The 144,179-nt window shown below is 37.7% G+C and overlaps 1 protein-coding gene, 1 long non-coding RNA gene and 2 pseudogenes across 15 annotated transcripts in view; 1 reads left to right on the top strand and 3 right to left on the bottom strand.

Moving 5' to 3' along the window:
* Positions 1-12,701, top strand: part of LOC132658833 (uncharacterized) — a 16,073-nt gene extending 3,372 nt beyond the window's left edge. The window contains exon 3 of the long non-coding RNA XR_009598904.1: positions 9,502-12,701. This is a non-coding gene — a long non-coding RNA (uncharacterized LOC132658833). The remainder of the gene's footprint in view (positions 1-9,501) is intronic.
* Positions 2,328-3,220, bottom strand: LOC105605438 (small ribosomal subunit protein uS5-like; annotated as a pseudogene).
* Positions 12,702-25,959: 13,258 nt separating the features above from the next.
* On the bottom strand, positions 25,960-141,307 carry USP9X (ubiquitin specific peptidase 9 X-linked). 14 transcript variants are annotated; one of them, XM_060407508.1, is made up of 46 exons: positions 139,159-140,649; positions 138,746-138,958; positions 107,349-107,602; positions 103,193-103,338; positions 101,481-101,560; positions 99,678-99,790; positions 98,282-98,500; positions 95,931-96,046; positions 95,477-95,728; positions 95,264-95,402; positions 93,665-93,817; positions 92,485-92,589; positions 89,875-90,081; positions 88,418-88,554; positions 87,134-87,267; positions 78,070-78,157; positions 75,139-75,481; positions 72,833-72,928; positions 71,849-72,060; positions 69,839-70,079; positions 69,348-69,497; positions 68,425-68,545; positions 62,804-62,934; positions 62,333-62,611; positions 59,047-59,172; positions 57,869-57,994; positions 56,527-56,693; positions 53,256-53,364; positions 52,878-53,024; positions 52,152-52,298; positions 51,022-51,244; positions 48,480-48,700; positions 46,091-46,281; positions 43,093-43,266; positions 40,593-40,734; positions 38,658-39,411; positions 38,161-38,284; positions 37,449-37,674; positions 36,847-36,976; positions 34,684-34,869; positions 34,001-34,221; positions 33,726-33,814; positions 32,210-32,366; positions 31,790-32,002; positions 31,338-31,433; positions 25,960-29,879 (listed from the first exon to the last, which is right to left on the bottom strand). In XM_060407508.1, the coding sequence occupies exons 3-46, from the start codon at positions 107,442-107,444 to the stop codon at positions 29,742-29,744; spliced, it is 7,665 nt and encodes a 2,554-aa protein (XP_060263491.1). In that variant the 5' UTR covers positions 107,445-107,602; positions 138,746-138,958; positions 139,159-140,649; the 3' UTR covers positions 25,960-29,741. The 14 variants fall into 14 exon arrangements, with proteins under 14 accessions (XP_060263491.1, XP_060263483.1, XP_060263488.1 ...); XM_060407500.1 differs by having other exon boundaries at positions 31,742-32,002; positions 87,134-87,282; positions 132,515-138,958; positions 140,014-140,649; XM_060407505.1 differs by having other exon boundaries at positions 87,134-87,282; positions 132,515-138,958; positions 140,014-140,649.
* Positions 80,636-83,076, bottom strand: LOC132658757 (GDP-Man:Man(3)GlcNAc(2)-PP-Dol alpha-1,2-mannosyltransferase-like; annotated as a pseudogene).
* Positions 141,308-144,179: the final 2,872 nt, after the last annotated feature.

Genomic DNA, 144,179 nt, shown 5'->3' with positions numbered 1-144,179 from the left:
GTTGATGGACATTCTGGTTGTTTTCGTGTCTTGGCTTTTGTAAATAGTGCTGTAATGAACATTGGGGTACATGAATCATTTCAAATTAGTTTTCTCCAGATATTTGTGCAGGAGTGGGATTGCTGGATCATATGGTAACTCTATTTCTAGTTTTTTAGGGAACCTCTGTGTTTTCCATAGTGCCTGTACCAATTTATATTCCCACCAACAGTGTAGGAGGGTTCCCCTTTCTTCAAACCCTCTCCAGCATTCATTATTTCTAGACTTTTTAATGATGGCCATTCTGACCAGTGTGAGGTGATACCTCGTAGTTTTGCTTTGCATTTCTCTAATAATTAGAGGTGTTGCTTGGCATCTAATAAAAGATGGTGAACATCTTTTCATATGCTTGTTGGCCATCTGTATGTCTTCTTTGGAGAAAGAACGAGCCTTCTGCCCATTTTTTGTTTGAGATGTTTGTTTTTTTGTTATTAAGTTGTATGAGCTATTTGTATATTTCGAAAATTAAGCCCGTGTTGCTCAAATTGTTTGCAAATGTTTTCTCCTCGTCTGCTGGTTGCCTTTTTGTTTTTCTTATGGTTTCCTTTGCTGTGCAAAAGCTTATAAGTTTAAGTAGGTCCCATTTGTTTATTTTTGCTTTTATTTCTGTTATCTTGGGAGGAGACTGACCTAAGAAAACATCACTACAATTTATGTCAGGGAATGTTTTACCCATGTTCTCTTATATGAGTTTTAGGGTGTCATGTCTTATGTTTAAATCTTTAAGCCGTAAGTTATCTGCATATAATGACAATTTTACTCTTCCCTTTCAATTTAGACAACTTTTATTTCTTTTTCTTATCTGATACTGTGTCTAGGACTTCCGATACTATGTTGAATAGAAGAGGTGAGAGTGGACATCCTTGTCTTGTTCCAGAATTTAGCAGGAAGGCTTTTAGCTTTTTACTGTTGAGTATTATGTTGGCTGTAGGTTCGTCATAAATAGCTTTTATTGTGTTGAAATATATTCCCTCTATTCCCACTTTGATAAGACTTTTTCTCATGAATGGATGTTGAATTTTATCAAATGCTTTTTCTACATCACTGAGATGATCGTGTGGTTTTTGCCTTTCCTTCTGTTGATATGGTGTTTGACAAGATTGGGTTACATATGTTGAAACATCCTTTTGACCCTGGGATGAATCCAACTTGATCATGGTGTATGATCTTTTCTGTATATTGTTGGATTTGATTTGCTAATATTTTGCTGAGAGTTTTTGCATCTATATTTATCAAAGATATTGCCCTGTAGTTTTCTTTTTTGGTAGTGTCTTTGTCTGGTTTTGGTATCAGGATGATGGTGGCGTCATAGAATAACTGGGAGTACTCCCTGCTCTTCAGTCTTTTGGAAGAATTTGAGAAGAATCAGTATAAGTTCCGCCTGTGTTTGGTAGAATTCCCTGATGAAGCCATCTGGTCCTGGACTTTGTTTGCAGGGAGGTTTTTTTAAAGATTATTATTAATACAAATTCTATTTCACTTCTAGGGATCTGTTCAAATTTATCTAATTCTTCTTGATTCATTTTTGGTGGGCTGTCTGTTTCTAGAAACTTGTCCATTTCTCTAGGTTGTTGAATTTGTTGGCGTATAATTGTTCATTGTATTTTATTTAAAAAAAAATCTCTGCAGTATCTGTTATTATTTCTCCTCTTTTATTTCTTATTTTGTTTATTTGGTTCCTCTTTTCTACTTGGTGAGCCTGGCCAGAGATTTGTCAGTTTTGCTTACCCTTTCAAAAAATAGCTGTTAGTTTTATTGATGTTCTTTTTCTATTATTTTTGTAATTTCTATTTTATTTTCTCTCTGCTCTTGATTATTTTCTTCCTTCTGCTGACATTAGGTTTTGTTTGTCCTTTTTTCCCAATTCTTTTAGGTGGTAAGTAGGGAGTTTATCTGAGATTTTTCTTGTTTTTTGAGGAAGGCCTCTACTGCTGGGAACCTCCCTCTTAAGACTGCTTTTGCTGCACCCCGTAGATTTTGGATGATTCTGTTTTCATTGTCATTTGTTTCAGTTTTCTCTATGATTTCATTGTTGACCCGTTGCTTTTTTAGAGCATGTTATGTAGACTCAATGTAATCATTTTTTCCTTCTTTCTGTGGTTGATTTCTACTTTCATACCATTGTGATCAGAAAAGATCCCTGAAATAATTTCTATTCTCTTAAATTTGTTGATGCTTGTTTTGTGTCCTACTATTCTAAAGAATGTTCCATGTGTAATTGTAAAGAATGTGTATTCTGTTGTTTTTTTTTTTCCTGGCTTCATTCACTTTATTTTTCTAATATAAAATTATGTGGTGGCTACAGCTGGAGAAGCCTGGGTCCTCTGCATAGAGACTCTGGTGTGGATCTTTACAAGATGGTCAATGAATTCCTGATACGGAGACTTGGTGAATACCGTTTCTTTCCAGAGATCAGGGGTGAGATAACTGTAGGTCTTGGAAATGGCATCAAAAGTAGCCTTGGCGAAAATGCCAGGGTGGTGGTGCAGCCCCTGGCAGAGGTGTAACAGTCATCAGGAGCTTCTTGGGCACAGGGGCTGAGATGATGCCCGTGCCCCTGGGAGCAGAGATGAGGCACACCAGCACAGAGCCACAGCGGCCAGTCACCTTGCAATGGACTGTGTGGGACTTGCCAATCTTATTTTCCTAGTACCCTCGTCACATGAGGATGATAGAGAGCTTGGCCAGGATGATGGTCCCACGGATGGCAGTGGCTACTGCCTTAGAGCACTTGACATCCAAACCAACATGTCCATTGTAATCCCTGATGGCGACAAATGCCTTGAACCTGGTCTGCTGACCAGCACGGTCTGTTTTTGCATGGGCATAATCTTTATTTAATTTTTATTTTTTGGGCATAATCTTTAAAACCTTTTCCTTGAGGGATGCTCCCAGGAAAAAGTCAATGATGTCATATTCTTTGATGGGCAGAGAGAAGAGATAGAGTTCCTCCAGGGACTTGATCTTCATGTCCTCGACCAGGCAGCCCAGCTTGGTAACCAGAAGCCACACCTTGTCCTTGGCCTTTCTTCAGGGAGCTCTGTGGTCTCTGCCCTATCCCTGATCCCAGCTGTGACCCAAGCCCAGGACTCCCCTGCTGAAGCCACCTTGGAAGCCACCACCCCATCCCCGGGCCCCCAGGGCCTCTAGGCCTTCTCAAAGCACCAGTATCATCCGCCATTTGGTGTTCTTATGAAGAAGCCTATTCTGGTATTTTGAGACTGTAATGTCCTGAAAATATCAATTATGTCTCTCTATTTTATTGTGGAATTTAGGATCTCTGTTGCCTTATTGTTTTGTTTTGTTTTGGTCTGAAAGATCTGTCAGTGATGTCAGTGGGGTATTAATGTTTCCTCGTATTATTGTATTCCTGTCAATTTCTCCCTTTCTGTCTTTTAGTATGTTTTATGTATTTAGGTGTTCCTATATTGAGTTCTGGTAAAGACTGAGGGCACGAAGAGAAAGGGGTGACAGAGGATGAGATGGTTGCATGGCATCACAGACTCAATGGACATGAGTTTGCGCAAACTCTGGGAGATACTGAAGGACAGGGAAGCCTGGCATGCTGCAGTCCATGGGGTCAAAAAGAGTCGGACATGACTGAGCGAGTGAACCACGGCAACAACAAATACTGAGTGCATATATGTTAATGAGTGAAACATTCTCTTCTTGTACTGATCTTTTATCATTGTATAGTGTTCTTCTTTATCTTTATGGCCTTTTTTTAAAAGTCTGTTTTGTCTGATACGAGGATCGCTACCCCTCCTTTCTTGTCATTTCCATTTTCGGGAGACAGCCTTTTTCATCCCCTCCCTTTCAATCTATGTGCCCTTTGCCCTAAAATGGGTCTCTTGTAGGCAACATATTGTAGGCTCTTGTTTTCTTAGCCAGTCTGCCACTCTGTGTCTTTTTTTAAAATTATTTTTGGTTGGAGTACAGTTGTTTTACAGTGTGGTATTAGCTTCTGCTATGCAGCAAAGTGAATCAGTTATATGTACACAGATGAAAGTTTGCTGCTATGAGCCATGAACGACACCGGGATTCATGGCCTCCGGAGGAGAGGAGCTCAACCCAGGGCCCGTGATGAGGCTTGATCGCTCAGAGCTTTTTGTGTAAAGTTTTATTAAAGTATAAAAGAGATAGAGAAAGCTGCTGACATAGACAGCAGAAGGGGACAGAAATAGTGCCTCCTTGCTAGTTTTTAGCAAGGAGTTATATACCTGTAAACAAGCTGCTAATTAGAGAAAGGAAATGCCTCAAAACTGAGAGAGTTGCACCAGGCCCCTCACCCACAACATGCGTTTTGAGATAGCATTGGCACAAGGTGAGTCATCCTGGGCCATAAAACAATTAACAGGAATCTTGGAGAAAGGCAGATTTCCAAGCAAATACATAGTTCATTAACATAGCTTAAGAAAGATATTTCCATAAGAAAAACACAATGGTTAGCTCAAGGTTTGAGATTAATTAACGAGGTATAACCAGGTGTTGCCATGACAACATAGGATTGGAAGAGAAAAGGAAAAAAAAAATCTGCCATTTGCTGCTTGCGGACCTCTGGCCTCCCTACCGAGGCTATTAACACTCTCACATATATCCACTCATTTTTAGATTTCCTTCCCATTTGCACTGTATGTCTTTTGATTGGCGCATTTAGTTCATTGACATTTAAGGTAATTATTGATAGATAATGTATTTATTGCCATTTAAAACCTTTTTTTCCAGTTGACCTTATATTTCTTTTTCCTTTTTGTTTTTCCTTTTGTGGTTTGATGATCTTCTTTCATAGTTCTTTTCTGAGAATCTATTATGCTTGAGTTATCTTCTTTTTTGGTTTTTGTGTATCTATTATGTTTTTGATTTGTTGTTGTTCAGTTGCTCAGTTGTGTCTGACTCTTTGTGACCCCATGGACGCCAGGCTTCCCTGTCCTTCACTATCTGCCGCAGCTTGCTCAAACTTTATGTCCATAGAGTCGGTGATGCCATCCAACCATCTCATCCTCTGTCATCCCCTTCTCCTCCTGCCTTCAATTTTTCCCAGCATCAGGGTCTCTTGTAATGAGTCGGCTCTTCATATCAGGTGGCCAAAGTATTGGAGCTTCACCATCAGTCCTTCCAATGAATATTCAGGACAGATTTCATTTAGGATTGACTGGTTTGATCTCCTTGCAATCCAAGAGACTCTCAAGAGTTTTCCCAATACCACACTTCAAAAGCATCCGTTCTTCAACACTCAGCCTTCTTTATGGTCCAACTCTCACATCGATACATGACTACTAGAAAAACCATAGCTTTGACTATATGGACCTTTGTTGGCAAAGTAATGTCTCTGCTTTTTAATATGCTGTCTAGGTTGGTCATAGCTTTTCTTCCAAGGAGCAAGCATCTTTTAATTTCATGGCTGCAGTCACCATCTGCAGTGATTTTGGAGCCCCTCCCCCCAAAAAAAGTCTGTCACTGTATTGTTTCCCATCTATTTGCAATGAAGTGATGGGACCGGATGCCATGATCTTAGTTTTTTGAATATTGAGTTTTAAGTCAGCTTTTTCACTCTCCTCTTTCACCTTCATCAAGAGGCTCTTTAGTTCCTCTTTGATTTCTGCCATGAAGGTGGTGTCATCTGCATATCTGAGGTTATTGATATTTCTTCTGGCAATCTTGATTCCAGCTTGTGCTTCATCCAGCCCCACATTTCCCATGATGTACTCTGCATATAGGTTAGATAAGCAGGGTGACAATATACAGCCTTTACATACTCCTTTCCCAGTTTGGAACCAGTCTGTTGTTCCATGTCCGGTTCTAACTGTTGCTTCTTGAACAGCATACAGGTTTCTCAGAAGGCTGGTAATGTTAGGGGAAGCACACTGATTGAAACCGCCCACCCTGGCCAGGAACCATAGTAACCATCTGCATGAGTTGTTTTACGACAGGAGGTCCTGGGAACTAATAAGTCTCCACCAACTGGAAGAGTTTGGGAAAGGTCAAAAGGAGACACCACATGTCTGACCACCTCCCAGAATCCTTCTCTCTGGCATCCATCTCGGCTGAACAAGGTGTGCACCACCAGGAAGGACTCTGAGTCAGAATGATTGGCTAAAGACAACCCAGAAACTAATCCATCACCATAAAACCCGAGACTGCGAGCCACGTGGCAGAGCTGTGCTCCTGGGTTCCCTTACCCTACTGCTCTTCACCCGGGTGCCCTTTCCCAATACAATCTCTTGCTTTGTCAGCACATGTGTCTCCTCGGACAATTCACTTCCAAGTGTTATATAAGAGCCCAGTTTCGGGCCCTGGAAGGGGTCCCCCTTCCTGCAATAGTAAGGTGGTCTGGTATTCCTATCTCTTTAAGAATTTTCCATAGTTTGTTGTGATCCACACAGTCATAGGCTTTAGCGTAGTCAGTGAAGCAGGAGTAGATGTTTTTACTGAAATTCTCATGTTTTTTCTATGATTCGATGGATGCTGCCAATTTGATCTCTGGTTCCTCTGGCTTTTCTAAACCCAGCTTGCACATCTGGGAGTTCTTGGTTCACGTACTGTTGAAGCCTGGCCTGGAGAATTTTGAGCCTAGCTTGGAGAATTTTGATTTGTGGTTACCCTGATTTTCAAGTATGTTAACCCAGTACTGTATCTACGTGCTTTAGACTGGTAGTCATATAGGCTCGCGCACATTCTTTAGAAAAAAACTACAGAATTTGCCTGGTTAAGAATCTGTCTACCAATGCAGGGAACATGGATTCGAGCCTGGTCTGGGAAGATCCCACATGCCGAGGGGCAACAAAGCCAATGTACCACAACTATTGGAAGCCTGCGCTCTGCAACAAGAGAAGGCACTGAAACAGGGATCCTGTGCAGCATAGCTAGAGAAAGCCTGCAAACAGCAGCAAAGACCCAGCGCAGCCAAATGAATTAAGTTAAAAAAAAAATCTACAGTTTTTTATTCCCCTTCCCCACATTTTATGATTTTGATGTCCTCTTTTACATCTTCATGTTCATCTTTTTGCTGTTCTTTGGAGTTATAATTGAATTCACAAAAAATGCTTGTATTCTACTAGTTTCCCCCACTACCTGCACCACGTGGCTTTAGGGATCTTAGTTGCCTGTCCAGTGGAAGCACTGAGTCCTAACCACTGGACCACCAGGGAATTCCCTGTGCTCGATTATTTAAGTGATTTACTTTCCAATTGTTATTTTCTCTTTCAGATTCTTGCTGCTTTTCTGTTTCGAGAAGACCTTTCAATATTTCTTTTAGGATTGGTTTAGTGTTGCTGTAGCCTTTTAGTTTTTATTTCTCTGAGAAATTCTTTCTCTCTCCTATTTTAAATGATTATCTTGCTGAGTAGAGTATCCTACTTTGCAGGTTTTTCCCTTTCAGGATTTTGAATATTTCTTGCCACTCTCTTTTGGCTTACCACTTTTCTGTAGAGAAATCAGCTGATAGCCTTATGGGGGTTCCATTGTAACTAACTTTGTTTTTTTCTTACTGACTTTAGAATCCTCTTTTTAACTTTTGCCATTTTAATATGTCTTAGTGTAGGTCTGTTTGGGTTCATCTTGTTTGGGATCCTCTGTACTTCCTATACCTGGATGTCTATTTTCTTCTTTAGGAAGTTTTCCACCATAATTTCTTCATATACATTTTTGATCCCCACTTCTCTTTCTTATCCTTCTGGGAACCCTGTTATGAGTAGGTAGGCTCACTTTATATACACTGATAGGTTTCATATATTGCTTTCATTTTTCTGTCCACTCTTCTGGTTGGGCAGTTTCTATTATTCTATCTTCCAGATCATTTATTATTCTTCTGCATTATTAAAGCTGCTATTTATCGCCTTTAGCTCAGCTTTCATCTTAGCACATGAGTTTTCTAATTTTAATTGGCTCTTCTTTATAGTTTCTAATTCCTTGTTATAGTGATCTGCACTTCTATTGACAGCCTTTTGTAATCCTTCAGTATTTCTGTAACTTCTTTTTTGAACTGAAGATCTAGTAGACTGGAGAGGTTGGTTTCATTGTTTCTTCTTTCAGGGGATTTCTCTTACTCTTTTAATTGGGAGTGCTTCTTCTGCTTCTTGATTTTACTTATATTTGTCTGACTATGAATTTAGGAGAAACAGTTATTTAGTGTCATCTTGGAGGTGTTTGTCAACCTTGGGCTATACCATTTAGAGAATGAAACACACATACACACAAAGCCACCTCATCATATAAGGATGGAGATTTAAATTTCAAAAGATCCATCTATATAAAATAGATAACTGACAAGGACCTACTCTGTAACACAGGGGACTATACTCAATATTTTGTAATAACCTATAATGGAAGAGAATGTAAAATATATCTATATATTGATATATATATATATATAGATATCAATAAAAAATTAAATAATACTAAGAAAAGATCCAAAGATCCTATAATCTTATAGGGCAGTCTTTTATTTTTCATTTATTTATTTTTATAATTTTATTTATTTATTTTTGGCTGTGCTGGGTCTTTGTTGCTACAGAGGCTCTTCTCTGGTTGCGGTGCACAGCTTCTCATTTTGGTGGCTTCTCTTGTTACAGAGCACAGGCCCTAGAATACATGGGCTTCCGTACTTGTGGCACACGGACTTAGCTGCCTCATGGCATGTGGGATCTTCCAGACCAGGGATCGAACCTGAGTCTCCTACATGGACAGGCAGATTCTTTACCACTGAGCTGCCAGGGAAGCTTATAAGACAGTCTTTTAAATGAGACATCCAATTTTATGAAAATCTTACTATGTTGTCCCTATTTCTCTCATTTTTCCTTAATTTGACCAGACAAATGTTCAGAATATGAGATTTGGGGACCAGTCCAGGGTTTAGGGCTTCCCTAGTAGCTCAGATGGTAAAGAATCCACCTGGAGTATAGGAGACCTGGGTTCAGTCCCTGGGTGGGGAAAATCCCCTGGAGAAGGAAATGACAACCCACTCCAGTATTCTTGTCTGGAGAATTTCATGGACAGAGGAGCTTGGCAGGCTATAGTCCATGGAGTTGCAAAGAGTTGGACACAACTGAGCGACTAAACATTTTCACTAGGGTTTAGAAACTTCTTCACTGATCCCCTACCAGGGCCCCTGGAATCTTCTCATCTGGTTATCTTGTTTCCTTCTTCAGTTAGTATTCCCAATTTGGTTTTTAAGCTTATTTATTTATTTATTTTCATTTTATTCGCCTGGAGGAGGGCACGGCAACCCACTCCAATATTCTTGCCTGGGAAATCCCATGGACAGAGGAGCCTGGTGTGTTACAGTCCATGGGCTTGCAAAGAGCTGGACATGACTGAAGTCCATCAGTCCATGGGGTTGCAAAGAGTCAGATAAGACTTAGCGACTGAACAACAACTTCATATGTACTTATATGAAGTTCTTTTATAAACATTTATATGATTAAAAAATCATATATAAACTTCATTTATATGTATGTTTTCCAGGTGGCGCTAGTGGTAAAGAACTTGCCTGCCGATACAGATGAGAGTTTGATTCCTGGGTCAGGAAGATCCCCTGGAAAGAGGGCACGGAAACCCACTCCAGTATTCTTGCTTGGAAAATCTCATGGACAGAGGAGCCTGGTGGGCTACAGTCCATGGGCTTGCAAAGAGCCGGACATGACTGAAGCGACTGAGCACAGCACAGCACATAGCTTTATAATGTTGTGTTAGTTTCAGGTATATAGTGAAATGATTCAGTTGTACATATGTATTATATATATGTATTCTTTTTCAGATTCTTTTCCCATATAGGTTATTACAGAATATTGAGTAGAGTTCCTTGTGCTCTGTAGTAGGTCCTTGTTGGTCATCTGTTTTATATATAGCAGTGTGTATATGTTAATCCCAGTCTCCTAATTGATCCCATGTTTCCCCTTTGGTTAACCATAAACTTATTTTTGAAGTGTGTAAGTCTGTTTCTGTTTTGTAAATAAGTTCATTTGTGTCTTTTTTCTTAGATTCTGTATAAGTGATATTATATTTGTCTTTATCTGACTTAGTATGAGAATCTCTAGGTCCATCCATGTTGCTGCAAATTGGCATTAGTTTATTCATTTTTTTGTAGCTGAATAATATTCTATTGTATATATGTACTATGTCTTTTTTTGTGGGGAGGGCTGCTCCCTCAGCAGTGAGAATGTGTTGTCCTAACCACTTCACTGCCAGGGAATTCCCTGTACCATGTGTTTTTTTTTTTAATCAATTCCTATGTTGATGGATAGTCAAGTTGCTTCCATATCTTGACATTTATTGTAAATAGTGCTGTTATGAACACTGGGGTGCATGTATCTTTTCAGATTTGTTTTCTCTAGATATTTGCCCAGGTGTGTGATTGCTGGATCATATGGTAGTTCTTTTCTTTTTTTTTTTTTTGTGCTGTGCTTGATCCTCATTGCTATGCAGGCTTTTTTCTAGTCATGGTGAGCTGGGGTTACTCTCTAGTTGCAGTGCACAGACTTTTCACTGCCGTGGCTTCTCTTGTTGCTGATCACAGGCACTAGGGTGTGAGGGCTTCAGTAGTTGTGGCACGAGGGTTCAGTAATTGTGGTTCTTGGGCTCTAGAGCACAGGCTCCATAGCTGTGGTGCATGGGCTTAGTTGCTTCTTGGAATGTGGTGTCTTCCCAGATCAGGGATTGAACCTATGTCTCCTGCATTGGCAGGAGGACTCTTTACCACTGAACCACCAGGGATGGTGCTGGTAGTTCTATTTTTAGTTTTTAAAGGAACCTCCATAGCGTTCTCTATAGTAGCTTTGCCAATTTCCATTCCACCAACAGTGTTGGAGAGTTCCCTTTTCTCCACACCCTCTCCAGCATTTATTGTTTGTAGATTTTTAAATGATGGTCATTCTGACTGGTGTGAGGTGATACCCCATTACAGTTTTGATTTGTGTTTCTCTAATAATTAGTGATGTTAAGCATCTTTTCATGTGTTTATTGGCCATCTATATGTCTTCTTTGGAGAAATGTCTATTTAGATTGCCCATTTTTTGATTTTTTTCATATGGAGTGGCATGTTGCTCTTTGTCTATTTTGGAGATTAATCCCTTGTTGGTTGCTTCATTTACAAATATTTTCTCTCATTTTGTGGGTTTTTTTTTAATTTTTTATGATTTTCTTTGTTATACAAAAGCTTTTAAGTTTAATTAGGTCCCATTTGTTTATTTTCATTACTCTTAGAGGTGGATTCAAAAAGATATTCCTATGATTTATGTCACAAAGTGTTCTGCCTATGTTTGCTTCTAAGAGTTTTATAGTATCTGGTCCTACATTTAGGTCTTTAATCCATTTTGACTTTAGTTTTGTATATGGTGTTAACGAATGTTCTGATTTCATTTTTTTTACATGTAACTGTCTAGTTTTTCTAGCACCATTTATTGAAAAAACTGTCTTTCCTCCTTTGTATATTCTTGCCTCCTTTGTCATAGATTGACCATGGGTTCATGAGAGTATTTCTGGGCTTTTTATCCTGTTCTGTTGATCTATATTTCTGCTTTTGTTTCAGTACCATACTCTTTTGATTACTGTAGCTTTGTAATATAGCCTGAGGTCAAGGAGCCTGATTCCTCTGGCTCCATTTTTCTTTCTTAGGATTTCTTCAGCTATTCAAGGTCTTTTGTGTTTCCATACAAATTAAAAAATGTCTTGTTCTCAGTTAAGTTCAGTCACTCAGTCGTGTCCGACTCTTTGCGACCTCAGGAGCCGCAGCACGCCAAGCCTCCCTGTCCATCACCAACTCCTGGAGTCCACCCAAACCCATGTCCATTGAGTCGGTGATGCCATCCTCTGTCGTCCCTTCCTCCTCCTGCCCTCGGTCTTTCCCAGCATCAGTGTCTTTTCAAATGAGTCAGCTTTTTGCATCAGGTGGCCAAAGTATTGGAGTTTCAGCTTCAACATCAGTCCTACCAATGAACACCCAGGACTGATCTCCTTTAGAATGGACTGGTTGGATCTCTTTGCAGTCCAAGGGACTCTCAAGAGTCTTCTTCAATACCACAGTTCAAAAGCATCAATTCTTCGGCTCTCAGCTTTCTTTATAGTTCAACTTTCACATCCATACATGACCACTGGAAAAACCATAGCCTTGACTAGATGGACCTTTGTTGACAAAGTAATGTCTGCTTTTTAATATGCTGTCTAGGTTGGTCATAACTTTCCTTCCAAGGAATAAGCGTCTTTTCATTTCATGGCTGCAGTCACCATCTGCAGTGATTTTGGAGCCCCCCAAAATAAAGTCTGACACTGTTTCCACTGTTTCCCCATCTATTTGCCATGAAGTAATGGGACTGGATGCCATGATCTTTGTTTTGTTCTAGTTCTGTGAAAAATGCCATTGGTAATTTGATAGAGATTGCACTGAATCTGTACATTGCCTTGGTATTTCCAGTTTACTCTTTTTTTCAAATTGAAGTATGGATGATTTCTAGTTTGCTTAACAAAAACTGTATTGAGGAATAATTGCCAAATATAATTGTATGTATTTAAAGTGTATGTATTTAAATTGTATGTATTTAAAGTCCAGTGGTTAGGACTCTGAACTTCCACTGCAGGAGGCATATATTCCATTCCTTGGTCTAGGAACTAAGATCCTGCAAGCCGTGCGATGCAGCCAAAAGTTAAAAATAAAAATAGAATAAAGTGTACAATGTGATTATTGACATGCATACACATAGAATGATTACCAAGATCAAGATAATTAACACACCCATCACCTTACATAGTTAACTCTGTGTGTATGTGTGTGGAGAGAATGCTTACAATCTATTCTTGCCAACTTTCAAGTATCAAATACCTTTTTATTAACTACCATCAGCATGCTATTCATTACAGCCTCAGAACTTCTTGTAGATGCAAATTTGTACCCTTTGACCTACAGCACCCCATGCTAATTAGAAAGCATACTGCTCAAATCAGAACCTCTGATAGCTTTTAGAAGTGTATTAGTGTATTAGTGGTGAGCAACCTTTATCCGCTCCCCCCAACCTCCCGCGGCCTTCCTCAAGAGACAATTTCAGGGAATGAAAATGATGCTTATAGGCTGCCTGTATTTGCATTGCAAATGAAAATAGCTTTGAATCCTGTGGGGGAAATATGTATTTTCTTCCAGGGGAGCTTGCCTGTGCAATCAAGTAGATTTATTCTAATGAGCAACCGATGCCATTTGCCAGTTACTAAAATGTTAATATCGGCAGAATTGAAAACTAGTCACATAGAGGCAGTTTTCTAATTTTTTATCCTAAAATTAGTTGACAGGCTGAAGGTGGAGATAAATAGAAGAGCATAAAACCATTTATTACAAGTAGTAGGCTTCATCTCGCTCTCTTTGATACATCAGTTAGGCTTGTTTTGATGCACTACAGGAAGCTTGTTGGTAATACATTGCAAACTGTACATTTCGGTCAGAACTCAAATGGTTTCCAAGGTGCAGTCATAAAGGCCAGTGCTCAAAATAGCTGCTGCCCCCAGGGAGTGAGGGCTTCCTAAGAGGCCCTTAAGGGAGCCCAGAGCGAATTTCCTGGAATCGCTGGTTTTGGAGGCTTTAAAAAAATATTACAAATATAAGTCCTGCTGTGTTACCAGGCAGATTTTGACACACAGGTCCTAACTCAAAGTATTGTGTGATTGACACTTGTATTTACTAAATCATTCGAGTCCTAGTTGATTAGAACTATGATAACAAATAATTTGATTCCTTTGATGCTGAGGCAGCTGAGTTAACATCTGGAGTCAAAGTGCCCAGATTGGAACCCCTGAGAAAGCACTGTTATCTATTTATCACTCTGTTCTGGCCACTAGTGCAGAGGGACTCACAGAAAGGACCAGGGGAGGGTAAGGTGGTTAGCAAGATGGCACATATGGGAACTTATTAACGATACAGCAGAGGGGGGACAGACATAGGGTGCAAAACTTGGAGAAATCACACGATCTGGGAGACGCTTCAAAATTCACTTCCTTATGTTTGCTGTTTTAGGCGAGAATGTTCCTTACCATAGCAAGACTAAATATATTGTCTGCCAGGCCTTAATTCTCAAATTGGTTTTCATTGTTAAAAAATGATGTAGAAAATGCTGAGTGGCGTCCTCTCCAGTCTGCAGCATTGCAGAGGCCGTTTATGAGAAGCCATGAAAGCTACAGAAGTTCTCGTCTTATTTTCTGCATTTCTAGTTTTATGCAATTTCATTAGATTTTTCTGCTTTGGTAATAAATTTAGAAAGGAGAAGGAAAAGAACACAGTTACAAATACAACACTTATGGACTTTCCTGGTGGTCCGCTGGGTGAGAATCTGCCTGCCAACGCAGCGGACACAGGTTCGGTCATTGGTCTGATCCCACGCGCCACAACTGCTGAAGCTCAGGTGCCCTAGAGTCTGTGTTCCGCAACCAGAGAAGGCCGCACGCTGCAGCTAGAGAGTAGTCCCCACTCGCTGCAACTAGAGAAAGCCCACTCACAGCAACAAAGACCCAGCACAGCCAAAAATAAAAATATTAAAAATAGATATATAACGCTTCTTACCATTTGAAAGTGAAAGTCACTCAGTTGTGTCTGACTGTTTGTGACCCCATGGGCTATACAGTCCATGGAATTCTCCAGGCCAGAATACTGGAGTGGGTAGCTGTTCTCTTCTACAGGGATTTTGCCAACCGAGGGATTGAACCCAGGTCTCCCTCATTGCAGGTGGATTCAATTACAATTTGCTCGCCAATAATTAATGATAACTTTAATTCCTGCAGTACAGTTTTTCTAATTGAAATACATTTGATGTGTACCACTGTGCAAATTTAAAACTCAAATTTTCCTTTGTTTCCTTTGAAGATAGTGTGACTTGTTTCTGGACAAAAACATCTTCAATATTCTCTCCTCTGGGTATGTAACATTAATCATGGGGTGGGGGGTAGAATTGATCAACAAATAATATCAGGCACTGTCAGGAAGAGGGGAAGAGGCGACAGCAGATGAGATGGTTGGATGGCATCACTGACTCAATGGACATGAGTTTGGGCAAACTCAGGGAGAGCGTGAAGGACTGAAGCCTGACGTGATGCAGTCCATGGGGTCACAAAGAGGTGGACACGGCTTGGTGAATGAACAATAACAACAGTCAGGAAATGCTAGCTATCTCTTGAAAGAGATAAAACCATGTATTTTGGTCCCCAGTCCCACAGACGAAACACTTCATTATTAAATGCTGATGGATTCCAGTCAAGTCACGACGCAGGAGCCCCAGCCATCAGCACCATCCATAACTGGGGTAGTTTCACAGAGCTACCTCCTGTTTGCTTTATTCATTTGACAAATAGTTTAATACAAAGAAAACGATTTCTCATTTTTCTCTCTCTGAGCAACCCCAGAAAACGTCATTTAAGCTTTTTGAGCTGAAATTTCTTCCCGTGCGTGATAACTCATATGATGCTGAAGATTAGGGCTGTCCTGCTTTCTGAGAATGAAATAATCCAATCTTTTCATGTTGTCCTATTATGTAGAAAAAAGCAAATAAATATAATGTAATCTTGTGATATCACTTAGCAAATCAATAAGGAAAAATCCCCACTGGGTTTTTCCAAAGCGAACACAGAGGAAAGCTCACTGCCACTGGTCATTTATGAATATCGTTCCCCAAGCATTACCAGGAATCACTTGGTGAACTACATGGGCCAATGTTCCAGAAGATCCTTTGTGCTAATTTCGGCAACAAAGCCAAATTTAAACAGAAAAGTACCCCCTCAACGTTGCCACACCCCCACATTTTCTTGCTTTTCTTTCAAAAGGAGGGGCGCCTGAGCAACACCAGAGCACATTACATTTCTTTCTCTGAAGCAAATCACACGTTTCCAAAACATCTTAGCTAAAAATAAATTAAGTTGTGTTTCTTTCCGAGATGGAAATTGCTTTTGGCTGCTCACCCAGCCATACTTTTCTGCTAAACTCTGGGCTTTGTTTTTGATTTTCATGAAAGCAGGTTTATAAACACCAGAGGCAAAATGCAGCAACTAGAACAGATGGTTAAAGTGCTATCTCGTTTGTCAGTATCGGTTTGGGGAATACTGCAGAGTCGGGCTGCGGGGCTTACAGGCGTTCAGCTAGAGGAATTGTCTTGGGCAGAATCAAAGCTCCTTGTTGCAAAGCTGAGGCTCAGTATTTTCCTTTCCTGAAAGGAACAGGTGACAAAGAAACCATTCTCTTCTTGCCCATGGGGCTCTTCCCCCAGGTGAAGAAAAATCAGGTGGCTAGAAATCTTGTCTTTTCAAAATGGGGGAAGGCAATGTTGATGAAAATAATCAATAAACAGTCTATAATAGGTTTTATTTGAGCCAAACTGAAGATTATAGCCCGAGAGACAGCCTCTCAGATGACTCTGAGAAAGAGCTCTAGAGAAGCTTGGTTTTCAGCGCAGTTTTATTAATATAGCTCATCAGAACGAAGAACATTAAACAAGTCAGGGATACATTCCTGCAAGGTTTGAAAAAACAGATCAGCACATACAGAGTGAGTCAGTATGGCCGTGGCATCTGGGAAGGGAGTCTTATCGTTGAAGGAGCACCACCATTGGTGTCCCAGGAAGGGGAGCATTTAATCTTTATATTATTATTATTATCTTACTTAATTTTTACTTTTTGTCTGCCACACAGCATGTGGGATCTTAATTCCCCTACCAGGGATCGAACCCGGGCCCCCTGCATTGGAAGCATGGAGTCTTAACCACTGGACATCCTGGGATGTCCATAATCTTTATTTTTTAACACGAACTTCCTTACTTCTGGTCAATGCACCCTTTTCTTCAATAATTAAAGCAGATATACAATATATGTTTCATAGGCCACAGACAGACTGTTTAGTTAGCATGAGATTCGAGTTAGATTATGTCTAAGCCAGAATGACTTCTCTATACCTCAATACCTGAAACCTTCTTCCATCAGCAGTCATGTGATATCCCATGGCCTTACAGTTGGTGGGGAAAGCCATTTCTAATCCAGAATCCCTTCACCACTTTTGACTTTTGACACCTTTGCCTACAAGATACTACACTACGGTTGTTTTGTTCACACACTGCATTGTCAATGTTCCTGAATTTACTAAATCCTTTTTTTTTCCCTTGGGGTTCTTTAGGGATGATTCTCCCTGCTCCTTCTCTAGAGAAACCCTGTGAGGTGCCCGGGGGTGAGTTGCTGTGGCTCCTGCACGGCAGCCTGGCACAAACAGTGCCTGAGGGACACTCGCTGAGTCAAGACCATGATGGCTTCTAAATGGAGGAGGGGAATGGGGCTGAGGATGGGGTTGGGGGGACTCAGGGGCTTTATTGTAACACTTGATGTTTTTAATGAAAATAATACTTGAAGCAAATATGCCAGTAATAGGTACCTGGCTGTTTGTCTCCTTATCTGTAGTTTTAAAGTTTGGCAACCCCACTCCTTTTTTTTTTTTTAAAGAACAACAGTGCACTCTGGAAATGGTTTTCAAACCTGACTGCAGTTATATGTGGAACTTTAAAAAATGTTTCAGATTCCTGGGCCCGCTACGCCTATACTCAGTTTTCAGGGGTGGGACCCAGAAATTAGGGTCCTTTAAAAAGCTCCCCAGATGTTTCTCATTCAGCCAGTCCAGCGTTGGCCCTTAGAACAGCTTTGAAGCACCACTACCTTGCAAAGGTCATTCAGTTGATACTTATAAGTATTATAATACTTACGCGTGTGTGTTAGATTGCTTCAGCTGTGTCCGACTCTTTGTGACCCTATGGACTGTAGCCCGCCAGGCCCCTCTGTTCATAGGAATCTCCAGGCAAGAATACTGGAGTGGGTTTGCTTGCCCTCCTCCAGGGGATCTTCCTGACCCGGGGATCAAACGTGCATCTCTTATGTCTCCTGCATTGGCAGGCTGGGAAACCCATAATACTTATAATCCTATGTATATCCAAATTGTGTTAAACTACGCTACGGAGTGGTTGGTTTTTAGTGTGTATCTATCATTGGGTCCTTTTAATCTAACTATAATAACCTAAATTGTTGGTCTTGCTAGAGTAACAAAAGGGTTTCTTTTTAGTGTCTTTGTGAAAACTAGGTCAGAACCCATTTGACGACACATAGATCCTTGTGCAGTTTTAAAGCCAAACTTTTAAACTTTAATAGGTTAGATTTTAGATTACAACACGGTCTATAAATGGCCTTTCAATATACATGAAATTTCCTTTTCAATCTGGAACTTTAATTCTGCCAGGTTTAGGGCAGTTCAGCTTGACAATAGCATCTTTTTCCCAGTATGATTGGATATTATAGAATTGTATACAAAATTGCTTTTGCTGGTCTTCATGTTTAGCTTCAAGTTTCTTTTCCCAGGCTCACTCAGAAATTTTTTAGTTTTATTTAATTAAGTAATTTTTTAAAATTTATTTTTTGGCTGCAGATAGTGAGACCTCAGTTCCCTGACTAGGGATTGAACCCAGGCCTTCAGCCATGGAAGCATGGAATTCTGACCACTGGACCACTAGGGAATTCTGCCGTGTTCACTCAAAATGATTGTTTTAAAGGTAATGAGTTTAAGTCCACATATGTGTACTTACATGTGCACAAGTTCGCTCGCTGACACTTTTGCCCCAGTGGCACACGTGACATCCCTCCCTTTTGCTCAATCTGTGCTCAGCAGCTCAGTCGTGTCTGACTTTTGTGACCCTGTGGACTGTAGCCCGCCAGGCTCCTCTGTCTGTGGGATTCTCCAGGCGAGAATACTAGAGTGGGTTACCATTTCCCCTTCCAGGGGATCTTCCCAACCCAAGGATCGAACCCAAGTCTCTTGCGTCTCCTTCATTGGCAGGCAGATTCTTTACCACTACCCACCTTCACCACTACCCCCATCCTCCATGAGTAACAAAACAAGGAAGTGAAATTAAATAGCTCTCTGTGGTATTTGGCAGCAGCTTGGTCGAGGTAGCTAAACCTAAAAAATCAAAACCAGGACAATTCTCTGACTCTGTATGGCTTGCTGCTGCTGCTGCTGCTGCTGCTGCTAAGTCGCTTCAGTCATGTCCAACTCTGTGCAACCCCATAGACGGCAGCCCACCAGGCTCCCCTGTCCCTGGGATTCTCGAGGGAAGAACACTGGAGTGGGGTGCTATTGCCTTCTCCAGTATGGCTTGCTAGCAAGCATATTTTACAGTTTGTTTTCCTCACAACAGCTAAGACTAGGCTGGGTTTTTCTCTTTTCTTTAAAAAATTTTGAGATCGATCCTCTAACAGGTGAGAAGCACTTCCATGTTGGAAGGGCCCTCCAGCCCTGGCTGTCCAGACTGTGTTTGGGACTGTGAGTGTGAGGCTGGCCCGCTTTGGGCTAGGCGGGTTCTTAGCCCAAGCTTACAGGGATCATCGTGTATTTCTTCAGCACCTGTCATGATCGTGTGCTACATCCATATTCCTGGGATACCGGTCATGTGTCCAACAATGTCTTACATACATTTCAGTAGGTAGCGAAAACTGAGAAGATTCCCTTCTTCTCAGTGTAAAGTTCTCCTATCCTCTGACTTGTTTGCAACTTCACTGATGTGGACAGGCTTATTAAAAGAGCAGAACTGGAGACCTCGTGACCAGCGGTACTCATGTGAGGTGTCCCTGCTCTTTTGTCTGGCTCCAGACCTTTCCCAGGGGCCACTGCAGCCCTTGCTGGTTCCTTGATTTCATAACATTGGAAAAAGGGAAGCAAGTTCAAGTCTATAGGAACATTAGAACAGCAGAGAGTTTTTGTTTGTTCGTTTGACTGTACCATGTGGCATGTGGGTTCCCCTGCAGTAGAAGTGCAGTCTTAACCATTGGACCATCAGGGAAGTCCCTTGATCATTTGCAGTGCAAACTAATTGAAGCAAATACAAAGAAATAAGGGCTTCCCAGGTGGCGCTAGTGGTAAAGAACCTGTCTACCAATGCAGGAGACGTAAGAGATGTGGGTTCGATCCCTGGGTTAGGAAGATCCCCTGGAGGAGGGCATGGCAGCCCACTCCATGCAGGAGACGTAAGAGATGTGGGTTTGATCCCTGGGTTGGGAAGATCCCCTGGAGAAGGGCATGGCAGCCCACTCCAGTTTTCTTGCCTGGAGAATCACCATGGATGGGGAGCCTGGCGGGCTACAGTCCATGGGGTCACAAAAAGTCGAACAGGACTGAAGTGACTTAGCAAGCAGTCACAAAGAAAGTGGCCAGAGTTGGACAAAATAATATTCCTTAAATGTGTATATGTTCAAAATCTGAATGTTAAAGAAAAAGTAAATATGAACAAGCAACTCAAAAGCCAACAATGTAAACAAACCACTTTGGGCTGCATCCACCTATCCAGGTAACCAAGCTCAACATAGGATTTTATTTACAGGAATCCTAAACTTAGTTTTTTGATTTAAATCAAAACTGAAAGGTTTGACCGGTTGCCTTTCTTTAAACTTGAATGTTGCAATGACTATAAAGAAAGCTGGCTTTTCTTATAAAAGGCACAAGCAAGTACATCTGAAAACCCCCAGCAAGGACATGCTGACCCTAGCATTTCTCTGGAGCGAACTGCAAATGACTTTACACTCAGGATTAATGACTGCATTTGATGACCAGAGCTTATGAGGGATGCACTTGGGACCCAATCCCCATATTCAAATCAAGGGAGCAACTGTTGTTATTGTTTAGTTGCTAAGTCATGTCCAACTCTTTGTGACTCCATGGACTGTAGCCTGCTAGACTCCTCTGTACATGGGATTTCCCAGGCAAGCATACTTGAGTGGGTATCCATGCCCTTCTCCAGGGGATCTTCCCGATTCTGGGATCGAACCTGTGTCTATTGTCTCCTTCACTGGCAGGCGGGTTCTTTACCGCTAGCGCCACCTGGGACGCCCAAGAGAGCAATGCAAGACGGTGCAGTTGAACGCATTATCCGAAGAGTTTGCCTTTGAGTGAGAAGTGTGCTTGACATGCAGCACTCGCGCTTCCATCTGCTCTGATAAGCACTCTCATCTCCTTTCTTTACATTCATTTATTTCTTCAGGGCCCATAACCTGTTTACAGTACTAAGTACTTCTTTAGAGTGACCGTTACAGCAAAATTCACTTCTGATGAAAACTCCTTTGAACAAAGACCAGACTGAAATGCACAGGAGGAAAGTCCCTGCCCTGCAGCTACCCAGGTGCACTTTAAATTCAGACCATTTCCAAAAGGGCTATAAGGAGGTGAGTCTTTAAATCCAAATCTCCATGGCTGGGTTTAATATGAATAAACAAGCTTTTTAAAAAAGCGTTCTATTTTTTCACAGAGGAGAATGTTTATAATTGAGATCCAAGTTGAGAACCACACAGAAAGTCAGGCTGCCTTGTTCTAGGCATTGCTATTTGAGTGGGCAAGAACACAGCGCATAGACCACCTCTTCTGTTTGGTGTGGGACTGAAGTCATTACTGGGGTCTGTGGCATCCGTACTTTAGGGCAGAGGAAATGGCTGTGAGTGGTGCTGGGGCAGGGGACATCCAACTGTCCCTTGGAAATATGACGTGTCATTTTCTTTTCCCCAGGGGTCTATGTTCTTGAGGGCATGTTAGCATCTTCTCATCCCAAGAATTGGCTACAAGAAACCCCTCATCTGAGCTACCAGAAATGTGTGAGTATATATAGCTTTTCAGAATGTGTGTGCACGCTTGGTTGTGTCCGACTCTTTGCAATCCCATGGATGGTAACCCGCCAGGCTCCGCTGCCCATAGAATTTCCCAGGCAAGAATACTGGGGTGACTTGCCATTCAAATGTACTTATTTTCAAATCAGAACTAAGAGAAAAAGTAAAAGGCATATTTCAGTTTTCAAAGTTGTAACCTCACATCAAATTAACTAACGCTGTTCTTCAATGAGAGCTCACACTAAACGCATGGAAAAGGACTACTGCAGTTGATGTAAAGCATAATTTAAAATACGGGGTATTATTTTAGGCAGCTGTATTTCCTCTTATAACCTAGGCTCAAAATGTAACACTATGTTTCAGATTTAATACATCCATGAACAAATTCAGAATACACCAAAAACCTTGCTTTTTTTCCCCCTTAGTCATTAGCCAAATTTAGAAAGCCAGATTTTAACACCTGCTTTCAAACCAACCTTGTTTTCCCTTGTGGCTCAGCTGGTAAAGAATCTGGCTGCAATGAGGGCGACCTGGGTTGGGAAGATCCCCTGGAGCAGGGAAAGGCTGCCCACTCCAGTATTCTGGCCTGGAGAACTCCATGGACTGTATAGTCCATGGGGTCGCAGAGTCGGACACGACTGAGTGACTTTCACTTCAATCCAACCTAACACTGAACTTGAGTATTTAGGAGATTCAGGTATGACATGTACGTTTTTGGTTCTAGCATTACATTTTCAGTTCATTCTTGACTTTAAAGAAAGTGTTTAAATGTGTTTAAAGTGTTAAACATTCTAGAGTTAAACCAGCTTCTCTATGATATAAGCTATCAGTCTTTTCAGCTTCAAACTGGTTTTGTAATGACTATTGCCTGTCACACTTTGTCAGAGGAATAGCAATTACAAACTTAATGAATTGCATATTGATAAATTATCACTGCAGAAAAGCGTCTGAAAATGTTAAGTGCTGCTTTTGGTTACTTGGCACCATGCTTTTCTACAGACAAAAACACAATGAGAGGGACATCCTATAGCCATTTCTCGTTTATCAGGTGTATGGTTTATCAAAGTGTAAGGTTTTTTCAACACTTACTACATTCTACTCTGGTCTGCATTCCTTCCAAAACAGTATATTGGAAGCTTTTCCCTGTAAGAATGGAGTGTCTGGTAATCTCAGTGTAAGAAGCCTACTTCAAGTGTCTGCTGCTGAGTGGATAAGTGCTAAACAAAAACCCAACATCCGATTTATCCACCACTTACATTACTAGTTACAGTTAACTAATCCAAGCTTCAGTAAGTTAGAAAGGCAAATCTTTTCATATTTTACTGCAAATCTGAAGTTTTTTTCAATTGCTTCGGCTGTGCTGGGTCTCTGTTGCTCCGCGGGCTTTGTTCTAGTTGCAGCGAGTGGGGGCCACTCTGTAGTTGTGGTGTGTGGATCTCTCATTGTGCTGTCCCCTCTTCTTGTTGAGGAGCACGGGCTCTAGAGCACAGGCTCAGTAGCTGTGCTGCGTGGGCTGTTTTTTGGCGTCCAGGCATGTGGAATCTTCCTGGACCAGGGATCAAACCCATGTCTCCTTCACTGGCAGGCAGGTGAGCCACCAGGGAAGCCCGCAAATCTCAATTTTTGGTTTTCGGCTTTTAATTAAAAATCTCAACCTTGGGGCAATAGAGAAGGCTAACTACAATCCAAGAGCTTGGGATTTAAATCTGACTCAGTAACTTTAGCTTTTAAATCTCTTTAGTGTAATACATGCATGGTCTTAGCCTCTGACCTAGTCAGACTTCCTAAGGAAGATATGGTTAACACAGCCTTGTAGGAATCCACATTAGGCCCATTTTGCTAAGAAAGGATTTATACTAAATGCTTAAGACATTCTGAAAGTAGATGACTGGAAGAACTAACTACTAGTACTACTGATGAATATTTTCAGTAGTAATAACCTTCTAGATTTTTGACTTTAAACACACAGCCTGGAGAAGCTGTTTCCCTATTCACCCAACAGAACACACTAATTTACATCAAGAACCCTTCAGGGGCACATCCTAAACATAGAGACCTTTGGGAAAAGGATTATGAAGGGTTAACCTGTATCTCCTTGGTGCCCCAAGACACTATTCCTTGCTGATAGTCATGGGGCATGCATAGTAAGACACTGCCAGCCTTCACAATGTTAACACTTCCTTCTCAGTCCCACTTAAGAGCACCAGATTATCTATTTCTGGATTCCAAAGATGTACCCAGTGTTTTAATGGCTGGGGAAGAACTAGATGGCAACTCAAAGAATACACGTCGAATCCTCATGTGAGCCCCCCCTGGAGGACTTGGGGAAAAACATTCCAGTGTCCAAAGCATCTGTTTTGAAGTTTTACATCTATACAATTGAAAACAAATAGGAAATGAGTAGACTTCAATTTTGTAGGGTGGTCCCCACTGGGCTCCCTCTGGGGCAGGAGGTGAAGGGAAGGTGAGGCTGGGGCAGCTGGTGTTTGAACTGTCATTTACGTGAAAAAAGCCCACCACAATGAAAAACTTCTATTTTTAGATAAACGCTGATAGAGCAAAATGAGACAACCTTCTGTTTTCACATGACAACTAAAAGCATTCCCATTTTACTCTTGAGCTGTGTACATTTCAGTAGAATGTCTTTAAAAATCAACTGATTTTTATGTGGGTCTGTAATTTGTTTTGTGGAGGAGTTTTTAGTATAGTTTAAGAACATTTCCCTTGAGAATTTAGGTCCTAAAGCAAATGAATTATTAATAAAGCCTTTGCTATCACCCTAGCTTTAAGCTTTGAGGTAGAAATACTATCCATTTTCCACCTACCTGCAAATCATCAGATTACAATGAAGCAGTTCAAAATATTAGTGGCCATATATATTTTCATTGTTAGATGTGTTCATGTGTCTAAAAATACTTAAAAAGTCAAACAGCTTAATCCAACTAGTTTTCCAAACTGCAGAATACCAGATTTATTCATCTTCTGGTTCTCTTTTTTAAAAAACAAAGTTTGATGAAAATTAGGGCTATGTCTCTTTCTTCAGCAGTAATGCTTGCAGTAACTCAAGGGAAGTACCAACAGGTTTCTATGGAAGTTGTATTTCTTTGGAACATGGCAACAAAGAATTGCTTTTCAGATACTAGCAGAGCAGATGGAATTTGTTACACAAGTGAATTTTCACTTTTATTGACACATCATGAGAAACACTGGGCTGGAAGAAGCACAAGCTGGAATCAATAGTGCTGGGAGACATATCAATAACCTCAGATATGCAGATGACACCACCCTTATGGCAGAAAGTGAAGAGGAACTAAAAAGCCTCTTGATGAAAGTGAAAGAGGAGAGTGAAAAAGTTGGCTTAAAGCTCAACATTCAGAAAATGAAGATCATGGCATCTGGTCTCATCACTTCATGGCAAATAGATGGGGAAACAGTGTCAGACTTTACTTTTTGGGGCTCCAAAATCATTGCAGATGGTGACTGCAGCCATGAAATTAAAAGATGCTTACTCCTTGGAAGGAAAGTTATGACCAACCTAGATAGCATAATGAAAAGCAGAGCCATTAATTACTTTGCCAACAAAGGTCCATCTAGTCAAGGCTATGGTTTTTCCAGTGGTCACATATGGATGTGAGTTGGACTGTGAAGAAAGCTGAGCGCCGAAGAATTGATGCTTTTGAACTGTGGTGTTGGAGAAGACTCTTGAGAGTCCCCTGGACTGCAAGGAGATCCTACCAGTTCATCCTAAAGGAGATCAGTCCTGGGTGTTCATTGGAAGGACTGATGCTGAAGCTGAAACTCCCAATACTTTGGCCACCTCATGTGAAGAGATGACTCATTGGAAAAGACCCTGATGCTGTGAGGGATTGGGGGCAGAAGGGGACGACAGAGGATTAGATGGCTGGATGGCATCACCGACTGGATGGACATGAGTTTGGGTAAACTCCAGGAGTTGGTTGACAGGGAGGCCTGGTGTGCTGCGATTCATGGGGTCGCAAAGAGTTGGACACGACTGAACACCCCTCAAATATGTGACCTGCTTTATGGCTGATTTAAGTGAACTTTGAAACCGAACTTTGTTTGACCAATCTTGGTTTTAGAATGAAGGGTTGTCAATAGTTAGACCACAATCTCATTTGAAAGGCTTAGATGTGAAGATGCAAATTAAGGGCTGCATCCCTCTACTTACATTTTCCTTTTAAAGTTCCCTTCAGATCAATTATACCTCTAATTTACCTTCCATTTAGAAAATCTTATTTTAATAAATAAAAGGGGAAACCGAAATTTAATTTATAAAGTTTTATTTTTGTATATGTGCTAAATCTTAGGAACTGTGGACAATCTTCAGTCTGTTGGCTTGTAAAAGGCTGAGAAGTATGTGATCTGGGTGGTGAGATTTCCTTTTAGGAATCTGGATTTCAAAATGCAAAAAAATTTTTCACTCATTTGCAAGTTTAAAACATGGTGCACCTTTCCCCCTTTTTTCTTAGACCTATAAATTCGGAGGAAAAGTGCTACATTTCTGCAGACGTAAAATAATCTAAAATAATTGTAAATACAATCGGCAGCAAGTTGTTAATACATTTAGCACTTCCGTAGTGATTTACCACACCCAAAACCTTATTTTCAAACACTAAACACTCACATAGGCGCAGGCCCTATTTTAGTTGAGCCCCACTAGGAAACCAGTACTGAACGTTTGTTTTAAAATCAGTAACACAAAAACTGGAGGGAGAGGAGCCGTGTTTACTTTCTCGGCAGTATGTAATACCTTCAAACTAGAGACCAAAATTGGGCACTTATGAAAAGGCAATTTTAAAAAAATCCAGTTATAATTCTAAATAAGGCAGGATATATCCACCAAAATTAACCACAAGATTCAGCAAAGTAAGAGTTCCAGCTGGAAAAATAAGAAAAAAATGGAACTATTTTGGAGTAGTCATCTGAGTATTCACAGACTTGCTTTCATTTATAAATGTAATTCAAATAAAAAAGGCTCCTCATCTTTTTAACCCACTACTAGGGTTAAATACTTAAATTGTTATCATTCACTAATAAAAGTTAATCATGAAAAAAATAGAAAACATTTTCATAATTCTAAATTTGTACACATAACAGCTGAAAGACAAGGCTGGGAAATTATCATTGAGAGAAAAATCAATGAAGACAAAAATCCCAAATATGAGGATGTTCTTATTTCTGCCTTGACAATGCTGAACATGAAAATTTGGTTGGTAGAGGGCTTAGAAACAGCAGCAGTATGGTTTTTGCCAAGTTGTGCAATGAAATACTTAGATCCAATAGGGCAAAGCCCTTGTTCACAGAGATTAACAATGCAAGTATCTTCAGTCTTTATGTTAACAGATTCTACTGTCTCCCAAAAAGTAACCATGCCATTTAGAATTTTCAGGGGTACTTCTCTGAAAGGAAGACTAGTGATTCTGCAACAAACATTTAAAGTGGGAAATATATATATGGCTCAAGAAATCAGTTGAGGGAGAATTAAATAATCTGTAGGCACTTTGAAGACTTGAAGTTTAAAATGTGCCATTTGTGTTCAGAAAAAGACCTCAAAATCACTGCTATGTTGCTCTTACAATAACATGCATCTTAAAATTTTCAGTTATACATTAATGCTTGCTTAAGAGTTAAATAGAGAAAATAATTTGCACAAACAAAATTAACTCTTTCCATTCACTTTCCCTAGATCCTGATCACAGCACAGACCACTCTTCCTCAAGTGGAGGGGGAAAGGATTCACAAGCCCTCAAAGCAGCCAAGGTGGGATCTCCCTCCAAGGAGAAAAATTCACAGCCTTTTAAAATGTCAAGTTTTCACATCTAGAAGTCATTCGTTTTTAAATTAAGTATATTACATACTTTTGTTAAGGACCAGAAGACACACAAATCACCTCAGATGGTTAGATGGTGCAATTTATGATAGCAAGTTGTTCAAATAAATTTAACCTATTTTTGCTCATTGTTAAGGAAACTTGGAATTGAGGAACTTCTAAATTCAAGTTACCAATTGGAATTGCAGATAGTGTGTATGACTTTGGCTCACACTTAAACTCATATGTAATATACTTAAGGTAAAAAGAGGCTCTATCTGGTGTCAAATTTTCCTAATGTTACAGAAAACCTAGAAGCACAGACTGACTACAGAGTACTGCAAATAAGATATCCAAAGCTTCATCTTAAATACCTGCCCCCTTTAATCACAAAATAACACATTCTCAATTTTGTTTCTGCTTTGTTCAATTCCAACTATAGCCTTTTTGACAAAACATTTGCCTATTAACTGAATTGTAAAAAATACAACCAAGCTTGTGCTCATTAAATATACATGTATATAAAAAACATACAAAAAGTACAAGATTGATTATGTTAGGAAACTTTTACAGTGTCAACATCCTATTTTTCTCTTAAATCTTTAGTCAAGGGCCAAAGGTCAAATCTTTCTGTGCACAAAAACTCAATGTGACTGAACTCCTGACTTCAGGGTCATGTCTAGGTGTGCTATGCACAGAATTAACCTTAATATCCAGTCCTTAAAAAAAAAATAAAAGTAACAACAACAACAAAAACCCCAAAACACACCACAGGACAAAAAGTTCTTCTTAAATCAAATTCTATTTGTGAATTCAGCAAAATAATTTCTATAAAATAAAACAGCAAAATATTTAAATAGAATAGGGCGGACTGTATCTGTTTGCAGGGGTATTTGGTTTTTAGACAGGTTCCAAAAAATTACACACATTCAAGTTACCAATTCTCTTTTAAATACAGTATTAACTGATGAATTTATCATCTTAAATGTTTATTCTGATATTGATACCTCAATTATATTAACCAGTTTTCTTTTTAATTAGACCCTGCTTCAAACATGAAAATTTTTGGAATAATGGAGGAGCTAGGACAACTCTTGCTTTCAAGTAAAACTGTGACTGAGCGGCAGCTCAGCAAACATCTTGGTGCAATGGTATTCCAAGTACTGTGGGTTTCTGATGACCTCCGCTTCACTGGGATCCAGCAGAAGGCAAGTTTTAGAAGGTTCTCCTAGTAAGCTCTACAAAAGAAACAAAACAAGCACACCAAATACAGTCTTCTATTATGCTCTGAGCATCCTGGCATAGCAAATTTTTGCATATTTGTTTTAAATCTTTTAAAATTCCCATTACTGACACTTAAAGTTTCTTTATCCCACCCAGAGATTGAATTGTCAAACATTAAGATGTAAGCAACATATGTGTAACTGAAATCCACCTGTTTATCACACTTCTCCCCTTGTTTTTCTATTTTATATTCTAGGTGTAAGAAGGAAAAGCTCTGAGCAATACAGCTGTCACACTGGGACAACTGCTGTCATTATGGTAATTTTTTCCTCATTGGCTACACTAACCTGGTGTGAAGCCATGCTAAATGTTACAGCATAACTATAGCTTCAAAGTGATTAACCTAACATCAGAATAAAAAGGCAATGAAAAAGATCTAGAAACAATGTTACATCACCAATTTTCCACATCAACCAAATAATTTAAAGGTTACCAGCCTTACACTGCTCATAATAAAACTGACTCCAGTGGCAAAGAATTAACATGAAACTATTGGTGTGGCTGACATGGATGGGCTCTGGTTTGTTGCTGTTGGTTTATTTTTTGTTTTTGTAAAGGAGTTGATCCAACTGCCATCAGGCAGGCAACACTGGTTGCAGAGTGCGATGGGTATAACAAGAAAATTAACTTTTGTAGGTTTTGTAGATCTGTGAGTCTCATCAAGAAAAAAGTCTTGCTTAAGAATTAACAGTCAGACATTAATATACTATATACACCTTTGCCATTTACACATTAGCATCAGGCCATTTATTACAAAACACTATACACTTTCCACTGCAGGCGAGTTATATATTGACAGCAAATTTCTGCAGATAAGACAGTGAATAAACTTTCCACTCCATATTGATTAGGAATAGTTTTTTCTAGTTTTAAATATTAGCCAGACACAGAAAAAGGTTGGACTGTAAGGCCTGGGTGCACAGTCTTGATGGAGCCAGCTAATCGTGTGCATTCACTGGTCCTTCGTCTGGGGTGGGGGCACGTCTTCACTGCCTTCGTAATTCTCTTGTGCTCGCTGGCCAGTTCTCTGGGGGTTGTTCATGTGATGCGCCGCAGGGCCTGTGTACGGCTGTCCATGCACATGGTTATTCTGGGAGGGGAGACAAGATCTGCATGTTACAACTTAATATAGTGAACTTCAACTTTAAAGACCACAGGCTGAAGTCTGTGGAAATGTAAACATTTCTTTTTATTCCTGGGACTTAACAAGGAAATACGCTTGGGCTAATGATGACAAACACTGGTTTGAAACAAAAAAAGACAGCCTCAAAGCCCCAAGAGCAGCGTAGGTGTAATTCTTTGGCCAAGGTGATTTAAAGTGCCCCAAATTATTCACATTCAAGTCTGACCAATAAGGGATAACAGAGCCCATTACTGCTTGTGGTAAAAGAAAAAAAAAAAAAAAAAAAAAAAATCACAAAAGTGCCAGAACACATCCATTCTCACTCTAAGCACCTTGAAACTTCTATACAAGAAATCTGACTAAATGATCATATGAGATCTGCATAAGCAACAGCCCTCAACACAGAATGATGTTAATGAAAACAAAACAACATTGAAGATAATGGATTAATCACGTATGATTAAGCATGAGCTTTCTCAGGGCTGAGGGAAGTAATTCTTCTCCTGCTGTATTTGGGTCCTTAATGTTTTAAACCCCTGAACTCTCATTTTTCTGTACATTCCTGCCAGCCAAGCCAAGAAGATTTTAGGCTTTCACTTTCTGTAATTTCTATTAGGAAAATAAATATCTTGAATATGCATCTTCTAATTAGCCAGCATGCTTCTATCTCTACTATGAACTGTAAGAATGCTTAAATAATGGTTCTGAAAGCATGGTTCCCAGACCAGCAGCATCACCTGGGAACTCATTAGAAAAGTAGATTTTTCTGCTCCCATCTCCTAGACCTATCGAATCAGAAACTCTGGGGTGCCCCTCCCTTAACACTCCACCAGGGGATTCCAACGCTTGTTCCAGAATCCCTGCCACAAAAGATCGAAATTAGTCACACCTGGGACATAGACACGTTCTCATTTAGAAAGTTTCTTCATCTAAATATAGTTATTGATTTTCTAAAAAAATTCATGGAAATCTGTCAAATCCCTGACTTTTTTCCAATAATTTTTTACTGTCATTGAAGTCTTGGTTATGCTATGTAAGCAAACAGTTCATTTGCTACATCCAGGGTCTTCCTTCACTGCCATATTTCATATCTCTACTCATAGACTTGGCCTACTGGGAAATGTCATCTTAATCCATTATATTAAATATTATCATTTTATATTGATACAAATGATCATAGTTTTTACTAACTTCATCTACCAAGTACAAGAGGGGGGCATATATTTGACCAGGAAACACCACAGGGGAAGCTCAAATGTATCACACTGTGACCCCATGCCAACCATTCCTCTTTTGATCATGCCCCCAAAGCTGGTCTAGATTATCCCCGTTACTTTACAGTGGCAACAAAAAACTTAGCCATCCTATAAATAAATAATGCATAAAAATTCTAGGGGATAAAAACACAAACTAAGCCTGACATACCTGCTGATACTGAGATCCAGGTGAGTGGGGGTATAACGGGGCATCTTCAGGTGGAGGTGACTCATGCTCATCTGGGGCATCTTGGTCATCTGGCTCCTGATTTTAAATATTTAAAAATAAAGAATTATGTAGACAAATTCAGTTTTGTTTTTTTTTTTAATAAAATTTTAAAAAAACCCGACCCACTAACAAATTTTATTACAGATAAAATAACTGAAAGAAACCTGATTTGGCTTCTCTCAAAGCAAAGATTTGGCAATCTCCCCAAAATTTCTTTAAAAGAAGACTCCCTCATTAAGTTAAGACCACATATAGTAGTCATATTAAAGCAAACAAAATTCCACATAATTCTTCCCCCATTATCAGTAATATATAAACACTGGCCCTATAAAGTAAAGAATTACTTTGCTTTCTTCCATTTCTATCTGCTGCACACTGGTGGCTTTTTTTACCTCCTCTGGACAGAGTTCACAAGCTTTTGCAAGTGTCATCCTAGCACTATGTGATCTCTCCAAGAAATAACCATTTGATGTTTCATTGCTTTGCACTGGAGGAGACCAATTGTTGTAAGTGTATTGAGGATTGCCAGTGTATGGTCGTCTTTCAAGTTCATCCCCAAGCCATTCCACTGCCCAGGTCCACTTCCTTTTAAGATCTCCATTGCCCTTCAAAAGAAAATAAAGCCATGTATGTAAAAAGGTTTTGCAGTGTTTTTCAAAGTTAACTCGAAACGACAACTCCAAATTCTCGTAATTCTCGTCTTTTAAAACAGAATCCTTAGATTCAGGTTTCTACACAATTATATACACACACACAGACAGAGGTTTCTACACAATTATACACACACACACACACAGAGAAAAAAACCTCACCTGCAGAATCTGGTAAGCAACAGGACAATTGCTAAAGAGAGCTACCATACATTTTATACACTGGTATGCTCTTTTTTGATAGTGATTCTTAGAGCGCTGGATTGTGTCAAATAGCCCATCGCGGTCATCTGGGATTCCTTTAAGTGCATTGTGAATTCTGAAAGGGAACAACATAAATTAAAACTTCTAAAATCAAATAGCAGCTAACATTTACCAAGTGCTTTCTGCTATTTAATCTGAAACACTGCAGTGTATTTTCTGTTTTTACCTTCAATTTTTTCAAGCGATAATGAATCAACTCCTTTACAAATGCCATTTTTATCAATATTATCTTTGCCTCCCTTGTTCCTCAATGCCTAACAGTGCCAAGCCCATGGGAGATGCTCCTATATAAATACACAGTTTACCGAATGACTAAAAGCCCACTATGAGAAAATTATTTTCAAGCCTGGTGACAGGGAATCATAACAACAATCTTATTACACAAAAAACAAATTCCCATGTTTAAACCAGCACATGTGCCTTTAGTGTTATTACTTATTCTAATGAGGGCTAAGATATGGCTAACTGGTTTAAAGCTATACTGTTTATAACATTTTCAAAAGAAAATAGTGAAAACTTAAGATTCCATTTCAACTGACTCATAAGTTTTAAATCCTCTGATCATATTCAGAAGGGTTCAAAATAAACAGCTACAGTTTTGGAACTATTAAATTTTGTGTTTAATGGAAAACTGATTTCTGGTTTAATTCAATTTTTATATTATTAACTGTTTGACATCTATGATTGTTAATTTTGGTGAATAATTTGAAAATATTATTTCATGATTTCTGGCATTTGCAATCCGCACCAAGACTCAAGACTTTAATTTCTCTTTAAGCATTTTGTTGTTACAGAATGTGTTTTCAGGTTTCTGTTTTAGTTTTAGTGACAGAGAGGAAGCAGTCTACTATACAAATTCTTAATCGTTTACCAACAAATTCTTCAATATATATTAAATAAGATTTCTTTAAACAGAACACATTTTTAAAAAGGTTATGTATTGATCGGTTGAAAAAAAATGTACCCAGAGGCTTGTACGAACCTAACTCTGTATATCCCCCCGGGAGCAATGACCTAGTACTTGCTCAGTGTTCACGCTGACTTTCAGAGATCATTAACTATACTATGAATATTGGGAACCGCCTATACTTATTTACCGAAGGGACTCTCACATAATTCTAAAACTAACGTAATCCAATCCTAAAATAACTCTAGACCATCACTGATGAAATGGAAACATCTACCAAAAAATTCCTCCAAATAAAAAACATAACACCAACTGAAAGAAAAAGGTTAGTATATTAAGTATGCAACTTGGGCAAAAGTTGTGAGGGAAGAGGGAACCGTTTTATTCATCCTTAAGTTCTACAATAAAACATTTATTATTAGACTTCCAAGAGGTTAAAAAAAGTAAATGCGCTGTTAATTTCACTTACTCTAAGAACTCGGCAAGAAACAAAAAAAGGGTAGCTACCTGTGAGTCTGCCAGGAGTCCTCAATCAGCAAGATCTGCAGAAGCAGATCCAAGTAGGGCCGGAGTTCATAAGTGTAGGAATATGCCACCTGAAAACACGTAAAATGTGGTAAAGAACTTATTTAAAGCAGCAACAGTGGTGATCCCTTTGTAATGTGTAAAAACATCAAATCACTATGTTGCACACCTAAAACTAGTGTAATTGTATACTTAAAAATATAATAAAAATAAAACAACAAGTTATAGAGACATATGAATGTATATTTTCCTTTAACCTGCCAGAGAAGTTCACTGAGGACAGTAGATGAGAACTGAGGATTCTCCCAGCAGCAAAAACGAAGCAATTTGACGGTTTCCTCTGAGTTGCTGCAGTCCTCAATGATTTTCTTCACATAACTTGTCCTCACAAATAAAATGTCTGCCACGTTCTGCTGAATTGGCATTATAGGTTGTGATAAATTAGGATCACCAAAAGGATTGGGAAGAGGAGGGTTACCTAGAATACAGATTTGTCATCAATGAAAAACTAATCAGCTTCTCCACAAGAATATCCAGCTTTCACTACAGAAAATAGCTTTATCATTTTTTTTTAAAGAAAAAAAAATAGATCATTTCCCAAGTACAAAGAAAGTAATACGAAGCATTATAATGATCAGATATATCAAGATGATAAAACGTAAAAGTTTAATACCCAAACTGGTGTTTTCTTATTTGAAAGTTAGTTGTTACACTACTACTTCATAAACAAGATACCAACCTCAGTAGCAAGTAGATAGAAAGATTCCCTTTTAAGCATGTGAAAAACATGCAGGACTCAAAACATAAAATATTCCAAAGCATGGACTTTCACAGATTCTTGTTTTATACTGAAACTTCTTCAGAATCACTTTTAATGAGGTACTATTTATGGTCAGCAGTACTTTAAAACCAATGTAAAGAATGGAGTATTTGACTTTACCATTGATTGAAGACTGCATTCTTGACGAGACATTGCAACAGCGGATTAGCTGTGACACTACCGAGTATAATTTGCCTAATTCAGCATACTGATACTTGATTGGAGGACCTGGACCTTCATCTAAAGACACAAGCATAAAGGTAGCAGGTACACTCAATTTCAGAAGCTGTGTCTTCTCTGCCACACCTATAGTACAGAAGGGACAAGCAGGAAGAGAGGGGAAGAATTATATGAAAGAACTGGGACGGAAGGGCTTCATAATAAAGTAGTTATTTTTTTCTACAACCTTTATGAACAGAAGATTACTTTTACCTGGCATTCAGAGTATTATTAAAAAATAATACAAAAAATAATTATTAAAAAAATTAAAAGAACCAAAAACCTAACTGGAGTTAAGTATTAAATGGTTAAACAGTAACTATGACATTGCAATCCTCTGGACACTTTCTATGGCCTGGGGAGTCTCAGGGACCAGCCTAGACGGCAATCCTAAATGAACGCTGAAAATGGAGAAATCAGAATTCTCTTACAAATTGCCTTTCTTCTTTCTTCTAAGCCAAGCTTCTTGAAAGACGACTAACCTCGTTCCCTCTACTTTCTCGTTTGCCTGCTCTTCAACTCATGCTTACCTGGCTTCTGCCCCTCTTTCTGGTTTAAAGTTAAGGAATAGTTCTCAAATTGTAACCATTTCACCCTTTCTTGGGTTCCTCTCTTATTTTCTTTCTACCTCTTCTTGTTCTTATTTGAGTCCTCCTCCTGTCTCTTAAAAAGTTCCTCCAAGTTCCCATGTCAGGCTATATCCTCACACTGTATGCCTTCCCTGGATGATCAAACCCATTCTAATGGCTTCAAGTTCCAGCTGTTTTATTCAGCTGATTCAAAAATATTTCCAAATAGATCCTGTTCTACTGGACACCTCTATCTGGGTGTCACAAAGACTCAAATTCCCTGTCCATGTTCTTCCTGTGTCTCCCCTGCTCCATACATGGCACTACTACCTGGTCAGTTTAGCAAGCTGGAATTCTGGGCATCATTCTTAATGTCTGTTCCATGTTACCCTTCCCTGAATATCCAATCACCAAATCCTACTGGCCTTACATCTAATGAAAAGCACTAGAATTTGTCTACTTGTTTCCCCTTCACTGTCAACTTCTCAGTATGAGCCAGTAGACTGAATAACCTTTCACTTCCTCCAATGAGCCATGCTGAATATACTTCCAAGTCTCTGCACCTGCTGTTCACTCTGGATGGAAAAATTCAACCAATTCCTACAATCAATTTCTGCATTACGTCCCACACACTCCCCAAATCTGGTCAGGTACCCCTACTGATGTACTTCCACAGCACGCTGTATTTTCCCCATTGTCACATATTTTATGGCAAGTACCCTTTAATTTGCTTCTATACCCCATTAGAAAGTAAGAGTCTTATTTACTGCCATGTTCCAAGAAGTATAATAAATACAAGTCCACAATCCCTTATTTGAAATCCCTAGATTCAAACAGCTCTTTTCATCAATATAAACAAGTCTTTAGTATGGGGAGGTAAGGGAAAAGAAGACAAATACAAAGTAGAATGTTGCTGTGTTAGAAGAGTCAGGGATCACTGGTGATTAGTAAGTGACACACACAAAACTTGGAATGACAGTAATGTTTGGGTTTAGAATTTAACATAAATAACAGGCAATTAAGTGAATATTTATGTTATCTCCAACCTTTAATTTCACTTACTTCAACAAAACTTTTTTCATTTACTTCAACAAAAGTATAGACTAAATCCTTCACCCAAACATGGTGAATATTACACAATCATCTGGGACCTTTTGAAAATGTGGATTCCTTGTGTTAGTTCTGAGAATTCTTATTCCATTGGTTTGGGATGGGGCCTAGGAATCAGTATTTTCAAAAAACCAGGTCTAGCACCACTGCTTTAGGAGATAAAAATATGATTAAGATACAGATTCTGACCTGTGTCTGAGCAGAGATAAGACACATGCATAAATAAAGTACAAGGTATAAAGTGTAGCAAAAAGTTTCAGATAAAATTCATAGTAGGTTTTATGAAACACTTTCTATTTTAGACCAGGTTATATTTCATCACTTGACTTAAATGATTTCATTACTTAATACATTAAAGCAGAATTATGAAAACTTAAATTCTTACCTAAATTGGCATACATTACAAACAGGTTGAAATACTGCTGTAAATGACGCCCATGCTCTGAAACTTCTCTTCTCAGCAGATTTAATACTGCTCTTAGTAAGTGATCACTCAGGCTTAAGTTGTCATAAGCCTGCAAAACATGAAAACATTGGTTGTTTTCCAGCAACAAGATGCAGGTACAATATAATTCTCTTTGCATAAAAAAGGAAGATGCACATAGACATGTTAAATATAGGCAGAAATTTCTGGACGGACTGATCACACAAGGAACTATTAAAAAGGGTTGCTTTTTTAGGAAAGGGGATGAATTAAAATTCATGTATAACATATAACAGTAAGTGTATAACTAAGCCACTGAATGTAACCGAATTAACAGAAAATTCCGTTAAGTTTTAGAGAGCCAATAGTCACTAGTCACTGCTGGGAAGTACTTTTTAATGGAACTCATAGACACTGAGGCATCAGATCACATGGTTATTACACGCTCATGCACATCTGTTAGGTAAACATCTCAAACAGATGCACATATGTGTGGCTTCAGCTTCTGGGAAACAGAATTCATGTGTAAGCATTTAATCATTAGAAGTAAACTGGGCAATTACCTGACTAGAAGGTCCTGGAGATGCAAAAGGTGAAGGACATGGCCCATCTTGCAAGGAAAAATGTGCAATAAAAACTATCAGTTTTGCAAATGCACCTCTGACTTCTGCACTAGGGCACTCCAGAAGGTATTCAGAGAAGCGATTTGAAACATTAAAAAGGACATTATGAGCAAACCAAAATCGCACATTCTTGCTGTGACGAAGGAGAATACATAATGCATCATACCTAAGACAAAACAAACAAAATCCTAGGTTCAATGACAAAAACGATAACCTCCATTCCCTTAACATCTTACTATTAGAATAGTTAAGTAAATATTGTTAAATCAAGGTATGATATAAATGGTCTCTAAACTTCCACAATTAGAAACAAATTCATTTTAAGTTTTTACCTTTTTAACCTATGGCTGAATGTAATCTAGGGAAGCTAAAATGTAATAATTTTGTGATTAAATAACCTTTAAGTATCATCCTGTAATGTTTTGTACACAGAAGTCAAAGATATGATACACTATAACAGAAGCCGGCTCCTGAGTAATAAAGGGCCACATTTAAACTCAGGATTTCTTTCACTACTGCTACCAAGATTTTTTAAAATTCTGCATTCCAAATCTGAAACAAGATTATTAGGGCTTGGAAAAAACAAAGCAGTATATTAAAGAACCAAACTAAATGCCAGTAATAATAGGAATGAAAATCCAAAACAATGTACCAATCACTGGCGGAGCCACGGACTATTTTCTTGGTGTGAAATCCTGTGGTAAAGAGGAACCTAGCGGCAAGCTGAATACTAATCATTGTGATTTCTTCGGCTTCAGGCAACAGGTGATCTTGCCCTATAAATAAAGTGCAGATTAAAAAAGTCAAATTTGTATGCCCAAGCCCTGTTTTCATACAAATCTGCATTACCTACAATTTTCCAAGCCCCAACTATGTTAAAACCCCTCTGAGGCTACTTATGAAATAATTCTGTTCATTAAAGCACACTTCAACTAATGCTTGAGTAAATAAAAACAAATTGTTTTAACAAACAAAAGCTCCTCTGTCTCTAAATACCCAGATAATATATAATGCTCAAAGGTAACAGTCATCTGAAACAGGACTTGAAAACAATCAGAAAGAAAGGAAACAAGCATGTTGATGCCTGCTAAGAAATCCTGCAAGAAGAGCTATGCTTTGTTACTAAGAAGCTAAATTCTTGATGCTTACCTGGAGGAGGATTTAAGTAAACACCATTGCATGTAAGCAGTTTTTTCATAAACTGAAAATATTCCATACTGTATTGCATTCGGTTATGCATGAATTGCACGTTCTGTTTCCGTACACTTCTCTCAATGGCTGATGGCATAATAATCTGATGGGGTCTTGCGGTGATAGCAAGCTCTGATATGTATCTTATCAATTCATCGCCCTGGTCGATTGTATCCAATCGTTCATAAAAAAGTATATAAGCATTCCACCACCTTTTCTGGCGCCTGTATGACATGCGCTTCATCATGTGATCGAATACTTCTCCCATGTACTCTCCACCGAAACACTGGTTTTTCATTTCTTCATCGTCATCCATTTTACATTCAGTTACATCTCCATCATCAAATTTATACCAACGGTTTCTCTCACCATCCCCTCCATTCCTTTGAATGATATAAGAATAGTAATGTCCTCCGCTTGCTTGACCGCTGTGTACAAGCACCCCCACAAGCCTGTATTTCGTGCTTCCTGCTGCCTCATTGTCGGACTGCTCATTCTGTTGTATCAGCTGACTCTCTGGGTTTACATTATCTCCTTCCAGCTTTGCAACACCTGCGACTGTGTAAGGTTCCATGTCCAGCTCACGAGGAAATTCAAAATAATCATTAAACTTGATTGCACATTCTCTTTCCCAATCATAGTCGAATCGTTTTAGTTGGATAGCAAGAACAGGAGGCAATTTTTTAATAAGCAAACGCTTTACAGTATCAACCTAAAATGAACAGAACAAATTACTAGATGTTCTCTTATAATCCACTGCAAAAAAAACACACCAAACTTTAAAACTCTATTATTAAATTCTCAACATTAATCTGAAAATTTAAGTGTAAACATAACGTGACAGTAAACATAATCAGAGCAATTCTGTCAGTTTATAGTTTTAATGTTAACTAAAACAAGTAATACAGAAGTACTCTGATGCCACTTTCTACAAACTGCAAAAATTAGTGATTTACTCACTGCCTGATTTCTATGTTGGCAGTATTATCTAACCATTATTACTTGTTTGATATTTATTATTATTTTAATGAAGGTGTAGTTTGCTGTGAGCCAACTACAGAAATATACTAATAGCAGCTAGTATTTATTGGGCAGTTAGGTGCCAAATTATATGCTAAGTGCTACCCCAGTAGTAACATGTATAATCCTCACAACCCTCTCAAGCAGGTACTACTGAACCTGAAGCATGAGAATGAGGAGCAGTTGAAAGATTTAAGTAACCTGCCTCAAGTCTTAGAGCTTGAATGGCAGGGGTATGACTTTACAGGTCATCTCAACCTTTAGATTTTAAAACCTCTCCAAGTGGTATGTAAAGTCAAAATAATACAGGTGACTTAGAGGTAAGAGGACTTGGGAGCCCAGATACTATTAAATGCCCACAGACAAAAACCAATACCAGGTGAGTCAAAAAAAAATTCGATCCAAGTGGTTTAAAAAAAACAGGTGGTAGAAGAAATCTTATGTGGCTAAATAAAGCAATCAATAGTTTGGTTTCAGCGAACTTCTCGGTCCTGGCTAGTAACTCTGCATGTGAGAGGAGCAATGTTTTCCTCTATGAGTTCTGTAGCTTTGCGGAGCTCAAGCAGTCTGGTCAGATATGGATGAAAGGTGCCTGCGTAAGGCAGACAAAAGATTGTGGTATTAAGCTATTGCGACCTCTAAAGTGATTCACTCTTATCTTTACCTGTTTTCCCTAGCCCTTTCTGGCACTAGCTTCTCTTTACCTGACAACCCTTTTAAGTCCGTTATCTTAACTACCTCTCTGCTACCACTGTTAACAACGTAGGGCAGGGAATAAAGAGGGCAAATTCTGAGAACAAATGAAAACAATTATTCTTCCAAACCCATTATATGTAACCATCATTATTTTAAACAAAACTGGGCAATCCATACCTTTTTATTGCATTTTTCACAATGATAAGCATTTGCACCTTCTAATAAATCTCCTTTGACATATTGTTCCAAAGAATCAAGAAGATTTTGGTGATTTCTAATGTCTACATTCAAAGTCGTAAAAGATTCTTCACACTCGTATCTAAAGATATTATTTAAGAAATGATCAAAGAGAATTTATTCCTTAATTTTCTAAACATCTTACTTAGTTATGGGTTCAATGCAAACTACTTTTGCAATATTTATAATAGAACACAAAACCCATTAAGTTAAAAAAATGTACTCATAAATGACAGTTACCATTTACGGGCCATTTATCCTCTGCTAGGCACTACATTAGATTGTTTACACACTATACATAACAGGTTCTTTGTCTTCACAGCAAATATTTTCTATCACCATCTCCACATCAGAGATGAGGGAAGTGGGGTTCAGAATGTGAAGATTACCAGGAGAAATGGTGTTTTGAAGCTAGATCTGTCTGGCTTCACAGTTCCATCTCTATATAGTCTACCATGCTCCTTCTGTCATCATCTGTTTAGATTGTAATGAGCTAAATTTCTAAATGTTTCTCCTCTTCTATAATGGAAACATTACTAAAGCACAAGTTGAACATACAAATGAACATGGGCTAAGCAATCTGAATAGGAGCCAGAATCCCACCTTTGGGCAATATTCTACCAAAGGAATTTTCAGATTTGTGAAGAGACATACTCATAAATTTAGAACATGGGATGTGAGAATTTCACTCAACCATTAAATTAATTCACTGAACAAATATATGCCGTGCCTACCATGTATAAAGCACTGTGGGATAGTTTGAGATGGTCCCTCATATTAAGGGCTTTTCAACTTAGTGAAAAAGGCATTTATAAGTGACATGAATGGAATATGAAGTATTAGGCAAATTGTTATGATAACTAGGGAACAGCCCATAGTTGAGAAAAAAGAAGTCCAATTTTATGATTTCAGGTAAAAAACTGGTCATCTGAAAAATGAGAAGTCAGCAAAGTTTTTCTGTATGTAAAAGGCCAGAGAGTAAGTATTACCAGTTTTTCTGGACCATGAGGTCTCTATAGCAACAACTCTGTTGTTACAGTGAGAGCAGTCAGACAGTTGGTAAAGCAGTGGGTATGTGCCAATAAAACTTAACAAAAACAGATGTAGGGCTGGACTTGACCTATGGTCCATAGTTTGTTAACTGTTATTCTAGATAAATACCCTAAAATAGACTGTCACAGGACTCTCCTTTATGTAACCTTCTAGCATGGAACAGGACTAGTTTAGTTGTGGAGTAGGTATTTGAACTTCAGGAATTTTACTTAAGGTTAAATGTTCTCTGGACATTTTCACTTAGCAAAGAAAACCCGTCATTTCCCAATAATTTTGAAAACTGGCTACAAGAAACCAAGAAAAACTGACCAAAAGAGATAGCCAGAAAAAAATTTTTTAATCAGTATAAAAACAAGAGGTTAAAACGACAATTTTATGGTCCACCTAATAATGCACGAGGTCTTTCAAAAGAAGCAAAAGTTGTCCAGTCTGTGTAAACAATTTTATGGCTTCATTCAGAATGAATAGCCTAACACTTATATATAATATTACCACTTCCTCAATCATTTCCAAAATGAAATGATTCTAAAGTGGTTAAAAAATGAAGCAGCCCCCCACTAACCACACACACACACAACCTATGACTATACATAATGCTCTTTTGTTGCTGCTGTTCACTTGCTAAGTCATGTCCTTGTAGAAAATACTACCTTACTGTGATATTTTGGTGAGAAGGGACTTCAATAACATTAATTAATTGATGACATACAAGAGAAGTTCCAAAGTAAAACTTCCATAAAGTAGTCATAAACGTGTATCTATCAGTAGTAAACTTTAATAGTTATTTTAACTATTTTCAATAAGAGTTCTTAATCAACTTCCCTTTTAAGAAAAAAAAAAAAAAACCCAAACAAATTTGTTTATAGTTATTTTTTTGCTATAAATGCTTTGTGTGGGAAACATACCTTAAAAACAATGACAGTAATCAACGCTATTTTTAAAAAGTCAGCATTTCATTTGTATAGGAAATAGTGCCCCACACTTGTCATCTTCTAAACTTATTTACAATATTATTAACTATTTTAAGATAAAGGAAAAATTCATTAGTAATACTTGTATATGCAAAATGCCATGTATTTTCTTAGGCATGATCATACATAAGGACATATAAGCGTATAAAATAGTAAGAACTTAGGTGGAGTTAAAGGAACCAAGTATTATTTGACAAAAACAAACCAACAGATCCACAAAGGTCATGTAACTTTTCTGTTGTTAAACTTCATTGTAATAAAATGAGAAAACAACCAACCTCCCCCAACAGTAAGGTATGCACAATATGTAATCCATCCCACCTCTGGTATTTAGTAAGTGGTACCATACTTCACTTTTTTACATAATTAATAATAAACACTACAATATACATATTAAGTATGCAATTAGTACTCACCTATGTGGGCAGCCTTGGCAAATCTTCTGATCCGCAAAGGAACCTCCTAAGACTTTACTTAGCATAGCTGGATGTCCTAAGGCTTTCAAAGCTTCATCTAAACTATCCACCAATGAATTAAAAAATTCTAAAGCATCATGTTGTTCACGAAGATTAACAGGCTCACCCCAAAGCCTAAGAAATGAATGGAGTAAAATGTGTAACGTGAGACACTCCCAGAACAATAAATACATTTTTCAGGAAAAAAGCAATACAACCAAAATAACACATATAAACTGAGATTTTATTCCTCAATTACATGAGGAAGTAGGGGAAAAAACGGATGCTCTTTATATATTGATTGTTGTGGAGGAGAAAGTAAGATTCATAGGAAAAGTGGTACTTTACTAGGAAAGAAATACCACAAAACTACAAAGGAAAACTCCATGGTGATGTTACTATATGCTTCTCATTGCACTGCATTCAGAGGTATTTCTTCTTGCCAACAAAGTTTAACATGAATCTAATCATGGGTAAATAATCACATAAATCGATAAAGTACCATAAAAGTCATGACAAATTAGGGAGATTAGAGATGACTGAAGAGCTAATAACCAAATTCTTGTGATTCCTTCTAGGATACCAGTCTGAAACTGGGAAAAAAAAAAATTACAAAGACTATTTTGGGGAAGTTGGAATATATACTGATGACATTACTGAATACTAATTTCATGCATGTGATAATTGTATTAAATATTATGTAGGAAAATGTCCTTAGAGGATACATTTTGAGGCATATGAGGGGGATCAAGAGTAATATCTGCAACTATCCTCTAGTTTAGAAAAAACAAAAGAAAACCAAAACTCAAGTATACCCATAAGCAAATATGGCAAAATGTTAACAAATGGCAAATCTGGCTGAAGAATATGCATCATAAAGGTGATTCCTATACTACTTTACCTTTTCTCCTGGTGTGAAATTTTTCAACATAAAAAATTAAGGGTGTGAAATGTGGTTAATTCACCCACATGTACTTAAGAGTACATCACAGGTCTAAAGTGTAGATAATCCAAAAGTGCTAGTCTGGACAAACTGAGAGCTCCACTAACATAGGAACAATTAACTGAGAAGCCAAAAAAAGCAAATATATTACAAGAAGAGTGATCATTATAACCTAATTACAAATTTTAAGACAAAAGTTCAAGAAGTTTAAGAGTAATAATCTGAAGAGAAAGAACGGAAATACTAAAAGCCTTATGGCAGAGATGGGACAAGCTAGAGAAAGAAAGAGAACTTGAATAGTCAGAGGAAGGTGAGAGTTCTGCCAGGTGATGGGACTGAAAGAGTGAAAGCAGAGCTGGGAAAGAGGGGTGTGTGTGCAAGCAGTAAGTGTGGATTAAATAGGGGGCCTAGTTAGAGTAATCGGTGGAATTTATATGGTAAGTCATATGGAGGTCACTGTATTATAAAGTAGTGGTTTCAGAAGAAATCCCAGTAGTATTCCAGGAGGGAAAAGGGCAGCTGCTACGGCTGAAGCAGAGAAGGTGGACCAGAGGGGCCATGTCAGGTGACCCTTGGCTCCTCTGCTCTCAGCTGTCTGGGAGAGACCTCGAAGGGATTCTAAGGAGTAGTATTTAAGGGAATTCCCTGCTGGTCCAGTGGTTAGGACCCCATGCTTTCACTGTCAAGGGTCTGGGTTCAATACCTGGTTGGGGAACTAAGATCCTACAAGCTGTCTGGTACAGCAAAAAAAAAAAAAAAAAAAAAGAAAAGAAAAGAAAAGAGTACTATTTAAAAACAAAAACACTATTACAAAGGATTATGGTGTTTTCATACATAGTTGTATAATACTATAGTATTTTAGTACAGTGCATGACACAACAGGTAATAAAATTAAAAAAGGTGAAATAAATGAAGCCAGAGAAATAAGATCAAGACATAACTGAACAACAACAATTTCCACCCCCCCACCCTGGTATTTATCACACCTTTCCTATAAAATTGTATACTAGACTAGCCAAAAAGTTGCTATGGGGACGTTTCCTTTACAGATCTACTCTGGCTATTAAATGAAAGAATGATAAAACTAGGATGTGACCATTTTGTAGTACTGATGAAATGTTGCATTTAGGCAATGATAATCAATGGGTGTTATCCTAAGAGGCAGACAGACATTATATACTTCTCCTCACTGAGCTTACTGTTATCACCTATGAGGTAGGCCTTGTCTATCCACTCCAAAACAAGAAAAAAACAACAGCGGAACCTGACCGAGCCTCTAGCTCTCTCTACCTGTTTATATGACATGTAGGGAACTGAGGAAAACAAAGCACCACAGGGATCTCAATAAGATCCAAATGGGACAATGTACGGAGTTAACTACTTGTTTGTTTTTTCATCCCCAACAAATAACTACAAGGGTGAAAAAAGAAGAGACTACAGACACATATCAACACCTGCAGCATCTGGACTTCATTTGGGTCATGATTTCAAAAAAGTTAATAGTAAAAAAACCAATTAGGTCACTGGGTAAAATCAAACATTGACAAGGATATTAAGGAATTTTTAAAGACATGATAATAGTATCATGGTCATGTTAAAAAAGACATTAGAGATACACACTGAAATATTTCTGGGTGAAATTATGCATCTGCTTCTAAGCAGATGGGAATGTAGATTAAACGGCAATGAGTTGACAATTATTGAAGTTGAGTGATGAATACATAAGGGTTCATACTCTTCTCCCTACGTATGTAAATACTATAAGCTCTCAAAACAAAAAATCGTTAACATCTTAAGAGACTAAAGAATGCTGCCTCTTACTAAGACATTTTCTACTTCCTTTGGGGATAATGAGAAAACAAACCTAACTATAAAATAAAGTTAGACTATTACTACTAATTAACTATTAAACATAAAAGTGCTTTCCAGTATAGGTTTTAGAAGTTTAATGTTAGCGTCATGAGACGGTCATAAAGGTTTAAGCAATATCTCAATTACCAGCCATCCATAATTTACCTGAACTGTTTCCAAAATCCTCTGGGCACGTAGTACTGTAGTCGAGAAGCAGCTAAATGACCAAAGATGACCTGAAGGTGTCTCAAAACACCAATATTGTACTCTTTTCTGTCTTCTGTTTTACTTAATGCTGGTTTGTCTTCAAATTGTTGAGGGTATCCAAATACATCATCTCTGGGATCAACATTGCTCTGGAAAGCAAAACATTATCACTAGTGAGCTAACTGAACTTTAAAGTATAGTAAAAATTATGTTGAGACAAATGCTGAATGATTAGTGAACAAATCATTTGTATTTCTATTTATTTCCAAAGCACTTAATGTTCAATTCATATATTTTAATTTACAGTATCAGTGTTTATCCCCACCCATTTCACATAAGAGTTGTCATAGGGAATAACTATGTATTGCAGAGGTAGGTGATAGAGCAAAGGACAGTGAAGTAACTAACTTAGGCTGTACTGGACACAAATGCAGGCTTTGCTACTTATAAGGCTAAGTGACTTTGAGCAGTTAAGTGCCTCATGTGTAAATGGGTGAACATACTCTTCATGCAGCTATTGTGAGGAGGATATGAGATAATGTATGTAAACTACTTAGACTTGTAAACATTCAATACAATGTACATGTTAAGAGAGTAGTACTCTTCAACAAATGGTGCTGGAAAAACTAGATATCCATATGCAAAGGAATGAAGTTGGACTCTGCCCTAATACTATACACAAAGGGTTATTCAATATGGATCACAGATTTGAATGTAAGAGCTAAAACTATGAAACTCTTAAAACATAGAGCAAAAACTTCAAGACATAAGATTTGACAATGATTTACTGGATATACCAAAAGTACATGCCATGAAAGAACAGAGACATATTGGACCTCAGAAAAATCAAAGAGCTCTATGCAAAGAAACTGGAATCCTAGGACACTGTTGGTGGAAAATGTAAAATGGTGTAGCCACTGTAGAAAACAGTTCCTAAAGAAAAATAAAACTATCAAATGATCCAGCAATTCCATGCCTGGGTTCAACAACCAAAGAACTGCAAGAAAGATCTTAAAAGAGGTATCTGTATACCCATGTTAGAGCAGCATTATTTGCCAAAAGGTGGAAGCAGGGACTTCCCTGGTGATCCAGTAGTTAAGATACCAAGCTCCCAATGCAGGGGGCACAGGTTCCATTCCTGGTTGGGGGACTAAGATCCTACAAGCCGAGTGGCAAAAAAAAAGAAAAAAGAAAAAAGTAGAAGCAACACAAGTGCCCATTGATGAATAAATGGATAAACAAAATGTGGTACATACACTCAAAGGAATATTATTCAGCCTTTGAAAGAAAGGAAATTCTGAAACATGCTATGAAATGGGTATTACATTAAGTCAAACAAGCCAGTCACAGAAAAATAAACATGGTACGAATCTACTTTGATGAGGTACCTAGAATGGTCAAATTCATAGAGATGGAAAGACAATGCTGGCTGTGGAACTGGTGTGAGACCTAGATGTAGAAATAGACAATGGCCAGTCCCTGCTCAAGAGAAACTTAAGTTTAGTGAAGGAAAAAAAGCACACAGGTGAAAAAAGCAAACCTGGGGAAGAGTTGAGGCAAGTGTATGTTTCAGAAGCCCTCCCTGTAAATGATTCAGCTACTCAGAGCAAAGAGTTTGGTGACTGAAGAGATGGAATGAGTAAAGAACCATTTAAGATATTTGCTACAAACAGCACGCTCTGGCTTCTCTTCTCGGCTCTCACCAACACCATGAATGGGAAAAGGTCAAATAAAAACAAGGAGATACAGGGTGAACACAAACATGACCACAGTCTCTTCTTTAAAGAACTATGCCATAGTTAGGTCAACTCTGATCCACCACTATCTAATCTATTTACAGCTTTATTTCTGCACTGGATACTTGGCAGGAGCCTAGATTTTGTCATAGGTAGAGAGAAGCTTGTTTCCTAAGTAAAACAAGTAATGATCTGGGAGAAAGGCAAAAGTAATCAAAAAGTAAGCATAGGTAATGAAACTGGTATAGTATATAACAGCATAAGTGGAGATACATAATTAAAATATCAAACAGGAAAGTAAAACTATAATTAAACTATTATTAAAGATGAAGGTTTTTATCATCATACAAACTCTAAATTAAACCAAACCTCCAAAAGTGAGTACATTAACTGTTGCTTTAAAAATATTAACTATCATAAAAATCAGCTGTAGCTGAAAGTCTCATAGGCAGTGAGCACTATGTTGAGGTAGCAGTCTACACTGGGAGGTTCTAGCTTTACTTTCAAATATATGCCAACAGGTCCAACGAAAGTAGCTCTCTAAGAGAGAACAACAGTTATTTGGAATCAGAACTTCGAACACAGAAGACAAAATGCTAAATAAAATTTACCTCATTGTCCTGCTTCTCATCTCCAGATAAATCATCGTCTACATCACTACCTGTGCCTTCAATTGCAAGAATACCATTCCTAATGGACGGAATCATGTAGAGCTGCTGAATCACAGAGTTCATGTAACAAGTAGCACCAGCGTTTTTCAGCCCCACAAATCCTTTTGGTGGGCGGGGTCCAACAGGCGGTAGATATTCCCACTCAGTAAGTGCTTCACAAGCTGAGAGAAGACAAGAGATTCTTGTAGTGTGAATTCAAATATTTTGCCCACTTTACCCTTTATCCAGTTGATAAATTAACATCACCAACAATTCCACCATTGTTACGGTGACCTGAAGCGGTGCGCTAAGCATACATTTCAGTCTCAACAAACCTAAGATGTATGGCCACATGTACCTCTGTATACATTCTTGCCCCAGGGTCTGTGAACCTGAGTTTTATCTGAGGTTGCTTCTATGGCAGTCTCAGTAGTCCCATAAGATGGCACAAGGCTATTTTCTACATTTACTTTTAACTTTAGTATAGTTTAGTCATTATGAACTTTAACTTATTCTACTTTTGTATGTTTTTTTAAAGTGCCTTCAAACTCATTCTGGCATGAAGTGTTATATAAATATATTATAGCTTACTCAGTTTTAAATAATCCTAAGATATTACCTGGGTTGATAGCCAGGTTCTGATACCTACCAACTCTTTTATCTTCAGCTAAGCCTCTGTTTCCTTCCTAAGTAGTGTCGTAATAAGAGTAACATTTGCCTTGCCTATAACTACAATGTTATTTTGAGGAGCAAAGGAGACAGTGGATTTGAGTTCTGTGAGAATTGTAAATCAATGAACATCTCCTTCTACCTAGTATAAACCTGAAAACAATGCAAATATCATCACTGCCTATAAGACCAGTTTAAGAAATTCTAGTACACTGAACTGAAAGATATATAGCTAATAAGTGGATTCAGGTAAATATCTATGTGTTGATAGGAAATAGTCAGATATGTTAAGGGGAGAACAAAGAACACTGTGCACTATATCACAATGTGTGGTTAAAAACTAAACAGAGCAAGATTTTGTGTGTGGATTCTGCACACAGAGACGCTGGGAGGACAGACAGGGGCTGAAGACGATGGTTACAGCTGTTAAAGGGGACTCCGGGCCTGGAATGGGCAGGGAACAGTTTGCAGAATATACCGTTCTTTAGTACTTAAAATTTTTACCATGCAAATGTACTACATAAAAACAAGTGGGCTTTCTGCCATGTTGGAACCTGTGGAGGAGTGCTGTGAACAGGACTTCTAAAACAAATAGGTCTGGAAGGCTATGGTCCAAGGCTCCACTTTTGGTGGCTATAAGCAGGGTCCTGTGAAACCAGAGGGAGCACTTGGTTCCTCTTCTGAAAACTGGAAGTGTTTATGCCCAAGATGAAACCAAAATTTGGGAAAGAGATGTGCTCACGTGTACAAAGCAAAGAACAGTGACTCCTGGCGCTAAACTGTACAAAACTGTAAGAATCTGGGGAAAGGATAACTTGTGTCTATGGAAACAGTGGCTTGGTTCCTGTGGAATTCTGCTGTATCTCTTGAGGGTTTAAACTTAGTGAAAACTAAAGTGTGGAATTGTTAAAAAAAAAAAAATGAAAACAAAAAACCCCCATCCTACTGTATATAGATTTTGATAGGATAACTATCTGATCTTTTAAGCAGTTTAATCAGAATCTCCTAAAATATTATTAAAAACATCCTGATATTCTAAAATACAACATATCACAAAATAACTTGAGATGTTCTTGAAGACTGCCTATAATCAATTATATTCTTAAGCTTTGGTTTTCTTCTAAAACAGAACAGCCTCCATTGTGGTTTGCTTTCTTATGTCTGTTGTGTCAGTCATTTTTATATCGCCCTCATCCCCTCTGAGTTTCAGTTCTGTATCAGTGAGATCTGGAGTCTACAGTCTGTTCCATGGGCTTCATGTGAGCATTAACTGAGGATCAAGGGCACTAGAATGTTATCTTCTCACATCCTAGTCTTTAAAACCAGATTTCTCAGAATTCATTTGAAAATAACATTGAAGAGCTTCTAAGTGAGGGCCTGAAAGATTTTTAAATGCATGTAATTTGAATTTTTACACTGTTCAACTCTGAAATCTATTGACTATTTATTCCCTCCTGGAAAAGGAAATGGCAACCCACTTTAGTATTCTTGCCTGGAAAAGCCCATGGATACAGGAGCCTGGCAGGCCACAGTCCATGGGGTCACAAAAGTCAGACACGACTTAGCGACTAAACCACCATTTATTACTCAAGTTTGGATTTTAGTCCAGATTTGACTCAAACCAAATTTTGTTGCTAAATAATTGTACCACTCACAGGAAGACATTTTACAAACATCCGAAAACTTTTCTACATTAAGACGCACTTGTAATGGTGTTAAACTAGTTGCTAAAAGAAAGGAAAACATTGAGTTGAAGATATTTACTAAAAGGAAAAGAATTTGAACACATTAGAGAATTATCTGTCATCAGAACTTTGTATTTTAAAATACTTACTAGTTATTGCTGTCCCAATGTAGTACATTTCAGTCAAAGAATCTACTATCTGTTTGAGGTTCCTCACACAGCCAACAGCTAATGCTACAAGTAACTCAAAGCCTGCATTAATGGTAGCTGGTGAACCACAGACTGGAATAGCCTGTTCGGCTGGCAGTTCTCCATTTCTCATATACTGCAGGTAAACATTGGACGCAGGGAAGATGAAATCATCAATTAATTCCTACAAAGTTGAAAAAAGATTATGTATTAGCAGTGGTATGTATTTATATAAAAAATATAGTTATTTATGTGTGCATGTGTTTCTTAAAGAAATCTCTTGGCAGGAAATAGTGTTAAATTACTAGTCAGAACACAAGATCTCATTACATTTCCGCTAACTTACTTGGATTTTCTAATAAAAAGATTCCTACTTCAAAACACTTTCCTACAATTAACAAACAAATCTAATTTGTCAGGTTAAAAACTATGTTAAGTATCAAGAACAAGCTGACTGTAGCACTTACAATTCACATTAAGTAAATTTACTCTCTTAATCACATGTATACCAAAACTCATTCTGAATTAGAAGAAAATGTCCTAAAGTAGTACTTTTTGTTTCCTTGCATTACCACGTATGTGAAAAAGCTCATTACAGAAATATGCACAGTCTTGGGACTTTCCTGGTGGTCCAGTGGCTAAGACTCCACACTCCAAATGCTGGGGGCCAGGTTTTGATCCTTGGTCAGGGAACTAGACCCCACACACTGCCACTAAATACCCTGCACGCCACAGCTAAGACCCAGTGCAGCCAAATAAATACTAAAAAAAAAGAAAGAAATATGCACAGCCTTACATAATAGAGGTCTGTCTCATTTTACATAGTCTGATGAAGTGGAAAGTTCAGAGTTTCTAAATAGAAAAATTAAATAGTGCTTACTTACACAGTACTGAAATTTTATTTATGTAAAAAATTTAGAAGCAATATTTAAAACACTACTGTAACCTCTATATTCTTTAAAAGTAGAAAAGAGAATAGGACAAGATAATATACCAAAGACTAATGATTCCATAAATTAACCAGACAGATTTGCTAATAAACATTCAGAAGGTTATGATATTCAGCCTAGGACCAAGATGACATAACTTACCTTAATGAGATTAGCACCTCCTTTTTCACAACCAATATGATACTTTTTCTCAGGGGTTTGAAAAGCCAGTAATTCTTTTGTTACCCCAAGATGACCTTCCAAGATCGTCTCTTCAATACCCGTTTCACCTGTTCTCTTAACATCATCCTGCCGAAGAAAAATATCAAATGCCTAAATTATGAAATGGCGGTAAAGAGGGAAAGAGAAGTCAGAACGAGAGAGAGCTGGACAGAGACAATTCCCTCAAACCTTTCTATTCTAAGCAATTTTTTTCCTCTCCAGAACTTTCGTAAGTAGGCTTCCCAAACCAGGAAGAAATGTTAATTTGAAGAAATGTTAATCCGAAGGCTATTAGCTACCAATCTCTTTAGAAATAAATTCTTCTACAACTAAGTGTCAGATGTTAATAAAGTTATATTAAGTGCTGACCTATCACTGATTTTTTGATAAAAACAATTCACGAATACTTTTCAAAAGATGAAAATTTGCAAATGGGCCTAAGATTCTAAAATGGAAGAAGCTGCACATCCGTGTTTTGAGTCTTATGGAAAACAAAGCATTTGACAAAACTAGTTATGCATTCATTCAGTGAATCATGAGTTAGGAATATCCAACAACACAGAGGACATTCTTTGGTTCTTTAAATCAAATTGCTCAAAGACTATAAACTAATAATAAAACATTATATTTATTGATACGATAAACACAGTATTAAATGCAACTTACCCTGATTCTCTTAAGCCAATCAATTTCGTTATTGAGAAGAACTTCTGCATTGGGTATGTTAATATTACTATTGTAGGCATAATTAAGAAGGTGTCTTAAAAGAGTAAAGTAGTCGCCTGAATGTTTAGCTCTCTCTCTGGCTGTGCTCTGAAACAATAAAGTTGAATAATATTAATTTATAAGTCCATCCTCAGAATCCACTTTTAAAATACCCAGAGTTAACTAGAGGAGACGACTAAGACAGTATGGGCAATTACTAATATTTATTAAATAAATATAGACTGCTCTAACTTTAATATAAGCTAACACCATAAATTCTTGACTGTTCCTTGTGTAAGAATGAATCACAATGATAAGCGTATTTTAAAAATGTCTCACCCCCAAAACGGTGAAGAGCAGAGTAATGAAGAAAAGTAGAGGCCTGTGTCCCATGCAACATCTGGTGCACATTAAAAAGAACTGCTCCTGTGCCACCTGGCGAACAGTTCTGAAATAAAAAATTTTCACATTCAATATATCATCTTCATGAAAAAAAAAGGAAAAAAAAAAACTTCCAACACTGTCTCTTGGGATCGGGGAACGGTGTTAAGGGGTTGGTAAATTCAAAGTAAAAATACAAGAGTATGTAACACCCCTTTAAGCAGCAACATTTCACAGATGAACTTAGGCTCTGTGTCAAGAACTAAAATGTCAAAATGTCACCAAGGGAGTTTGAGGGATACCCTCTCACACCCTCTTTCTTGGAACAGGCTGTAAATGTTCGTCTAGATACAAGAGTTGTATGGTAAGCCTTATGCATCTTCTGGGCATTCCACAGAATTTTTATCTCAAAGCATATTACTCAGATCAGCAGCATCTGAGAACTTCCTCTGTGGTTTCTCAGGTCCCAGCAACCCATGTTTTAATAAACCCTTCGGGTGATTCTAACATGTGCTGAAGACTGAGGACAACTGTATTACACAATGTTCTATGATTACGCACGGGAAAAACTTCTCCGGTCCCAGTACTGGGAGTTTTACCTAAGCATCATGGATCTCTTAAAAAATATGTATCCTATATAGCTATCACTAGAATAAATGCTTCAAGAGGGAAAGACATCATCCATTTAGTTTACTTCTGTGCCTCCAGAATGAAGAATCATGTCTGGCATGTATCAAGTGCTAAGAACTAGTTACCAGATGTATAAGTACTGTTGGTTTACAAGATGGAGGTCTGTCTCCATTAGATAGTAAGCTATTTCAAGGGCAGGGCTTTGCTTCATTGTTACATGAGTTCCTGGTACCTAAAGCAACTTCTGACATATGGAAGATGCTCAAAAAGTATCTCCTGACAAAACATTTGTGCATTTCAGACATTACCAACTACATTTTGTGAATAAGTATGTTTCTGTCAATGTGCTAGCTGATAGACAGCTTAGAACCAATTTTTAAATGCAATATAAGAAGCTGAAAGTATACATTCTGTGTACTAACCTCCCTCCTGGATATTTTTTAGCTTTCTGAACCTGTACATGGTCCTATAAACCAGAGGGACCTTTAGAAGCTTTGTCGGTTGAGTCTGGTGAAACTCAAATAAATCAATACCAAGAGTACTTAGTTTTGGGGGTAGAGGGTCCGTAACTTTTACAAAGATAAGTGTCATTCATACTGTCCCAGTTTATTTAGTTATCTTTTTTGAAGTTAGGTATGCAGCCCAAAGAGCATGAGGATCTATAAAGAGTTGATGCTTGCCAGTTCCTAATGAACCCTCCCTCACACATACAGACTTCTGATTATTTCTCACTTCTACTACTGCTGTACTTCCAGACTCTCTATCTTTTATTCGGACTAATGAAGTAGTCCAAGTGCATTTCCTGCCACTCTATAACTTATTCTCAACAAAGCAACCAGAATAAACTTAAATGTTAACCCAGGGCACATCATTCCTTTGCTCAAAACCCTCCACTAGGGGCCTTCCTTCACGGTCCAGGGGTTAAGACTCTGTGCTCCCAATGAAGGGGGCACAGGTTTTAATCTCTAGTCAGGGAACTAAGATCCCACATGCCCAGCCGAGTGGCCAAAAATGAACAAACAAAAAAACCCAACCCAAATGGAAAACAAACCCTCCAATGGATACCCATCGCACATAAAAGTTAATATCCTTACAATGATCTATAAAATCCTCACAGGCTGCTTGTTGCCTCTCTGGCCTCACCTCCTACGACTCCCCTGCCTCTGCTGTTCCAGTAATCCTCGTCTCTTCCATATTGTTCCTGCCTTGGGATATTTGCATCTGTTGTTTCTTTCTGCTTAAAGCACACTTTCCCCAAGGTGGTAGGGGGAGGGATAAACATGGAATTTGAGATTAACAGACTACTAAATATAAAGGACCTACTATATAGCACAGGAAACTATATCCAGTATCTTGTAATAACCTATGATGGAAAAGAATCTGAAAAAAATATATATATAACTCAATCATTTTGCTATACACCTGAAAACACTGTAAAGCAGCTATACCTTAATTAAAAAGCAAACATTAAAAAAATATATATTTGGTCACATAACCAAAATATATTTTTCACATAAAACATAAAATAAAATTTTAAATAAGATATGATGGAGGTGTTAGCTAACCTAAGGCTATGGTGGTAACCATATTGCAAGATATGAGTGTCTCAAACTGATACTTTGTACACCTTAAACTTACACAGTTATGTTGACTACATCTCAATAAAGCTGAAGAGAATAAAATGAAAAACAAAACACACAAAAATCCCACCCCAAAATCCAACACACTTCCTCCATAGATCACTATGTCACTCTTTTCAGAGCTTTATTTAAAAGGTCTCCTTCTCAGGGAAGCCTTCTCTGATCATCCTACATAAAACTGAACAGACCGCCTCCCCACCCCTTATCCCTAATTCCTGCTTTCTCTCAATAGCATTTATTATTATAACATACCATATATTTTCCCATGTCTTCCCTCCCCACTCCTCATCTCCCTTTTAGTAGAGACTCCAAGAAGACTGCCTTTTTTTTTTTTTTAAAAAGACTGACGTTTTGCCTGTTTTATTTACTGCTATATCCCCGGTAGCTAAGTTACATATGACAGTAATACTGATTAGAGCTCAAGTTTAAAAAGTTACCTTATGAAGGTCAAGATTAGACTGACATAAGAGGATGGAAAACCGACATTTTCTACCAATTTGATTGACTTGCACAAAAGAAGCCCAAAGCACAATCAATGTCATTAATTAAATGCTCTTAAAATGAAAAGCTAGGACTTTATAATTGGTCTTTATTCTCGGTGTATAATGTAAAAGTTCTTACCATAACCACACCTTGTGAATTTCGTACTGACTTAACAATTTCACTAAAAAAACACTTGCCTTCTAGGTATGCAAGAAAGGAAGCCAATGTCCTATTTATTTAAATCCTGTAAACCACATTTTTTAAATGGACTAAAATACATACCTCTTAGGTGAAACTAAATTCTGGAATTATAGAAAATCTAAGCAAAACCACAGTTTAATAAAAATTTCCTCAATATTAATGTGCTATAGAGATAATAAACATTTGATTTCCGGGATAAATTCTGCCAACATAAATTAATTCATTTCTGCTTCAAAAATTAAGATCAAATCTCTTACAATTAAAAAGATACTTACTTGCTGTGACAGTGCAATAGTAAATCAATAATGAATGTCTGCCAAGCCTTTTCTTTACTAAGAGTATCTAAGGCTGTTGGAATCAAGGCAAAACATAATGTCATCACTTCCATTGCTTCACAGCAAACCTGTTCATCCTCCAAATCTGGCTCATTGCCTGCATTGGTCTGTAAAATTATAGTCAGGGACAAATTACCTAGAGATGCATTTAAGAAAAATCTCATACAACTTCAAGTTAATGCTTAATACATACCTACTCACTTAAACCACTTGGCCTCAGCCTCTTTACCTACAACTCCTAAGGCCCTTTTGGAATAGTACAGAAATGACTATAAATAGAGGATGAAGTCTAATTCTATTCTTCTGCTACATCCCAAGGAGAGCTGCGGGAGTACACTGAGCATACTACCTGCTTCTCTGCCCCTGAGGCTCCTAGAGACCTTCTGAGTTGTGTACTTCTGCACCAACAACTGTTCCTTCCTCAAGAATCATTCTGGCACTGCAGCCAGTCTACTCAACTGACTACTTCCATCATGTAGCTTACCTACAGTGCTATTTTATTCAAAAGCAGTGGTCTCAGACCACTGTTCAGGAAGGATTTGAAGGTTTTATAAACTAAAATATGCTTCAGTAGGTAGCTAATAAATTCTAACCTGAATTTATCAATAAGCAGTATTTCTAGTACATGTTGGCAAAAGAACAGGCATTCAAATATTTGCTAAATGAATAAACACCACCACACCAGACATATAACAGGACATCAAAACATATCCCAGGCAAACCAGGGTTATGTTGGCCATTAAAGGGAAGCTCCTACAATTTAATTTCCCCTTCTATATATGCGGCAGTGGTTATCAAGGGCAGGTATATATAACAGAAAGTCAGAGTCAGTCTCTCTTCTTTAAATCACTTGATTAATCTAATGGGAGATCAAGGATGATTTTACTGGCTGATATTCTTGACTGCTTTAAAATAATCAAAAATATTTAATGCCATGGTATCCCAACTGACAGTCACCTAAACTAAAATCTACACAAGACAGAAAGATAATGAAAGAAGAATAAAGAGAATAGGAGAAAGCAAATTCAGTATGAAACAGTTATATCTGACCATAGTGAGAAGCAGAAAAAGATCGTTTAAGAAAAAGCCTTGTGGCACAAATTTGAAGTACTTTATTTTCAAAGTAAAATTTTACTATATCCTCACTGTAACTATGGCTACCAGTTTATTTTCAACCATTAAAATGCAACTGGTTTTAAAGATGGCAGATATAATAATTCAGCCTCATGCACAATTAAACAGCATTTACTTTAAAGTATTACATTTCTGTGATAATTCTTACCTTCTCATAAATTTTAGTGATTTCTTCATTTGGGCTAAATACTAGCTGTAATGCCCCACATCCTGATGCCCAGATGATTTTCTGGATAGCTCTAATTACACAAATATCAGGCATATATCTTGAAGCCTGCAAGACAATGATTAATTAGAACAGTTGATTATTTTGTTTAAAAACAATACCATGAAGTCTGCTGTTATTATCTGGCTCTACACTACTTTCAGAAGAATCTGAAAAAGACTATAGACGTGACCTAACCATTCCACTCCCTAGTTTTTCACCCAGGAGAAATAAAAACTTACGTCCACACAATCACTTGTACAGAATGTTCACAGGAGCTTTATTCAGAGCGAAGAAAGAGAAACAATCCAAATGTCCAAACACAATGTGGAATATTCATAATGGGATATAATACTCAGCAATAAAAAGGAATGGACTAATGGTCCACACCACTCAGATAATGCTCAAAGCCATTATTCTGAGTGAAAGAAGCTAGACCTAAAAGAACACAAACTGTAAGATTCCACTTGTGTAAAATTCTGCAAAGTGTAAACTACTATACAGTAAGAAAAGATGAGTGGTTATCTGAGGCCAGAGGAAGCAGTGACTGCAAAGGGGCATACAGAAAGAGGGACAGAGATGTTCTGTGTCTTGACTACAGTGGAGGTGTGACACAAACATGTATTTGTTAGATTTTACTGAAGTATATACTTTAGAAGGATGCTATTCATTGTACATCATGTATTATGTATGTTCAGTTGCTCAGTTGTGGCCAACTCTTTGGGACCCCATGGACTGTAGCCAACCAGGCTCCTCTATCTGTGGGATTTCCCAGACAAGAACACTGGAGTGGGTTGCCACTTCCTCCTCCAGGGGATCTTCCCAGCCTCGGGATCAAACCCACATCTCTTGCATGTGCAGGTGGATTTTTTTTTTTTTTTACCACTGAGCCACCTGGGAAGCCCCTTAAAGGCGATTAAAACCAAAAAGAACTAATATTAACATTAGACACAATTCATGTTAAGGGAACTTTATCTAGACTGACTTGGTGATTTGAGTGAGTGGGTCTAGGAAAAGGAAGCCCCCAAATGTGATAAGGGTTATTTCTACATTAACAGAGGGTCAAAAATGAAAGAAATGAACCTTCCGGAATTTGAGAGCTGTACAAGTTTAACACTAACCTCATCAGATATTTGCTGAGCAAGACGAATTGACACATTTCTAAGCATGCATTCAGATGATGGATTGGGAATGCTCTGAAGGGCACTTTGTAGCACCACTGCTTGATCATGAGTTACTTGGTTGACCTGAAAAAAGTCAAACATTTTAATACTGTGTACATACCCAGATCCAATCATTTGCCCCTCATTCATCCCCACTGCCCCAGGATGCCTTCTGTGAATACACTGTGGAACCTATGTGGCTTACAAAAGAAGTTCTTTGCATTACCAACAATGTGGGCTTTCTCTTTCCCTTGTGCAGTGGAGGGCCACGTATCCTTCTGCAAATCCCTTTTACATCAATTTGGCCTGTGTCTCCACAACTGCATTCAGCATAACGTGTAGAGGTGAGTGAGTGATCAACCCAACTGACTCATTCCAACTCTATCTAGAAACTCAGCAAAGTACTCCACATTTGTTCTCCTGGGCAGACCCTGCTCCCCATTCACCTGGTCATCAAATTCTTCTTAAAAAAGGAGAAAAACTAAGGAATATCAGTAACAGAATATGTATAAAAGGCACTAGAGCGTCACACTTAAGTTCATAAAGAAAAAACATTAAAGTCATTAGCCAGGCAATTCTGACTGTTTTACAAGTTCTACCTCCTCTTTATGCTCCAAGTGTTTCTACAACAGTATTTAAGACAAGTCTGTTTTACTAATTTTGCCTTTAGTGTCCTGCTGACTGTGAGCTCCTTGAGATTAGAGGTTATTATGTACCTTCGTATCCACAGTAGCACATTTTCTGAATAAAAGAGAAAAGTGAAAGAGGGAAACATTTATATTTTCTGTTTACCTCATTAATAAGCTCCTGTGTCAGGGATTACAATAAAAATTTGTTTTTATCTTAAGAACACCACTGTTTAGAAATCCTAGTAAGTATGTTACTTTTAATAAACAACAATTTAAGACTTAGGCTTTACTTTTATTCATTATCTTTTTTAATGAAAATTTATAACATATATGACAATGGAGAGAATAGTATTACCCACTGTGTTGCTTTAACAATTATGAACAAAAGGACCAAAATTATCTTGGCTAACCACTCCCTCTCACTTTCCATCCTCTCCCTACCCCAGGGTTATTCTGAAGCAAATCCTAAATACTATACAAAATCATTTGTAAATGACAATTATTTTTGAGAGGGTTCTTTGTTTTCAACATAATCATAAGTATCATCACACCTAAAATAATTATATTATCTCAATTACATGTGATTATAATATCACATATATAATCAATATTCTAATCTCACTAAGACCTAAGCCATTCCTAAAACAGAAAATTTGTATTCCTGAACCTTGTATCTTCTATTGTTAACTTAGAAAACCATCACTTATGAGGCATGTAAAAGAATTCAAATGCATAATTTTGACTTCTCAGAGACAGACACGGAATTCTGGCATGTCTTGAGAACCAAGACGAAAACAGTCAAAATGAGATCAGAATTGGAGGTTACGCCTGTTAGGGTGGGAAGAGAGGCTGGCAACAGGGTAAATCAGTTACAGATGACCCCTGAACAGCATGAGTGTTAAGATAGACATTCCATGCAGCTGAAAATCCGCACATAGCTTTACAGTTGGCCCTGAGTATCTGTGGTTCCAATCAATTTAGGATGGTGTAGTACTGCAGTGCTCATTGAACAATCAATGTATAAGTAGAGTCGAGCAGTTCAAACCTGTGTTGTACATGGGTCAACTGCACATCTTTTTTATTACCACCTGTGTCTATATGAGGTAGTAAGAGATTCATATGGAGTGTTTAACAGGTTAAAAATAATTGAAAGAGCGACTTCCCTGGTGGTCCAGTGGTCAGGACTCTGCCTCTTCACTGTTGAGAGTCCAGGTTCATTTTCTGGTTAGGAAACTAAGATCTCACAAGCTGCTCAGCAAGGCCAAAATAAATTAAATAACTGAAAGACTATCTGGGGTTTCTCGTGGTTCCATACCAATTTTAGGATTATTTGTTCTAGTTCTGTGAAGAATGTCACAAGTATTTTGACAGCAATTGCATTAAATCTGTAGATTGCTTTGGGTATGAACATTTTAACAATATTAATTCTTCCAATCCATGAACACAGCATAACTTTCCATTTCTTTGTATCATATTACAACTTCCTTTTATCAATGTCTTATAATCTTCAGAGTATAGGTCTTTCATTTCCTCAGTTAAATTTCTTGCTACGTATTTTTTTTCATGTGATTCCTTTCTTGATTTCTCTGATAGTTTCTTATTAGCATATAGAAATGCAACAGATTTCTGTATATCAATCTTGTATCTCACAACTTTACTGAATTCACTTATTCTACTATTTTTTTTTTGGTGGGGCTTTTAAGGTTTTCTAAAAATAGTATCATGTCATCTGCAAACAGGGATTCAACGATTCCAGTGCTGGGTATATACTTGAAGAAAATGAAAACCCTAATTAGGACAGACACATGCACCTCAATGTTCATACCAGCATTATTCACAATTACCAAGATATGGAAGGAAGCAATCTAAGTGTCCATCAACAGATGAATGGATAAGGACGACGTGGGGTGTGCGCAGTGTATATACAATGGAATATATTACTCAGCCATAAAAAGAATAAAGATTTGCCATTTGTGAATACATGGACAATCATGAGGGTATTATGCTAACAGAGTAAGTTAGAGAAAGACAAATACTGTATATTTTTATGTATATGTGGAATCTGAAACATAAAACAAACAAGTATAGCTAAACAGAAATAGAACCACAGATACAGAAAACAAACTAGTGGTTACCAGAGTGGAAAGGGGTTGGTTGGAGAAGGGCAAAAAAGGTGAAGGGGATAAGAGGTACAAACTACTAGGTATAAAGTAAGTGAGTTATAAGGGTATAAGGTATAGCACAGGGAATATAGCCAACATTTTATAACTACATGAAGTATGATCTATAAAAACATCAAATCACTATGCTGCACACCTGAAACTAACGGTAACAGTGTAAGTCAACTACGTGTGGATAAACATTAACTGAAAGTCCATAGGACTTAAGGGGGCCAGGAAGAACTCTCCGCTCAGAGTACAGTCAGTGAAAAGCATTTGTAATTTTAATACAAATATAATTTAATAGAAGGAAACCAATAAAATGAGGTACTACTGGAAAGGAACTGAAAGCATTTTGAATCAACTCTGAACTCTATACTTAAGAGTTGCTAAGAAGTTTAACTTAAAAAACTGCCATCTATTATTATAAAAAGATTTTTTAAAAGTCTGTATTACCGATGCCATGGGATTCACGCCTTCCACACCTGGCTGACAAGCTTCTGCCACGGCTCGAACATGACCATAGCCAATGGCAGTTAGTAACAGCTTGGCTATTTTAAGAGCATTGAGGTAGGCACCCCTTCGAGTTTCCATATCTGCATTTGGTAAGAAGTTATTTCTGGTTAGCATGCTCAAGACAAGGGGGAGGCCACCACTTTTCAAGAAGTGAAACTGAAAATCAGAGGAATCATCAGCCAGAGGTGCACCAGCAGGCATTAACAAGGCATAGACTACCTGGAAAAAAGAAAAACTGTATTAAAAGATTTAAAAAAGACAACTTATTTGCCTCATCATCATTAGTTTAAAATTTTCCTGTATTTTAAAATTCTTTCAAAAATACTTCACAAGTTTTCCATGTTCTTCACACTACCATATAAAAGGTCAAATTTAAAGGACATGGGATAAATTCAAAAAGTAAAAACAAACCTCTGTTAGGTATAGTACTTGTGAGGCTGAAGGACCAAAGAAAAGTGAGTCAAGAGATGGACTAAGGCTGCTGTCTCCAAGTTTGGCATGGTCTAAACAAATAGCTCTTAATTTTTCTATTGTTGTGCTATCTGTAAGAAAAAAAAGAGACATAGTCTAAAATAAAACATAATTCATGCATTCATATTTTATTTTGGATATTCTGAAGACTACTTAGGTATGGAATAGAAATTAATTGAGTTATAGACTCAAACTTCACAAGACATAACGAGATCTGCATTGATTGAAAACAAAGAAAAAGCCACAACCAACCAGGGCTCTTTTATTACTCAACCCAGGTATGAAGGAAGCAGTGTCCTCCTACTCAGATCTGAAATCAACATGTCTTCCTCAGACACTAGAGACTGAAGATGGAGAAGGAAATGGCAACCCTCTCCATTATTTTTGCCTAGGAGAGCCTATGGACAGAGGAACCTGGCAGGCTACATGGAGTCACGAAGATTCCAGTGACTCCAGTGATTGAACACACAGCAACGGAGACGAAAAAATACAACACACTTCACAAGGAAGGAGTTGAAAATAACAAAATGCAAGTATGACAAGCTCTCTCTCCAACTTTTCTAATGTTAGCCTCCATGACACCATGTTTAACTGGTTTGTTACAACGCAAGAAACTTAGTGGTACCATTCGAAACTGTACCTTAAAAAGTAAACATTAAAAAAAAAAAAAGAACAGTACCTCAAAGTAAAAAGATTTTTTTGGATAATATTAAAAGATGCACTTCATTTAAATCACAGTGAAAAGATACCGTAGAAAAGAGAAAGAATCCCATTATTAGCTATCAAACACTCAAACTTACTTCAGGAAGTACTTTAATAATGAAATAATTTGCAAGGTAAATGCCCTATGATTTAAATACACTTGGATAAATAAGATTTTCTTTTTTTAGTAAAAGCTTTTTTTTTGAAGAGTAAAGATAACTGAAAATTACTATAATTTCCATAGGTTAAGCTAATTTTTAGGGGCCCGGAAATATCTTATCAAAAAAATTAAATTAGTGTTGAAATTGTTGGTTTTCCCTATTCTGAAGGGGGAGTAACATGTAACTAAATGAAATATTGTTTTAATAATATAACATTTGTGAATATCTTCTCCTGTCATTAAATATTCACCCTCTACATCATTTTTAATGATTAACGTCATTTTAACCAGTATACTAGTTTAATCTCTAACAATGGGTATTTTAGGTTTTCTCAAAAAACTTTTTTTAGACAATAAAGATCCAAATTATTCTCTACAAAGAAACCAATTCATACACTATATCGGAAAATATCTTGCTTAGTTTTATAAGTATTCTGAGTGAAGGGCAAAGGGAATAGGAGAAAAGAAACATGGGCTATAAGAAAAGGATGCAGTGAATTTTAAGTAAATCATTTAACGTTGGATTCTAGTTTATTCATTTGAGGGATATGAACCAAATCACTAGTGGCCATTTCACCTTTAGTATCTATGAACCTAAATAACTTTAGGTCTTCAATTATGCACATGCTCATTTAACAAAATATGGAAAATAACAGAAAAATTTAAACTGCCCATAATCCTGGATTTTAGTTTATTTCTTTCTAGTCCTTTGAAGAGATACCTAAGCCAAATTAATTATATACCAGCATGCTATTAAAAAGTCTAGAAAAATGATGAGCAGTAACACATGAGTTAGGAGTACAAACTTTAGAGCCCAACTGCATGCATTATCTTAGAACTTCCTCTAAGCTGTGTGCCTCTGGCCAAAAGCAGCAGTGGCGGTGGCGGCGGCGGCGGCAGCAGCAGCAGCAGCAACAATAACAACAATCACTCTGTGCCTCAGTTTCCCCAACAACAACAAATCACTCTGTGCCTCAGTTTCCCCATCTTTAAAATACAAATAAAAATAATAATTCCCTCCATAGAAATGTTGTGAGGTTAAGTAACTTAACAAGTGTGAAGATATTAGTTAGACCAAACTCCTGGGAAAAAGAAAGCTCTGAAGAGGAAATGCAACTCCTTTGCTGGTAAAGCAATATACATTTTAACTTCTCTGTATCAGGCAAGAACCTGATTTCCTGATGTGCATAAGGGTCACAAGAACTTCTGAGGAGTTTACCTACAGAGGACAGTGTAAGTTCTAAGGTTTAACAGCAAATTATAATGGAGGCACTTGACTTTGGGCAAAGATTCAGAATAAATAGAAGTAAATTACTAGGAAAAAGCTTCTAATTCCACCTTGGTTTTGTTACTCCTTTTAAAATATGTGCAAGTGTGCACAAACACTAAATGATTCCTCAAATGTTAGAAACAAAATGTATAACTACTTCCTCTTCTTTGAGCTCCTGCTTCCTTTCCTAAAGAATGTGTTCATGCACATGCCCATGTGTGTAACAACCACAGTGACAGAGACTAGGTTAACACTTCTTGAATACTGATTAAATACCAGTCACTAGGCTAGGGTGTTCCATATACAATCCCATTTAATCCATACAATTCTATTAAAAAACTAAGAAAACTTATGGCTAAGGCCATGGAGTAGCAAGTTGAAGAAGCAGGATCTGAACTCAAGCCCATTTGAGTCCAAAGCCTATGATTTGTCTACTGTCATACAACCATTACTGGCATTTTCAAAGCTGGCTATTTCAAATTTAGGTACGATACTTGGATTATATAAAATATGATAAAAGCACCCTCTTAAGTTTTCTGCTTGAGCTGCCTGGCAAGAGCTCCCTCTCACCACCTGGTGGCAGTAGGCTCCAATCACAAGATCAGGGATTATGAGATGGCCTTTTCAAATGTTAAAGTTGAATTTGCATGTGTAAAGCAACAACTGTGACTCAAATACTAGGTAAGTAAAATAAATTCTAAGCAATACAACAGATAAAGATCAAATTAAATCAAGTCATTAAGAAACGCTTTATTTAAGAATCTAATTAACATCTGAACTGATTCTATATCATATGACTCAGATGGGGTAAGAAGGGTCAACATGGTTGTCTACTTTAGAAAAAGGAGATAACAGAAACACAAGACAGTTTGAAAAATTATCTAGGCCAATTACTGAACTGCATTTATCAGCAATACACTTCACTAAAATGAGAATAAATTAAAATACATGAACTCAAAAAGAATAAAGACACTGAAAGGAGTGGAAAGAACGTTAGAGATGTCAGCAAGTTACTGAAGGTGTAGAGGGGATGGAAGATATTAATAGCTGGCTTAGCTGAACCCAAGAAGTGCTTTTTGGGGAGAAAGAAAAAGGGTACTTATAAATCAGCATCCCACCAAATTCTAGGAAAGTTAAGGATATGAAAGCAAAACATACTTAGCAGATACAGATGAATCAAAGACTTTACAGTGACTGAAGTCTGCAAAAGCAGCAACTTTCTCCTCTCTCTCTCCCCAACAGACTGATAAAGCTGGGAAGCAGATGTCTCACTAACGCAGAGAATAGAGACAAATATGGAATGCAGAAAAACTAAAAAGCAGGATTAGTCAGTATGAGTCCATGTTTGTTTTCTGATATAAATGTGTGTGTGTTTAAGTGTGTATTACTTCCTCAGATCAAAGAAAAGGCCTAGGTGACAAGAACGCCCCAATAGTTATGAGCACAATTGAGCTGCTACATTCTAGCAGAGTACCCTCCCCCTTGCTAAAAGGAGAAATGCCTGATTCTAGGGCTGGAACAGAGAAAGCACTACATGAACTTTAAATATCTTGTGCCAGAAACTAAAAAGTACTTGAAAGATGATAAAACTATATCTAAACTACATCTAAAAAAAGCATTGGGTTCATATTAAAAACAGTGCATACATCCACTGACCATAACTGGGACAACTGAGCATCAAACTAAATAATGATTATAATGGCTATAATGGATATGGTGGTTAGATAGCACCACCGACTCAATGGACATGAACTTGAGCAAACTCTGGGCGACAGTGGAGGACAGGGAAGCCTGGAGCGCCTGCAGTCTATGGGGTCACAGAGAATCGGATACAACTCAGCAACTGAGCAACAACAATGTAATGGCTATAACCCGATGGATAACATAAGAATCTATGAGTAAATAGTGATCACACATTAATTTACAGGGGAGAAGCAAGGCTCTACTTTATTGTTCTTGGAGTTCTTGAACTGTACTTACAACTTTTCCGTAAGGTAGTAAATGTTTCCAAAAAGTTTTTTTTAACATTTTTTAAAAGTTGTATAGAATTGAATGATCTGGTCCAATTCTCTCCACCAACTCTTATTTTCAGCTCATAACTTTGTAGAACGTTAGGTTTTAGACGAAAACATCTATTAGCGTACAAACACTGGAATGTGTTCATGAAAAACAAAATCCTATGGAAAGGATTCCTTGGAGGAAGGTCTTAAAATTTTAACACTAGAATATCTGGGGTCAAGAAGTTAACAGAAGAGCTAGAAAAAGTTAAGGATGCCACCACAAAGCTGAACTACTCATCAAATGTGAACTATTATTCAGATTAATATTGTTTCGGAAACAAACAAACCAAACCACCTCCCATGTACCCCTTCTGAAATAAATGCACGAAGGTGTGCCTCAGCACGATAATAGAGTCCCTCAAGAAAGGCTCAAGACACAGGAGCTGATGAACATAAATCTACCATAGGAAGGCTGAAGAAAGAAGTTCCAAAATGGTAACTGCATAACAAACAGCAACCAGATGAGAGGAGGCAGAAGAAAAATTCCAGAACAGTGGAGCCATCATATAATACCCATGATAATGGAAAATTATTAAGCCCTGAAAAAAAAAAGCTGCCATTAATCTAGCAAACTACTTTTCACACACTCTTGAAAAAGCAGATGCTGAATATGATTTTAAGAAAATACTGGAGGAGGAACTTCCCTACAGGGCCAGTGGTTAAGGCTCCGCCCTTTCACTGCAGGGGGCTTGGGTTAGATCAGGGAACTAAGACCCTGCATGCCGTGTGGCGCAGACAAAAAAAGGAAAACGAAAATATGGGAAGAATGTAGAAATAATTTCTCATTTACACAATGGAAAATCCGTAGGTAGGTAAAACTGACAGTTGTATGAGGGTATTATTTACAGATAATACAAACACAAATAATAAAAGCTACGAATTGAAAATGGTTGTTTCCCAGGAATAAAAAAGAAACATGCTATAGATGACACATGACCCAAAACACAACCCAAGGGTCAGAAAATGTTTTCTGTAAAGGGCCAGATAGTAAATATTTAAGGCTTTGCAGGTCATATGGTCTCTGCTGCTATGCTACGACAAAAGCAGTTACAGACAGCATGTACATGAATGAGCATAGCTTGTACACCAATAAAACTTTGTTTATGGATATCAAAATTTAAATGCCAATATAATTTTCGTAAGTCACAAAACATTCTTTTTGATTTTTTTCTTTAGCAATCAGAAAATGTAAAAACCATCCTTAACTCTTGGACTGTTCAAAAAGCAGGCAGTGGGCTGGATTTAGCCAGTGAGCTATAGTTTGCCAATTCCCATTATTTTCCATTTGGAACAGAATTTGTTAACAAACCCATTCCTGTCCAACATGTACTTTATCAACACCATAATTATTTACGAAGAAAATTCTTACCTGGTGGCATAAGTTTCATAAGTACTCTTGCTCCATCTCTAAGAGGTGGCATATTTAAGCTGCTACCCAAGTCTGCAACTTGCCAAAGGAAAGAGATGTATCTGGGATTCAGTGACATTATCTAGAATACAAAATACACAGAATGTTTATCTGTAAATTATACCTCCACAAAGGAAGAGTCCCCAAATAAATGTGTTTGTTAATCTCCATACTGCTGCTTGTGTCATTTCTATCCTGAAATGGTCGGCCTACACCATCTTCTCACCTTTAGAAATCCTTTGTAATGTAGACTGAATATATTATCCAAGCCATCTCTAGTACTTTGTGTCTGACAGCTTTTTCACTATTTTGTTAAACTATTCCTATTATTCATACAAGTCAGATTCTGTATAAACAAACGGCTGCCATGCCCCACTAACAGTTAAATTCCTAATCCAACTGATTGAGAGAGCCAACTCTTCTGACACTAGAGTGGCTGGTATTATTAAAATTTTTGTGGGGAGGTAAGGGAGGGAGAAGTTACTTTCTTTAGAAACAAAAATACGTTACTGATGATCTGACAAAGACTGCGGGGTATTTTCCTATAGAAACAGTTCTGAAGATTTCATTTTTTGTGGCACAAATACAAAATACAGTGCTATTTTTCTCAGTGAACTTACAAGTAATAATTGAGTTGTATAATAGGCTAGTTTTATATAAATATACTGGCACTCTATCTATATAAAATGTGGTTTTTTAAATTTCAACCAAGTTACAACCACCTTTCAAAGGGATCCATTTGAAAGCTGATGGTTAACTGTACAGTTGATATTTTGCCACAATAAATTGTAAGCTCAAAAAAAAAAAAAAGAACTATTCTATACACGTTCTTAAATAATCTAGCATAATGCCTTGCAGATAATAGTTCAAAACTATCTACTCACCACCCCAGGCAAACAGCTTTCCACTTCTGGATTGGGACCATCACTGTAATGATTACCATGGTTTCCAGGAGACCCAGTTGAGGAATCAGAAGAGCTATCAGGGCTTGAAGGCATATTGGAACTGATCTGTGTAAGTTTGGCTGTAATTAGCTAAAAATGATATACTAAGTTAGTATCAAAGACAAGGAAAAATACACAAAACAGTAGTGATATACCAATCAAAACAAAAAACTACACGCTGTATTTTCAGAAATATAATTTATAACTGTTGTCTAACCTAATCACTTAAACAGTTTTGTTTTTAGAAATCTTTTCCTCTGCTATATTGTAGGTACCATTATGCCTGTCTCAGTGTTATAGTAATTCAAAACACCTAATACAGTTGCACATACAATGGATGCTTCATTAACATTTATTGATTGAAATGCTGACTACTAAACTGAGTCCCAGGCTTGATTTTCTTGAAAAATTTGGTAATTATAGATACTTACCGACTTATCTTTTAAGTTTAATTGTCCGATCAATTTTCTATCATCTGCAGGATCGATCAGTTCACCACCCACAAAGAGCTCAATTTTTGTATGAGCTACATTGGCTTTGATACGATTGAGAATACATCGTCGTACTGAACCGATTGTATCATTTGTATGAGACCATACATCCAAGTCATCAACCTGTCTGCCTTGGTTTGGAAATCGAACTATAAAAGAGAGATGTTTACCACGGAAAGCTCTGGGGAAATAAAAAGGGAAAACATCATCGTATTGAGCAGACTTTCAATCTTCTTGCTAAGAAAATAAAGCTAGGAATTTAAAATGGAATATTTTCTTACTAAACAAGAAAAAATGAGTTAAAGACATGTGTGCTGTGCTTAGTTGCTCAATCATGTCCGACTCTTTGCAACCCAATGGACTGTAACGTGCCAGGCTCCTCTGTCCATGGGGATTCTCCAGGAAAGAATATTGGAGTGGGCTGCCATGCTCTCCTCCAGGGGATCTTCCCAACCCAGGGATCGAACCCAGGTCTCCCATGTTGCAGGAGGATTCTTAACCATCTGAGCCACCAGGGAAGCCCATATTATTTTTAGGATCTTAAAAACAAGTATTTACTGCTCCTTTTAACTACAAATATTATAAGTAATCTTCAAAACCCAACAATCATAGTTGTTACTCTTGTACTTAAGTTTATAGGTATCTAGTTACAAGACATTATAACAGAGACATGAGTAATATTTCACTTATTTTTATGCTATAAAAGCCCAACTAATACCAAAACTCATCCCCTCAATGATATTTATGTTGGCATATTATTTTCTATAGGTAAGAAGCAAAAAAATAAACATATTCAAGGAGCAGTTTAAATAATTTCATGGTTAAAAATAGAACTCTTAAATACTAATGGCTCATATTCAATAAATATTTCTAAATTACACATATTATTAGAAATTACTAAATGGTAAAGCCTTAAGAGAAATATTAATAGACCCAAACATGAGTGAATTAGGTAACGGAAATTTTAAGAGGCACAAATTCCCAGTTACAAAGTAAGAGTCATGGGACAGGTGGTAACTAGGCTTATCATGGTGATCGTTCTGTAGTGAAATATTCAACCACTATGTTGTATACCAGGAATTAACACAGTATTGTAGGTCAGTTATACCTCAAAATCAAATAAACTCATAGAAAAAGAGATCAGACTTATGATCAGCAGGCAGAGGGAAGGACAGGGAGTGAGGAATTGAATAAAGGTGATTAAAAGGTACAAACTTCCAGTTATAACTAAGTACTACAGATGTAATGTTCAACATGATTAACAAAATGCTATTATATATGAAAGCTGTTAAGAGAATAAATCCTGACAGTTCTTAGCACAAAGGAAGAGTAATTTCTTTTCTTTTCTATCTATATGAGATGATGAATGTTCACTAAACTTATTGCAATCATTTCATGATATACTAAATTATTATAAACTTATAAACACTGTATGTCTATTATATCTTAAAAAATTGGGTGAAAAAAGAAATGTTAGTAATCATTTGAAAATATTTCTTACTATATTGGCTATCTGTCAAAGCAGCCTATTTTAAGAGTTCTTTCCAATTAACTCTGCAATCAGACTATACTATTATTTTCAAAAGTGGAAACGAACGGTGTCCAAACACTTCAACGGCAAAATATCCCTGGCAACATTTAATGGGCAATAAAGTCAATGGCAAAAACAAAAACAAAACACCAAACAACCCCCCGCCCCCAGAATAAAAAGAAACTAGACTTAATCTGAATGCCCTAAACAAAAAGCAACAAAACACAGATCCAGAAAACCAAACAAAAAAGGTCTACTATTAAAAAAGGATTCTGTAAGATACAAACATTGTTCTTAAGATGCTAAACATTTTCAAAAATGAAAAATTTCCTTTCCTTCTTCCTGTACATCATCACTTTTTAAAATCCAATGGATAGGAGACTGTCAATTAGTAGCAGCACAGTAGATCAGTTACAAACCTTGACATAGGTAGAATTGTTCTTTCCTCATGATAATCACTGTCACATTCATTTATATATTCCCTTAATACAGTTAATACTCGAACCATTCGAACAGCTTCCTGTCTTGCACAATTAATACTGTCTTTGTCACCATCCAAAACACATAAAGTGTCATAAGAGGCTTTCAGACGATCAAAGCAAGACTGAATGAAGTCTTCATGGATCACCACCTACAAACAGTGGGCCAAATAAAGACAGTTGAAGTTTTATATAATTAAAGATGGGAACAATTAACTTAAAGGTAGATCTCATTTAACCATAATCATATTTAACAAGAGTTTATACTGATAATAAAACACACTATGTTTGAAAACAGACTTGTGGTTGCCAAGGTGGGGAGAGAGGTTAGGGGAGGGAAGGATTGGGATTAGCAGATATAAACTATTATATATGGAATGGATAAACAACAAGGCCCTACTGCATAGCACAGGGAAATATATTCAATATCCTGTGATAAACCATAATGGAAAATAATATGAAAAAGACATTGTATATATGTATAACTGAGTCACTCTGCTGCACAGCAGAAATTAACAAAACACTATAAATTAACTACACTTCAATAAAATAAAAACAACAATAAACACTCATTATGTTTTGTCAAAGAAAGCTAAGGTTATTTAAAAGTTAACAAGTGTAAACTAGACACACAAAAACTGAATTTCAGGATGAGGTGTTAAAATTGAAAGAAATTCAGCTGAAATCTCCTACTATAATGATACTCAAAATAATCACGTCAAGATAATTTTCAAAATGAGACTCATTTAGACAGCATTTTGTACGAGAGAAATGTGGACTAAGTAATTTAGGTATATTTTTATAATATGAGTTAAAAACAGAAATTTTCTAGTTAATTGTGAATTAAAGAAAAAATTCTCATTAACAAGAGTTCTTCAATCAGAATTTAAACTTGTGAAAATTTTAATACATGTTAATCCTCACCTGATTGACCTGTAGCCTTGGACCAAGGTTTGTGTATATCTCTTTAAGGAGATCTATAGCTCTGCTGGCAATATCATCATTACTCTGAATCACCACCTAGATTAAAAAAGAGGCAAGTGTAAATATCTTTCAAGAAATATTTTAGTTGGCCATTTCCATTCAAACCATACCTTCAGTATTTTTAATACAGCATTCAATAATTTAAAAAGTCTTTGGATAAATCAAGTTAAGAAAGGAAGACACATTTCACTAAGAATAAAATATGCTATCATTAGTATCATTTACTCCTGCAATTCAACACACCTTGGTACCCAAGCAGTGGGCTTCCCTAGTGCTGTGTTTAGTTGCTCAGTTGTGTCTGACTCTTTATGACCCCATGGACTGTAGCCCTCCAGGCTCCTCTATCCATAGGGATTCTCCGGGCAAGAATACTGGAGAGGGTTGCCAGGCCCTTCTCCAGGGGATCCTCCCAATGCAGGGATCGAACCCAAGTCACCTGCATTGTAGGCAGATTCTTTACCATCTGAGCCACCACAGCAGCCCAAGAATACTGGAGTGGGTAGCCTATCCCTTTCTCCAGGGTATCTTCCCAACCCAGAACTGAACTGGGGTCTCCTGCATTGGCAAGTGAGCCACCAGGGAAGCCCCGCCTGCCAACGCAGGAGACGCAAGTTGGATCCCTGAGTCACAAAGATCCTCTGGAGAAGGAAATGGCAACCCACTCCAGTATTCTTACCTGGGAAATCCCATGGATAGAGGAGCCTAGAGGGCTATGGTCCATGGGGTTGCAAAAGAGTTGGACAAGACTCAGTGACTAAACAACAATAACCAAGTAGTGAGATACTAAAGAAGGAATTTAAATTAGTTAAAGGAAATCAAGATTACATGAAATACAGCTTAGCATAAAAGGCTACCCACCCCATCTTTATCATCTAGTCGTATCAGTGGTTTTCAAAGTATGTATAGAACTCTAAGTGCTGAAGCGTTTTTAGGGATGAACCCTGTAGCAGGCACGGGAGGGGAAGGAAGTAAAGCACAGGGTGACTGAGTCGCAAGAAAACAACCACCAAGCTTTCTTTTCTCACCTCAACTAGTTTTACATTTTGAAGTGTTATGTAAACTTTGATTTTAAAAAACAGTTTCTGCTGTTTAAAAATGCTGAAGACCACTTAAAGTGTGAATAATCAAATAAACAACTTAGTCTGCCTATGGTTTGCAGAAACATATTTCATATCCAGAAAACAACATAAACTGCTGCCAACAGGTCAGATTTTTAAAGATATTTAAAGATAGGACTAATATATTAATAACTACAACATGGATGGAACCTGAGGGCATTATGCTAAGTGAAATAAGTCCCAGAGAGAAGTACTGTATGATCTCACTTATATATGGAATCTAAAAATCAAACACAAACAAAAAACTGAACTCATAGATAACAGAGAATAGATTGGTGTTTGCCAAATGAGTGAAGGGGCTCAAAGTAACATATAGCATGGTGCTATATTTAATAGTACTGTATTGTATATTTGAAAGAGTGAATGCTAAGGCAATAAATTTTTCTTTTTGACCATGCCACACAGCTTGTGGGATCTTAATTCCCTGTCCAGGGACTGAATCCAGGCCATGGCAACGAAAGCAGAGCTCTAGCCATTGGGCCACCAGGGAAGTCCCAAGTAAATCTTAAATGTTCTCACTACAAGGAAAAAACAACAACTGTGACAATAGATTGTGATCATTTTGCAATATGTACACATCAAATCATTATGTTGTACACCTGTAACTAATATGGTGTTGCATGTCAATTGTAACTCCACTAAAAAATATATATAATATTGCAAGTTAAAACAGTGCTGATAAAGTATACATTCATAAGCCTTTCTAAACAAAGTCTTCTTTTTTGTCTTCTATATTAGCATTAAGTGTATAATAAGCTAAAATTAATACTGAAAAGAAATAGAGGTCTACATTAAATTAAAAAGGGAAAGAAAATAACTTTCATGGAGAGGCATGGAAGATTTCTATGGTTAGTGCACTTACATTCTAAACATATCAGGGGCAGACAGATTCTAAGCCAAGAGAAAAGGAGTATCAGTGGCAGAAGGAGGGGGAGGTGGAGGGAGGGAGAGATGAAAAAGTCCAACGACAGATGACACAGTAAGATAAAGATGAACTATCACTAGCTCCTAGGACAAGCATCAGAGCAGCATATATACATATAATTTATATGTAAAATTGTGATTTCTTACCTATTTGAAAAAACTATATCACATACACAGTTTATCAAGTTCCCACTTTTCACTTACCCTCCAAAGGTAGTCTAATCCAATTAGTTCCAAATCATCCATCATATATGCTCTCCTTTTGGCTACCAGTTTTCCTTCCCGACAATTCACAGCTTTGAAGAATCGTTCAAAACATTTCATCCCATTTTCAGTCAATAAGGATGGATCAAGCTGAAGTACATTGCTTTCAAAGAAGTCCTTATTAATATCAGGATCCAAGTCTGGTTCATCCCCCATCAACTTGGAATACCACTTAAAACAGGCTTCACGGTCACAAAGGTAAACTGCATTCTCTGCTAAGCATTTCCATATTTGTTTTGCCTGAGGAGCGCATAGCCACAGTTGGCCATCCTTTAATAAAAATCTTGAAAAACATAAAATTAGCAATTAGATCTACATAGTTTATACGGGAAATAATCCACTATATTTCAATAAAAACAAAAGGATATACAGTTGGAGAAAAAAAAAGATTTGTTCCCTGATTTGATCTCTGAAACCAGCCAATTTTAAAAGTATGTTTAATAGGTTATCTGAGTTTTAGCATTCTGTTTATATGGTATCACTGGAGAAAGAGGTATTCTATGTATGTAACTTTCACAGATAAATCGTAACAATGAAGAGTTAAAATTCCTTAAATTTTAATATCTGCTGATGATCTGATCTGTCATCACTCAGCACTTGGCCACACTGAACTGAGTATCCTACATATGTCTTAAACTTTTTAATGTCAAAATTCAACAGGATGCTTATCAACTATTCAGTGGCATTCTCAGGGGTCTTTCTAGTTTGAGGACTATTAGGTTTAAAGACAGTAATGGTGAACTCTGTTTCACCTAGTTTCTTCAGTTAGCTTTCTTTTTCTTTTAGCATTCATCCACCCACCCTGTCTGTTGTATCTCTGAATGACAGAATGAACATCTCATTTTATTCTGAAAAACTTAACACAATTTTTAGCTAATCTAATGGTGCCTCTTTACCCAATTACAGAGTAAGGTGAATGTATTTAAGGTTCTCTTTTCATTTCAAAGCATTTTCAGTTATGAATTCCAGTGTCTTTGATATTTCCATAAGACTGTTGAGCTTAAAGAGGGCTTTCTAGCAGCTGTCCTACCTAACCCTGTCACCCTGTCTAATTTACAGACAGGAAACTGAGGTCTAATGTGATAAAATACAACTGTTTTCATTCTGGGGTTGTGTGTGTGGCTTTCTTCTTTTTTGCCTTTTTTAAGCAAAAATTCCATTTGGAAGGGCACTGTATAAAAAATAAAAGCAGGGCTGCTCCAACTGTTGGGAAGAGGAGGAAAGAAGTGAGAGAGGGGGAGAAAACTTCCCACTGCTTGTCCAGAAATCTTGGAGGAAGCTCCTCAGAAGCCCTAAGGCTCCAAAGTAGGTCTGAAAAATCACTTGTCTAATAGAAAGAGCAAAGACTGAAGTTGGATACACCTAGTTGAGTAGTGCAACCAACTATATACCGGGGCTACATGATTTCAAACATAGCTTTAAGCCATGTGAATCTCAGTTTCCTTATTAATCAAATGGGGATAATACCTGTCTCCCTGTGCTATGAGGTTTAAATGCAGAGTGAGTAAAGTTCAGTTCCTGTGCCTTCAGAGAACTGATGTACGTCATATAGATAAGTACTAATAGAGCAGGGACTAAAATAGCTTCTCTGATTCCAAACTTTAATTTAGCAAAAGAGCTTATAAGCACTCTTCTGTTCTAGGCAATCTAAAGGACACAATACACACTGATCAATAACAATGTCTTACTATGGCAATGATTCTCAACCTGGGGAGGAAGATCCTTTCATTCAGACGGCTGAAAAACCACCCCCACACCCCCACCCCTCTACAACTTATAGAACCATTTCGCTTTAAACAAAGGCCAAATTTCTTGAACTCTGGTGTCTAGACTTTACCTTCAAGTTAAAATCTTAATGTAACTACTTATGCAAATATTTCCAAGTAAGCACATAACTCAATAAACATAAGCCTATAATTAATGCAGTCCAGGAGAAAATTCCCCAATGTATCAAAATAATACATGCAATAGATTTTCTGAAGCACTGATAATTTGGGCGTTTCACGTAGCGTGCTTATGAAAATATATGATGGGGTTTCTGAATTGCAAGAAATCTCTCATCATCAAAAATTTTTAACAATTTTAAATCTTTAAGTGTATAATCATTAAAAGCTAATCACTGAGTATATCAAGCCCTGGACTACATTTAGCTTTGGCTTACAGGAATAAGGGGCTTCCCTGGTGGCTCAGCTGGTAAAGCATCTGCCTACAATGTGGAAGATCTGGATTCAATCCCTGGATTGGGAACATCCCTGGAGAAGGGAGCGGCAACCCACTCCAGCATTATGGCCCTGAGAATTTCATGGACTATTTCATGGAGTCGCAAAGAGTGAGACACAACTGAGCGACTTTCACGCCTTCACTCACTCATTATGGGAATAAATCTCTTTTCTCTATCCCCAACAGAATGTTATTAACACATAATTTCAGACTGCTTTTGTCAGCCACTGTTAGGATAAACAAAGCACCAGAGAACTCAAATCACTCTTTTAGGGTACTGGTCCAACAGATTTTTGTCCCCATTTCCTTAATATGGTTCTCCAGCCGGCTGTGTCAAATATGGAAATTTGTTCTTTAAAAACTAAATATATTCCCAATATAAACAAATATGAAGACCAGAAGTCTATACAAAAGGTTTAAATATGTTCTTTTCAAATACTGCAAAGAAGAAAAGTTAAAACTCAGTCAATAATTTAATATTTAATCATGAACACACAGGGAAATGTCCTGTGACTTTCATGTAAGGATTTCCAGATTGGAAAAATCAAAGGTGACAAGAGCCACCTAACAAAGACCTAGCCATACAGCATATCAACTTGACATTCTTTATCTGTGTCTTAGAAAGAGCAACACTAATTGTTTAAAACAAACCTAAGGAAGTTAAGCCGTTCTTGGACTTCTTGAACATGACTGTATCTACTTCCCAGCCTCACAGTTTGTGGGTCATAGTCTTCATGGTCTGCAAATTAAGAAAAATTTTGCATTACACACATGGTTACCCATATCATTGCTGACTTTAATCGAAGGAAAACAAGTCATTAAAAGATCGTTAATTCTTTATCACTAAAGCCAATTTGAAATTTACTTATTAGTCATAATTTTTATCCATCTTTTTTCCCAACCAAAATAATCGTCCCTTTTTTCTAACCAAAAAAAACAAAGGTCTGTTAAATGTGTCATCAAAAATAATTCTTCATACAACCCTCTGTCCAATTTTCATACATAATGAAGCAATGTCTGATTACAGTATAAGACTGACCTGAATGGTCTATGAACTGACCACCAAGACAAACTTTTTTCTCTAATTTCCTTTCTGTTACATTGAAATGTCTTCATAAAAAAAAACAGTGTTTGCAATGGAAGATCAGAGCAAAAAGAAAAAATCTTTAAAAGCACCTCCAGTCCTAAAAACACCTTGGAGAGTGTTTTCTGTTTTTGTTTTTTTAATTTATTAGAAAAAGTCATATGATCTGGAAATGGTCAGGTTGATTTGTGACTCAGAGCAGAAGAAAGCTGAAGCAAATGTTCTGAACAAGTGCTGTCAACTTCTCAGGAACAGTGACATTTCTCCCAGAAAGCTGATGAAAGTTATAGAGGAATAAAAATTGTGTAATTTCCCCTTAGCATTAATTATTGCTATTTTCATAGCCTGAACCTTAAGGTATATGTGTGCTGGTGCTAAAGAGTTCTAAACGAGTGAGACCCTTAAGAAATAGTAATCAATGTCTTCAAAAATAGTGAGGTTTCTTCTCTGAACAAAATCTTAAAGGTGGAACATTTACGATTTTAGAAACATCTTTTGATGCTTTGGTGAAGAAAAGCAGCCCAATGTATTATGACTACCTGCTTTCTACATCTACTGCTATCTACCCAAAGTCCTAAACACATAGTCTACTCCCCAAAAATTCAATTTCATCAGGGCTCAAAGCACTAATTCTCAAGAGGTCTTCTCAAGAAACTGAACAGAATTCTCTTATACTATGCCAGCAATTTTCTTTTTCAGAGCATCAAAGTATCTGAATAAACAATGGACCACCTCCACCCCCACCAACGAGTTTATTCACAGCTTTACTTTGCAAGTTCTTTTTTACTGGAAATTTTAATAATTTCAAAATTGAGCTTAAAAAATAATATTAGAAACTCTCATCACCTTTACCCCACCAGCTGTTTACATTTTGCCCTATTTGCTTATTAGTCATTACATGCATGCATGCATGTGTATGATTTTTCTAAACCATTTGAGAGTGAGCTGGCAACATGTCCCTCAATCCTGCAGTAAGTATTTCTGAATAACAGACATTATCTTACATAACCACACAATTATCAAATTAACACTGATAAAATAACATTATCTAGTCCAAGGCTTCTCAACAGCACATTATTGACATTTGAGTGGATAATTCTTTGCTGTGGGACTGCCCTGGGCAGTGCAGTGTATCTAGCACTATCCCAGGCCTCTATCTACTAAATTCCAGTAGCGTCCTTGCCCAATCTCCCCCCCACCACAAATTAAGATAACCAAAAAATAACTCCAATTATAATTTTACCATTAATTCCCATTTATGCCTTCTTTGCTCCAAATCCAAGATCAAACACACTGCATTTAGTTGCCGTGCTTTAATCTGGAGAATTCAACATCCTTTCTATTTCTTGACTTTTTATAAAACTATGAGCCAACTTTGTTGCGTGTTGCTTAATGTAGGCTTCTCTGATGCTTATGATTAGATTTAAGCTAGATATTTGGCAGAGTACCACAGAAATGACCCTCTAGCCACCTCAAAGAATCATTATCGGGGAAACAGTGCTTGTCACTCTGTGGCAGTATTCACATCAACTATGATCACCCAGTGAATGTGGTTTCCACCAGGTTTCTCCACTGTAAAGTTACTATTTTTAAATGAATTCATGGGGAGACACTTTCAGACTATGCCAATAGCTAGTCTATCAAATTTATCCACCAGTTTCAGCCTTCTCTTCCTTCTATTTAGGTGGTAGCACTTGAAGAGCCAGGACCATGAACATATAGAAGAGCTTTGAAAACACTCAGTGAAAGCCAAACTATAATCACAAGAAGTCAAGAAGTAAAAAGATCCCTCTCTGCTAAATAGGAATAGAGAGGCCTTCCACTTTGCTATGGATAAGCTTCTGGGCTTATAAAACATAAACAGGATGTCTGTGGTTCTCCCTCTAAACATTCAGCTCTAAATAAATAATGAAATTAGTTAGCCTATGGCTAACACTTGCTGTTGTCTTTTTTTCCCGTCACCCTAGAGGTGTGAAGTACTAGTATCTCACTGAAGTTTTGATTTGCATTTCACTAATAGCTAATGGCATTGAGCATTATTTCATGTCTATTGACCACCAGTATATCTTTGGAGAAATGTCTATTGAGATTCTCTGCCCATTTCTACTAAGAAAAGTCTTTCTGAGTTATGTCTTTTTTTTTTTAGTACAAAATATCTTTAATTTGTATATGGCATTATTGGAATAATCTTTCCACAGATGATAGAAATGTCACTTCAAACTCTATCAGACGATCTGCTTATGGATGCACGGGCACTGTTTCTGATTTGGAGCCTCTGTTCTGCAGACCTGGAGAGAATACAGGTCATAGTCTCAGCACAGCCCTCTTCACTTTCAGCCAAGAACCCAGTCTTCTCGCCTTGGAGGAATGACAATGTCCAGCTTCGGGCCCCCTGAATCACGTATGAGGACAATTGTGCCAGCTGCCATACACTCAACAATCCCAATCCCAAAATGCTGGTTCCATATGGTATGCAAACTAATTGTTCCTTGAGACAAGTAATTCTTTAATTCATCAAATGGAATGTTTATTTTAAATTCCACATCTTGAACTCCTAGGTCCTCATTGAGCCTTCTCAGCTGCTTTACCTTGAGTTCATCATCTTGGTTACAAAAACCTCCAACGAGGACAAGTTTAAGTGCAGGAAGAGATTCACTCTCCTTCTTATTCATCAATTTAGCAAGGGCTCTGTTCTGCAATGAATGGTTCTTTCCAGGCCTCAACTGACCACTCGAAACCAGCCAAACACCTTAGTAAGTGTTCTAAGGTTGACTTCTCCTTGTCTAAGGAAGATCCAGAAATGTGTGCACATCACAAGGTGGATAAACAATATTAGCGCAGTTCCCAGCCTTCCACAGTGAGAGAATATTGTTCAGTGTCTAAGAAGAATTGACCATGATGACGGCAATGCAAGAACTGACAAACCCATACACAAAAGCAAATAAATAGTAGTAGATGAGCTTTACTTTGCTGAGAGGAGGATTCCTGGTAATGAATATATAGCTTCCAACTTGGCAACCAACCTAGATACTTAAACAGAGGAAGCATGAAAGCTTAGCCCATTGCATCAACATAAACATCGGGAATGCACTACATCAGTTTCCTAGCCCAGAAAAATGGATCCCAGGCTTTGGCCCAGCAGTGTGAAATGAGGATACAGTCAATCTTCCACAAGGCAGCAGTTCCTCAAGAAAACAAACTTCACTGGGCGAGTTAACCTGATGTTAAATCTTTAAGTGCCTTCTAGGATCTGTTGGTCACTGACATTGATATCACCAGTATAAACAACATAAACTGCTTTGGGACACCTACTTTTCCTGCAGAGCCCTTAAGGCACACCATAACACTCCTTCCCTTCCTCAGCCAGCATTGCAGTATGGATGAAAAATGCCATCACTGTTTGATTTTCCCAGTTTTGCTAGATGACACAGACTTTTTCTCTGTAGCAGCACTTGGATTTCCCAAAGAACAGTAAGTAAACACACATATAAAGTTCCACATGCAATTAGCCCAGGGAAGAATAATGAATTAAAAAACCTGAATTCTGGAGAGAATACATATACAATGCTATTGAGGATGCTGTTGTATTAATGATAAATTTTCAACTTCAACTCGCATAAGCACCAACCCCTTTTGGTGGCCGCCATCTTCCACTGACCCTTGAACTCAGGAAGCTCTCCGTTGTTCCTCTTTTCTATTGGCTCCTGATGGATTATGTCTTAATTGCTGGGTTGTAAGATACTAGTCCCTTGTGAGATACATAGTTTGCAGATATTTTCTCCCATTCTCAGGTTGTCATTTTACTAATGATAGTATCATCCGTAGCAGTTAAATTTATGATATAGTCCAATCACTGTTTTTTATCCTTACCATTTTCCTTTGCCTAACTCAAGACCACAAAGATTTGTATGTTGTTTTGTTCGGTTGAGCCTTGACCACCACAGGCGTTAATCCAAGTATAACAGCAATCACAGTTTCTCTGCATACACAGATTAAACCAACCATGGACCATTCAATACTGTAGTGTTTACTACTGAAAAGTATCCATGTATAAGTGGACTTTCACAGTTCAAACTTGAGATTTTCAAAAGCCAACTGTACTTTATCTATTGTACATGGAATTATTCTGATTTCCTTTTCAGAATGTTCATTGCCAGTGTATAGAAATGGAACTTTTGTATACTGATATTAATCCCTGCAATTATGGAAACTAATTTATTATTAATCTTAATAGATTTTAGCAGATTCTTTAGGATTTTTTGCATATGAGATGGTGTTGTCTAAGATTGGAGACACTGTTTCTTTTCCAATCTGGATGCTTTTTCTTTTTCATGTCTAGTTAATTTTACTAGTATCTCCAAGAGAATGTTCAACAGAAGCGACTGGAGTGCGAATCTTTGTCTCATTCCTGTTCCTGAGAGGGAAGTAGTCAACCTTTCACTGTTGAGTATGATGTTAGCTGTAGCTTCATCGAGATGTGCTTTATCAGGTTGAGGAAATTCCCTTCTAGTCCTAGTCTGCTGAATGTTTTTATAATGAAAGGTGTTGGACTTTGTCAAATGCTTTTTCTGCATCTACTGAGATGACCTCATAGTTTTGGCCCTTTATTCTATAACAAATGACTTTGGAGTGTCAAATCAACATTGCATTCCAGGGACACATTCATTATCTTTCTTATATGTTGTGAAGATTCTGTTTGCTTGTTTTTTGAGAACTTTTGACTATATTCACAAGGTCTGTAATTTTCTTTTTATGTCTTTGTATTCTTTTGGTATCAGATTAACAATGGCTTCATAGAATGAGCCTGGAAGTGCCCCTCTTTGTTTATTTCTTTGGCTGTGTTGGGTCTTACTTGTGGCATACAGGATCTTCGTTGTCATATTTGATCTTTCATTGCAGAGCATGGACTCTGTAGTCATGGTGTGGGGGCTTAGTTGCTCTGAGGCATGTGGGATCTTAGTTCCCTGACCAGGGACCAAACTCGTGTCCCTTGCACTGCAAAGTGGATTCTTAACCACTGGACCACCAGGGAAGCCCCAGTTCCTCTATCTTTTTGAAAGAATTGGTTTAATTCTACTGTTAATTCTTCTTTAAATACTCAGTAAATTCACTAATGAAGCCACCTGGTTCTGGGCTTTTCTTTGTGGGAAGTTTTTTGATTACTAATTCAATCTTTTTACATGTTATATACCTATTCAGTTTCTCAATTGCTTCTTGAGTCAATTTCAGTAATTTGGCATTCTCTTATTTTTCTTATTTTCATAAGGTTAGCAGTGATATCTTCTTTTTGACTTTCACAACTGAGCCTAACTAGAGGTTTGTGAATTTTGCTATCTTTTTGAAGAACATTCATTGATTTTTCTCTTCTCTATTTCACTTATCTCCACTCTAATCTTTATTAATTTCTTTCTGTTTACAGGTTAGTTTTCTCTCTCCCACTTTTTGAAGGTGAAATGTTACTGATTTGCTACCTTTCTTCTTTAATGTAAAAACTCAGCAGTATAAATTTCCTCTCAGCACTGATTTAGGAACACTCCATTAGTTTTTATATTTCATGTTTTTTTTTCATTCATCTCAGCATATTCTCATTTCACTTATTTCATCTTTGACCCACTAGGTCAGTAATGAATGTATACTTTTGACACACTTGTGAAATTCCCAGATTTACTTTTTAATTTATAATTTAATTCTTACTGTGGACCAAAAAAACCCTATTTTGTATAATTTCAACACTTTTTAAGGTTAGTAAGGCTTGCTTATGGCCTAGAGTATGGTCTGTTCTGCAGAATACTGTGTATCTGTGAGAAGAATATACATTCTGCTGGTTTTGGGTGGTTCTGAATTACTGTCTGCTGTCACTTGCTTTCAGTCTAATTACTTCCTTTAGTATTTCTTCTCAGGCAAGTTGGCTAACAACAAATTATCCCAGTGTTTGAGAATGTCTTTACTTTTCATTTTTGAAAGACAGTTTTGCTGAATGTAAGGTTCTTAGCTGTCAGGTCCCACCTCTGCCCCTGGCACTTTGAATAGGTTGTCCTATTGCCTTCAATGTTCTGATAAATCAGTTGTACTTTTAGTGGGGTTTCCTTGTATATGAGGACATAATTGAAAGTGGCAGCCCTTAGAAGACAGAATGCAAAAATGTGATCTACAGTAAAGACAAGTCCTCCAACTCTATCTGGAAACCAAGGAAAAAAGGTAAATAAAACCTTTATAAGTGTTCAAGTCAGAACTGTCTATCCTACCAATAAGGTAAAACTTAAGTAAAAACTGAAAGATGGTCTTGTATTGTGTTGTATGCACATAAAAAACTTCTAAAGAATAATTTGGTAAGCACCAAGAGAATAAGAACACAAGTAAATATTGAAGATAATTTTAGTTATGAATAATGCTAAAACAGGAGGTAGAATCAGCTGACTGTACTATTGAGGAAGTGGGTTTTTTCCCTCCCCAAAGCTTAAGATACTAGTAGAGATGAAACATGGGCAGGACAAATACTTAATATTGGTGAAATACTTATCAGAAACTAAGAATATCAGTAAACTAGGAGCCCGATATTATCCTACTGAATAAGGTCTCATACCTAATGGGATCCATGCAACACTTTTATTATATAGAGGCTAAAAGAAATTTATTTTAGAATTATAGACTTGGAAATTGGTGACTGATGGTATCATCAACCACCAATTTCTAAATGCTGTGAAAAGTCTGTTTTAATAGGAGAATTTTACTAGCTGGAGACTGATCAGAATTAATCAGAAGAGTACTATAATAGAGGAAGAAAAGGTATATCAAAGGTTAGAACAAATAGAAAGTATGGTTCCAATAAACTCAGGGGAACATAGCAACAAAAATTCAAGGGCTTACTATGTGCCAGGCATTATTTTAGCATAAATCATTTGTTCAAGGTCATACACCTAATACATTAGGTCATGTTTCAAATCTAGACAATCTGTGCAGATTTACAGCTCTTATTTTATGAAGATACAGATAATATAAGAAGGGGAAACTGAAGCCTGAAGATTTTAAGTCCATGCAACTGAGATGAAGCAAAGACTCATGTAGAATTTGACTACAAAGGAGCAGAAAATTTGAGTGAGGCCGAATTGCATGCCTATCATCTCCTGATAGCCTCTACAGCAGGGGTCTCAACCTGTGCCAATGAAATTAAATGAAATACCATATGCAAATAAAGTATGTAAAAATTAGCAATGGAGTCATGTGATTTATATTAAGGCTTCATGGCGCGGGGGGGCGGGGGGGGTGGTGGCGCGCGCGCGCGTGGAAAGGCCTGCATTAGCTTCTGTTGAGGGCACTGTACCAGAAAGTGGAGGTAACATCATAATGAAGAATCAGTTACATTAAACTAAGCTTATACCTCTCTCAGATTTCGTTTGACATATGTAAACATGTCCAAAATGTTGGCTGCATTCATAATAATAATCATTGCCATGATTATTCTAGCATGCTCCTTAGAAGGAGCTAAGAAATGAAACGATAAAAGATCACTGCCCGGTGCCTATCAGTTGCCTGATGCTTAGATTGCTTATGCTCAAGAGTGGTAAATGGAAGACAGTCAACAAAATCAGCTCAGGTATCTGAGAGCTATTTCATTTTTCAATTATGTTTACCTGAATTTTATATGGGAATGTATGTATGTACCTTAAGTGTTAAGGAAAATTATCCTTGCAATATGTAAGAGCCTTCGTTGGAATTTTATTCAACAATGCCAAAAGTCTAAATCTTCAAATAATAGAGGTATGAGAAAAATCCTCATTTTTAATACATATATTGGCTTCTGCAGACTCTAACATGTTAAAGAAGTGGTATGTTCAATATTCACTATGTTAATTCTATCTCTCTGGTAATATAAAGTTTTCTTTCTGTGGCTATGGGGACCAACTTCAACCTAAAAGAAAGTTTGGGGGTTTATTTTGGAGCCTATGAATTTGGTCTAAGACAGAGGAATATGTACCAACAACCCATCTGTCCTCCAGCACACACATTCAGGCACAATTGTCAGAGGGCAAAAACACACTGAAATAGAGCTCCATATATGGCAGGCTCTTAAAAACTGACTGTTGACGCCAAAACAAATTTGCACTTTGAAATCCAGAGTAAATATGTGGACTCTAGTAGTCTCGATCTCATAAACTTTCAATTCATAAAGTCTGAAGAACTTATGAGACACAGACTTAGAATTACAAAAGAACTATGGTATTTGGAAGAACAGACTTTGACAAAAGTTTTCTTAAAAAGATAAAGGTGGTGGTAGGAAGGAAACAAAGGATGGAAGCGAGTCAGGTACATACCTAGAAAGGTAACAACCAATTGTAGTAGAGGCAGGCAGAGCTCCCAGGCAGGGAAGAAAAAGAAATCAATTTACGAAGGAGAGTAAGAAAGGCAAGTGCTTAGTAAAGAGCCTTGAACTGCTGGCCTGGAGTTTAGGGTGTGTAAGATTCAGAAGTAAAAGAAGATCACAAGCTCATAAAAGAACACAATTTATAAAACCAACTACCTTGCATCTTTAAAAATATATCTGTTGTCACTTCTATGGTAACCGATTAAAAAAAAGCTGGGAAGGGCAACTGCTGTGACTTCCCATAGCTCATGTTAGCTTACAATACATACCTCTAGCATACAGCCTCATGCTTTCCATGTAAGTTGCAAGGTTTTCTGCTACCAAAGTAACTAGGGCATGATTGTGCTGAAGTTGATTGATTAAGTCATGGCGATAGAATACATGGGGACTTCGCTGAGTTTGACTGAAACGAGAAGAACTTAACAATATAATTAGGCAATTAAATGCTGCTGTAATCAAAAGAGCTTATACAATCTAAATTCTCAGCTCCTAATTTAAACTTAAAATGGTTTCCTTTGTAACAGAATTAACTTGGCCATTTACTTTAATGATAATATTAAGCAATTTAAAAGAAAATAATCAATGCCTCAAAAATAAGACATTAATTCCATTATTCTTACTTTATACAAAAACTATACATTAATATTTTCCAATTTACACCACGGGAAAAGTCAATGACTGATGTCTTCTTCTATACAGTATACAGGAGTACCAAGGTGCTTCTAAGTTTACATGATTATTATCAGAGTTATAAAACAGAAACATTTCTTGTAACATTAGCACTACAAAGATTTATGTTGTAATTGTAGTGGAGGATTTAATCAAAAAAGGGCTTTCATTAAAATTTAATTAGCCAAAGTACAGAATTCTCTTATTTCTAACAAGTATGCCAATGTACTTTCAGTGGCATGTTTTCTATTAATGTCATCCCTCATTTCATTTTATCCCTCCTGCTTTGTTTCCCTTTTCACCAGTATCTACGCTAATCCATTAATTTTTCTTTCTTACAGATGTTATCTTTCCATGATCAGTTTACTCTGAAATAGTTAATGTTTTATTGACTTTGAAATGTCATACTACGTAAGTCTTCACAGTAAAATAAATCTACTGGTGTTTTAAATAGTTAATTTCAAATATTAGATTGCATGTATGTTTAAATGATGAAAGATGACAAGGCGTAGTTTGAAAATACTTTTTTTCTGATTTATTTTAGCTAAATTTCTGTTAAACAGCCAACTTTAAATATCTTACATGCCAAACTTTAGTTACTGAAATTATTTGTTCTTGGACTTTCTGGTTATATGAGCTGGAACAGATAACATGAAGGCAGTATTATCACCTCTATTCTGACACTTATCACTAAATTCTGTCTTCTTCATCAGTAAAATCAAAGAGGTGGATGTGATAAAGGAATCCTCTTTTGTTTGAATTTAGTGTGTAAGCTTCCTGTCACCCTACTCTAGTTTTCTTTTTAAAACCTGCTTTCACCAAACAATGTTTCTTTTCAGTAAAATATGTAATTAAAAATATTGAAATTTTCTGTTAAGTCTTACCTCAAATTCTGAGGTGCTTCACCAAACAAACTACAAATTTCTCTAATTTGTTTCAGTGCAGGAATCACCCATTTGTCATTTGTACGAAGCTCTTCTATAAAGCGATCTATCCACTGTATCTTCTGTGTGTCACGGTCCTTAAGAAACAATTTCAGTGTTTTATATAGGTCAATACTCAGAAGAATTCTACCTTCAAATTAGTTTGAGAATTACCAAATAGAGCTCTTCTTGTAATACCAACATCATTGCAGTAAAGAATTTTTAAAAAAGCTGCTTTAAATATGCTTTTATTCTACATATACTACCAAAACTCCTAAATACTAGTATAAAAACTCAACATGACATGGATTCAGATATATCTACTGAAAGGTATTAAGCACACTGACAGAAAGTTTGATTTTAAAAGTTGCCAGAAGGTAGGCATTTAAGCTTTATCCAATGTTTTAAGAGATTCTACCATATAATAAAAATCCAGCAAGAACACGTAACTCCGATTGCTACTCTGTATGGATTTGTTTCTAGCATAAGAACACAGAAAATTTTTATTTTACCAAGGAAACAATGGTACAGCAACTGAATGAAAAAAATTCACCAAAAATAAAAATAAGGACATCTCCACATACACACAAGGAGATAGAAACAGTGATAAGCAATTAAAAATTAATGTTATAAAATCAAAACTACTTCAAATATTTTTACTTCTCCTACTTTATTTACTTTACTCCTTCCCTGAGTCCATAGTAATTTGTGTATCTAAAAATTTAAGTTCGGATTACTTTTACCTTATGTTTATGTGTTTAATGAAATAATTTAAACTCGAGGTTCTTATTATTTGATATACCAAATACTTAATGAACTATCACAAGTATAGTAAAAAAAAACACCTACACCTGCTTGAACTTATTGGTTTTTAATCTAAATTGCAGTTCATCAGTACAGCAAATAGTTTTAACAAGCAGGAAAATTAGTTTTTCAGCAATATTCATTTTACCATGAATGAAAAGATACACATGCTACAAGTTAGAATGCAGGGAAGTTGTATGACTTGCTTATAGGGAAGGCACTAAATGTTTTAGTGTTTAGGAAATTCTATTAATTTTTCTTAACTTTCCTAAGAAGCAAAGAAAACCTAACTTCTCTTACCTCTGAAGTCTATAATTATTTAGTATCTTATGATCTACTTAAAACTGGTATTTAGCACCACACATCTGACATTACCACGACTTTGTAACTTATTTATACTGTCTTTCTACCAAGAAGACTAAAATGTTTTCAGATGATGCAGAAAATTTAAGACATAAGAGACAGGAAGGCAGACTCACATGAACCAAGTATGTCAATTCTTAGATCACTTCAAAAATAATGTCAGAAAAACCTAGAACTATTCTATATCTAAAAGCCATTCTCATCGTGAAAGAGAAAGGTCACAAAAAGTGAGCAAGACAGCACACCCTTACCTGGGAACAACTATAATCCAGTATTTTTATGTGGGCGCTGAGAGCCAGGTCCATGATGTCTACAGGCACATCATCACTATGGGCCAGATTCCAGAGGAGGTTCAATACTTTGTGTGCCATCACACCATCTTTGTCATCTTCTGCAAGACGACGTATCAGCTCAAGTAGCTTTTCTCGCTGCTTTTTACTTGCATTTGTCCAACTGGCCTAGAAAATAAATTTTGAACAATATGGCAACACCACCTATTTATTCATCACTGCTTAAAAGTGTCATCAGATAAACAATATTCATCAGAAAAACAACACAGCTTAGCACAGAATTATTCAACTGGTATTTGAGCAATTAGATATGACAGATTTAAACTCCAAGAAAAATAAAAACTCTCCATTTACAGTTAAATACCATAGATCAGGGTTTCTCAGTCTTGGTATTACCAACATTTTGGACTAGCAAAACTGTTGTGGGGGGCTGTCCTGTGCACTATAGGAAGTTTAATAGCACCCCTGGCCTCCACCCCATTAGAAGCCAGTAGCAACTCCTGCTTTTATCTGTGACAACCAAAAATATCTCCACATATTGCCAAGCATCTCTGGGAAGCAGAAGAGCCTCTGGCTGAAAACTAATGCCTTAGATCCAGTCTGTCATTTGTACCTTTAAAATTAACTAAAAGATGTTAAAGACAACTTGATATACAAAAATATTCATAATAAATGAAAAAGCAATGTGCATTGCACACATAAAAAAGTCTATAACAAAGTCTGTTATTATCTAAGAAGTTTCTAACTTACAGACATGATACAACACTATTTCAATTTAGTAGAAGACTGGCCACTCATTTAAAAATTCTAAAATAGAAAAGAAACAAAACAACCAAAAAATCTTCCCTAAAATACTACTTTTTAAACACCCAGTTTATATAATGGTGTGTGTGTGTGTGTGTGTGTGTGTGTGTGTGTGTGTGTGTATGCTCTAGTGACACGTAGTGGGTAGAAACCACGGACGTTGCTAAACAACATGGGGAAAGGTATATGTATAAAGTTGGTAATTGGTTGTTTACTGGAAAATAAACTGAAAGCAACCAAATGGCAAATAGCAGGATGATTAAGTAATTACAGAGGATTCTTTCAATGGAATTATTACACAGACATTAACAATGCGATAAATAAAGGATATCTTGAAGTCAACTGGAATGCATACTTCCAATTCCTCCAAATCCCTTAGAATTATGAAAGGAATATGAGAAAGCTGCTAAGAATATGGCTGAAATATTAGATTGTATTACAATTAAGAATATTTTAAAGATATCACCAAGCATAATGTGCTTCCTACAGGAAGAGCACATCACCACCTATGATATATACAGACTCCCAGGTCCTAGCAACTCAGAGTTAATTGGTCTTGGATGGAAGCTAGTAATTGGTATCATTTTTTCTTCAATTGTGAAATACACATCAAGAAAGGCACAAACATACACACTATAGTACACAATATAAACACCTATGTAACTATTACCCAGGATGAAAATAACAAATGGTAAGCAGCACTCCAGAAGCTAGCTGGGTCTATTTCTGAAGTTTATGTTCTATCAAGGTTTATGAATTCTTGTGTGTCTTCATTCCTTTCTTCAACCTTCTGTTCATTAGACTCATCCTTGTGGTTGAGTTGGTCATTCTCATTGTTATGTTTCATTACATGAACGTTCCACCATTTACCCAACTTACATAGCAATTTTTTGCTATTACAAATAATTCTGCTGCAAATGCTGAATGTGTATACTGGTGCACATATGCATCAGTTCTTCTAGGGTATATATTCAGAACTCAAACTGACTGTCATGAAAATCTTAACACTCTTCCAGAAACACCAAACTATTTTCCTAAGTGGTTGCAGGAACTTCTGTTTCCATCAGCAGTCAGTATAACGTATTTTTAACAAGATACCTTCATGATCTTACACCAGTTATCAACAGAATACCCCTTTGTGAACACTGCCATAGCGTCTTGTCTTCTTAATCCACAAATTCACTCATCACTTGGCTTTTAAAAACCCAATACTAATAACTGGAGAGACCACTATACAATATGGCCTTAAAAAGTGCATGACGGCACTAATGCACATATGACCATAGGCGCTCTTGGGATACAGCTTATGAATCACAATTCCACAAAGTCCATGAATTACATTTCCAGCTTGCCTGTGCATATCACCCTAGACTACCAGGACTACCCATAGCAGGTAGTCCTTGCTGTTGACGATGTTTCATTGTAACCAATTATCTTTCCCTTCAGTCCTACAGAACCTATAATAAAAACACAAATGGCTAGGAGGAAAGGAATCCAAATTGATCACCTGAGTTTTGGCTAGGAGGAAAGGAATCCAAATTGATCACCTGAGTTTAAAAACCAAGAAAAAAAAAAAAGGTTCTTTATTTATAAGGGCTATTATTATAAAAAGTGCTCATTGAAAGAGAAAACAATGGTCAATTCTGCTACATCAGAAATCATTTAATGATTCCTATTTAAGTATTTACTAGGTAAAAATCATTCATAGATATGATGAATTAATCTATTAAAAATGAAACTATACTACTTAACTACATTAACTATTACCTTAAAGCAATCAAAAAGATGATCAAGTTGCTCAGGAGAAAAATCCCATGCCAACTTCGCCAGTAGATCATGTACATTCTTCACAATGGCTTCATGCTTCCCTGCCTATGTAAAAACAAAACCAGAGCACACTAAAATCTAAACAGCAATAAGTAGCATATACTGTCTGTGAACACTATTACTTAATAAAGTGTTCCCATCTCCATCTAACTCTGTAACCTAAGAAAATTCCTAACATTTTAAATGTTTTAGAACAGCCATCTAAAACCTGACAACTTGATTTCTTGATATACATGGTTAATGTAGACTTTGGGAACTCATGTTAACTTTTAATACAGTTTATTGAATTTAACATGCCAATTTTAACAATGCAAACAGGAAAATAGTAAGGCACACCAGCAGTATTGTTTCAGAACTGGAACCGAAGACAAAATTGAATGTTTTCTCAGCTTCTAAAGACTCAATAAGGGCTTCCCCGGTAGGCTCAGTGGTAAAGAATCAGCCTGTAATGCAGTAGACGTGAGTTCAATCCCTGCATTGGGAAGATGCCCTGGAGAAGGAAATGGCAACCCACTCAAGTATTCTTGCCTGGGAAATCCCATGCAAAGAGGAGCCTGGTAGGCTACAAATCCATGGGGTTCCAAAAGAGTCGGACACAACTGAGCGACTAAACAACAAACTCAATAAACAAAGCTTTGTAGTCTAGAACTCATCAATACTTCTCAAGTGCTCCATGAACAGAGAAGTTGTCATTAAGATAATCAAAGGAATCACACAGTTTCTACTTCTGAAACCAAAGATTACTTACCCTTCTAAAAACTATTAATCCTTTGGATTATTACAGGTTTTTATAAATAATCTAGTGATTTAACTCTGACACTAGAGTTCTTTAAGTATATGAAGAAATCAATTATAGATGTCTTATACTCTTTCAATAGACATTTCTCATTATTTTACTGTTTGTCTCTTATTTAAAACCTACAAATCGCTGACCTTTACCAAATAAATACAGTGGATGATAGACTTTTTATTTTAAAAATATGGCTATTTCAAAAAGATTCTTGACAGGACTTTCAAACAATGTAAGTCTTCATTCCATTTCACTACAACTACTTCATTTCTTTAATTTTTGGTATGTTTCTTTTTACAAATCAAATAACCACCATCCTAAAGTCCTTACCTGTGCTGCCCAGATATTATCAAGATCTTGTAAGGTCAGGGCTTTCTCTTTGATGACAAAACGAAGGATCTTCTCTAGCTTTTCCACATACTGTGGTTGATGAAGACTATCTCGCAAGACTATGGACAAAATGTTGTTCTGCTGTATCCATTCCTAAAAAGAATTCAAAAACTTGTCTCAAAGCTTTCAAAAATATATACATAAAGTATTGCTCACACTTGTAAGCATTAGTAGGAATTTAAAAACTCACAAAAATATAAGGTACTAATGTAACACATTTATGTTTTGATACAAAATTATGAAAAATTACAATTCCACGGAACTTAATTTTGCACAAACAGAAATGCTTCCATGAATTAAAAATAGTGGAATCATTAAAAAATATTTTACTCTAGCATTTACTCAGAAAATTATTATTCAAATGTAGCAATCACCATGGTTTAAGTATGGTAGGTGTAAGACCCATTTTAGGATTTACATTTTTTATACCCGTTTTGATTTGGATAAAAGGTATTTTTTTATTTTGCTTTTATTACCCAATTACACTATTATTGTTTATCCATTAGCTTGTTTAATCTTAAACAATCCTAATGAAGGCTATTAACAGAATAGCCTATTCTGCCCTATTAACAGAAAAATAAATAGGCTCAGTAGTGTTAGAACCAGAAACTGAATCAAGGCTGTAGGCTTCCTAAGTCTGAACACTATGCTATATTGTTTGACAGGCATTTATTTAATATTTAAGCCAATAAAAGAAAACTAACTCATGATATAATACAAAGTAATAGCCCACACTATGATTTTATAGTACTCAACTTAATGAGAGTAAAAACTATATAGCCCCAAAACATGTTAGAGAAAGAAGGACACTTCTGAGCTAGTAAAGGTCCATTTTTACTTCGAATCTGTTATAGGCATATATTTTTGAAGAACACAATGAAAATGTGGCAATTATTAAACTGAGGCCTCCTTGAGGTCAAGGACAGTTCTTTTACAGATGTCTCCTCAGTACTGTCAGACAGTATATACTGAGGTTATGCAACCAATATTTAAGTGGCATTCTTATTCATTTTTAAACTATAAGTATGCAAGCCATCTATGGTAAATAAAATTTCCTAAACTTTCAACATCAAAATAATAAAAACGCAAGTGCTTAAGTGAAGTCCTTACACTTATGATAAAACATTAACTCATGTGTTTCTTATTCCAGTAACTATATTTCCTATTTTAAAATCTTTAAGTGGAACTCATCAAATGAATAGGTCACTTCATTCAATAGGTACCAGATACTACCCAATCACCTTTCTTTACTCAATTTCAACTCCCACCCAGCTATTAATTAATTCAGAACACCTACATTCAGCAGTAAGTTTATAAAAGATGTGCTAAGCTACCCATTATCATCAAATAATTATATATCACCAAAAAGACCAAATAATAAACCATGTTACTTACAAAAAGTTCTCAGTTACAAATTGATCCAAACATCTCCCAATTGCAAAATTTTCTTTAAAATGCTAATATTACTAACTTTAAGTAGAGCTATGGTTTTTGCCTTAGACAGATTCTTATTCATGAAATTAGAATCAAAGGACTTACTGCCATTCGTTCAGCTGTGAGCCATTCTTCCTCCTCAGGGTTACCGTGCCGATGGGTGTAGTATGATACACTAGATATCACCTTATTAACCTCATTAAGTGCGTTCATCTTTCCATTGAAAGAAGAAATTTGCAATAATCTATAAGAGAAATTAAGTGTTAAAAACATGATTCTAAAATTCACATAAATTATTTCAAGAGGTAAATATCTTACCTAAGTATCATTTTTAACCTAAATATTTCTAAGTTTTTTACAGTTTCTTCTTGTCCTGGAACTCTTGAAGCTAAATTTTTCAAAGATTTAATAATCATTGAAAGAGCATCATTTTTGGCTTCATTCTTTGCTTCTTTTTTCAGTTCTTCATCAGTTAAGTTTTCTAAAAACTGTGGAACCATTTCTATCACTGGAAGAAAGTACTTTTTCACCGTATGAAGAGTGAGAAACTCATAGCATTGTCCAAATGGTCTGAAACAAGACAGACAGAAATTTCTTTCAATATACAATTTCTTACAATCAACTAGGACTGAACTCAGACTATTTGTTTTTTTTTTCAATCCAAGTTACCAGCTAAAGAAACCATATTTGAAAAAGGAAACTCAATTTTTACTAAGCAATTAAGTAGCAATGTCTAGAATGTACTGAAGTTTTATTTTAAAACATAACTTACTTAATAAGGGCTGCAATTATTTGAACATTTAATGCTGATCCATTAATAAAACGATCATGCAAAATCTGGAATCCATTTAAAGTGCCAAATTTGTTGAGAAGATCCACTAGCCAACCCTGTAATACAGTTAATAAAAAAGTTAACTTCCTACTTTTGGCGGGAAAATGCTATCTGAAGTAATCTCTTAAACACACTGGAAACAGGAAGTGCAATAAAGGAAAATAATTATGTAAAACCATCTTTGAAAAAAAGACACAAAATATCGCATGTTGTTCACAGTAATCCTGTCTATGAGAGAAAAGCATAATTGGTAGTACAATTAGATCATTAGGGCACAGCTGTTTGTTTGTATCAATATAACTGGTGAACTGGAATTAGAAGCCATGCTTCTATCTCAAAGATCCCATCATGAGAATACCTTATTATCTGAAGGTCTATTTTTAAAAAGTTAAGAGGGTAAAAAGACTTAAAAAAAAAGAAAGATTATTTGGTAACCTAAGATACTGTTGGAAATTTATTTTTTGTTGTAGCTTTGAATAACCATAAATACCCTTGAGACACAATAATCTTAAAGCCCAAGAGTGACCTATCCATTAAAAATGAATTCCTGGTATTCTGTTTGTTGCTCCTAATTAGAACATGCTGGTTGATGCTTTGTGCTGACTTGTGAATACCCCCAGTTCTCATGTTAGAGGTACCACAATGCAATATAGTATGAATTACCTTTCAACCTCTTCCCTAAGAGACTACAAGTACAATGCAGCTGGGATAAGCAACAGTTTGTGTAGTTAAAAGCATGCCTATAGGTAAAATTAAAAACAAGTCAATAGCTTATATAGATAAGAGAATCAGGTCTATTTAAAAACTCATGTACCTAGAACAGCTTTCTATTCCTTGCCTTCTAAAAGGCTACATTTTGGAAGTCCCTAAGGGAAGAAAAACAAAGGGGGGTGGGGAGGAAGGGGCACTTTCTATATTAGGTCTTAAGCAAAAGTCATTTCTACAACTATTTAAAAACAAAAAACAATGTTCAGAACACGGGGAAAATGCCAAGTATTAGATAATGCTTTAAAGAAACACTATGGCAGTTTTGATATGATTTTTATGAGACTCTAAATCAATTAAATTCTCAAATAAATCAACTACCATATTTCTATATAAGTTCATGATAATATTTTCCTTTTTATTTGGCCTTAAAAGGCTAAATCAAAACAATGAAATATCTGAGCGTTTAATTCACCAGTTCCCTTCTGGCATTCAGCAGTTCAAAGAAAGTACATACTTATTATGTAATGCATTTTTATTTCTCCAGTAACTGGAATGGGACTATTAGGCTGATATACTCAATAGTTATTAAATATATATAGCATATTATATATATGTGCACAAAGTAAAAATCAGTCTAAAGTTAATCTCATATGTTTTTAGTTGCAATGTGCATTTAAGCAATTAGAATACTCAAAAACTAGTAATACTCAAGAAAAGCTAGGCTTCAAAGAAAGATACATAAAATAATCTTCAACTCGAAGTCATCCTAAATCAAGTTGTCCCCTCTGAGACTCTTGCAGATTATTGTTGACTATAGAGCAAAAAATTAATTTAAAAAAATACAGGTATATTTTGGAGATTGTCATTATTTAAATACTGATTTACTCAAAAACAAGCCTGAAGCGGCAATATGAATCTTGGGAAAAATCAGAAAATCTTAGCTCAATATAATCAATATACTTTGATGACTTCCACTTTTAACAGAATAAACCAAACATTTTAAGTTCAAATTTTCCTGTTTAAAAAAAATAATGTCAAATTTTAAAATGTCTTCTTAAATTCTAAAATTTAAAAACTGTATATGGTTAACTCTTTAATATTTATTAGAGTAAGTATAGTTAGGCATTTATTTTTTAATGGACATACTATTTATGCTGGTATAGAAAATTTACACTGGAGGACTTTTACATTTTCTATACTAAATATATTTAATTGATATTTGTCAGCTTTGCTATTTTGCTTTCATTTGTATTTTCTATTGTTTTATGACACATTAGACAGGCCTCAGTCAAAGAAATACTCTACTCCACCCTTACTGAAAAGGAAAAACATGTTCTGTTTCACACTAACCCAAATTATGACTATTTCCCAAGAGACTGGGCAAAAGACAATCGGACTAACTACACAGAGAAAGCCAAAAATATTTTTAAATTAAAAAAATAATAACAACAATGCAAAATCCCTTTAAGAACTATATGAAATAACTCTACCCCATGCTACCAGGAGGTTACGATCATTTAAAGTTTTGTAGCAGAGCAGAACAACTATTAACATTTAACTTTGAAAACAACAAATCAACACACTTTTGGTGATCGAGGGTCTGGAGAACGAGCGAAGAGTTCGTCTTCAGGCAACTGAACATTTGAGGAAACGGATTCACATGGACGTGTACCATTGTAGATATGGAATTTGCAATGAGGATTTAAGGCCATGGAGAGAAGTTCTAGAAGTGGAAACCAATCTTGGGACAACTTGGCCACACATAGCTCCACCAGGCGATGAGTATTATTGATAATACACCTCTGTTATATAAAAGGAGAAGGTAATTAATGAGATATAGACATTCCAAACAAAAATATGTTCCAATCTTGATTATATTTTAATAATTATCTTTCAGTTGTTTGATACTGATCATTTGAGTTATGTTTAACTTTACTAATATTGGGATCAAACTTATGTATCAAAAAAGAAATTAGGAAGGTGAGAGAGAGGTTTAAGAGGGAGGGGACATGTGTACCTATGGCAGAAACCAACACAATATTGTAAAGCAATTATCCTTCAATTAAAAATAAAATTTAAAAAAGCAATTAGCATTTACTTTATAAATTATATAGTATCTACTTTCAAAAACCATTTGCAATGGCTTACAAAATGAAGTAGGCACTGCTCTGTGTCCCCAGACAAGATGCAAATTACCACTGCTTTCTCCTTGCAATTTTTAAACTAGAGGCAACAACTCTAAAATCTAAGCAATGTACTAAATATCCAAGATGGAGTAGGTCTGCGATCTAAGCCTCAATGCAAAAGTCTGGTACTACTCCCAATGCTTCCATTTCATACTCAAAAACTCACAATTTGTGACCATATTTCCCTATAATAAACAAGGAACAGAGACTTGTAGTAATTATGGTACTTCAATCTAAAAATGCACTTTTTTTTCCCACTTTTTAAGATCTCTGGAATTTGATTATGTCATATAATCATATAATATCATATAAACCTGAGACCACTACTGAATATTGGCTTGTGGTTTAAAATTTCAAGAGATTTTCTCCCCCTCCACCAGGTGCCAAAGTTGAAATGCGCAGGTTTCTTTGGTGTCTCTTTCTGTACATAAAGTTTATTTCTCTGCATTGATTCTTTGTGTGCCAGATAATAGGTTCCCCATCTTGGGCGTTTCCCTTCCTTAGTGGTACATAAAATGAGTGACTGGTGCATTTCACAACCATGTCATATTTTCAATGAAATATGGTGGCATCTCAAAAATGACAAGGCACTCAAGAAATAAGGGAACAGATAAACCATTGTTTTCTAACTTGAAAACTCACTCATTCTAAATGATCATGCTTCTTTCAACAGAAATCATAAAATTTCTCATTTTAAAAAATCCTTTAATTCAAGTAATGATCAAATATGTAACCAAATATATATATATAAATCATGACTATATAAATCAAAATTTTAAAATAAAAGACTCACATGAATCTCAAACTTCCAGCCACTCACTGCCTCGTCTGTAAGGATTTTCGTGAAAGATATTGTTAGCCCATCTCGAAAAAATCGCTGACATGCTTCACTTTTAACATCAAGGCCTAAGAAAAGGAGAGAAAAATTAATGTAAACAAATTATTTCTGATTGTCTTACAATGTCCAATTACATGATAAAAAGTAGTAACTGTAAAACATTCAGTAACAGCTAACAATTACAGACTAGTTTCGGAAAAAAATTCATAGCATTATCTAAGAGGTCAGAAGAGTAACAGATTGAAAAATAAAAACAACCATCAGTGAATTTCAAAAATACTCAACTGTATAAAAGTACATTAAGCCAAGTAATACTAAGATGAACTGAAAATATTTCTAATTATGACAGTGGCCCAACATTAAAAACAAAATGGTTATGAGAATAATGTGATAGGAGATTTAAATATTTACAGTATTTTATTGACAATAAACTTTAAAACAAACAAACAAAAAATGATGTTTCTCAACTATTTTTAAAATCTCATTTTGGTTGTAAATTATCCATTTGACAAATACTATTATATTATTCTAAAGAAGAGCTTCATCAATTAAAGATAAATTTTCATCTTCATTATTAGTCTCTTTTACTGGCTCAACATCTGTTTCTTTATGTCTTTAATTCCATCTGATCTCAGAAAGGCAATAGTGCTACATGTCCCCAAACACAAGAAAATCTTTAATTCTCCAGGACAAAATGAAAAGCCATTCAATTTGTATATAAAGTATCTGATTTTGGTTGTACAAAAGACATGACATTTAAACCTAGTACTGTAAAATCTGAACCTTGTCTAAAATGAAAATAAACCATGAGTCCGAAAGAAATATAGGGGAGTGGGAGGGGTAGAGACTGCAGGTCCCATGAATGTCGATGATATTAAATGAAATAACCATTGTGTGTTTTTACCTATCACTGTACAGTCAGGACTTAAAACATGCCTAGGACAGAAGTCTTCAAAAAATTTGCTGAACTGATGAATAAATGTGTAAATGAACAAAAGAACTTTGAGTAGTAGAAAACAATGGTAATCTGATAATGCATTTTCATAACTCAGATTGGTTTTATAAGTAATAAGGTGTAAAGACACATTCTTTAAATGAAGGAAGGTAATTAAGACAAAGGAAATTTTACCCTTGCTTGGAATTAGACAGACTTAAGCAAGGTACCAAAGACAATTTTTACAAAAATTAATTTCAACTGATAATTAGAACACATCCATGGCCACCCAATTTTAGAAACTAAAATGTTACTGCTGTTTACTTTAATCTCCAAGCCTTAAAAATAAGTAGATATTACAATAGTAGCCCTTTGCAAAGAGAATTCAGTTGCACCTCAAGAACCAATCACTGAAAAAAATTAATTCCAAAATTAAGCTTTTACATCTAACAAGAATAAAAACACAGTTTTTAAAAAAATGGGTTATTACAAAAAAAACACAGTATTTCATCTTTCAAGTCTTTTTTTCTTTTAGAGGAAATTCAAACCTTTCTGTGTATTAAAAAATAATCAACACATAAGCTGGACAGTTTAAACATGAATATATACAAATTTCATATATAACTTCAGAGAGTTCACAAACATCCTTGAAGGTTGTCCTAAGGATATGAACCCTGGCTCCAGGTATAAATCTTAAGCCATAGCAAGAAAACTTAGCTAAATGTTCTTGTCTAGGAATATACGGAAAAAGTATTCAGGCATGAAGTCAAACTATTTTCTAGTAGGATACATTATACGGAAAGCCTAATACCATTTAAACTTACCTTTTTTACTAAGGTCAATAGCAGCTTCTAAAAGCACTTCTAATTCCCCTTTTGGCAAAACTGGAACCACCCATCGAGGCCTAAGAGTTTTAATAATATAAAAAGGTGTTTATTGGTTGAACACTGAAAGAGGCACTATAAATGAGTTACTAATTACAGTTACTTACCTCACCATGAAAATATTAGAATTAAAATGACACTAAAATATTAAAACCACAAAGTTGGCAAACTAGTCTGCTTTGTTTGACTAACTGTCATCTGTTGTCTCTACAAAAAAATTTTTAAGGAACTGTCAAGAAAAAAATATAGCAATGAGAGAAGGGGGAATAAATTATTTTAATAACTTAAGATATAAAACTACTATAATAATCAAATATCACTTAAATGGATATCTATTGTTAGAGTTCATACGAAAGTGCTCTTTTATTTACATAAAAAAACAATCATTTTATGTTTCTCTTCCCCAGATTTGCTACCATGCAATTCTGTCCTTGAGTGAGCAACCACCAGACAAAAACTGAATAGCAAAATACAACTTTTTGCTATTATATCTCTGCTCTAAGAGAATGGTCAGGGACATTACAACTTCATACAATTGTTTGTTTGCTTGACTAATCATTATATACATTTAATGTGTTCTTTCAAGTATATCTCTAAAAATAATTAATTAAATATATATTAATAGGAAAATTATTTAAGATAAAAGAAATGAGGAACATTTCAGTAATATAGTAAGAATTCCATTATTTGTAGAGAAAGCAGTACTTATGATAATAAACACAAAGATAACCTGGAAGAATGCACACCTTATTGCTAGTGGTAAGTTTTGGTTGGGAGGTGTGTACATAACAAGGAAATTATAGTGAACCTTATTGACATAATATATCTCTATGTTTAACAATGTGTACTTACATTATATTAGTTATGTAATCAGAATGTTTTTAAAAAGTAAATTCAGTAAAGCAAGTAAGTCCCTATCAGTGGGTGTGTTTTCCTTTTCTTTTGAGGGGATGTTTCATACCTCCCTAGGACTCACTTGTTGAGTTTACAGCCTGGTGTGAGAACACAGACCTGTGGGGGCGGGGGGAGGGTCCCTGACATACTCTTCCCTTATCTGCTTTTTAAATATTTTCCTTCCCATACACACAAGCTTAAATTTTCACTCTCTGAGTCTTATTCCAGATAAAGCATGGGGATGGGTGGGTGGGTGGAGGTGAATGTTTGTTATTATGAGTATGAAAAAATGTATACTCTGAACTACTCCCGTGAGATGAAGATCAGGAGAAACAAATGGGTGAGATGCTTAAATGCCTCCAACTAATCAGTTGACAAGGGGCAGGCTCTGAGGAACTCAGTCTCCTTATGACCTGGTTTACCTCAGGGCCATGCAAAAAGTAAAGTCATCCAGTAACCCATTCACCAATAAGAAAAAAGGGAAATCACACATATGGTTCTACTTCAGTAATACACCAGCTAGAGTGATCATCATTAATCTTAACATTTTATTGACACTGTTACTTCCTTTCATTTTTAAATCTATTAAGAACCACAGGTTGCAAAGTACTTGGCAATGACTAAGATGTTACGGGTATTTAAAGAGGCAACATGGTTAACTGTAATATTCCTATCCACTCTTGCACTAATCACTATGGTGAAAATCTTGTTTTTCCTGTGTATGACATACATCAAAAAACAAGACAAAATCAACTCACCTATTGATCATGTCATCCAACTTTGCCAGGTCAGTATGTGGAAATGCAGGCTCCTCGTCTTCAAGCTGTGATGGGGCATCACCTTGACCTTGTTCATCCGGAGGAGTTGCCGGGGAATTTTCATTGGAAGAATCAGGCGATGAGGTCTTAAAGATTAAATATTCCAGATTTAAGTTTCTATAACAAACACACATCTAATAATTCAAACACCAAAACAGATTAGGGGGAAATAATTTAAATTTTTAAAGATATGATCATTGTAAGTTTATGATGTATCAGGCAGTCTCTGTGCTACTACACTTCAACATAATTTCATTTAATCCTCAACAGCCTAAGGAAGTATTCTTCCACTTAATAGATTAAAAAAACAAAACCTCAGAAAACACGTAATTAGCCCAAGGTCACACAGCTCCAGTTCTGCGGTCAGGATTTAAATCCAGGTCTAATTCTAAAGTCTGAGTTTTTATCTACAATGTGTACTGCTTCTCCACTTACATTTCCCATATATGAGCCCTTCATGATACAAATTATTACACACATTTTACAGATTAAAAAGTCTCTGACTTATAACTTTTATTTTTCATTTTGAAGAGGAAAAATAACTTTTATTCCATAGTTCCCCTAGTCTCAAACTACTATCCAAACAATTATTAAAACTTCATTGTGGTTTCTAAACAAGTCACTTCATCTTCAACTAATAAGGCCAACTTTACTCTTCACTGTTGGTACTTCTTTTTTCACCCCTCCATACTTTAGCTGTGCACAGTATTTCTACAACCAAGTGAATGAACTTTTACAACCCTTATTAATTTTGAAAGCAGATGGTATTTTTCTCCTAATTGAAACTAATCTAAATTTTAAGCTGATTTTTTTGTGTGTGTGTGTTTGGAATTTTCTACCCACTGTAGGTTGATGGCCCTTTTAGAGAAGGCCCCATTCCTTATCAGTTTATTAGCACTTACTGAACAGATGCATATATAAATGCTTGTACTGAAGACAGGTGCGTATACTATATTCTAGTTACAAACTTTATACATGAACTCATACAGCCAATTTGTAAGAAAACAGCCAATCTTTACTTAAGATGATGAACACTATGCAGGTGCTAAAGGCTAGCTTCAAGGCAAAAAAACTACAGAACAGAATTCAAGTTTTAGAAGCTCAACAGAAATATTTGCATTTTAACTATGTAACTTAGGAAGTCTGCTTCATTAATTTTTAAAAGGCCTCCCCCATTTCCTCTGGTATATATGTATTATAGATATGCTCACAGAAATTGTAAAGATAAAAATAACAATTAAGATACCCATAATAATACACCAAAGATAAGCACCAGAGACATTTTCAATTATTTCCTGAAATTTTTGTTCTGTGACCTCCCACAAATCCTGTCCATATATACATATAAATTTTCACTAAAATTAGGATTATACTTGCTTAAAAGTTTGTGTCTTTTTCCATTTAAGTATTTTCCCACATCACTAACAATCTTTTTTAAAGAGCTGATTAATGGCCATATGGCCATAGCATTCAATCAATTAAACAAAATTAAGGGACATTTAGCATTCTGCAAATTTTACTGCTAACATAAAATTATACTTTTATATATAAATCTTTTACATAAAAATTTTCCTTATATATAATTAGTATAACAATGGTAAAAATTATTTCTTTTAGGGCTGCTGACCTATATACTACCAAATTCCATTCCAGAAAGTCTGCACCCTCCCATAAACATCTCCCAAGAGTGTTCATCTCATAGGGCCTTTGCCAAGGCTGCTTCATTTATCACTGAGCTTTAGTAGAGCTTAAAATTCTCTCCTGTGGGAACCCTTCTAAAAATTACTATATATCAAGTGAAAAATCTGATTGATTTTAGAAATTCCCTTTATGTCATATGAAAAAAATATATTCAAGGTAAGCCATAAGGTGGGAAGTGATTAGTGTTATGTTTGCTTCTTCTAGGTCCATTAAGTGCCAAACCTTTGAAATAACTAGAATCCTAACATTAAAAAGTAGAGAATAAGAAAGCGAAAAAGGGATACTACAGACGGTTATGAATATAATCTGTGGGAATTCCCTGGCGATTCAGTGGTCAGGAGTCCATGCTCTCACTGCCAAGGGCCCAGGTTCAGTCCCTGGTCTGGGAACTAAGATCCCACAAGCCGTGAGGCCAAAAAAAAGAAAGAATGCAATTTGTTTGCTCCTTTTTAAATTATCATCTCCAAAAATGTAAAGAGCTATTTAAAGGAAGAGGCCATAATGCAGATGCATATTATTAAGTTGAAGATCACAAACCCAAGAGCTCTTAGTATACCTTAAGATAAGAGTAAGATTAGAGATTTAATTTCTACTTAAAGCCATGCAAACCACAAACACTGGCGAATGATTTAGGAGTCTGTGCACAGTGCAGGTATGAAACAGAAAAGAGAGGGCAAAAGACACTGGATTTCCAACTACAAGCTCCTGGTTTAAAAATATAAATCTCTGGCATCTACCACAAACTGACTACGTTTAAAGAAACATGAGTACTGGCTAACAAATTTATGACATAGGAAAGACTTAACTCTGCCCAAAACCTGTGACCATATACTTAAGTATTACATGTCCTAAAAGTGGGAACTGGAGAGGAAAAGGAATAAAGTTGACATTTATTAAAACCTGACTTGCTCATGTCTCTAAAATGACAGAGGGAGAGGATGAAAGTGGGGGAAGGAGGGAGGGAAAGAGGAGGATGCACATGGGCGAGAGCACACACGTCAACTCTTTCCTATCATACTTGTAAGTAGAGAGAATAACCTATAATAGCTAGACAATAAAAATGTACCCTCAAATGACAGATGTAAGTCCTCTACAATAACTTTTGCCTAAAACTTACCCATACAGAATTCTACATAAACATGCACCAACTGTAAGCAAGTTTGTGATTCACGTGCATGCCCCGCCGTGACAAATTCACCTCTAAGTGCTGTCTGAGCTGCATTACAAGTTTTAATGTTTGTCTTATTCAATTTACTATTTCCTGGTATAAAAGTATGTACAATAGAAAGCTGAAAACTAATTCTTTCAACTTCCATTTCAAGAAATGAGAAAAAAGAACGGCAATTCAAATTCAAAAGAAGTAAAAGGGAACACGAAATAAGGGTTAAAAGCATACAAGTAGGAAGGGGGGAGAGAGTTAAAGCCAAAAATTGGTTTGAGGGAAGGTTTGATGAAATTGATAAATCCTTTCTTTAGGAAAGGGTAATCAGGAGAGAGAACACAAATTAGCACTATCAAGGATGAAAAAGGAGATGTTACCACAGATCCTAAGACATTAAAAAGATAAAAAAGGATATTATAAACAGTCTTGCTTCAATACATTTGACAATCTAGATGCAGTGGACAAATTCCTTGAGAAAACACATTACCAAAAGTCACACACACACACAAATCAGAAAATCCCCCTATTAAAAAAAAGTTGGATCTGCAGTTATATCCTTTCCACAAATACAGCCCCAGGCAGATTGTTTTGATTTTATTGGTGAAATTATTAATGCAGAAATAACTGAAATCTTATACAAATTCATCCAGAGAACAGAAAAAGAATATTACCCTTTGAGTTTTGAGGTCAGCATAAAATCTTGATACCCAAATCTATTTTAAGCTCTTAGAAAATATTATTTCATTTGATGCTCTTAATGATCCCATGAAGTACAGTATTGTTATATTTTTACAGCAGAAAAACTAAGGTTTAAAAGGTCATATAATTTACCCAGAGTCATAAAGCTAGCATCGCATGGTGCAAAGCTAAAATGTGAGCACAAGCAACATGACTCGAGTCCATACTCTCACCACAGGCTACATCAAATGATTTAATGCTTTGCTCTGGAACTGACAAAGGGCTTAACTTTAATGATTACTAATAGAATAAGACACCAGAGGGAAAAAAGGGGCTACATACCCAAGCATCACCACCTATACAGTATTTGAGATTCTTGTTACTGTGTAAGACACATGTTTATTTTTCTTAATAACAGCTTTATGGTTCACAAATTATTCAGAACATACTCCTAATTATTCACAACATGGGATATTTAGTTATTTAGAACATGGGATATCTGTACCTGTAACAGATACACCAACGTAACTTTAACTAGTATCTTAAACTTCCTACCTGATTCTGCTGGAGGGCGGGCTGAGACTGTCCATCAGGAGCCTGGCCCTGGCTGTCATTCCCTCCTACTGGAGAGCCACGAGTCGTGGCTGTCATACTCGACACAGGGCAGATCTTTGCAATTTTGTCTGCTTATGTAGTTGTCTTGAAAAAAGAAATTATAGTCCACTTATAGAAGATGAAGTACCAGCATTTGCCAGTCTTAAAAAGCTCCAATTCAAGAATAAACCATCTTGCAGAGACCATTGCATAACCTACAAGTAAAAGGAAAAAAAAAAGCACATTTGTTTTAGACATAAAAAAACATTAAGGAATTGTTCAAATTTAATATTACCAGTGAATCTAGTCAGGAGAAGGTGGCTATGTAAAAGAGAGGACAAAGTGAAAAGTTAGTTTCATTAATACTATATTTAAATAAACTGATAATAGTACATCAGTAGTTACATCAAGAAAACATACAAATACAGCCTCATAATATTTCAGTTTCCTCCTATCAAGGTTATTTATTTGGCTGTTATTTCGATTCAATTATGGAGTGGCAAAAACTGTCTTCAATTTGCTAATGGCTTGAATATACACAATTTCACAAACGTATTTAAGATATAAACCAAGTAATAAAATCTGATCATTAAAAATATTTCAGGAAGAACTGTACAACTAACATTTATCACTGGTACATGGATATTAAAATGGTTTCTAAACAAATGTACAAGTGGTTTTAACAGAAACTTCAAAACTTTGGGGGACGTTTTCTTTGGAGAGGGTTCAAACTGTATCCTACTCCTCCAATACAACCTGTTTTGTCAAATGACCTTGACTTTTCCCTTTTGGGGAGGTTTTGGCCCCAGGCACCTCTAGAGCCATGGCAGGGCTCCAGAGCCAAACTGTTTAACAATGGAATTCTTCTTTGCTACCTGAGCAGCAAAGGTGTATAGAGGAAGACCACCAAACCCTCAATTCTGTATTCTTGGCTGCAGAGTAAAATCATCCAAGGTGCTTTTAAAAACACTGATGTCCAAACCCCTCTTCAGAATGAATAAATTACAGTATTTTGGAGTTAAGCCTAGGCATCAGCACTTTTAAAAATATCTCCCCCATAACTGATTCTAATATGCCACAAGAATGAGAACCTCAACTGATTGATTTACAGGTATTTAGTTTTAAGGAAACCACATTTCCATTTACTCCATGTTTGCCTCAAACTTAAAGTTTAAGACTGATAGTATCGAGGACTGCTGCTGCTGCTGCTAAGTTGCTTCAGTCGTGTCCAACTCTGTGCAACCCCGTAGACGGCAGCCCACTAGGCTTCTCTGTCCCTGGGATTCTCCAGGCAAGAACACTGGAGTGGGTTGCCATTTCCTTCTCCAATGTGTGAAAGTGAAAAGTAAAAGTAAAGTCGCTCAGTCATGTCTAACTCTTCGCGACCCCATGGACTGGTGAGGCTAAAAACGGGAAAACCTTTAATACGTAAAGTGGAAAAACAAAAGGTAACACGGTTGAACAGTCTCTCTCTCACTTTTGCTTTCCATGTTTATACAACCTACATTACAAAAAAGTTTCATGTGAAGTAGACAATTAAAAAAACCCACCTATCATTTTCTTCAGCCATTTTGGGTTGGCTGGCAAATTGTTTAACTATTCTTTTTCTCAATACACAAAACATCAACTACCTGATTCACCTTCAATCTTCTCTACTTCAACCCTGCTCCAATCTCTTCCTTTTGATCCCATTACTCATGATCCCCAATGAATGATATCTCAATTGTCACCCCCCTCAATCTTTTCCTGGATGTCTCTTAGCCTATAAATGGGCTTCAATCTTCATTACCAAAATGAAAATTCACCAACTTCCGTCCTTCCCTTTCCCCCCAAATCTTAAAAAGAAGGCCTCTGCTTCCCCCTTCCTTTCTTCCATTCTCTCTCATCATCATCTAATTGTATCTAAGCTATCAAGACTGTTTTAAGCCAGTGGGTCTTAGACCTCAGCTGAGGTCTATGAACAGGTTTGAGGATTAACTCCCCCCAAATTACATGCAAATCTTTATAAATATGTACTTTGGAGGGGGAAGAAGGTCTGGTTCACTGATCAATGCTCTACTAATTGACAGCTCATAGTCAAATGACTGTCTGTTGCTGTTCACCCTGTCTGTTCTCTTCTCAGAATTAGCCACAACTGGCTGCCACTACTCCCACGTCCGTTCCTGAACCTGAGGTTCCTTGGCTTTTACAATCCTGAACTTCGATTTTGTTTCCACTTCTTTTCAAAGTGGAGAGGAGAGAATAGTAAGTAGATAGTAGTCACATCAGTGACAAGTACACGTTTTGATGCTGAAACAACAGTGAAAACATCCACTAAACAGCTGACTCTAGGTCAGGAACTGAAGGAAAACTTGGGGGACAGGGTCTTGAAGAGAACGCTAATGTTCACAGAAGAGTGGGAGATGGATTCATTAGTACCATATGGGTTGTTGTTCAGTTGCTAAGCCATGTCCAACTCTGTGATCCCATGAACTGAAGCAAACCAGGCTTCTCTGTCCTTCACTATCTCCCTGAGTTTGCTCAAACTCATGTCCATTGAGTCAGTGATGCCATCCAACCATCTCATTATGTTGCCCCATTCTCCTCCTGCCCTCAATTTTCCCCAGCATCAGGGTCTTTTCCAATGAGTTGGCTCTTTGCAAAAGATAGCTGATGTACTGCAGCTTCAGCTTCAGTCCTTCCAATGAATATTCAGGGTTATTTCCTTTAGGATTGACTGGTTTGATCTCCTTGTAGTTCAAGGGACTCTCTAGAGTCTTCTCCAGCACCACAGTTCGAAAGTGTCAATTCTTTGGCACTCAGCCTTCTTTATGGTCCAACTCTCATATCCATACATGACTACTGGAAAAACCATAGCTTTGACTATATGTACTTTTGCCAGCAAAGTGATGTCTCTGCTTTTTAATATACTGTCTAGATTTGTCATTGCTATTCTTCCAAGGAGCAAGCGTCTTTTAATTTTGTGGCTGCAGTCACCATCCACATTGATTTTGGAACCCAAGAAAATGAAATCTGACACTGTTTCCCCATTTTCCCCTTCTAGCATCATATGGTATCCCCTTGCCCCCAAATAAACACCCCCTTCTGAAAGTGAGTAGTCACAATCTTGGGGGGTGGGAAGAAATATTTTTTATTCCCAAATGTAGGCAAGTTGGGAAGGGGGAAATAAATCCTGAGGCACAACAAAATTAAAATGGTGTTTTTAAGGTACATCCTTACAGTTTACATAGACTGTGGTATTTTCCTGTAAACTAGAAAACCATGGCTCTAAGAAGTGACTTGAACAAAACAGATAAGTTAATAACGCTAAAGTGAATTTTATTACTTTGTCCACTAAACCAATGCCATCACTCTTCAAAAGGTATTTCCAGGAAGCAAACCCAAGGGTGAATGGATAAACATTTGGTCTACACACACAATGGAATAGTATTTAGCATTAACAAGGAAGAAAATTCTGACTTGGATGTACCTAGAGGACATAATGCTAAATGAAACAAATCAGCCACAAAGGGGAAAGCAGTCCATGACTCCACTTATATGAGGTAACTACACTCAGAGAAGGAAAGTAGAAAGGTGGTTACCAGGGGTTGGAAAAGTGGGGTGATGGACAATTATTGATCAAGAGGTACAGAGTTGCAGTTTGGGAGAATGAAAAGTTGTGGAGATGGTTGGTGGTGATGGCTACACAATGTTAATGTACTCAATGCCACTGAACTATATTCTTAATAATGGTTAAAATGGGTTATATATTTTTCCCACAGTAATATATTTTATATATATATATAAAACGGCTCTCTTGCTTTGTACTCCTTTAACATTAGGACATTAACTTAAAACATCTTAAAATTATATTCTCATGTTGTTTGTTTATGCTCAACATTGTTCCATCCATATGCATCTCAGTAACTCTCCATCTTGGAGAAGGCAATGGTACCCCACTCCAGTACTCTTGCCTGGAAAATCCCATGGATGGAGAAGCCTGGTAGGCTGCAGTCCTACCAGAGTTGGACACAACTCAGTGACTTCCCTTTCACTTTTCACTTTCATGCATTAGAGAAGGAAATGGCAACCCACTCCAGTGTTCTTGCCTGGAGAATCCCGGGGACGGGGGAGCCTGGTGGGCTGCCGTCTACGGGGTCGCACAGAGTTGGACACGACTGAAGCGACTTAGCAGCAGCAGCAGCAACTCTCCATCTCTAGATAAATCGAAAATATCTGGCAAAAAGTCAGAGGACAAATTATTCTAGATAAAAGCATTCTGTGGATAACTAAGGGACTATCCTTTTCAACAAAATAACACTAAGGTAAATGGAAAAGGCAGCAGTCTGAGACCTCTCCCCAGATAAAACACCTTTCTCTCAGACCACAGAACTCAATCATCTTCTCCACATTTCTGTGCTGGGCAGGCACAGTAGGTCTCAGCACAGCATATACCTCGCTCTATTCTGCTATTTTTAACAGTCATCTCTCTACCACCACGTAAGAATTGGATACTTTTCCCTTAGTGTGCTAGGTTGAGAGATTAAGAACAAGACACAGGAATGGAGCAATTAAAAGTAATTTCTGGATTCAAACATAACTCTTGCTCAAAACCCCACCTCTGCCACTTACAAGCTGCCCTACCTTAAAGTCCAGTAACAAGTACTCTCACTAATTTTCCAGGTCTTTAAAGCAGACAGTGCTACCCACAAAAATGCCATGAAGGGGCTTCCCCTGTGGTCCTGTGGTTAAGACTGCATGCTCCCAAGGCAGGGGACAGAGATTCGATGCTCGGTTGGGGAACTAAAATCTCACATGCCATGTAGCACAGCAAAAAGAGAAAAAAGTCATGAGAATTATTTTAATAAAAGTGTTTCATAAATACCAAACACAGTAGTTCTCAAAAATTTTAATTTTCCTTTCCTTTTCTATAGTGTACTGTGTAGAGTTACTGAATATTTGAGCTAAGAATTTGAAAATAATGTATTGAAATATAATCTGGAAAGTCTGAATGGAGGAAAAAAAAGTCAAAGATACACTACAACTACGTTACCCAAGAATAACACCACTATTTTTTTCCTCCTTTTCTTTCCCTTTTTTTTTTTTTTTGGCTACACCACAGGGCTTTCAAGACTTTAGTTTCCCCACAGGGACTGAACCTGGGTCACTGGCAGTGAGAGTGTGGAGTCCTAACCACTGACAACCAGGGAATTTCCAACACTGGTAGCTTTCTTAATTTTTTTTTTTTTAAAGTGAAATGTTAGTTGCTCAGTCATATCCAATTCTTTGCCACCTCGTGGACTGTAGCCCACCAGGCTCCTCTGTCCATGGGATTTCCCAGGCAAGAATACTGGAGTGGCTAGGGGATCTTCCTGACACAGGGATCGAACCAGGGTCTCCTGCATTGCAGGCAGATTCTTTACCATCCGAACCATCAGGGAATCCCCTGGAACACTGGTACCTTTCTTAATAAATCCCATTCAATTCAAGTGGATGGGATTTGAATTGCTATCACACTCCTTTACTTGATTACAAGAAGTACTCTCGGACTTCCCTGGTGGTCCAGTGGCTAAGAACTCTGTGCTCCCAATGCAGGGGGCCTAGGTTTGATTCCTGGTCAGGGAACTATATTCCACATGCCGAAACTAAGACCTGGTACACTCAAATAAATAAATAAATAATTTTAAAAAAAAAAAAAGAGAGAGAGAGAGAGAAGTACTCTCAAGGTTCTAAAGGAGCTTATCTTCCAAGTCACAGTTATTTAGGCATTCATAGCTGTGTTAGTCGGAGAAGGCAATGGCAACCCACTCTAGTACTCTCGCCTGGAAAATCCCATGGGCGGAGAGTTGCGGACACTACTGAGCGACTTCACTTTCATTTTTCACTTCCATGCATTGGAGAAGGAAATGGCAACCCACTCCAGTACTCTTGCCTGGAGAATCCCAGGGACGGGAGAGCCTGGTGGGCTGCCGTCTATGGGGTCGCACAGAGTCGGACACGACTGAAGCGATTAAGCAGCAGCAGCAGCTGAGTTAGAACAAACTTTCTACCAAGTTAATGTAGAAGTATCCTACACAGAACTGAGCAACTCAATAATCATTCAGATCATTTAAAATCTGACACAACAGCCACCAGTTCCTGTAGGAACACTAAAAGTCAATAAATCACAATGTGAAAATGTACTGTACAAAGTAAAGTTTGAAGCTTAACATTTTATTTTAGAAAAACAAGAGTATTGCAGGGGTCATTGTTCTCCCACCCTTTCATATGAATTTTACCAGAATGCATCTTGGATTTTCTGCAATACAAAATGGCAATATCAGCTGTTTTATCTGGGGAGAGGTCTCAGACTGCTGCCTTTTCCATTTACCTTAGTGTTATTTTGTTGAAAAGGAGAGTCCCTTTAGAACTTATGGTATTTTTATATTCAAACTTAGCACCTTCCAAGATGGGAAAAGCATCACGTTTACCTGGATAAAGCTTGGTCACCCATTATACTAAATAACCTAGTATTCCATAAACATCAACCATTTGTATTTATTTTAAACTTTGTAGGACTGAATTTCTATAGCAGCTTTCAAATGGAAGGGCCTTAATACCACAAAAACCCTCAAGACAAAGAATGGTCCTTCTCTACATTCTTCCATCTCTGCTCAAACTTTCCCTACATTCCAGAATCTCTTTTATACAGCACACTGAAAGTCTCTACAATTCCACATATATGATCCTACTATACTAAAAGAGTCCTTCTCTTTCTAAATTTTTCTCTTTTCATCCAAAATATAAAGGCCGTTAAAATAAAAACTCAAAGCTTAGTCATTTAAGAAATATATGCTGAGTATCTACAGTGGGCCACATATTGTTTTCAGCATGAAGGAATAAATACATGGCGTTACACAGCTGGCCAATCTCTGCTCTTGTGGAACTAACATTACACACTGTGTTGAGAGATAAGCAACAATGCCAAGTCCAACAAATTATTTACTAATCACCAAAATGAGTTCATTAGAAATTAATTTGATAGATCCTTATATACATCCATGAAATTATCTTGAGAACTTAAACCTATTCTGGTTTTATCTATCAAAACCGAAGGGGAAAATTATTCAATTATCTTTCTTCATCTAGTGACTTTCCATGTTTAACTGGCATCTATTACCCTTGTTTTCCTCTTAAAATACTTGACTCAAGAGGTGAGAGACCTAACTGTGAAACACAAGATGTACATACCTAGCACTAGACCTTACTACTCTGACCAGTCACTACAAAATGAAAACCTTAATTACAACTAACTAGACAAACTATTATTTTGCAATTAATACTCTAGCACATAAAAGAAAGAACTTACCTGTTGGTTTAAAATTTTACTGCAAAATGTGTAAGTCGTTTCATCTTTATTATAAGTCAATATGAAACATCTTTTAAGTACTAAGCTTTATTTCAAAATAACCACTATTTTAGTGTATTGGCTTATTTTAAGCCAAGAGTACTTAGATCTTTTTGAATCTTAAACTGGAATTTCTATTGCCATGATAGATTCAACAAGTTTAAAAGCAAACTTTTTATGCATTATAGTCTGGAAGAAAAGATATCCTTCTCTACATAGTTCTTCTACAACGTAAGAAATGACACACATGGGGTATTACAGGTTTGACACAAGTCCATGGACAGAGGAAAACTGCCCAAATCCTCAAGTATATGAAACAGAACACAAAATTTAAAAAAACAAACAACGATCAAAAACAGGTATGTACTTTTAATTATCTGTGCAATACCTGGACTTCTGCTTTTTTAAAAATCCCTTCTAAGATAACATTGAAATGGTAAGTGAAAATTATTGGGGGATAATCCTGACTAATTTATAGATAAACTCACTTGCAAACATTGTCACTGTATTAACTATTTAACTACCTATTATTATTGCTTGTGACACACCTCACAATCAATTATATCAATACACCATGATCCATAACCACTCTAGTGGTAAAGCAAAACACGTTTCAGTATTTATACTATCCAAGGAATTGTTTCTTTTATGCAGTTGTTGGTTCTATTCCATTCAAAATTTCTCTGTGCCTCTACAATTCTGTATCCCATTATTTACAGTGGGTGTTTTTTTGCCCCACACCAAGTAATTATCGATACCAGCTGGATGTCCTGCAATTCAACTCAATTCTGACACTATCTACCGAAAGATAGCTCCAGATTCCACTTGCTAAGGGCTCAGTGTTACAAGACTGACCCTCCTCCCACTTCACATATCAGCCATAAATCTAAGTTGTCACCTGTGCTTCTGACCGATAGGCTATAAAATGGAGGCTCCAAAGACTCCCTCCTTGGGTTAATTTGCTAGAGCAACTCACAGAAATCAAAGAAACATTTTACTTACTACATCATTGGTTTATTTATTGTAAAAGGATATAAGTTAAGAACAGCCAGATGGTATAGGGCAAGGTATGGAGAAGAGGCATGGAATTTCCATGTCCTCTTTGGGCTCACCACTCGCCCCATATTTCCATGGGTTCACCAAACTGGAAGCTCTCTGAAACCCATCCTTTTGGGGTTTTAGGAAGGCTTTATTACCTAGGCACAACTGATTAAATCACTGGCCATTAAGGACCTTTAAGTCTTTCTCCCCTTCCTTCAGGAAGGGAGGGAGAACACTATTCATAAGCTTGGCTTCCCTGGCAACCAGCCCCCATCCTTGGCTATCTAGAGGCTTTTTAAGTCACTTCATTCACCTAACAAGAGACACCTTCCAGATCCTCACCACTTAGAAAATGCCAAGTTTTAAAAGCTCAGTAGCCAGTAACTGGGATAAAGACTATTTCTTATTATAAATCACAGTATCACAGGTTCCCTTCCAGTTCCGTCTTAATTTGTACATTTCTCTAGACAAGTTATGAGCACTTATGTACGAGGCACAATAATAGGTCCTTTATTTATTTATATAATCTCATTTAATCACCAGGATCCCTATTCCATGATTATCAGTCCAATTTAACAAACAGAAGCAGAAGCTAAGAGATTAAGTAACTTCAGTTTGTCCAAGATGGCATTAACATCTTTGTAGATTCTCAAAGCCGCTGGCTCTTCCATTATATACCATGAAGATTCTCTACAGCCCCCAAGATAAAGATATTCTTTCCATATTTGAAGAGGGAGAATTAAGAGGGGGGTGGGGTGGGGCAAGGATAAGAGACTGATTTTTCTCTTAGAAGTACAGTTACTGTCAGGCCTGTCTGTGCCAATTATGTTTCTCTTTTTTTGGCATTAAAAATGATCACTATTGAATTTTATTAAAATGCAAACCCTAAAATATCATGGCCCTGCTTAAAAAATCCTCAAAGACCCAATGAAGACCAAAATACTTCTCTAATGGTTTAGTATGCTCTTGAACACCCAACTTTGGGCTCATCTTGCAACTACTTTACCCAGAGCTGGTTCTAAGTCCAATTCGCTTTCTTGTTGTTCCTTCAAAATGTACTTTCTCATGCTGACTGTGGAGCCTTTGCAAAAGTGGTCTTAGTCTTGCCCATACAGATTCACCAATCCCCAACTCTCCTTACTCAGAATCCATCAAGTACTCCTATCAGAGGCTCTCAGAGGAAACTGCATTTTTCTTTCATAGCACCTGTGTATGATCTCTCTCCCTACCAGAACAGAAAAGCTCCACAAGCGGGAATTCCCTGGCAGTCCAGTGGTTAGGACTCTGAAATTCCACTGTAGGGGGCACAGGTTTGTACCAGGGGAACAAAGATCCCACATGCCTCAAGGAACAGTTAAAAAAAAAAAAACTCTAAGGGCAGAAGCTGTATGAGCTTTGCTCATCATTGAATCCCAAGAATTCACTGGCACACAATAGGTAAACACTCAAAACAAAAAGAAAGGGGACAGTGGGTAGTGCACTACAAGTCAAACCCTGTCCCTTTTTCAGCGCTAGTACTCCTTTTATGACATGTCCACATTATTTTTTCCACTCCCACTCACACCACACTAGGCTAGACTCCAACTGGAACATCCTGGATGGTCTCCACACTACCAATCTTTTTAGTATATTATTGCTATATCAATCTCAACACTTTCAGTCTCTGAAACCTTTAGTGGCTTCTCCTCTCTACTTTTTACATAATATTGTTCTTCAAGATCAATCACAATCAGCCCTAACTTATCTTCCCAAGTCCATCTCTCATTCCGCAATTTGAATACCATCACAGTCAGGTTGACAAGCCTCAGAAAGTGAGGCAGAGTGAAGAGGCAGTCAAGTGGAAGAGCCAGAATTCTAACTGAGGGAGTACAAGTTCCAGGGTTACAGTCTTAACTACCAGGCCACGCATGAATAATGCTTGAAAATAGGGAGAAAAGTACCATTAATCTCACCATATCCACACCTCCAAGACACAGCATCAAAATATTTATTATGCAGAAGCACATTTGAGAAAATGGATTTTTCACCTAATTTATAATTTCCTCATGCTAAGTATTCTTTTATATTCACCTTTAATGGCTACATATCACAAAATATTTTCTTCTAAAGCACAATAGCTGTACTCCTAAGAAACATGGCATAATCAAAAATGATGTTATAAAAAGAATAGTTTAATGGGAAGATGCCATTTCATGTCCATAACTATAAACCTAAATATCCCTAGGCAATTTTAAAATGTAGCCTTCACTCAAGAGTAAAGGCCTTTCTTTTTGTAGTTTCACCAGTGCTGCCATTATCATTATAACAGGACTCATCATTCTCAAGGCAGCTATATTAAAGAGTCCCCACCCCTCCAGTGTGATGCTAGTTTTAGATAGCTTCAAATTCGATCAATAACTCAGGCTAATGCAAATGAAGATGTCTAATTAATCTGTTAAATCTAAATACATTACTTAAGCTAAATGTCCATATTCTATTATCACTATTAAACACACACACCATTAATTTGTCACTAAATCACTATGTACATCCACTAGTACTTCCTAGAAGTCATCACAACAGAACTGCATCCTTCATTCTAAACTCTGTGGCAACAGAAATTTATTCATTTAGAAGTGCTCAGTAAATGGTCCTTTTTATTCAAAACTTCTCCATACTGTGTCTGTCAAGCCATATGTACACAATTAGGGTACTAAAAGTTTTTATATGTACATAAAAGCTTCAATAAATTCTAGCATCCTTCCCAAAGCATTCTAAAATGTGAATTTTTTAGTGGCTGTAGGGAATGAGTAATAATTTAAAAATGACTTATGGGGGACTTCCCTGGCAGTTCAGTGGTTAAAACTACCCCCATCCCCCCCCAACACAGGGGAGACTGACTGGATCCCTGGTTGGGGGACTAAGATCCTTGTATGCTGCACAGTGTTGGGGAAAAAAAAGACTTGTGGGATGATGGCATCAGAAGCTCTGTGGACACTCGCCAGTGAACAGTGAAACAACTGTAACTGGTAAAAACCATTAAAAAACTTTTGTAGTCTCTAGAAATCATCCTAAGGGTATACAGCAAATGAATACTAAAGAAAATTTACTCAGTAAAAACAGAGTGTCTGGCATTTTGAGCCAGCTCAGCAGGACAGAAGCCCCATTCCAGGTGGGCACAGGGAGGAACACAGGGCTCTCACCCCAAACTCCCAGTCAACTCCTCCCCCCGCCCACCCCACTCTCCCCTTAAGAGGAGGAAGATAGTAAGCATTTCTCATCATCCTCAACTCTCAGCTGCAGAGGCTCCTACTGCAGGGAAGAGCAGCTGAGAAGTCTGGGTGGGGCTCTTTCCTTCCATCCAGGTCCCACTTGCAGAGCAGAAGCTTTGACCCCAGGTTCATCAGGCCAAGAATAACGTGGGCCTAATGACTCTCACTCCACCTCACTCACATGACTGAGGTTCCACACCAAGAGACTAGAGGCTGCTGCTGCCACTCAACACTACTCATGAAGCAGGGGTGTCACTGGCAAGCACCCCATGAAGCAGGGCCACTGTTCCACCCCAATTCTGAAGCAATGGTGTGAAGGTTTTGTTCAAGGGGAGAAGGAGGCCATAAGGGAGCTCTGAAGTTCTCGCCAAGTGAGCTGACTTTACTTGGAACAGAGTAAAGGGAAGTTCGCGCCTGAGGCTGCACTTGAACACAATGGAGGCCGAGATAATAAGCAATTAAGGGGCTGTCTGTCTGCCGAGGGCAAGAAGCTCAACTTTACCAGAAAGAACAAGGGGAAAAAGACAGCTAAGAACAGCCTCCCTGAGGTCAGAAATAAAAGCATTATGAGTCCTCACAATCACTGATTTCTAAAACTGCCCAGCTCTACAAACAACAGGTATTCAAACATATACACCCAAAACATTAATGAAAACTTAGGAAGTATTGGAAACATTAATAGTCATAAGTATAATTTATATTTAACTATTTCAAATCAATGATACGAAGAGATGGGGAGGAAAGCGAGAAATTAGGAAAACAGTATGGAATCAGCGTAGATAAAGAATGAACCAAAGAGGAAATAAGGGAAGCAATGGGGCAGGAGTGACAAACAGTTAACATCTACTGAGCAGTTACTACGCGTCAGGTATCAATTAAAAGTTTTGATCTATTAACCCATTTGATACCCAATCTCAAGAATTAAGTACTCATTATTATCATTTTACAGATGGAAAAAAATGAAGCACATCAAGGTAATCTGACTAAAATGAAGTAACTAATAAGGGACAAAGCTAGCAAATTAAATTTCAAATCTAGATACCCTGGTACCAACAGTTTTGCTCACCTCCCCGCTATGCTACAATTGCTATTTCAATTTCAGTGCTATAGGAGGAAAGACCATAGACGGGATAAATAGAAGGACTTCACCAATTCTAACAAGTGTGTTAGTCGACCACTTTTGTTAAAGATCTCAAACTTATTTTGCCACAAGCAGTGTGGTATACCAAGCAATTCTCTGGCCAGAAATATATGAACTTAAATTTCTACTTTGGTACTTAACTGTGTGATCTTGGGCAAAATTCCCAAACCTCTTCGGGACTTAGTCTCCGAGGAGGACACAAGGCTATGGCTGTGACGATTAAATGAGGTAATGATTACCTTTAAATGTCAGAGCTGTCCAGTTAAGCATGAGTTCCCTTTCCTCTCAAATAACATTTCATTGGAGGGGGGACACTTCAAAAACAACTATTTTCTTAACTAAGTACTGCACATGGAACATGTCCGAGGGTTTGGGAGTGAAAAATACTTGGTAAATATGAAGTCTGGGAAAAAAAAAAATGATGTGTTCTGTTACAAAACATGTACAGGCATACCTTGGAGATACTGTGGGTTCAGTTCCAGACCACCACATTAAAACAAATATCACAAAGCGAGTCACGTGAATTTTTTGGTTTCCCAGTACACATAAAAATTGTGTTTACAGTATATCGTAGAGCAAATGCTGTTGGAAAAATGGCACCAACAGACTTGCTCGATGCAGGGATGCCACAAACCTTCAATCTGCAAAAACACACATCTGTCAAGAGCATTAAGGAAAACACAATGCAAGGTAGTTTTTTGTAGTAAGATTTACCTCACTAGCAAATGCCAGTAAACACACCTGAAAATCATGTTAGCTCATAAGCAATTTTCCCCTCCATATGCTATTATTTTGTACCAAGTAATGGCAGCTGAATGCAGCCTGAGGATGGGGTAAAGGTCTGGCCTGGAAAGCCGTCACCCTACATTTTGCTTGGCTCAGCCTGGCCATATGCTGCTCTGTCCTGGAAGTACAAATACTGTTCCCTCTAGTCTCTGTGCATTTTAATTTTATTTCAGTCTTGTCCCTAACTCAGTAACCTCCCCATTCCCTATATGGAAGGGTTACTTTAAAAAAAAAAAAACCAACTACATTTACCATACTTTGTCAGGAATTTAGAATCTTTTAAACTGTGCTGTTTATTTTATTGAAATTTTATTGTTTTTGTTACTGTTCTAACTACAAAATTATATAGCTTCTGAGTGATCAGTTTGCTCTCAATCCTATTTTCCCCATAAGTCCTGTTACTTTGTAATGCATGATTTTGCAGAACATGAGGTTTTTCAGCAATTGCAATATAACAGATACACATGGAACAAGATCATATTTAATCTCCAAGCATCTTTTTCTCTCTCAAGGTGGCCAATACCTTTAGAGATTCCTGAAAAACTTTAATGGAAGAATGAACTTGAAGTCCCATGCACAAAGAAGGCACCCAATAAACAGTAATGTTTTAACAAATGCTAGTTATTTCTCCCTTGAAATGCCTGTTCAATTATTATGCACACTTGATAATTAATTCTGAACCTTCCTGGGCTCCCTATGAATATCATCTCTAGATCAGTCCAGAGGAAAAGTATTCTCCCAACTGTAAATTACCAGGAACCTGTGTTCCTGATATACATATCATAACTGTGCAGGTTGAACTTAATAAAATGAACAGCCTCTACAACGTTAAAGTAGTTGCTTTTATTATTCTATTAACGTCAACACAGAAATCTCATATTTCAAAAATTTGCCCTACTTTTTGAAATGTCTCAAATTAAACCTTACCGTCTGTAAGACAATTCATAGCACAGCATTCCTATGAGTTTGTGCTGGCTCTAAAGAAAATGTTACAATAACCAGTAACAAGACATCGAAATTATTCGGTGTTACACAGTAAGTAACCTTTCTTTTGAGTAAAATAATGAACAAATGAACTGCCCTTTTAGGTATAAATATATTTTTCACTTATTAAATAGGGAAATAACCTGGTAAATATGGAATTGGAGCCCCAGTTCCAGTCATGTGACTCTAAGCATCAGATTTCCATCAACAGTATACTAAGCTGGCTCAAGTTTGCCAAATCTGGTTCTACCTTAACAGCATTTTAAAAGACTAAATTACTTTCTACTTTAATGCTGCTTAAATATGTGCATAAATGAAACTCCTTGTGCTTACTGCTCTACTACAAAACAAGTTTACAAACTAAATACAAACAAAACTATTAATATTAATATGTGACAGATGGCAGCACACTGCTGGCTGTTAGGGCAGGGGCTCCTGAGTTTTGCATGCTATCCTACCACCATCGCGCACCATGTGCGAGATACAGCTTTCCTACTTAAATTACTCCATCACTCTGGCTGTATACATCGTTTGCCATGACTTCATTTTTCCTTCACATCAACACAGCATGTGTGTGTTAGGTCTGCTTCTGTTGCTCTCATCTGACAAACCGTACAGTTGAACATTAATACATTAAAAACACAAAGCTAACCTAAGTGCTGAAATGGTGTGGCAGCTCTGGACTATCCATCCAGGTACCCCAAATCACATACACTAATATTTAATATCATAAAAGTGAAAAAGACTTGTTTTAAAAAGATAGTAATTGTTCTAAATTGAGCGCAAAAAGGGCACCAAAGAGATACTTGTTTTAAGGCTAGAACCTTGCAGGGCATCAGAGAGAGGTGCTCAAAGACTACCAAGATTTGCAAACTGCTCCAATTGTAGGAAATTCTACATTTACATTTTCCCTTTAAACTTTTTAGTTATAACACTGTAAAGCTCACTGCTCTCAGCAAGGTCTCTTTTTTATTGAGTCTAAAGTCTATTTCTCTTGTCACTGACACCTATTGCTTATAGTTATGCCTACTGAAACAAAAGTTAATAATATTCACCACTTTCTAAATTATAATCCTTCAAAATACTGATTTATACTGTGCATAAACTCAAATCACTTCTCAAAAGATACACTTTCCCTTACATATTCCTTTATTAAATCCTTTAAAAGAGTGCGAGGTCTCAATAAATTTTAGTCCCTAAACAAATCAATCTACTCATAAAAAGCAAGTGAACAACACTGACTTAAAATATTAGACATGGTGACATATCAAATATCACAGAACATACGCCTACTTATCAGTCTACTCTTTGTTAAAAGACAGGTTAAGATAAACAACTCAAAGTTATTCATTAACAGCTCTTACCAATCTTTATCAAAATTAGTTAACACTTTCTTCCCTGGCGGCTCAGACGGTAAAGAATTTGCCTGCAATGCCGGAGACCCAGGTTTGATCCCTGAGTCGGAAAGATCTCCTGGGGAAGGAAATGGCTGCCTGCTCCAGTATTCTTACAGGAAATTCCATGGACAAAGGAGACTTGTGGGATCTCAAAGAGTCGACACAACTTGAGGGAGTGACACTTTCACTTCAAAGTTACTAATCCAATCATGAATATGCTGATCCAACAAACTGAAGAGACTTCATTTCTTTTAGTCATTTTATATACGGCAGATAAGACTGCCTAAAATTAGCATTTTCAATGTGCATCTAGTAGGTAAGTAGTCTTTTTGCCTGAACCTTCACAAGACTAAATCACAAATGTAAAGAATTTGAAAAACCAAGACTTTGAAATTCTTTCTAGTCAATGAGATTATCTTCACCATGTCTGAAGTTACATATAATAAATTTTAAATAAGTCTTAAGATATAATTCAACTGTATTTATTTATTCAGAGTTGTACAGCTATCACCAAAATCAATTTTAGAATATTTATCACCCCAAAAAGAAACCCCATACTATTAGTGCAATCACCCCCATTCCCTCCTGCTTCAACCCTAGCCCCAAGTTAATTGATAATTTTTGTCTTTACAGATTTGCCTGTTGTGAATACTTCTTATAAACGGTACCATACAACACGGAGTCTTGTGACGGCTTCTTTCACTCACCATGACTGTTTTCAGGCTCATCCAAGTTTTACCATGTATCATTTCTCTTTGCTGTTGAAAAATTTTCTATTGTATGGTACACATTTTATGTATTCATTAGTTGGACACTGCATTTTATCCTTTTACACGTGTAGACTCCACTGAGAGATATAATAAAAAAGCTATCCTTTCAAGTCTGCATGACTATGTACAATTAATCCTAAAGGTTCAAAATAACATCCTGCACTATACCATGAAGGCTAATACTCAAATCAAAAGAGGAAGCTATATAAAGTCACTGAACATGAAAACAACATTAAAAACTTCAAAACATTCTAATTCAATTATGGCACCTCCCCCACTTAGTATACTGAGACCTTAAAAAAAAAAAAAGAGGCCAGAGGTTAGCGATATTTTTGACAGATCACAAATCAAATAAGCAGCAGAAGTGCTAAAGGCAAGGGAACCTCATCTTTAAAATGAGAGGCTGCATGCTAAAGGCCCTTTAGCTACATTTTATGCCTACGTGCTGTGGCAAAAGAAGGCCAAATTAATAACAAGGGGAATGCTAATGGAACTCATTTAGTCAGACATTATACAGTGCAGTGGTTAAAAACATAGAATGAAGACAAACTGCCTCAGTTACTTACTAGGTGTCCAAACCGGACAAGTTCCTTCACATCTGTATCTTGGTTTCCTTATATATAAAATGAGGATAATAGTAGCTATCTTTTCAAGCTGCTGTAAGAATATAAAGAAATTTTATGCATACGTGTAGATGCTGTGTGTGTGTGTGTGTGTGTGTGTGTGTGTGTGTGTGTGTGTGCTCAGTCGTGTCTGACTCTTTGCGACCCCATGGACTGTAGCCCGCCAGGATACTCTGTCTCTGGAATTTTCCAGGCAAGAATACTGGAGTGGGTTGCCATCTCCTCCCTCCAGGGGATCTTCCCAATCCAGGGATCGAACCCTCAGAAACTTGCAGGCGGACTCTTTACCGCTGAGCCACCAGGGAAGCCCAAGGATGAGTAGCAGGCCAACCCAATAAACGTGTGCAGGGACAGAGGAACCTAACGCAGTCGATGTGACAGTAGCTCAGAGTCACAAAAGACCAGCACCAATGACCAAATAAGGCTGATGGCATGCATAACTGGGCAGCATCCACAACCCTGGTTCTCCCCCTGTCATCAGATGTAACAGAATTTTGGCCATGCCACAGCATGCAGGATTTTAGTTTCCCTGACCAGGGATCAAATCTGTGCCCTGTGCAGTGGAAGCACAGAGTCTTAACCACCAGACCGCCAGGGAAGTCCCTAGATGCAAAATTATAACAAAGAAAATTTGGCCTATACAAAGAGTTCACTGGTGGTAAAACATGCAGTTTTATTAAAATAAATCAGTAGTTTTAAGGGTATGCAAGAGTTATCTCTATCTTTGCCTATTCCTTAAAGTATGTTTATATAGGTGAAATCTGGTTAAATAAAGGCAGGGTGAAATAAAATATCTATGAAAAAGATAATTTGTTTTATCTTGGTGACATTACTGAATGTCATTACTCTGTGCCAGACCCTGAAAAGATAAGACTAATAAACACAGTTTCTGCCCTTAAGGAATTCACTAGTCTGGCTCCCTCCCCGCTAAAGGAACAGACAGCAAGCAAATTCTCTAAAATGTATTTCCTAACTGAATTTCACACACACAAAAAAACAATAGCCAACCTGGGCTTCCCTGGTGGCTCGTGGTAAAAAACCCACCCACATGTAGGAGACTCAGGAGATGCAGGTTCGATCCCTGGGTCCAGAAGATCCCCTGGAAAAGGGTATGGCAACTCCACTCCAGTAATGTTGCCTGGGAAATCCGATGGACAGAGGAGCCTGTCGGGCTACAGCCCATGGGGTCGCAAAGAGTGGGACACGACTGAAGCAACTGAGTACACACACAAGCTTAGAGACATTTATTGGGATGCATTAAAAATACAAGTCCTGGATAGTTCTGAACAAACGGGGAGAATGGAATAAGCTTCCTGGTTTATATCTTTTATGATAACAAACATACTATTTTTTGTTTGTTTTTACATTTTGACCCCCCTTCGCCCATTTCTCCCATCCTACTCCCTACCTGTGGTAGTCAGCAATCTGTTCCCAATAACAGTGAGCTTCAATTCGTTTAAGATTCCACATACAAGAGAAATTATAAGGTTTCTGCCTTTCTGACTTATTTCACTTAGCATATTGCCCACAAAGTCCATCTGTGTTGTCACAAATGACAAAATTCCAGTCTTCTTTATGGCCAAGTAGTATATACAAACATACCACAATTTCTTTACCCATTTATCTATCAATGGACACTTAAGTTGCTTCCATATTTTGGCTATTGGAAATAATGCTGCAATAAACATGGGGGTGTATATGTCTTTTCAAGGTAATGTTTTCGTTTTCTTAGGAAAAATAGCAGAAGTAGAATTTATGCATCATATTGTAGTTCCTACTTGTAACTTGAGGAACCTCCATACCACTTTCCACAGTGGCTGCACCAATGTACACCCCACCAACACTGCACAAATGCTCCCTTTTCTCCAAAACCTCACCAACACTTGTTATTTCTTGTCTTCTCAGTTTACTTCTAAAGGTTATATTTTAATTGGAAGTATTCAATCTCTCAAGTGCAAACATATTTTCAGACATATTCTAAAGCCATAAAATGCAGAATTATTTTTTAAAATTATCAGAGGAATGTTTATCCTCTTTGTCACTACTAGATCAATTACTAGTTTATCTTAAAGAATCTCTTATTTCAGAGAATTCACTGAACTAGTGATTTTGAGCAGCAAGACACTGTGTGTGTGTGTGGGGGGGTGCGGCTGTGCTCTATCTTCATTGCTGTGGAGGCTTTCTCTAGTTGCGGTGCATGGGCTATTATCATTGCGGTGGCTTCTCTTGTTGAGGAGTATGGGCTCTAGGGGGTGTGGACGTCAAGAGTTGTGGCTCCTGGGCTCTAGAGCACAAGCGCAATAGTTGTGGTGCACGGGGCTTAGTTACTCCGTGGCATGTGAGATCTTCCCAGACCAGGGGTCGAACGCATGTCTCCTGCATTAGCAGGCAGACTACTTTACTACTGAGCCACCAGGGAAGCCCTTGCAAGAGACTTAAGTCATCTACTGGCCCAACTTCGATTTTATAGGTAAGGAAGAGTTAAATGGACCAATAAATAGAGTTTAAAAGACCAATAAACATATGGGAAAAGTTCTAACATCATTAAACACGGGCAAATAGATACTGAAGCCACAATTAGATATTCCTAAATCTCCACCCAAATGGCCAACTTAAAAGGACCAACAATACTAAGTGCTAAGGAAGAACATCAACTACACTGATGGTAGGATTCTAAACTAGTACAAATACTTGAGAAATCTGTTTGGCAGTATTTACTAAAGTTAAACACACATATACCGACCGTCCAGCGATTTCACTTCTGGGTGTATACCAGAGACCATCAAAAGACACATACTGGACTTCCCAGGCGGTCCAATGGTTAAGACCCTGGGCTGCCAACGCAGAGGACAGAAGCTTGATCCCTGGTCAGGGAACTTAGATCCCAGATGCTGCACCACAAGGCCAAAAAATAAAAAGTAAACCTTTACAGCAGGCAAGCCACTCAAAAGATAATATCAAACTTCCCTTGGGAGTCTAAGGCACTGGTTTTCAAAGTGTGCTCCACTAAGAGCCTTTCAGTAGATCTAACGGATCAAAATTATTCTCACAAATAATATGACATTATTTGCCATTTTCACTGTCATTCTCCCCAGAGTATACTGTGGAGTACTTCCAGTCTATATGATATACAAACTGAAGAAAGTAGTAGACAGAGACTCCATCTTTTTCTTTTATTAAGTCAGATATGAAATTTTGCAAAAACATTTTTAAAATGTCATTTTTAATTTCTGTTTTGGAAGTTATTTTACAAAAAGTATTATTTATATTAACATGCAAAGAGTTTTATTTTCAAACACACAAAAAGTTTTTAAACGTCTGTTTTAGTTTCTAATATAGTAAGTATCAATGGACAGAATCCCACATAAACAAAAGCTCCTTGGGGTCCTCAATAATTATAAATGGGTCCTGAGACCAGTAAGTTTAAGAATGACTGGCCTATTGATAAGCAATAAAAACAATAAGCTTCTTTTGCTACTTAAAGAAAAAAAAAACACCAAGGTTTTCAACATTTTCTCTGAAACCATCTGTGCCAGACAAAAATCACTGCTACTATATTTATCTGCATACTTTCTTAAAGCTTAATCTGGACTTCAGATGCAGAGAAGGCAATGGCACCCCACTCCAGTACTCTTGCCTGGAAAATCCCATGGACGGAGGAGCCTGGTGGGCTGCAGTCCATGGGGTCGCTAAGAGTCGGACACGACTGAGCGACTTCACTTTCACTTTTCACTTTCATGCATCGGAGAAGGAAATGGCAACCCATTCCAGTGTTCTGGCCTGGAGAATCCCAGGATGGGGGAGCCTGGTGGGCTGCCGTCTATGGGGTCGCACAGAGTTGGACACAACTGAAGCGACTTAGCAGGGGCAAGTCTGTAATCCCTAAACTTACACTACAAGCTGTTGGGCCAACACAATTAATCCACAGGATACTAAATAAACCCCTACACACACGCACACAGAGGCACAACCAAAAACAAGGGAGAGGAAAAATTCAAATTACATTATCTCTCCCTACTTGTCAATCCCATGCTAACTAATAGGCTTAGGACTATTAACTCTTAAAAAAAGAGTTTTCCGATGTTCCTTTACTTGAAAATATCTCTTCTTTAAGACTAGTTTTTTCCACTTCTCTAGGGATACAGATAAAATTTACTAACTTAAAAAATAAAGTTTAAGTCATCTCTTATCCAACACCTTGGTTTTACAGATAAGTGAGGACTCAGGTTAGTTAAATGATTTAACATGTAGAGGGGGATACTAGAAGTACAACAGCCCTTCTGACTCCAAATCCAGTACACTTTCACTATATCATTTTCATTTCAAATATGAAAAGTTTTCTTAAAACACTCTCCAAAATAGGAATCAGTAGGGTTACTGCAACTATTTAAGCAATAACATTATTCATCTATTTTGTGTATCAGTCTATTTGAAAAGCTGTAAAATATCACCTATACAAACCATGGAGAGCCTACAGTTAACATTTAACTGGATGCCAGCCAGATTCTAGTCCCCTACATGTTGAGGGAAAGGGTTGGTTTTACATATATATATCTATAAAGGCATGTGCTTTGAGAATCCACTGTTTAAGTAGTGGAGCCACATTGAGAAATAGTCAACTCTATAACATAGATTCCTTTCTCCTGATGACCGTTCAATAGATCTGAACAGAAAGAAGCTCTCAGTGGAGAGTGGGGGAAAAGAGTTTAAAGAGAAGATAATAAAGGTTTTTAGCTAAGTATTGTTTTTTAAAGGCTTTCCAGGTGGCGCTAGTGGTAAAGAACCTGTCTCCCAATGCAGGAGAAATAAGAGACAGGGTTCAATCCCTGGGCTTCCCTTACGGCTCAGCTGGTAAACAACCCGTCTGCAACGTGGGAGACCTGGGTTCGATCCCTGGGTTGGGAAGATCCCCCTGGCGGAGGAAATGGCAACCTACTCCAGTATTCTTGCCTGGAAAATTCCACGGACAGATGACCCTGGCAGGCTGCAGTCCATAGAGTAGCAGAGTCAGCAACGACTGAAGTGACTTACCATGCACTCCATTCAGTGATAGAGAAGCCAAAGCATCATCTTCATGTAAGTGAAGTCTCAGGTACCTCCTTCCTTTACTCCACTCCCCCTCAACCATGCGTGTGTACATGCACGCTCACTCACTCAGTTGTGTCTGACTCTCTGTGACTCCATGGACTGTAGCCTGCCAGGCTCCTCGGTCCATGAGATTCTCCAGGCAAAAATACTGGAGTGGGTTGCCATTTCCTTCTCCACGGGATCTTCCGAATCTAGGGATCGAACCCAGGTCTCCTGCAGTGCAGGCAAATTCTTTACAGACTGAGCTATGAGGGAGAAAATAAAGACCACTTCCTACTACAGAGAATCAGAAAATAGTTCATGAAGACGGCTTGTGAGCTAGGTGGCAGGCTAGCCACAAAGGGGAGATAGAGTTCCAAAAGTAAAGCCAGGGGAACTGCAAAGACCAGAGCATCCACATCAACTATGGATAGTTTGATAAGGTGGGAGAACAAGAAGCAACCTCTGAAAAGTAGATGGCAATTACACCCAAATGACCTATTTGGGTAAAGCTGACATGGTAAGAATTTTGAGCTGTATTTGGGAAGAGAGAAGGGAGAGAAATGGAGGTACTTGAAGAACCTGATTTTTGTGGCTGTGTAGATGAACAGAGGGCTCCCCAGGTGGCGCAGTGGTAAAGAATCTGCCTGCCAATGACACAAGAGACGATCTCTAGATTGGGAAGCTCCCCTGGAGGAGGAAATGGTAACCCACTCCAGTATTCTTGCCTGGAGAATCCCCATGGACAGGGGAGCCTGGTGGGCTACAGTCCCTAGGGTCATGACTGAGCGACTAAACAGCAACGACAGATGACCAGAAGGCAAAGAATCTGTCCATTAGTCTCCTTTCACTGACATGATTCTTCTGCCCACGATGCACAAAGGTAATCCTCGTGTGATGTGCGTGTGTGTTCACTTGTGTCTGACTCTGTGTGATCCTGCCAAGCTCCTCTGTCCATGGGATTTTCCAGTAGAAGCAATTCAAGATAGCTGACAGGGAGCTCTGATAATGACATTCATTATGAGACAGAGACTCCATCGGACTTCTCCAAACCTCCACCCAGACTCACAGTCTCTCTCGCCCCAGTTCAGCATGCTTCAAGTTAACAACTCTCAAGAATTTTGGATAACTATATTGTACACTTGATACTAATACTTTATGTCAATTATATTCAACAACAAAAAAAAGAATTTTGGTAACTGATTGATATCTACGTACAGAAAACACAGTAAACCTATATACATAGACAGGTTAAATATAAGAAAATGAGACTTTCTGTAGTCATTTCCATAAGAGTCTGGGCAAACGCTGTATATAGTCAGTACCCTCCTTTCATACATAATGCATTCCTGAAAATGTGACAGAAGTCAAATATTTCAAAGCCAAACAACAGATTCACATATTTATAGGGGTTTCTCCAACTCTCAGTCAGAGTAAAGGAAAGTATTATAAAATCCCTAATTACACTTCACCTTTCACATATAAGCTTTATTACATACTTGCCATACTTAATATTCCTATTTTGTTCTAATTATTTCATTCACCACTGAACAAAGTCAACCAGCAGAACCAATGAGCAGAACCTAATCCAGAAGGTTAAAGATTCATATCCCCAATCAGTTTCTTGCCCCAAAGACATTAGGTTTGAGCCCTCAAGCTGATGCACTTTTGTTTTCCTACTCATTTTATAAAAGGACAAAATACAGTTGAACTTGCAAATTAACACACAAGACAGTGCTGTACAAATACAGCATAACTGCCGAAACAGAACTGTTCTCAGACAGGCAATACCACCATGCAACAAAAAGACATTTGCTTCATTTCAGCTAATGGACAGAAGTCTGACTTAAAGAAGGGAGGTTACTTCCCTGGCGGTCCAGTGGTTAAGAATCTATCTTCCAATGCAGGGGATGCGGGTTCAATCCCCGATCAGGTAATTAAGATTTCACGTTAACTCAGGGCAACTAAGCCCACGCACCATAACCAGAGACGCCCTTGTACCATTAAGGAAGAGTCCATGTACCACAACGAAGATCCAGCGCAGCTCCCCCCACCAAAAGAGAAAAAAAAGAAGGGAGGTTAATACATAGGGTATTAAAGTACTGAGTATACAAAAATCTTATGTATCACAGTTGAGGACTAACATGTTCCAATGGGAAAAAATACAGAAACAGGAAGCAGAGCCCAAAGTTCTTGTAAGAAATCCACATATACATATATACACAATTAGACTATTAACTCTTACCTCCTTTCCCACTCCAGAGCAGTTTAAAGGGGGGGGGGGGGTGGATAAGACTGGAACCAGGACTGACAACAGTGAAAATAAACATTTAGAAAGTGAGATAGCTTAAGGGGGAAAAAAAAAAAACAAACTTAATTCAAAACAGTCTGGCACCTTTTTAGTGTATATGCGAACCATCCTTAAACTTCAATAGCCACCAAAGAAGAAAAGCAAGAAATACATAAAATGAAACAGGCCAAAAATAGTTAAATTGTACTCCTGATGTTACTCCCACTAGCAAAGAACAGAAAGCCCCTAAAAGGGGGATTGAAGAAAAGGCAAGAGAAGTGGGGACGCACACAAAGTGTACCAAGAATCCTGAGTGAGACGAAAACAGGACAGGGAAAAAAGAGTTTTAAACAGCAGGAAAGTTGGAAAATCATATTAAAATCAATTTCATGATTTTTGAGCAATATTTACCAAAGCAGTATCTAAAAAAGGAGCAGCATGAGGAGGGACCCAAAACAGCGTCTTCTAGGATGAGCGATCAGCACACTCTGAAGTCCGAGGCAGAAGTGGAGGCAGAGGACAGGAGGAAACACGACTTAGTAAACTGATCATCTGATGAGAATCTTTAAACACTCAGCTAATAATAAGGTTGCTTCTACATGACGAAATTATCAGGGGGTGGAGTCTGCGTGTTTTGCTCCTTGCTTTCATTCTCTTATGCCACCGAAACTTTTTAACAGAACAGATAACAGTAATTTCATAATCAGAAAATTTTTAAAAAGCATGTAACATCTTTAGAAAGCTTTCCATCAAATAATATATTGGTTTTAAGTATTTAAAAGCAAGTTTTGGAGTTCTGAAAAATTCATTTAAACAGAATACTATCCCCTAAGAAATCAAATTAATGAATATTTTGATAACGAACCTTTCCAATTTAGTTTTCCTTTACCATGAGTATCAAACACCACTGCACTGCTTTTAAAATGGTGCTCTTTGTCCCCAGACTCCAGTTCTAAAGGGTTTGTGGAAATTAATTTTTAAACTCCCTCCAACCAGTATGTATAATGGGGACAACAACTCTGTTTCGTTCACCTTGTGTATCCATTACCTGGTATAATATTACACAACAGGCATTTAACGTGTAATCATTGAATTTAAAGCACAAAGTAAAACAAAATAAAAAATATTCAAAAAACTAAGACAAAGCGATTAACATGAAGAAAAGTAGGATATGCTCGATTTTACCTCTAAACCAGTAATTGGGAGTTGTTAGAAATGCATGTTCTCGGGGCCCCATTCCATACTTACTAAATTAAACTCTGGAGGCAGGACCCAGCATTCTTGTTTTAACAAGCCCTCCAGGTTTGAGAACCAATGCTCCATACCAGGGATGCCAAACTACAATCACAGATCAAATCTAGCCTCCAGTTTTTGTACAGCCTACAAACTTGAGAATGGATTTCACACAGGGTCATTGTAATTACAATCAACTTGATGGCAGAGCATTCGAACTTTAAACTCCCAATAGGCAAAATACCGTATTGTTAGTCTTCCCCTCATTCTATGCCTCTCATTAGACCAGAATTACAATTAATTGTACTCAATTATCATTATAGTTTAAATTTTATCAACAAAAAATTTACGTAATGGCTTTGATTTTGCCTCTTAGAATGCAAAGACTGCAGTCTATAATATTTACAATCTGGCCCTTTACAAGAAACAGCTTGCTGATCCCTGCTCTGAACTCAGGCAGTGTTATCAAGGAGAGGCCAAATCTTTCTACACTACCTAGGCAGAACATGGGTCTAATACCATATAATTTCCTTATCCAAGTTAAACACGGTAGCGTTACTTAGAAGTTGTAAGTAGCCAGCTGAAAGAAAAGACCAGAACACAGAGAGGAAACCAACTACCTAAACTTACAACTCTTCATAATCACCAAAGTCAGTAGGAAGGAAATGGACATTCATAAATTGACAGGAAATAGAGGTTTCCCCTGCTCCTTTTCTTTCTGAATTTTCTTCTCTTCCCACTTCATAGGCTCTGTAGCAGAGGATCGGATCCAAGACAACCAGCTCAAAACTGTCCCAAGGAAAACAATTCTTCGGTAACGGCCAATTAGTCTAAAGTGTTCAAAGCGTACATGATTGATCAGCTACAGAAAAGATAAACAGAAAGGGGCCATAATATGATGATACACCAATTTTGTACAAGCCATTCTAGACGATAGGAGTCAAACATTCCTCCGAATGTCGCCATTCAGGCAGTCAAAGTTATTGTTTACTGTTGGGGGGAGGTTTCTTTTTGTTTTGGGGGGTTTGTTTGTTCTTGGCCGCAAGGTGAGCCATGTGGGATCTTATAGTACCCCAACTGGGATGGAACCCGTGCCGCCTGCAGTGGGAGCACAGAGTTTTAACCACAGGGCCACCAGGGAAGCCCCGGTAAATAATGTTATTCTATGTGTTCTGTAATACACAAAGGTAAAGGACAGAATCTCGGACCTATTTATCCATTATTAAGAAGAGATTTTAAGTGTGAATTTTGAATCACTACTAAGCTTATGGAATCCAAAGAATTCAGTAATTAACGTGTCTTGTTAGATACGGAAATAGCTTCACATAGAAGCTAGTCTATGCACACTATCTTAGTGAAGTTACTTAGTTTGTTGAGCCATGTTTCATACCTGAAAAACAAGGAGTTTGACTAAATCGTTCCAGGACTTCCAGGACTGCTCATCATAAAAGGATTATCTGGTCAAGTTAAGTGACTCCAAGTAATAAAGAGAAGGGGGGGGGGGCGCAAAGAAATAGAGGAATCATATTAAGAAAATGAACTAAACGTCCAACAAATAATTATTCAAAGTCTACGTGCCAGGCATATGTCAATGACTTAGGATCTTGAATCTGATCAGATAGATGCCACCAACCTAAAAAGAATTTGAACTAATAAAATTAATCAAAGCATCTGAACAAAATAAGACAAACAAAAAACATACAAGCAGTGCAGAGATAACTGACAGAATATCAATACAGGAAAGGAATGGTAAAATAATGGTTGACACCAGAGTTTCGTAGAGGCCCAAAATTAAAAGCCTCCTAAGTACAGCTATTTCTAAAACCAATACTAAATACATGTCTGCTGTACTTGACATCTGGGCTCACTGGAGAAGGCTGGCATTCATAGGGAAATTGTATTTAATTTACTTAAGGAGGATAAAAGGTAAAAGGCAAGTTCCACTGGCTTAAACCATAACTAAGCATATTTCTTGCACGCATGCATGCTCAATGGCTTCAGTCGTGTCTGACTCTATGCGACCCCATGGACTGTAGCCCGCCAGGCTCCTCTGTTCATGGGATTTTCCATGCAAGAATATGGAATGGCTTACCATGCCCTCCTCCAGGGGAATCTTCCTGACCCAGGGATCGAACTCATGTCTCCTGCACTGCAGGCGAATTCTTTACCGCTGAGCCACCAGAGAAGCCCCAGCATATTTCTTATAACAACTTAATTAAGGCCCCTTCTATGAAGCACAATAAAGAATAACAAAATTAGAGCTAGGAAGGACTTTAGAGACAGCTAGTCCAATGGCCCTCACTTCATATAACAAAAGCTTCCAGACAACAGTAATCTCTAGAACAGTGCCTGGCACATGGTAGATGCCAAATAAATATTTGATGAAAAGAAAACTAATGCCTTAACAGGTATTAATAATGTTAGTATTAAAGCTGAAACTCTAAGAAGATGCTCAGTAAGAGATAATGAGTAAATATGTGTGTTAACTCAGAATCTCTTCCCTTTTTCTAAAATACATTGCCAAAAAAATAACCTAGCTGCTCATCAGAATCATATTCTTAGTTTTTAAATGACAGTTGCTACCTCAAATCTACTCAATTATAATCTCTAGAGAGTAAGACCCAAGTAAATACATTTTGAAAAAGCTGCACAGGTGATTCTGATACACAGCTCAACTAGAAAATTGTTAAGACAGTGACTTTAGAACTGGAAACCCACTAGCTATGAAATGCCTGTAGAGAGAGTGTGCGTGTGCTGAGGCCCAGAAGACTAGCATAGGCACAGAAAAAAATTTATGTAACATATCTCATCTTAACAATACGCCTTTTCACACCATACTCCTTAAAAGCATATTACATTGATCATTACTTTATATGCAATAGTAATAACTGAACAATAAATTCAAACTCCAATATCAGAGCTTTCATGGTATCTTTTTTCCTTATGATGGACCCTACAGCATAGAAAATAGAAGACAGTGATCATTAATTTAACAGATCTGTGACAAATCATGTGACACCTTAAGGATGCTCACAGACTCTGCATCAGCAGCCTTTTCATATAGAATTTAGCACAATGGACCAAGGGAATTAAGAGAAACACCAAATAAAGGTGTTATTGCTATTTCATTCATCCCATAAAATCATCAGCCAATACTGCAAAAAAAAAAAAAAAAAAAAGCAAAATAAAACCCTTCATTTTGAAAATTTTTTGTGAAAATTACACTGATTTTAAACTAAGCTAAATAAAACTCAAGAGTTCTCAAATTGAGATAACAGAAATTCACATGATACTAAATGTTCACTTATGGGATGATTTAAATAAATTGCTGGGAGAGAAATGTCTAATGTTGCATCTTTTAGGAATCTTAAGTTGCCTTACGTTATTTTAGTCATAAACAGATCCACCAACTAAACTATCAACCTGAACGTGTTGGGAAACATATGGAAGGGGAAGAAGAACCTATTTGCAGCAGAGTTTTAACATTTCCCTTAGTCAATCAAGATATTTCCAAAATTGCAGACTATTATACTTTTATTAAAATTTTAGTCTAAAGCCTCTCTGGTACAGGAAACAAAAGTCCCATTAAAAAAAAAAATAATTGGTGTCATTTTACTAACAAGGCAGAGTAGTCGAAGAACCACTACTTGAACCTGACAGACCTTAGTCCTTTTGTCTTACGGAAATAATATTTAAGATCCACATATGGTGTCAAATGGAGTGTTTAACATAGCGCTGGCACATAATTCAACAAATGACAATTGTTCTGATAATGGGAAACAGTTAAGGAATAAAAAACTATCTTATTTATCCACTAGAAAGTTCAGTAAGAACATGCTACCAGCAATAACAGTGGTTTTTCAACCCTGACAGCGTGACAATCACCCACAATCCTTTCAAAAGACACCTCTGCCCAGGACCCATATCAGACCAATTAATAAGTCTTTGGGAGCGGGACCCAAGCATTAGTTTTTGCTTTGTTTTTAAAAACAAAAAACTTCCCTAAGTGATTCTAATGTACAGTCAGGGTTGAGGTCCAACACATTAAACCTTTTCTAAACATTGTTAGACTCCATGTTAAAATTAAGAGAATTTAGCAATAAATAGAATACCTTTCAAAGATACAGCTCCTCAAAGAACTACATAGAAACTAAAACCCCATTTTCCAAATTTTGGGGGAAAATATTTCAAGATTCAGAAAACATACCACCACTAAGAAAAACATAATGCAGGCTATAATAAAAGCACTACACTATTTAAAAAAAAAACAAAAAAACAAAAAAAACACCAACTAGCTCCACAACCACAGAATAAAATTCCCCTACCCCTTTGTAACTGTCCAAAACATTTATAAGAGAACTAATCCTTTAAAACAATTTTCTTTAACCTGATATAAAAATTCTTAAAGTACAAAAATTGTTACTTTTAAAATTCTTATGAAACAATAAGCTTACAAAACAAACAATGAGCTAAAAGAAAGAATGCTTGCTGTGCCCAACTAATCAAGAACTTGAGGACTAGGAAATTCATGAGAAAAATACATTTTCAAAAATGAAGCAGCATTATTAATATCATATCAGAAGAATTATCTTTAAGGAGGTACTCGATATATAATACCTCTATAAGGAGGTATTCGAGATATAAAATATCTCATCTTCTTGAGATGTCAGAAAATTTATTTTAAAAAAAAGATCCAAAGTAAATCCTCCTGAAGCATTTTCATCCATAAAACAAGAAAACTATATAACACCAAGGAATTCCAGTAATTTGATGAAAGGTAACATCTGCCCTCCAAAGCTACTTTCTGAAGAATTTAGATTCTCAGATTCTAGATTCATAGATTCTTGTACGGTTTTTGCTGTTATTTAATCCCTCCAAAAATTTTTTCTCTCAGAAACTACCAAGGTCAGCAAACAAAAGAAACGGAAAGAGAACATTAGATAACAGGTTAAGAGTTACAAATTGTGTTCTTGCAAAAAATATAGGGACCAGGGTAGAGGAAAAAAACACGTATAGTTCAAAAGGATCATTTTTAAATGAGAGAAAACAAGACGTAACAAGCTATCAGAAACATTTTGAGTTCGCCCTTGGTGTATTAATTCCAAATGTTTCTTTCTCACTCTAATGCAAACGCTGTTACAAGTATGACAAAGCACATGGGTTATCAAAATCGAGAATGTTGACCCCTTTGTACATTTAATGCATAAATCTTTCAGAACTATGAAGGCATTTGCTAAAACCAAAATGGCAGCCCACCGAATCAGTACACCAGTTAAGATCTAAAGAGTTTGTAGTCTCTATTTTTAAGTTCAAGTGTACGGATTAACAAAGCCAAGCGAGTCACAGTTAAGGAGTCCTTACCATATAATCACTAAGAATGGATAATGCGCTCCAAAAGAGGTTAAGTACCTGCTGAAAAGTTTCTTTAATCAGACTCCCGAATTCTTCCTCAAAAGTTACGGTTTACCAATGTTATGCAGATTCAGAGGGACTCGAGGGTTTCCAGGTCAGAGAACGCTGCAAAAGTCTTTCCCTCTCCTCGAAATGAAGCGTGACTATTTAACCAAGAACCCGCTCAGTTACATTCAAAGACAATCTGAAGAAATTACACACACCTGTAAACTGCATGACGGAAAACCCAATTAACATTTTAAGTATGGAACTTCCAAATAATAACAAGTTTAATTTAAGCAGATTCTGTTGAAGAGTTTAAAAATCCCCGGGTAAGTTCCAGTCGCCCCAGAAATCCATATAAATACTGCAAAACACATATACACCTGTTCCATAACTCTTGAATATTTCACGATGAATGAAAAATATACCATTTCTCAAATCCGAAGCCTCACGTCACAAGAATCCGAAGGTTTTATCATTATCCAACTCACACATGCTAATACTTTTTTTTTTTCCACAAACGGTTAAAAATATAAAGGTGGTGGGTCCAAGCTCGCTGGGAAGCGACTTCTGCATCAAAATATCTTCCGCAGCTTTGGCCCTCCGTAAATGAAGGGAGGCGAGGGAGATGGAGGAGGCCGATAACCCAGCTCCGGCTCCCAGACCCCAGGGCCCAGGAGAAGCTGCGGGTTATCGCGGGAGGGTGGGGGGGAGGTGGACAAGTCGGCGGGCCCGATAGCCAGGCGTAGCCGAGGCCTAGCTCTACGGCTCCAAATCACTCCACCTCAGTAATGGCGTTTGGTGTCAAGTGGAACGAGACAGGGAAGGAGAGCGATTGCGAGCCCGCCGAGCGCCGGGCTGCAAGACCCGAGGTCAGGGGGCGACGAGCCCCCGGCGCCGACCCGGCCGTGCGCTGCGGATGCGGGGGTTGCACGCCGCGCCCGGAGACTCCATCCTCCGACTCGGCCCCAGACAGGACGGGAAGGGGAGGAGGGGGGAGGGACGGAGCCGTCAGCCATTTTCCCTTACAGTCCAAAACACACAGACACGCTCCCGGGACGCCGGCTCGGCGTGGAACGGAGCCCCGCGCCCCCACCCGCGCCGCGCGCGCCCGCCCCGCCCGAGGGCCAGGACCAAGAGCCGAGAAGCCCCTGGCCCGGCCTCCGGCAGCGGCGAGAGGAACCGCGCACACGCACACCCCCTCACCCTCCTCCCCTCCCCTTCCCTCGATCCAGCTGTTGGCCCCGGAAAAGCGCGTTGTCCCGGCGCTGCTGGCTACTCACCGCACAACACAGGCGTCTTCTCTTAAGAAGCAAGACACGCGGAGGCGACAACCAAGGCTCAGTCCCGGGATAAGGCCGACCCTGGGTGCATCCCAGGCCCAAGGGTGACGGGCGACAAAGTGTGTCGAGAGACCGTAGGCGTAGGGACCGGGGAGCTGCACAGGGGCTCCGGAATTCGCTGCTCGCCGCGCCCGCCTTGCAGCAGAGGTGGCCGCGGCCGCCTCCTCCCCCCCTCCTCCTCAGCCGGCGGCGGCCCTCTTCCCACTTCTCGCCTCGGGCTGAGGCTCTTTCTGAGCGCAGACGGGCTCCGGGCGGTGCGTTTCTCCTGCGTCACCTCCTCCTGCTCCTCCTCCCGCAGTGGCGGCTTCACCTTCCACTGGTCGCCGCCTCTGTCCCCGCTCCGGGCCTGCTCGCTCTGCTGCGGCTTGCCCCTAGCACCCGGCGCCCAGCGAAGCACCGGGCGCAGAAGCAGCCGCCTCCCGCGAGGCCTGTGAGCTGAGCGATACGGGGAGGGGCTCCGCGCGGCAGAGGCCCAAACGGGCCGGGTGCAGGGAGGTTGCGGCTCCGGCGGCGGCGGAGACTAGCTTCCGCAGCCGCGGATGCCCGTCCTCTTCAATATGGCGGATCCGGCAAACCAAAAAAAAAAAAAAAAAAAACCGCTCGGCCAGTGGCGGCGGCGGTAGCGGTGGCAGCAGCAGTGGCGGCGGTGGAGGCAGCCGCGCGACGGCGCAGACTCCTACAAACCCCAGCACCGCCCAGACCCGAGGTTCCCCGCCCCCGCCAAGCCCCGCCCCTCACGGGGCCAGCCCCTGAGCCCTCCTCCTCCTTCACCCCACCCCCCTTCTCGCTCAGCTGCTCCTTCTGCTCTCCCTTTTCTCCCCCGTCCAGCCGGGGCGGTCTTTCGCCGGGGAAGAATGGCTCCTACCTCTGGGAAAGCCGGGCCAGGCGAGAGACGCTTGGAATTCGAGGAGCCGGGGTGGGGGAAGGGAGGAAAATGAGGTCAAGATTTTTCAAACAGTACTGTTCCTCCAGGGTTGCATTACGGCCAGGAACTGTTCCATGCCCCTCGCCTCCGGGGCGGTGTGAGGGCAGAAGCGGGGGCGGGGGCGGGGCGGCCCAAAAGGATCTGGCACGCCTGATCTCTTTCCTGGAGAAGGAACTGGGATGTCGGGATTGGCAGGGTGCGTGGCCAGGACAGAGTTAACCGTACAAGCCACAGACGCGTCGCTCAGAGTTTGACTTGGGCCGCTTGTTTTTGTTCCATTGTGAACAGAAGCCCCGCCGCCGAGTGCCCGGATGATGACGTCACCACCCCCTTTTCCGGGATTGTGGGGGGAGGGGCAGCGAACCCAGAGACCGCGCGCTGGGCGGTCGTGCTCGCAGTGGTTGGGGGGGTGGATCCCAGTGGCACAGCTGACCCTCGTCACGTGTTTCGTGAGCCGGCCAAGCCCACGGGGCGGGTACCTTGCGGGGGCCGTGGCGCGAGGTGCCAAGGGCCAGCCACCTGCTCCTTGCCGATAGGGAGAAGGTGTGGCTATCTCCTGCGGCGGCAGGGGGGAGTTGGGAGTGGGGGCCCTTTCCCCAATCTTGGAAGCAGGTGCTCGGAGAAGTTCATTCAGGTGATCCTGCAGCACCTGTGCCAGAAAGTATTTGAGCTCCTTCACAGCCTGACCATGACCTGCCACCCTTTGGAGCCTTGAAACATCAAAGAGAACACTGTTAGGTGCTACTGGTGGCATAGCGAATGTACCAAGATTAGCCTCATACCAAATCATCAGCACAATTCAGTGTCAGAACCCGGAAGGGCCTTACGAACCTGTGACATCCATGTCATGGGTTATTTTCTACGTGTTTATATTCCAACGTGAAGCCTATCAGGCTAATCTCAAATAAATGGAGTGCAAGGAAAATACAGCCTGTCTTGAATGCCCAGATGAAGAGAAAAGAAATGCAGTTCCTAATGTAAGCACTGATACTCTTGACGTAAAAAATGCTGTGGACACCAAATTGTACGCGAAATTATAGCTAAACTCTAAAAAATAAAATTATATTTTGTGTAGAACAGGGTTGGATTTAGTGGCTACAATTAAGTTGCTTTTTAATAAACGGTTGTTAAAATGGAGTCCTAACTAGGATGACATCAGGAGAGCATAATGTTATTAGTACGTTAAATTTTGAGGGCTTCCCTGGTGGTCTGGTGGTTGTGAATCCGTCTCCCAATGCAGTGGACACGGGTCCAAGCCCTGATCCAAGATGCCACATGCTAGGAGGCAACTAAGCCGTAGCCACAGCTACTGAGCCTGAGTGCCCTAGAGCCTGTGCTCTGCAGCAAGAGAAGTCATCCCAATGAGAAGCCCAGGCAGGGCAACTAGAGAGTAGCCCCTGTTTTCTGCTAGTAGAGAAAACCCATGCCCAGCAATGAAGACCTAGTGCAGAGAAAAATAAATATTAAAAATAATTTTTAACCATTTCCATATACAGTAGTAAACTACACAAAGTTTTCACTATAAAAATCATCCAATAAGGTGTCCAAGACAAAATTCATAGGCCTAATAATTGACACCACATTTAATCTTATTTTTATAATTATTTCCATGAATGGATTGTCTTCCACTAGTGTATGAGCTCCTAAAGAGTAGACTACCATCCACATACACTCCGAAGTGAATGGTTTTTTTTATTTAATCCTCGAACCCCATGAGGTAGCCAGAAAATTTATTACTATTGATGTTAGGTAACAGAAAGGATAAGTGATTTTCACAAGGTCACCAGACAGGATTGGTAAATGTTGAACATAGGTCTTTTACCCCTATCAAAACTGCACCTTTAGGGACTTGCCTGATGACTAAGACTCCGAGTTCACAATGCACGGGGTCTGAGTTTGATCCCTGGTCAGGGAACTAGATCCCACATGTTGCAACTAAGAGTTCAAAAGTTACAACTAAGACCCAGCAAGCCAACTAAATAATTACTTAAAAAAATTTAAAAAGGCACCTTTAAAACAATGTCACTGATGCTATTCAACATTGTACATGTGGCTCAAACCAGGGAAAGAAAAAGAACTACAAGGCATTCAGGTAAGAAAGGAACAATTAAACTACTATTTGCAGATGACATAATCTTGTATGTAGAAAATCCTGGTGAATCCACTATAAAAAATTATTAAAGGGACTTCCCTGGTGGTCCAGAGGTTAAGAATCCTCTTGCCAATGCAGGGGACATGGGTTCAATCCCTGGTCCAGGGAAGATCTCACATGCCACGGAGCAACTAAGTCCATGCGCCATAGCTACTGAGCAAACACTCTAGTGCCTACAAGCTGTAACTGAAGCGCATGCATCCTAGAGCCCATGTGCTGCAACAACGAAGTCACTGCAATGAGAAACCCATGCACCACAACTAGAGTAGCCCCCATTTGCCAAAATCAGAGAGAGCTTGGGTGCAGCAACGAAGACCCAGTGCGGCAAAAAACAAACAAACAAACAAACACAGAGCTAATAAATGAGTTTAGCAGGATTGCAGTATATAAGGTCAATATTTTAAAACTCAATTATATTTTTATATGCCAGCAATCAACAGTCTGAAAATGAAATTAACAAAATTCTACTTTCAATAGTATCAAAAAGAATAAAATACTAATGAATGAATTTAACTAAAGGACAAGATTGGTATACTGAAAACTACAAAACATCATTGAAAAATTAAAGACCAAAAGAAAAGGAAAAACAGCCAGTGTTCAACAATTAGAAGATTTAATTGTTAAGATAGGAGTACTCCCCAAATATATCTAGAGTCAACCCACTCCTTACCAAAGTCCCAGCTGGCTTTTTTGCAATATGCACAATGAAAAGATGCTTAACATCACTAGACATTGCTGTTGCTGCTGTTGCTGCTGCTAAAGTCACTTCAGTCGTGTCCGACTCTGTGCGACCCCACAGACGGCAGCCCACCAGGCTCCCCCGTCCCTGGGATTCTCCAGGCAAGAACACTAGAGTGGGTTGCCATTTCCTTCTCCAATGCATGAAAGTGAAAAGTGAAAGTGAAGTCGCTCAGTCGTGTCCGACTCTTAGCGACCCCATGGACTGCAGCCAGCAGGCTCCTCCGTCCATGGGATTTTCCAGGCAAGAGTACTGGAGTGGGTTGCCATTGCCTTCTCCCACTAGACTTT

This window comes from Ovis aries, chromosome X (genome assembly GCF_016772045.2).
Source record: "Ovis aries strain OAR_USU_Benz2616 breed Rambouillet chromosome X, ARS-UI_Ramb_v3.0, whole genome shotgun sequence".
In the NCBI taxonomy this organism is placed as follows: domain Eukaryota; kingdom Metazoa; phylum Chordata; class Mammalia; order Artiodactyla; family Bovidae; genus Ovis; species Ovis aries.
The sequence above is the reverse complement of the archived record's forward strand: the minus strand, read 5'-3'. Positions and strand labels throughout refer to the sequence as shown.

Excerpts from the sequence above, each read along its gene's own strand:
- USP9X (XM_060407499.1), bottom strand. The coding sequence starts at position 107,444 with ATGACAGCCACGACTCGTGGCTCTCCAGTAGGAGGGAATGACAGCCAG. Across the intron at positions 92,590-93,664 it reads ATAATATCTGGGCAGCACAG|GCAGGGAAGCATGAAGCCAT; the intron begins GTAAGGACTTTA and ends GTTTTTACATAG. Across the intron at positions 56,694-57,868 it reads TCACTAAAATTTATGAGAAG|ACCAATGCAGGCAATGAGCC; the intron begins GTAAGAATTATC and ends ATAATTTTACAG.